General features: G+C 36.0%; 3 protein-coding genes across 13 annotated transcripts; 1 reads left to right on the top strand and 2 right to left on the bottom strand.

Moving 5' to 3' along the window:
• The first annotated feature begins 19460 nt into the window (after positions 1–19460).
• LOC137245273 (uncharacterized) lies at positions 19461–79145 on the top strand. Of its 2 annotated transcripts, XM_067775647.1 has the most exons (10): positions 19461–19596; positions 19656–19742; positions 21431–21540; positions 21735–21829; positions 21898–22029; positions 22379–22527; positions 23626–23770; positions 23838–24088; positions 24383–24491; positions 79087–79145. In XM_067775647.1, exons 1-10 carry the CDS (start codon positions 19555–19557, stop codon positions 79128–79130), a joined length of 1164 nt encoding a protein of 387 aa, XP_067631748.1. In that variant the 5' UTR covers positions 19461–19554; the 3' UTR covers positions 79131–79145. The 2 variants fall into 2 exon arrangements, with proteins under 2 accessions (XP_067631748.1, XP_067631747.1); XM_067775646.1 differs by lacking the exon at positions 79087–79145 and having other exon boundaries at positions 24383–24618.
• Positions 24197–25797, bottom strand: Ccs (Copper chaperone for superoxide dismutase). The gene is made up of 3 exons (XM_067775648.1): positions 25621–25797; positions 24928–25562; positions 24197–24860 (listed from the first exon to the last, which is right to left on the bottom strand). Exons 1-3 carry the CDS (start codon positions 25633–25635, stop codon positions 24725–24727), a joined length of 786 nt encoding a protein of 261 aa, XP_067631749.1. The 5' UTR covers positions 25636–25797; the 3' UTR covers positions 24197–24724.
• On the bottom strand, positions 33088–111871 carry LOC137245275 (uncharacterized). 10 transcript variants are annotated; one of them, XM_067775653.1, is made up of 4 exons: positions 55616–55632; positions 53220–53444; positions 53034–53139; positions 33088–34072 (listed from the first exon to the last, which is right to left on the bottom strand). In XM_067775653.1, exons 2-4 carry the CDS (start codon positions 53295–53297, stop codon positions 33582–33584), a joined length of 675 nt encoding a protein of 224 aa, XP_067631754.1. In that variant the 5' UTR covers positions 53298–53444; positions 55616–55632; the 3' UTR covers positions 33088–33581. The 10 variants fall into 10 exon arrangements, with proteins under 10 accessions (XP_067631754.1, XP_067631753.1, XP_067631758.1 ...); XM_067775652.1 differs by lacking the exon at positions 55616–55632 and adding an exon at positions 53635–53652; XM_067775657.1 differs by lacking the exons at positions 53034–53139; positions 53220–53444; positions 55616–55632 and adding exons at positions 108629–108707; positions 111777–111871.
• Between the last annotated feature and the right edge of the window lie 32308 nt (positions 111872–144179).

Below are 144179 nucleotides of genomic sequence, written 5' to 3' on the forward strand. Positions count from 1 at the left end.
GGAAATTTTGTGTACCCAATTTTATTACGATCCGTTAATTTTTCTTCGAGTTATGGCTCCCGAAACATAGAAAATTGCTTAGTCAAAAAAGGGGCGGTGCCACGCCCATTTTTTTAAATTTGAAGATTTCCCTATTTATTGTTATAAATCCACTTGGGAAATGAAATACCATTGATATAAGGGCAAATCCCAAAACCTTTTACTTTTTTGTATAATCGGGTTTTACACACGGGCAAATAACTTAAGGCCAGAAAAAAGTACAAGGACATTAAGTTTGACCTTTTGACTATCCGATTTGATGACTTTAAAAATCAAGAAAGAAAACGTCGATTTTTACACTTTTTCGAGCGATACACTTGATTTTTTTTTTTTTAATTTTTTCGATAAAATTTTGAGGCATCGCTGAACTGCTATGAAATTTAAACTGAATGTTGTTTTTGAGACGGAGATTCTAAAAGTATGAGCAAAATTAATGTGCCCCTCCAATACTCAAAACTATCATCAATCAAATTAGCGATACTTTTTTTTTTGTCATTTTCAATATTGACAGTTTTTTGCTTATTGCTTTTTGAGGCAACTGAGTATTCAAATTTGGATTATCCACGATAATAGCCTATCAAGGTCTAAAATACCTAGGGCTTCAAATTCGATGTGCCCCTTTCAGTTTCGAAGGTAGAGGCAGAAAAGTGGAAGCGCTTGGTTGCGTTATTTTTTTTCAGGAGCATGTTTTTTTGTGGGCACAGCTACAATTTTACTTTTATCACTTCATACCCGTTTGTTAATTTTTTCTCTACACCACAGTGGTATAACATCAATTGCCTCATCTTGGAATATTCACGCAAGGAAAGTTATTGATGTTTGTACATGGGGCAAATATACGAAATTTTCGGCAAAAATTGGCAATCGTCAAAAAGTGTAGACATTTTTTTTTAACAAGGTTTTATTTAAAAGTAAATGAAAAGAAACACAAGTTTGGTTAAAACAAGTAAGGAAGGCTAAGTTCGGACCAGGCCTGACTCTAAAATTTGTTTGTACGATATGGGTATCAAATGAAATGTGTTAATGATAATTTTAAAAGGGAGTAGGCCTAAGTTCTATAGGTGGACGCCTTTTCGAGATATCGCCATAAAGGTGGACCAGGGGTGATTCTAGAATTTATTTTGTCCGATATGGGTATCAAATGAAAGGTATTAATGAGTATTTTAAAAGGGCGTGGGCCTGAGTTCTATAGATGGACGCCTTTTCGAGATATCGCCATAAAGATGGACCACGGGTGACTCTAGAATTTGTTTGTACGATCTGAGTATCAAATGACAGGTGTTAATGAGTATTTTAAGAGGGCGCGGGCCATAGTTCTATATGTGGACGCCTTTTCGAGATATCGCCATAAAGGTGGACCAGGGGTGACTCTAGAATTTGTTTGTACTATATGGGTATCAAATGAAAGGTGTTAATGAGTATTTTAAAAGGGAGTGGGCCTTAGTTCTATAGGTGGACGCCTTTTCGGAATATCGTTATAAAAGTGGACCAGGGTTGACTCTAGAATGCGTTTGTACAATATGGGTATCAAACGAAAGGTGTTAATAAGTGTTTTAAAAGGGAGTGGGCCTTAGTTCTATGAGTGGATGCCTTTTCGGAATATCGCCATAAACGTGGACCAGGGGTGACTCTAGAATGCGTTTGGACAATATGGGTATCAAATGAAAGGTGTTAATGAGTATTTTAAAAGGGCGTGGGCCTTAGTTCTATAGGTGGACGCCTTTTCGAGATATCGCCATAAAGGTGGACCAGGGGTGACTCTAGAATTTGTTTGTACGATATGGGTATCAAATGAAAGGTGTTAATGAGTATTTTAAAAGGGCGTGGGCCTTAGTTCTATAGGTGGACGCCTTTTCAAGATATCGCCATAAAGGTGGACCAGGGGTGACTCTAGAATTTGTTTGTACTATATGGGTATCAAATGAAAGGTGTTAATGAGTATTTTAAGAGGGCGCGGGCCTTAGTTCTATATGTGGACGCCTTTTCGAGATATCGCCATAAAGGTGGACCAGGGGTGACTCTAGAATTTGTTTGTACTATATGGGTATCAAATGTAAGGTGTTAATGAGTATTTTAAAAGGGAGTGGGCCTTAGTTCTATAGGTGGATGCCTTTTCGATATATCGCCATAAAGGTGGGCCAGGGGTGGCTCTGGAATTTTTTTGTACGATATGGGTATCAAATGAAAGGTGTTAATGAGTATTTTAAAAAGGAGTGGGCTTAGTTCTATATGTGGACGCCTTTTCGAGATATCGCCATAAACGTGGACCAGGGGTGACTCTAGAATGTGTTTGTACGATATGGGTATCAAATTAAAGGTATTAATGAGGGTTTTAAAAGGGAGTGGCCCTTAGTTGTATATGTGAAGGCGTTTTCGAGATATCGACCAAAATGTGGACCAGGGTGATCCAGAACATCATCTGTCGGGTACCGCTAATTTATTTATATATGTAATATCACGAACAGTATTCCTTCCAAGATTGCAAGGGCTTTTGATTTCGCCCTGCAAAACTTTTCCATTTTCTTCTACTTAATATGGTAGGTGTTACACCCATTTTACCAAGTTTTTTTCTAAAGTTATATTTTGCGTCAATAGACCAATACAATTACCATGTTTCATCCCTTTTTTCGTATTTGGTATATAATTATGGCATTTTTTTCATTTTTCGTAATTTTCGATATCGAAAAAGTGGGCGTGGGAATAGTCGGATTTCGGACATATTTACACCAATACAAAGTGAGTTCAGATAAGTACGTGAACTGAGTTTAGTAAAGATATATCGATTTTTGCTCAAGTTATCGTGTTAACGGCCGAGCGGAAGGACAGACGGTCGACTGTTTATAAAAACTGGGCGTGGCTTCAACCGATTTGCCCTTTTTCACAGAACTAAATTATCGTCCCAGAGTCTAAGCCCCTATCAAATTTCACAAGGATTGGTAAACTTTTGCTCGATTTATGGCATTAAAAGTATGCTAGACAAATTAAATGAAAAAGGGCGGAGCCACGCCCATTTTGAAATTATAAAAATATAAAAATATTTTTGCATTTTGTTTCACCATATCATTACTGGAGTTGAATGTTGACATAATTTACTTATATACTGTAAAGATATTAACATTTCTTTAAAAATTTGAATTAAACAAATTTTTTTTTAAAAAGTGGGCGTGGTCGTTCTCCGATTTTGCTAATTTTTATTAAGCAGACATATAGTAATAAGAGTAACATTCCTGCCAAATTGCATCATGATATCTTGAACGACTGCCAAATTACAGCTTGCAAAACTTCTAAATTACCTTCTTTTAAAAGTGGGCGGTGCCACGCCCATTGTCCAAAATTTTACTAGTTTTCTATTCTGCGTCATAAGTTTAACTCACCTACCAAATTTCATCCGCTTATCCGTATTTGGTAATGAATTATCGCACTTTTTCGATTTTTCGAAATTTTCGATATCGAAAAAGTGGGCGTGGTTATAGTCCGATATCGTTCATTTTAAATAGCGATCTGAGATGAGTGCCCAGGAACCTACATACCAAATTTCATCAAGATACCTCAAAATTTACTCAAGTTATCGTGTTAACCGGCAGACGGACGGACGGACGGACATGGCTCAATCGAATTTTTTTTCGATACTGATGATTTTGATATATGGAAGACTATATCTATCTCGATTCCTTTATACCTGTACAACCAACCGTTATCCAATCAAAGTTAATATACTCTGTGAGCTCTGCTCAACTGAGTATAAAACTATTTGGCGGTTACTCGGTTTTATATTTTTTACCGATATCTACAAATCCGGGTCTCGTGTATCAAAAAAATGGACATAACTAACAGTTGCACATATCTCCATTTTTTGTTAAAATTTCGATATAATCGGTACAGAAGTGTTGGAATAAATGTATATTTAACATTGCGACCGCAATTTATATATATTTTGCTCGATATTTTGACTATTCTTTTTGAGGCATTATTTAAGACGAGTAACGTCGATGCACTATAGCTCCAATTTATCCCTCAATGTTCCTAACAAAAAGATATTTGCGTGCTACCATGTTTCAAAAAAATTTTTTTCTCAACAAAAAAACAAAGTTTGGCGGATTTCCCCATAAGCTCTTTTTTGCAAAAATATAGCTTATTTGATTCGTCCAAGACCCTTTTAAAAATCTTTTATATAAAAGTGGGCGTGGTCTTTAACCGTTCTCGTCCATTTTCCCTAGATATATTTCCTGCTATAAGGAAAAGTTGTGCACCCAATTTTATTATGACCCGTTAATTTTTCTTCGAGTAATGGCTCCCGAAACATGGAAAATTGCTTAGTCATAAAAGGGGCGGTGCCACGCCCATTTTTTCAATTTGAAGTTTTTCCTATTTATTGTTATAAATCCACTTGGGAAATGAAATATAAAGCTCTTTTTTGCAAAGATATAGCTTATTTTTTTCGTCCACGACCCTTTTTAAAATCTTTTATATAAAAGTGGGCGTGGTCCTCAACCCATTTCGTTAATTTTTCTTCAAATCATTCATTACAGTAAAGGCAACCTCTCTGCCGAATTTTGTTACGATAGGTTTAACGATTTTTGATTTATGATTAATAATATTTGTAAAACTGATTTTATCATTAGTGGGCGGTGCCACGCCCATTTTGAAAAATGTTCCTAAATTTTTATCAAGAGTCTCAATATCAGTCCACATGTCAAATTTCAACATTGTAGGTGTATTACTTACTAAATTATCAGGTTTTTTGTGTTTTCCAAAATCATAATATATAAAAAACACGAGTCACAGGTTTGAGGCCAATGGACTCCTAAACTACTGAACCGATTTTGAATTTGTTTTGCACCCCGTGTGTAGTTTGATCTAACTTGAAATATAGATAGGTTATATCTCAGTTTGTGGCGGTAATATTATTTTATTGCAATTTTTGTTATTTGTTTATACGTAATATTAAAATGTTACGTATACGCAGTGGCACTCATATTTTCAGGTGGTGCGGATATACTTCCGTGTAATTAAAAATAAAAAAAATGTAAGGCGCGATAACCTCCGAAGAGATCTAAGGCCGAGCTTCTCTTCCAATTTGCGTCGTGCTCCTATTGATTTCCCAACAAATCGGCCCGACGGGACCTACATGTTTTATGCCGACTCCGAACGGCATCTGCAAGGCAGATGAGTTTTCACTGAGAGCTTTTCATGGCAGAAATACACCCGGAGCGCTTGCCAAACACTGCCGAGGGGCGACCTCGCTTAGAAAAATTTTCTTCTAATTGAAAAACCTTATTTCTAAAATTTTGATGTTGCTTTGCCCGGGGTCTGAACCCAGGGCATACGGTGTGGTAGGCGGAGCACGCTACCATCACACCACGGTAGCCGCCATGTCCGTGTAATTGCTTGGTGTTTAATTAAACAACCTCCTTATCAATAAAAAATATTATAGCGAATGATATCAAGTATAGCACATCACCAGGCCCGCCGAGAGGGGGGGGGGGGGGGGGGGGAGGGGGTTTCTGAGGGGGCCCGCGATTTAGAGGTACTATGACATTTTTTTTAATACAGGAGAGTCTTTAGTTGTCCCATGTGAAATTTTTAAGCCGAATTTCAAAAGCAACGAAAATCTGCATTTCGTTTTAATATTATAGTGAAGTGTGAAAAATAAAAATCTATATATATAAAAAGAAAGGCTAAAATGTGTTTTAGTTGGTCGCCGGTGTTTGAAGAGATGCGTCGGTCGATTTTGTTCAAACTTTCAGACAAGTTGCGTAAACCTCACGAGGTGGTTACTACAAGTACAGGGTCTCGAGATATAGGCCAAAACGTGGGCCAGTGAATGCCTAGACAGTGTTTATACAATATGGATATCAAATTAAAGCTGTTGATGAGTGCTTTGGTACAGGGTAATATATTATCCAGAGACGAACTGGGACTGGGATTAGGACTAGGACTGGGATTGAGACTCGGAGTGGGACTGGGACTGGAATAAAATACATACCACCCTCTGGGACAGGCAATGAGGGATGCAGAAGAATGAGAAGGAATTGAGAGAAGAGAAAAGAGAGAAGGAGATTGAGAAAGAGATAGAATGAGACCAAGATGAAGATAGATGAAGCGAAAAAGACGGAGGGAGGAGTGAATAAAAGGATTAGGAAAAAGTGAAGAGGGGGAGGGCAGAGTCAGACGGAAAAAGCTTATTAAAATATATGCAGATAGACCAAATTTAGGACAGAACAACGTCTACCGGGTCTTCTAGTTTTATATATATATAATGTGGGCATCCGATTTCGCTCATTTTCAATACCAATCTATTCTGGGTCCAGATAAGCTAGTGTACCAAATTTGGTGAAGATATCTCAATGTTTACTCAAGTTATCGTGCTAACGGACCTACGGACGGACGGACATAACTCAATCAAATTTTTTTTCGATACTGATGCTTTTGATATATGGAAGTCTATATCTATCTCGATTCCTTTATACCTGTATAACCAACCGTTATCCAACCAAAGTTAATATACTCTGTGTGCAATAACTATGTTCTTGTCATATCTGATACAATTAGCCCATTTATTTCTCAAATTCTCATTCGTCGTTGTATTCTAATTCTTCTTATATCGGCTATATGAATGCAGTTTATTTATTTAAAGGCCGTAGCAAAGTGGACATAGTTTTTTTATATATGAGCCCAGCTGCTCGCTTTGCAATTGGTCTCTAAGTTTTGCCTTTTTTGTCGCTATTCCTTTATTCACCATTTAGGTGCATACTAATTCTATCTGCTTTTTAATCCTAATTGTGTGGAATAGGCGCACTCTAAGAGTTTAGTAACATTGGGTTGCTTTTATAAGCAGTACTGCCGCTGTTCACTATTATATCAATATAGATTTCGAGTTCAATACTCAGCTCCCGAGAAGCTAGCAGATGAAAAAGTGTTATTCAGAAACATGTCCTAGTAAACATGGCCGTTTGTAAACTTTGTAATTTTTCTCTAATATCAATAACAAAAACGATTATATAAAGCAATGTGAGCATATCTCGCTAATCAAATACAGATACAATAAATATAGTGATTTGATTATTCATATACGTACATATAACCATGGTATCTTCTATTCATTTAATATTGTTTAACTAACTACTCAAAATCGTAAATAAATACATCATTGATATAGGAACATACGGCTATATATTTACTCCTGCGTGTGCTGTTCAAATTGAACCTGATACTATCAACGCAATTTGAACGGAAACTGTTTGAGATATTTGCCCTTTTTCCCATTTCCAAATCAATTGTTTCTTTTTTTTTTTTTGAAATTTGGATTCATTGATATCTTTGATGACTAAGGGAGCGTTTGTGTTTTTTACGAATTGCATTTATTTCCTTAATCCACAATGGCGCGAGGCGACTACGCCGCATTAATATGTAGGAGGCCGTTGACCAATCTCCCCCACGGAAAAGCATTCGGCATCGATTTTTTGTTTCCCAGCAAGTTACTTGAACGAACTGGTGGTTTTTATTTAAATATAATGGCGCATATTCATAGTCAAAATAAATTGCTTTTAAATTTAGTTGCAGCTTTTTGGCATAATTTCGATGAGCTTCTGTCAAAAAAGCTAAAACTAAATTAAAAATCTATTTAATTTTGACTATGACTATGCGCCAATTTTTTTATTTGAACCCGAACTATGTAAATTAAACATATTAGCGCATAGTCATAGTCAAAATAAAATAGGTTTTAAATTTAGTTGCAGATTTTTTGACAGATATATCATAGAAAATTATGTCAAAAAGCTGCAATTAAATTTAAAACATATTTTATTTTGACTATGACTACCCAGCAAAAATGTGCCCGTAAATTGACTAGGAAAATGACTAACAGCTGTGTCGATGGAACACGTAAATCGTTAAGTAGCATTTGTACAGGGCAGCGGTAACTTTCGTGACCAGTCCATTTCGTCGTACCTATTTATGTGATTGTCCATACTGCTCACACATATACGGTTTTAGGTTATCGAAATGTAAACAAACTATAGTGCTGTACTGTTCTTACATTCACGTTCTGGCAATCATTTTTTGAGTTATATACCTGTAACTTTACGAGTATTTTTACGTTAATATGACCGTCATTTTACTAGTGTTATGACCGTTTTTTTACTTGGATTATACTGCTATATAAATAAAATATTTCTTTAATTCAAATCTATTAACATTTCTTTTATTAAACATTTTTACAATATATTACATTATTTATAATAGTTGTAAATTATTAACTATAAGTCTTAAGGAATAGTTTTTCAGTCTTGTTGGTGACCCATAAATACAAATTTTATTGTATGCGATTGTATGCATACAAAGTTAAGGGAAACTTAAATAAATTAATTAATGATATAGAAAACAAAAGAAAAGAACTAACAGAACTATTTGTTGCAGTAAACCATCAAATCGTGAGTAGGCAATTCACAATTTGGGTAAGTTGACTTGTAATTCGCCAATTTTAATGCTATAACTTTTTTATTTTAGTTCAGAAAGCTGCAATTGAGGTTCGAAAGTTACAATTGAAGTTCAAAAATTTCAATTCAAGTTCAGAAAATTAAATTCAAGCTCAGAATTTCAATTTGTAGTTCAGAAAATTAAAATTGAAGTTCAGAATTTCTGTTTGTAGTTCAGAAAATTATAATTGAACTTAAATTGTTATTTTCTGAACTTCAGTTGTAATTTGCTGAACTGCAGTTGAAATTCCTGGGCTTCAATTATAATTTACTGAACTTCTATTGAAAATTGTGAACTTCAATTGTAATTATTTGAACTTCAATTGAAATTTCCGAGCTTTCAGAACTTCAATTGCAACTTTCAAATTTTTTTTACATAAAATGAACAATTTAACATTTTATTGACAGTTAAATTGGTGAATTGCCTACCAGTGGTTTGAAACCACTTACATTCGTATTGGCGCTTCTCTATATCATTAATATAACAATATCTTTTTAATAATTCAATTAATACACAAATATAAATTTTTTCCCTTTACATTTTAGAACTGTGTACAAAAATATGTAATTTTACATATCACAACCTAAACCAAAAAGTATTTCAACTCATAATCAGAGAAGATTTGTGTTGAATGTTGATTTATACCACGAAAATAACAAAATTGGTAACAAAACCAGGCTAAACGATAACGTTAACTACCAAAAAAAAAGTTATTTCACGATGCTTTCATGGATCGATTTACACTTACATACCGATCTGAAATTTTTTTAAGTTTTCATATTTTTTAGTTTAAAATGCGATATATGCATTCTGTGGCATAATTTTAGATTGAATGTACTTCATGCAATTTTCTTTCTTCGTGATTTTGCAATAATAAACGTAGGTACTCATAGTAATTTTTTGTTTTGAATTATGTGATTACAATATTTATAAGGACTATTTAGTTGATGGTATTGGTACTGTCAGTTAAATTCATCAGCAATTATTTATATTCAAAATATTTTTTTGTTATACATCTATTTTATAAATTTTGGTTAAAAATTATTGACAAATTCGTTGCAATTAGATTGCTTTAAAAATCTTTGCAAACTTTGTGCGATTGTTGAATATTCAGGCAGGTTCTGAAATTCGAGTATTATTTTAATTAGAGCATAAAAAGAGTAACGTAGGAAAAAACTTAGAATTATTTCAGTTAAGTTCATCACAAATATTTATAGTCAAAATACTTTTTTCTTATACATCTAGTTTATAAATTTTTGGTTAAAAATTATTGACAAATTCGTTGCAATTAAATTGCTTTAAAATTCTTTGCAAACTTTGTGCGATTGTTGAATATTATTTTAATTAGAGCATAAAAAGCTTAGTAACGTAGGAAAAAACTTTGAATTATTTCAGGTAAGTTCATCACAAATATTTATAGTCAAAATACTTTTTTGTTATACATTGCATTTAAATTGCTTTAAAATTTTTTGCAAACTTTGTGCGATTGTTGAATATTATTTTAATTAGAGCATAAAAAGCTTAGTAACGTAGGAAAAAACTTTGAATTATTTCAGGTAAGTTCATCACAAATATTTATAGTCAAAATACTTTTTTGTTATACATTGCATTTAAATTGCTTTAAAAATCTTTGCAAACTTTACGAGATTGTTGAATATTATTTTAATAAGAGCATAAAAAGCTTGGAATAGGAACGTAGGAAAAAAAGAATTATTAGGTTCTTCTATAATTTTTAATCAAGATTATTTCAGTGTGTCTTGTTCGTTTGTTGTAGGTAGGTTTATGCTGTTGCAGAGCTGGATTTATTGGTCAGATACCGCCTTTGTTTATGCCGGTTGTGGCTCAGCGTTAAACACCGTCTCATGCTGTCTTCGAAGTTGATCCTGCCTTGCAGTTTGAAAACGTCTAAATTAATAGGAATGGACAATGTTAGTAATAACATTTTAAATTAATTTAAATTACACTACCAAAAAATACGCTGTTCACGAGTTTCAGTTTAGATAAAGATCGTTTGCCCTGTACTCCGTCCCAGTTAAAATTGAAAAGAACGTTGTCAGAGAAAAGTTTTCTCATTACTCCAATAATGTCTGATAATGCACCTTTCAGCATAAAGATATATGATTTCTAAATGAAAACCACCAATTTAAGTTATGAAACACAATTAAAAATATTCAAAAATACCATTGATTCTTGATAATCATCTGAGTCCAACTTTTTCTCAATGTCATAAACTGAATCCAGCGATGTTAGTGGCATAACGATAGAGAGCTCGGTGTGAGTATCATTTTCCGTTTCTCCGCTGATACGGCATACTATTTTGTGCGTTTTCTTAATCAGAACTTTTGAGTCACGCATGACCTTATAGATAGCCATGACTTCTGCCAATTCTGGAAGCTGAAATGATAGCATAAATAATAATTAAAGAGAATCAAGGTATTGCGGCTACAATTGCTAGGGTTTCACAAATAACAGTTCAATATTTCACTACGCACCTTTTCTTCAATCTTAGTCAATCTAAATTCCAGGTCGATATTCTTCTGTAATATTGTTTGTAGTATTGCCATTATATTTTCGTTTGTTGTAGGGAATGTTCCTTCGTTGGTTAAGGAAGTAGCCGCATTATTCAAAACGGTACTCGTTGTATTTAAGGAAGAGTGAAAGAACGCGCTGTGTTGTGCTACATCGATGAAATCGGCGTTTGCTGAATCGGAATTGGAGGGAAATAAATCAATCAATTTGTTGTGTGTTTGGTTGGTACTAGAGCTGGACGAATTATTGAAATTGTTGTTTATAGCTTTTGAGCTAGATGGAAACGGTTCGCTGTGTTGTGCTACATCCACGACATGGGGGTTTGTTGCAATATAATTCGAAGCAAATTCATCGACGGCAGAAAGAGCTTTCGGAGGTGGTGTCCCACACATCTGTCGCAACTGCATTAAAATCAGCATCTGCCCGAGCAAATTTTGAAATATTGGCGTATTCGACTACACTGCGCTTAAATTCTTAATTTTCCTGACTGCAAAGGTTATAAAACGTTCTTCTCTTCATATTTCTTACCTGATATAGGACACGTTCAGAAACACAAAAATAGCGCGGACCCAAACACGCGAGCGTAAAAATTCTGCTTCCACTGCTGATATACTTAACCTTTTCCAAAGTATATGCTTGCCTAAATATTTTTTTTTTTTTTTTTTTGAGATTTGGTTGTATGGATGAAGACCTTCTTATAATTGAAAGTCCCAGTTCCAGGTTATTGTCCAATGTATGTAATGATTAATTACTGGATTAACTTTCCAATGTGTATGTGTAACTTTGGCTCCACTAGTACACAAGGGTAATACCAACAAGGCCAGAACCCTGTGTAGCAGCTTGCTATTTGTACTATTTCACAGTGTGCGTGTTGATGATTAAAACCAAAGTAAAATGTATTGATTTTGAGATCCACAGGGCGTTGTAGATGAAATGAATGCAAAGTGTATTGCTTGGTGATTTATATATGTGTTTTTCATTTATGTACTTGTTTGAATTCAACTGTTGATTTTATGATGAATGCACTGAGTATTTCAGTTGTATAAAAGGTTCTTTGATGATTGCAATGACAATTGCAGTTATTTGATGATTGCAAAAAGTTGCATTTTGATGAATGCAATGAGAATTGCAGTTATTGATGAATGCAATGAAAATTGCAGTTTGAAATTTATGTAAAATTGTTGCGAAACGTTTTATTCATAAAAAAAAAAAAAATTTTTGAGTAAGGTGGAATCGAGATTTATGTACAAAAAACATAAAAACATATAATACGAACATTAAAATATAAACAGAGTAAAAGTTTTTATGTGTATTTATGATAGCTGCATTTATTATTATTGTCTTAGATTTTTTTTTTTTTTTTTTTTTCAAAATTTAAGATCGGCTTTTTGGAAAAACTTTACTAATTGAGTGATTTTGGCGTTGTTTTTGTCTTTAAAGACTTCCTTAAAATTATGTGCTTCATTAAAGACATTGAAGGTGACTCTAATGTTGTTTAAAAGTGGGCATTGGAAGGTTTGATGCACATAGCAATCTGTATCACCGCAGCGACATAGAGACGAATTTGTAGCTTTGATCTTGACTAAATATTTTTTATCATATGTATGTCCGGTTAGTATACGGTTTAAGGTTTTGATGTCTTTTGGATTAAATTTAAAATTTTTGAACCACGCAAAGTTCCTCCTAGAAGGAAAGATGGTGGCATACAGATTTTGGTTTGTATTGGAGTAATTTAAAAAATTTTGAAAAGACTGGTCGTATATATAATTCTTTATACGTTTGCAAGCTTCATCTATCGTAAGTTTTACTGTTTTACAAGAGCTGTTTATAATAGCTGATTTGGCTAAAGCATCCGCTTTTTCGTTGCCAAATATGTTTTTGTGACTGGGTATCCATCTGACGTGTACATTGTTGAAATTGTGATTTGAAATTTTATTAAAAATTTTAGCTGCAATGCTATTCGTAGATGTATGTTTTTTAAGTGTTTGGCATGCTATTTGGCTATCTGTAAAAATAACGACGGATGAGTAATTGTTTCGTATTGCAATGTCAATAGCTTCTTCTATTGCTAGTAATTCTCCAAAAGCTGAGGATGATTTAAATGAAATATGGAAAGAGTGTTCGGTGTCTGTGTTTAGTAAATAAATTCCACAGCCTGTTTTTTCTTCACCTACTGAGGAATCTGTATATATTACCTTAAAACTTGTACTTCTGTATTCTGCCAGCATTGATGAGTGCTGGACAATAATCTCTTCTTTTGTCATGTTAGATTTTTTGGTATTTGTAGTTTTTTCAAAAATGACAAGGTTTGAGATCGGGAGATTGGGGTGAACCGCATCAATGTCATCCATGACGTTAGAGAAAGTGTTGTATGCAATTGCATAACTGGTATTGAGGTGTGAGTTAGATTTTATAGTATCTGCTATTGGATTGTTAAAAGCAATTAGTTTCACTACTTCTTTGGCAACTAGCCATAGGGTTCGTTCATTGGGAAGTAGTTCATTAGCTAAAGCATATATTAATGGTATCGGCGTTGATGGTGTTAGACCTAAACATCTTCTCAAGATTTTATTTTGTAAGACCTGTATACTGTGAAATGATGCATTGGCACTATTTGCAAGTGTGGTACTGCAATATTCAATCTTTGATCTGACCATTGCTTTGTAGATGTTTAATGCCTTTTGTGGATGTAACCCTGATTTGATATTGGTAATGTATTTAAAAAGTTTTAAGTTGTTTGAAGATGATTCTATTACTTTTTGATAGTGTGCTTTTGCAGTTAAGGAACTGTTTATGACTCTGCCTAAAATTGTTGCTGATTTTGTTTGTTCAAGTGTTGAACCATTTATGGTTACATTGACTTCCTTCGTTGGACCTTTGGTTATGTGCATGACTTTAGTTTTGCTAGCATTAAAATTCAGATTAAGAGTGTTGCAATTTGATGCAAAGGAGTTAAGAAAGTTTTGAAGATTGGATTTTGCATTTTCTAATGTAAAATCTGAGGATATAAAAAAGAAATCGTCAGCAAATTGGTATACTTGAATATTTTCATCTTGAAGATCATGGAGTTTGGCAGTGTATATATTAAATAAAAGTGGTGAAAGGCAACTGCCTTGAGGAAGACCATTGAAAATCTCTGTTGTTTTGTCGCCAATTTTGAGAATCCTATAGCTAAGAAAGTTTATTATCCATTCAGTATACAGCTTTTCTAAGCCAATATCAAAAAGTTGATCTTTTAAAATATTTATATTCACACAGTTATATGCATTTGAAATGTCAGTTGTGCAAAAAATTACATGTTTATTTTCGCTTTTGAGTAGAGTGATTTGATGTATTATGTGATTTAAACAGGTTGATGTGGACATGTTTTTCCTGTAGGCAAAGGATGTGATTGGGAGTATTTTGTTGTTCTCCATGTATAAGTTAATTCTATCTTTAAGACAAGAATTTATTATTTTAAGAAAAACTGTTATTAAGGCTATTGGCCTGAAATTTTCAAAATTGTTTAGATCTTTACCTTTTTTGGGTATAGGTACTACTTTAATTTGTCTCCAGTGTTCTGGAATGGTATTAGAAATAAAAATGTCATTCAAACATGTTTTGATGTTGTTTAAAGTTATATCAGGAAGTGCTCTTAACATCCTGTACGATATTTTATCAGTACCGGCAGCTGAGTTTATGTTCTTTTTAAAAAGCGTTTCTTTTATTTCCTCAAATGAAAACGTGAGATTGGTATTTGGTTCTACTTCATTGTTAAGAGGTAGTCTTTGAACCATAACTGGTACTTGTTGATTAAGCATATTTAAAAAATTTTGGTTGTTGGATTCATTCCACATGCCTACTTCTATTTGATTAAAATCTCCCCTCAATGACTTGACAAAGCGCCAAGATTTCCTTCCCATATTGGTATTTATTTCTTCTATTTTTTCCTTGAAATTTTCTTTTTTGGCCTTTTTAACTGCCTTTTTCCATTTCTTTCTCTCAGCTATCATATTATCCATATTTTCCGGACTCGGTAAAGCTTTAACCTTCTGATTTGCTATTTTTAGGAAGCGGTAACTCTTGTCAAGACTTTTGTTCCACCAATATTTTGGTTTTCTGGTGTTATCAATCGTGTAAGTTGCTTTTCTAATTTCATCTTGGATTTTGTTTTCTAAGTCTGTGATTGTAGTGTAATTTTCAAGAACTTCTAGAGATTGTAAAAGTTTATTTCTTGCTAGAAATACCGATTTTTTGATTGCACAATGATCAGTTTCAATTAAGATAGGTAGATGGTGACTGCCTCCTATTCGTGTTGTGTCAACTTTCCAGGAGCAGTGAAAGGTGCAGTTTGTAAAAGAAAGATCTAGCACAGATGTGTTCATGGTGCGTGGATCTATTAAGAAGGTATGATTTCCATTATTTAAATGATGAAAATTGGATTCTTGAATCATACTAACCAAATGTTTACCCTTATAGTTGTCAATTCTATCACCAAACAAAGCAGCTCTTGCATTGAAATCTCCAAGAATGAAGGTATTTGAAAAAGGTTCTAGAAATTCCAACAGTCTGTGAATTTCCGATTTAAAATTTCCTATAGGGATATTAGGAGGAAGGTAAATAGAAACTATTGTGATATTAGGTTGAAGATTTAATGTTGTAATTATTAAAATATCGTAGTTAGTATTGTAAGTTATTTTTTTGAATTTGATATATTCCCTAAGGGCAATGGCAACGCCACCGTACCCATCGTTTCTATGTTTTTTAATAATATTAAAATTTAAAAGTTTTCTATGTGTTGATTTTGTTGAAAAGAAAATTTCGCTAAAAGCTGCAATTTCTATATTATACTTGTTTATATAATATTCTATTGTATCTATGTTTGCCTTAAGGCTTTGACAATTATATTGCATCATCTTCATGGTTAGAGTAAAAAGAGTTTAAAGATTGTATGTTAGAATTTTCGCGACTCATTACTAGAGCTTCGAAAGTGTTTTTGATTTTTTGAATTTCTTGTAAGGTACCAGAGCTACCTTGTTGTTGTGAGAGTTTTTGAGTGATATTGATCATTTCACTCATTAGTTTTTCATATTGTGTAACCAAGTTTTTTTGGTAATGAAAAGAGTTAAAAACAGGAATGATTTGTGGTTTTGGATTTACCGTTTTATAATTTTCCCTTTTTTGTTTAGCCGGACTAGTCTTCTTTACTACAGAGCTATATGATTTTTTAGTTAAATGCCTATTTATATATTTATTTGTGTCTAAAATGTCATTATCCTGCACTAAAACAGGAAACTCTTCATCATCTTCACTTAATACATCAAAACGATTTGTATTTCTTGGGAAGTATTTATCTAAAACTTCCTTTCTGGACAATTTTTTAACCGTTTTGATGCGGTTCACCTCCAACTCCTTTTGCCAATGTGGACAATTATTTTTATTTTTGGCTATATGTCCCTCCCTGCCACAGAGAATGCATGTATTATTGTTACATTCGCCATTCTTACACTCACTTTTTCCGCATTGAAGACATCTTTCTTTGGATTTGCATCCAAATTTGGTGTGTCCTAATCTGCCACATTTGTTACATTGTCTCAGTGTAGGTACATAAAACTCGACTGTTAGACGAGTATATTCAAAAATGATTTCTTTGGAAATTTCATTTCCCATAAAACCTATCTTTAATGTGGTTGTTGGAATGTAGGAATCGCTATCGCGATCTTTGCGCGTGAAGCGCTGTACTGATACTATAGGTACCGAAGAAATTGAATTTTTTAGTACATCATATTCTGTGTAGCTTTGCGGAACCCCACGTACTACTCCATATATTTCCAGTGCTGTCCTGGGAATGAATGGTTTTAGTCCACGTTTTCTTACTCTATCATCGATTATGAAGCTGTTTGCTGCATATGTGGTTTTGAAGAATACTTTATAAAGGGATTTTCCTATTGAGTAAATTAAGTCAAGATCTTTAATACGTAAATTCTTTATTTGGCTGTATAAAGTTAAGCCACTCGTTACTTTTTCATTTTTCATGTCGTGACACTCTGTGGTGTCCACAAGTACAAAAATTTCTCCGCGAAAATTTGGCGGGTATGTTATTGTTGGTTTTACCGCTTCTTTTTTTTCTCTTCTTTTGACTGAACTTTTTCAGCCGAATTGTAATTCACCGTTATGTTTGCTGTCTCCATGTCGCTGCTTTGCACAGTTACATCGGTTGCCAATTGGTCATTTTCCATTTTTTTCATTTCCACTAAACCATTTTGTGATAATTCATAAAAACCTGTCACATTGGAGTTCTCCAATATTTTCGGTTTTTTTGCCATAGTGGCTTTGTCTTTATCTTCATTTGAAAGTGACGCCACCGACTTTTGTGCCGGCGACGCCATTTTCCGTCTTGTACTTTTCAGCAGTGCTAAACGCACTTTATACCTCTTTTTTGAAGGCACTATGCAGCCTTTTTTTTTTTTTTTTTTCACACTTTAGAAAAGATTTGTCAGCAGTGCTTAAGGCACTCAATGCCGTTTTATTTAGCACAAAATTCTTTAAGGGACGCCAAAAACACTCACCTGATTGCAGCTTTTGTTATTTTAGGAAAATGCATTAATTTATGATGCGTCTATATTTAATATCAAATTTGCCGTTAGATTAGCACAATAAACTTGCTCAGAACACCCAAATTTAATCACAAAAATAAAGCGCGCTCGAGACCACACAGACTCGTGTCCAAAATCCGAACGAATGAGACTTGCCTAAATATTGAATAAAAAAATGTAAATGTTAGCCAAATTACTGTGTAGGGGCGACTCTGCTTAGAAAAACTTTTGAAATTGAAAAAACTTGTTTCTAAATTTTTGATTTTTTCAGACTCAACTTTATGGACTTGAATAAATTATAAACCATGTCCCTCAAACAATCGTGCCTCCCTTCAACCTTGAATTATCTAACTCTACACTGGATACAACAATATCCGAGCCAAGCAACTAATTGATGAGATTGTGAATTGAAAGTATATGTTATTTATAAGCTGCCCGAAGCCTTCAGGCTTGTTGCAGTTGCTAACGCCATATCTTTGGCCATTGTGGTTAGCATTATTAATCTGCAAACCACCTCTAACCTTTTGGTATGCATACTTTTTTGTGTGTCTGTCCACCATAGTCAAGGACTTTTCACCTCCTTCTCCACGTTGAGATCCCATGAAATCTGAATATCTAGAGGGATTACTATATACTTTTAAACTATAAGTTTGCGCACTTTAAAATATATATATATATTTGTGATCGGGAGAACTCCCTCTTTAATTTGATATCAAGTTCAACCCAGAAATCGGGGGGTGCTAAACTAAATCGCTGCCTTGATTTCATATTAGGCAGCGATTTAGTTTAGCACCCCCCGAGTTCGCGGTTAAACTTGGTATCAAATGAAAGAGGGAGTTTTCCCGATCACAAATATATATAACTTAAAGTGCGCAGACTTATAGTTTACGAGTTATTTGATGTTAAAGTTTGCAAATTTAGCAAATTTCTATAGCACTCTCACTTACAATTTACACATCTTTCAAAACTTTTATGCTCATAAATACCTATATAAATTGGCAACGATACACTTAAATTTCATTTTAGTATATTTCACATATAATTCTTGCATTGTTTTTACTTAATTTAAATGTTTTCATTAAATAAATCGCGCTTTTGTAGCAACATTCACATTTATGTATGTATATATTTTATCGATGACATTACAAAGCTGTGCTGCCACATCAACAATAGCCGACAATTTCTTAAATTCTTCATCTGAACGACGAGCTACTTGTTTGAAATTATATGTACAAATTATCTGTACAATTTACTTGTTTGAAATTATGTTGCTTGCAAATTATCTGTACAATTTATGCATATAATTTTTGGAAGATTATCAATTGATGTTGCGTGCAACTATGGTAAACGGAATGGCTGATTCGCAGAAAATTTTTGTGACGTATTTGAGGGTACATAACATGTAAGAAAAGGCAAGCATATATGTATCGGGCATTTCAATTAGGCCATCTCATTCTGCCATACTAACAATTGTGGAACAATGTGGGATATTTTGTTGTTGGTCGCCATCTTTGGTCACTAGATTTTTTCTGGGTATGCGCCATTGTAAGCAAATAGGAAAGAATTTACATGAATAACAATACTTAAAGGGACAGTTAATGCTAGACCATAGACCAAAACAACCTGAACTCCTTGATATTTTTGTTCTTTTAGTATTTTCAAAGACACATTTTTTGTCAAATGTTTTTAGTTTCCCCAAAAGCATTTTCGGCTGTATTTAGAAGGGTAATCAAAACGTGTCTTTTGCCAAATCTCCCAACATTCATGGACCCAGTCTAATGTCGACCCGCATTTATGGAAATTTGTATATTGAGTTTGATCTTCTGTCTTTAGGGTTAATGTAAAACAGCTGACAATGTGCTGTGCGCTTTACCGCGAATTTTAAACAAGTGAAAAAAATTTATTTAAATGCAAAAATTATTTTAAATATGAAATGGGCTTTGAAGTAAGTGAAAATTTAAGAGTTGTATTTCAGGTAAGTTTTTGGTATATCGTTCGGTATATTTATTTTTGACTATTTTACTAAACCTACAGGCCATAGAGGAAAGAATCAGTAAAGCCATTCTCTATGATCGATATGAGTTGAAAATGGTTCTGAAAAACTTAAGCTCAATGGAACAAGTAATCCATATTACATATGAATACTTACCAATCCAGCCAAACCATACTGATCCATAGCGAAAGGGAAGGTAATTCTTTACGGTAGTAGTCTAGTTGAGGGGTCGACTGCTAATACGCTACCAAAAATATCGACAGAGGTGTCAAACAACGCGTATTGACCTCGGTATTAATAATCCGAATGCGGAAAATAAAAATTCTAACTTGTTTAAAAGATATTAGCGAAAACCGAAAAATTACCCGCGGGTCCTTCCGAAACCGGGGGTGGTATCCATTGTATTTTTGTGCAGAACACTTCTGCGTTGGCGGCCTTCGGCCGCGCTTATAAAAAATTACCCTGGGTGGGTCCAACACCGATTTGGACACCAAAACTATATCCGCGCAAAACATTTATGTTCACAATTTTTTTTGGGGGTACTCCAACATTACAACAACCACATGAAAATTGCGAACTTCAACTGCAAATATCTCCGGACAGAGATATAATTTTCCTTTTCCGCCTTCGGATTATTGTTTTATTGCTGTCGAGGTCAATAAGCGTCTTTTGACACTTCTCTCGATATTTTTGGGAGTTTATTAAGAATCGACCCCTCAACTAGAGTTTACCTTCTTTACTTTAGGGTACAACTGCTAAAACTCGTCCAAAAATATCGGGAGAGGTGTCAAAAGACGCGCTTTGGGCCCATGATCACGAATCCGAAAGCGGAAATTGGAAATTTGGTAATTCTTTACGACAGCATGGCACTGCTAATACGCGTCAAAAAATATCGAGAGAGGTGTCAAAAGACGAGTATTAATCTCGAGAACAATAATCCGAGGGCGGGAAAGAAAAATTGTATCTCTGTCTTGAGATATTTGCAGTTGAAGTTTGCGATTTGCATGTGGTTGTTGTAATATTGTAATACCGAAGGCCGCCAACGCAGAAAGATGTTCTGCACAAAAATACTGTGTATACCACCCCCGGTTTTGGAGGGACCCGCGGGTCTTTTTTTGGTTTTTCGTTAATATCTTTTGAACGAGTTAAAATTTTTATTTTCCCCCGTCGGATTATTAATACTGATGTCAAGACGCGTCGTTTGATACCCATCTCGATATTTTTGGACACGTATTAGCAGTGCCATGCTGTCGTAAAGAGTTACCGGAAATTTTATTTCTTTTCGGAGATATTTGCAAACAAAATTGAAAATTTTCATGTGGTTGTTGTAATATTGATGATTTTATTGTACCCACAAGAAAAACTGTGGATAAAAGTGTTTTGCGCGGATATAATTTTGGTCTCCAAACTGGTGTAACCCAGGGAAATTTTTCTTAAGCGCGGCCGCCAATGCAGAAAGTTGTTCCGCGCAAAAATACCATGAATCCCACCCCCCGTTTTGGAGCGAAATAAAATTTGGAATTTCTGCGTTCGGATTCGTGATCCTGGGATCAAAACGCGTCTTTTCACACCTCTCCCGATATTTTTGGACGAGTTTTAGCAGTTGTACCCTAAAGTAAAGAATTACCAAAGGAAAAATGTGTATCCTCGACAGAGCGCTGCGAAAGTGAAAGGCTCAACATCGAGGCCTTATACGAGCCTTACTAGGAGCTCGTTTTCATCGTGCAAGTAGTTCGGATCACTTTGGTTGGCTGAGCTATGGTAATTTAAGTATATACCTATGCGTATTACTTAAATATAAAGTGTTACCTTACAGCTCCTGGTAGCGCGAAATTTCTGCAAATCCGTATGGAATATAGGAAGCCTGCGTGTGCTGGCAGTGCTGCATGATGCTAATGTACTTACAGCAAGCAATTACATATTGAGGTTGTATGAATTTGAAGAAATTTTTTTATTTGAAACTGGTATTAGTACTTATTTCGAAAAGAGGAACAACAATCCATTTATAAATACATATAGTCCTCTAAATAAATTTATAACAACGGACTTATACTAACTTCAAAACAAAAAACGTAGCAATGTTAAATTTATAATAAGCGATTAACTTTAAAATATTACAGCCTTGAGAATGCTGGGGAGCTGCAACTAATCTTAAACGATTTCCTAGAAGCTGAATTCGAACTGCTCAAAGAATTGTTCATTGTGGCACATCATGGTTGGTTTCTATAATGTAATGTGTAGGCATATTTATCTTAGTTTTTGTATTACAATGATCCAATACAGATAGTAATCGTGCCATTATACTGAATGATAATTTGGATGAGTGTCTCGCTGGCCTTTTTGCTGATTTACTGAAGAATCCGCAGTTGAATGATTTAAAATATATCGATAGTATTGCTTCAAGAGATATGCCAAGTAAGATTAGCTAAAACATTGTAACTCATCAAACATTCGGAGTCAAAAATGTTTTAAAACTACTCCTAAATCAGACCTCTTACACCCATTATGAGCTCGTATGAGAGCATACAATGATCGTCCGATATGAACCTTATATCAAAGTCCCGAATACTTACAATCATTGCTGATATACAGATAATTAAGAAATAATTTTTTTTTTTGAGTCACAAAAAGCTCGAGGTTCATATTTCTCACATACTTCGGACTCATATAGGATTCCTAAACTATGAGCGCTCCGCTATGTTTGAAGGGAATTTTAACTATGTAAAATGTATACATATAAATTGTCTACCTTTTGTTTTTTCAGATGATTTCGGGGTAAATTTGATTCAAAAACATGTACGCATTATACTCGATCTACATAAAAGCAATACTAAAACAACTTTCGCCAACTTCACAAATTGGATAAATGAGGGAGTAGATGAAATACAATTTACCAAGGAAATATATAACAAAGTTAGTAGTTACACAGCATGTCTTACCTTTCGGAATCAAGGGGTTGTTTGATTGCAATGTATATGTAGCTTTTTAGCTACTTCAACCCAATTGACAAGCCCGCCTACACCTGTAATAAATACGAATATCTAGGTACGCATATTTAGCAGGCTAGGCTCTGGGTACCAATAGTTACTTACGGGGGGCTATAACTTCCATGTTACTAGTTGCCGACACCTACTGTATTTATATCCGGTAAAGGATTTTCAACTTCGATAGCACTCCCCCAAACATACAAGGTTTTGAAAAGTCTTATCGATGTTGGTGGTCCTTTGGCAGATATAGATGCAGTACCTTCCGGTTGTTGTTTTAGCATTGCTTCCCTTGAAGTTTCAACAGGGCTGGAGGTGAGGGTTTTGGAGGCGTTGGTTCCACAATTGAAAAGATGGATTGTGTCAGGTTGGGAGTACATTCCGGGAAAAACACCATTAAGGTACTAGCCCGACGATCTGGTGAATGATTTATATGACCACATTGAACCTTCTAGGCCAATACCACCCCCACCCCTAGTTCCATGAGGAACTATCTGTAAGATACATTCATATTTGTAACAGGATTGCCTTCGCGAAGACGAGGTTCACAATTGGGTTGCGGAAGCTGTGAATTGCGCATATCAATTCCTTGAATCCCTGTGCATTAGGGTGGGTCAAATTTAATGTTGAAAGGGCACATCCAGTTTCTGAATCTATGGGTCATACTGAGTAATATTGTCCATGGGACCATATGTCTAAAATGAATTTCGAGCCTCCCTAATTTTGTTAGAAAATGTTATATCCCAATCCGAATAGCGGCTCTCACAAATAAAATACATGAAAATATATATCAAATTCGGATTGGGATATAAAATTTTCTAACAAAATTAGGGAGGCTCGAAATTCATTTCAGACCTATAGTCCCATGGACAAGATTACTCAGTATGACCCATAGATTCAGAAACTGGATGTGCACCTGAAGTTTTTTCCCCCATTTTTCCCCGTACAATTTGATCCGCCCTACTGTACATACTCTCACTGCAATAAGTTAAACAAATCTTACTAAATAATCCCCTCACAATTTTAGCTTCTTCGGCAATCAGAGCAAGATGCTATCTCGTACCTTTTCAAACTATCCACTGCTGAGAATTTCATGGACTGGAAATTTTATTTAATTTTACTACAAACAATTGCTAGTAAATGCTCATCGGAAAGTGCTACATACATACGAAGTAAGGTGTACAGATAGTTTTGCAATTGTTTTTGTTTTTTCTAAATTAAGTCCTCATTCGAAAATAGAATATTTCAAATCACGACTATCGCAAATAGCTGCATTACCTTCGCTGGATGCTATGCTACATTTATTACTCTCTGTTCGCGCTGCAACAGCCACAACACTGGATATTGATAAGAACGTTACAGCTTATGCTGAATGGTATAAACAAAATATAAGCGATATGAAATTTGTTTTAAAAGTGGAAGAATTTCAAAATATAATCGATTTACTGACACAATGCATCCCATATGAAGCTGCAGAGGATTATGTAGAGGTAAAAAGTATATGTAACTTAATACCATTGGTTAAATTGAATGATTTAGGCAATCGCTTCGTTATATCTTTATCAAGAATTATTTAGAATCCTTACTAAAACGAAAAATTTGATTTAGAGTACTCTTATAAAATCGCCATTTATTTTTGTTCTTTCGCGCGAGTGCAATTTTTTGTACATCGTTTTTTCTATATTCAACTCTCTTTGGCGCGTGCACTACAATTCGGTTTTGCAAAATTATTTAGCAACCTTTTCTGGTTACGAATTAAATTCTAAATATTTAATAACTTTCAGATTCATGCAACTTTTACAATATCACCACCGGTACACTGCGGCAAACTTGTACAAAATTACAAAAGCAAATGCAAAATGCAATTGGCCAAAATAAAACAGCAGAAAAAAGGTAATAACGATAATAATCAAAGTATAGATATCGATGATAGCAGTTAAGTAAATGCAAATGATTTTAAATGCAAATAAAATATATACCCACTTTTTAATTGTATAACCTTACAAAATCCCTTAGTTAATATTATGTATGTACATTGCTTAAGCCAACTAATTTAAATTCCTTGTAAGTTTTCCTTACACTAAAGTTTAACAGCTAAATTCTTATATCCATTGGTCTTTACGCATTTACAATTTTTGTGCACGATCACCACCTGCTAAAGGCTTGCTCCTTTCGTCCCATAGCGTTACACCATCGCATGCACATATTTTCTTGAAATTCTCCATGATACCCGCAGAACGCGCAATAATGCCGCATGCAATACTAACAATAAAAAATAAATATTTTACTTTACATAGTACAAAGTTCTTTAATGCCATCACGAACTTACCGTTCACCTGAATTGCCATCAATTTGACTCTGCGCATTATTGCCGCGTCCCATATCATCCGCATTTGCGGTTATAGCCACAGCGCGTCCAATAACATCCCATACTGCCAAAACGGGATCAACAAAACGAAAGGTGGCACGTCCATTCTCATCAGCACGTATATTACCCAGATCACCAGCGTGTCTCGCTTCGGGCTCATCATCCCGACTACCATGTGGTGAGCCACGTGGATTATAATGATCCCCCAATGTTGCACAACCACCTGATATATCACCAGCCTCATGTACATGCAATCCATGTAAACCTGGTGTCAACCCATCTACAACGCCATCAACTACGACACCAGCTTGATCTTTTGTTAAAGAACTAAAACGTAGAACGCCTTGTATAGGCGTACGATCGGCATCACTACCAGTTGTATTTATTATCGCAACAGCCGATTGTCCACCAAAACCCACCAGTACAGCCTTCCGTCCAGTACTTTCTATTTGTTCTTTCAAAATGCACCAAGGTTCTGCTGTTTCGATTGTGACTCGGCCCTTTTTTTCATCAATATGTACCTTGCCGGCGTTTTTGAGTACATTGCGTACATTTTCGACGCAGTGTTCGCCACGCATTTGCACAGCGAATTCAACCTGTTTGCCAAATTGAAATAATTTTTATGGTGCATAATATTTTTGGAAATTATTTTACCTTTATATCACTCATCTGCCTTTATCGAATGCAATAAAAAATTAAGTGGGTTCGTCGTTCGTTTATCAGTGGGTCCCCGGAAAGTTGATAACATCTGTTGAATTCAACAGCTGTTTTTGACAGTTAATAGTACTGCCAGTGCCTACGAAAATGGTCTACGCACAACTAATAAAGGTGGCTTTGCATAAAATGCTTTGCAGGAAGCTTCAACTATTTTACTGATGAGCGCGCCTGATCTCCTGTCTGTTTTCTACGTCTTCCACTCTTTGCGGCAAATTCGTTCCCAACCATTCTTCGTCAAGCTTTTTGTTTTTTTTTTTTTGAGATTTGATATAATGGCTGGTAAGTTTGATTCCACTGCCAGGCATGGCGGAACGATACAAGGTGGCAGCATGGTGACATACCTACAAACATAAATAAAAATTCCATGTACTTTGTTTTTGTAAATTCGATGGATAAATGTCAAAATCGTACTGCGCCGGAAGTTGATGTATCAAATCAAATAAAAAAAGTTTATAATCAGCTGTCCCATGCTGCCACCTTGTATCGTTAAATGAAAAGAAACAGGTGGACACAACAAAGGAAAAAATAAAATTTTATAATTTCCTCTGTTTGCGGGGAAATGTGGACCCGGGGGAGTGGGGCGTGTGCGTCGCAAATAAAAGAAATAAAAAAAGGAATTAATATCGCGCAATAACAATTTTTATTCACTGTATTAAACACAAAAAAATTAGTCTCTCGACTTAGGAAGAATAAGGAATTCACAATACAATTGGCAAATGCCAACTTATAGAAATGAGGAAATGCAAATATTAATTAAGTAACAATCGCAAATGATTAAATTAATTCAATGCACAATGCACTTGGCAAGTTCACATTTACGAAAATTATTAATTGCAAATATTAATTACAATGAAAATCTCAAATTATTAAAGGGTAAAAATGGTTGGCTTAGATTACTCACCTGGCTGCTGGCTCGTGAACGTTCCAAAATAGAAGAAGTGAAAGAGTTTAAAACGAAAAAGGTCTGCACCACCTGCCGATAGCTAACTTTCGTCGCGTTTTTCCCCTTTGAAGTTAGCGTTCGGCAGGGGTGGGCCGTTACCGGTAAATAATGATATTCTTAAAAATCTGCATTAGGGTGGTCGTGAATATTTAGGCTGGTGGCCTAAACATCCTCAACAAGTTAAAAAGGAATAATACTATCATTTATTAAAAATCTATTTTTGCTTTATAAAAGAACTTAATCAATTGAGTTACTTTGGTAAGATTCATATTAATAAAAATATCATTAAAAGAAAAATTATTCGTAAAAAGATCATATGAACTTCTAATCTCATTCAAAAACGTCAAACAAAAGTCTTATGATATACATCATCAATCAAACCACACCTACAATAAGGAAAACTGAAAACTCTAATCTTGTGTAATTTATCATATGTGTGACCAGTTAAAATTCTTTTAATTCTTTTAATATCACAAGGAGACAAACTAATTTTACGAAACCAACAAAAGTTTTTCCTTGTATTAAAATGGAAGCAAACAAATTTGGACGATCCTTTGAATAATTTATAAAATTTAAATAAAAAGCATCAACAATCATATTTCTTAAAATTTTTTGAGCCTCATCAACAGTGAATTTAACATTTAAAAAAAAAATCATAAATACTTTTTAGCTAATTCATCAGCTTTCTCATTACCATAAATGCCAACATGACTAGGTGTCCAAATAATATTGTAACGAATTTACCGAAAACTCCGCTTATTTTACACCTTCTACTAACGTTCGTATCGCTAAATTGTTGAATAAATAACTCCAATTTTCAATAATGCAAAATGGTTTTTATTAGAGTACTTCACAATAACACTTATACTTCGCAACTAATAGCTTGCTTAAATCAAACTGATTGGCCGTGCCTCAGCTGGTTCTTTTCTTAGGTTTCCTCGTTGGCATATTTCTAGGCGTTTCTATTTCTAGAATTAACTACTTGTTTACCAACTATAAATTTATCAGCTATAACTACAGATGCACGATTATAGCTTCTCGCATAGCCATATACGCGTGTATATCTGAGTGATACTTCCACCGATGATTTCCTACTTTTGGGAGTATCGCAGATATATGCATGTGTTTGTGCGTTTCTCTCCGCTGCTTGTATGGACATATGTGTAGACATAATGATTGATTTGTTTATGTGCATACAAGTCACTGCTTAGTATCGGCTTAGAGATGATAGTATGCCTTAATGTTGCTAATATTCGTCACAATATGTATGTTATCAAATTTACTATCAATCATTTTCTTATGAATTCCAATAGCAATAGAATTAACAGTATTATTATTCTTTAAAATTTGACATGAAACTAAACTATCAGTAAAAATAACTACATTAGAGCAATTATTAATAAAGGCAACATCAATAGCTTCTTCAATGGCTAACAATTCACCAAAAGAAGAAGAAGCTATAAATGATAAATTAAAACAAACTTCTAATCCATTATTTAAATAAAAAATTCCACAATCAGTATTATCATCAGAAAGAGAAGCATCAGCATAAAAAATTGAAAAATTACTAGATTTATAATCATTTAAAATTTCATTATAATGATATTTAATATTATTTGGCAATAACGATTTTTTCATATGTAAAGTTTTATCAATAATTAACAAATTCGATCTAGAGAAATCATGAATAATCATATCAATATCACTAGTCAACAAGAGAAATTACTTTGAAATCTAACTATTTAATTTCGATATATTAAAATTTAGAATTCTTTGGTAAGATTTTTTTTTTTTTTTTTTCTTTTTCTAAAGTCACGAATTTTCACAGAGGTCTTTCCATTTATTTTATTATATCTTGGAAATTACTTATCTAAATTCGTTGAGAGAAACACCAGTGGATTCACCGCAAAATTTTCTTCAAGTCTTGACAGTTTTTTTTGCAAAATCGAAAATTTTTTATTTTTCAAAAATTCATAAAAAATCTAAGGTTTTAAAAACTTACCATTTTTATTTCACGGTCTTAAAACTGTACACATTATAAATAATTCAAACCTGAATTCGTGAAAATGCATGAATAAATGTTGGTTTTATTGACAATAAAGTGAAAATACCCAATTTAGCGAAAATTTTGCATATCAAAGCTTACTACGGGCATCGCCAGATATGAGAAAACACCATAATGACACTCAAGAAAATTTTCCCCGTCAATTTTTCTTAAGGCAAAACGCAGATCATAAGAAAAAATGCCTCATACTGTATGGAAAATTTAAGTTGCCAACGCGGGTTTTCGTAAGAAAGAAGTATGGTCATATATATTTGTTATCAATTATATACAACTTTTTCCTTGAGGCATTTCTTGCGATGTTCTTAGAATGCTTAAATCATAAAAACGAAAAAATCAAATTATCACTCCGTCATAGAAACTTTTATACCTACCTACTGAACATCCCAGCCAGCACAGACCATTTCCCATAGCATATGAAGTTTCTTTGAAAACCCCTTTTTTCAAACCCTTTCGCAGGTAGTGCTTAAAAAATTTACAGACTCATTAGATGCCTGCCCTGTATGGTGTATTGTCGCCGATTGTGACACACTTAACGAAAAAAAAGATACATACTTTTTAAAATCGAATTGGCCTGCGACTATTTAAAGTAATTCATTTAATTCATTCAATGTTATTTAACTAGCATTCCTGATCGCGAAAAGTCAAGTTGCCAACACCAGCAAAAAACTATTAATTGGTTAGTGAATTTTAAAAAAATGAATAATAACAGTAGACAGTTTGTCTGCAAAAATGACCCGAATATATTTTGTTATGTATGTGGTCTTTACACTACAGCAAAAGGGCGGAGAAATTTCACTATTTCACTACAAAATTCATATAAGGATTATTTTAAAATAGTTGTTGAGAATTTGAGCCAATATTGGACGCCAAATTCAATTTGTGATAGCTGTATATGTATTTTAAAGAAATGCAAATCCTACCCTCAGTAAGTAACAATTACATTTATTAATTAAAAATATTTATGATACTCATTTTTCACAGAGAAAACATGCAAATTGAAAAACCTATGATGTGGAGAGAAAAATGTGATCATGATGCTCTTACTTTTGTTTAAGTAAAAAAAAGGATTTGGAAAACATATGATTTGGTCTTATTCCACGATTTCGGCTGGTGGTTTTACTCTTCCCGTGCTAGATTCAGATGGAGTTCCATGTCCTGAAAATCAACATAATACGTATACTGAAGTTCCTCCATCGCCTATTTCTTCGTCTTCAAAAATCTCCAGCGTATCAGATGGATTTTGCCCAAAGCCTCTGACGCAGTCCTTGTTAAACGATCTTATAAGAGACCCAGAGCTTCCAAAAGATAAGTCAGAGCTACTTGCATCCCGTCTAAAAGAAAGAAATTTATTAGAAAAACAGGTTACGATAACTATGAAGGAGACTTATGAAACCATGTCCAAACTTTTAAAATATATTCATTATGAAAAACCCGATTGGAAAATATGTTGCGACTTGAAAGTGGTAGCTTTACTAACTGGACTACAAGGTGGTTACACAAAACATTGTTGTTTTCTTTGCCTTTGGGATAGCCGAGATCGAAGCGTACATTATGTAAGGAAGGACTGACCAGCAAGAACCAATCACGAAGTAGGCACACACAATATAAAATATGCTGCTCTAATAAAAAAGGAGAATGTGATTTTTCCACCTTACACATCAAGCTTGGATTAGTCAAGAATTTTGTTAAGTCGCTAAACAAAAATGAAAAAGCATTCAATTATATTAAATTAATATTTCCAAAATTATCCGCTTCAAAAATTTCTGAAGGTGTTTTTGATGGTCCACAAATCCGAAAACTACTACAGAGCTCAACATTCGAGACGTTACTATCACCCGATGAAAAGGCTGCTTGGAACTCATTTAGGCTGATTGTTTCAAACTTTTTAGGAAATAATCGGAGTCCAAATTATAAGGAAATCATTTCAGATTTACTAACCAACTATTCGAAAATCGGTAAGTAGGAATATGATATAATTTTTGTATATTCATCATAATTATAACCTCTAAATTATATATATATATAATTTCAGGTGCAAACATGTCTCTAAAAATGCATTTCTTACACTCCCATTTGGATTTTTTCCCTTCAAATCTTGGTGATGTCAGTGACGAGCATGGAGAACGATTTTACCAACAACTTAAGTCAATGGAGGAGCGTTATCAAGGATTCCTTAACGAAAATATGATGGTGGATTATAATTGGTTTCTTATACGAGAATCAAATTCAGAAAATTACAGTAAATCAAAAAGTAGAAACTGTTTTTAAATATTTCAAGTACTAAATTTTGTAGAATTTCTTTAATAAAGGTATCTTAAATAGCTAAATAAACAAAAGTATTAAAAATACGTATTTTCCCTTCATTCACTTAATTGTTAATAATATTACCGTTTATCCCTGGATTTTCATGAAATAAAACTTGCCTTATTTGGAATGTTCACAGTTTAACGATCATCTAATAAAAGTTGTAAGTTTTTGTCTCTTTCAATTTTTTAAGAATTAAAGAAGAAAAAAAAATGGAAATTTTTAATACAAAAAATCGATTTGTTTATAATGCGATGCAAATAACTCTGAAACCAATAAGTATTTAAAAAAATGGTATTTAAACAATTTTAAGGTAATTTCAGTTGGTATTATATGCTGTTTTCTGCAACAAAATCCGAAAACCCGTTCCAGAGATATGATAAAATCAATGGATCTCCCTTTTCAAAAAAGACAAATTTTAGAAAACAAAAAAAAAAAAAAAACGTATCCATAGAATTTTAAATTTCGACCATTTTTATAATTAGGGGACTAGCAAATAAAAAAAAAATAGTGGTGATCCAGGGTAATGCAAAAAGTTTAATTTTGTAGAGCAGAGATAAATAATAAAGCTTTAGTCTTGATCGAAGACATAGCTACCTCATGTGCGGTAGTTGATAACTAAGTTGGTAGAGCACACTACGGTAATCCGAAGATCGTCGTTTCGAAACCTTGCCACCGCCCACTAGATTTTTTTAATCCAAGTGTAGATTTTTCTGGTTTAAAACTGAAACCCAGCTCTGTGCACACATTTCTACAAAGACCGGTATAATCTAAATTTGAAACCAAATTTTTGTTGGTCATATATGTAGTAAGAAAAAAGTTTCAGATTTTGGCTCAAACTTTTAACCGTGTGATAAGAAAATTGGTGAACAATGTTTTTTTTTTATATATCTAATCCTAATAAAACTACGCCAACTATCGTGGAATTAGTCTTCTTAATACCGCATATACGGTCTTGCCAAGCGTATTGTGCGAAATATTGAGGCCCACCGTGAATCGGCTGATTGAGACCTTATCAATACGGCTTCAGACCTGGAAAATCAGATTTTTATTATATGCCAAATCTTGGAAAAAACCCGGGAAAAAGAGTTGACACCCATCACCTCTTCGGCGATTTTAAAGCCGCCTACGACAGAACAAAAAGGAGCTGCTTATATGCCGCTATGCCTGTATTTTGCTGTCCATAATGACGCTGAAAAATACCATCAGCTCAGTCACAATTGGGAAGAAACTCTCTGATCCATTCGAACTAAACGATGTTTCAGAAAGGTTGATGCTGGAGAAAATAACAGAAGCTGCAGACTTTAGCCGCTATCGAACGGACGTGTGCTGTCGAATTGATATCATTGGCCTGAACAACCCCGCCGTAAGTTCTGCTTGCTTCAAACTGGAAAAAAAGCGGAAAAGATGGTAAATGAGAACAAAACCAAGTATCTACTGTTATCAAGCAAAGAGTCGGCGCATTTGCCCATTGGAAACCACGGCACTCTTAGCAGCCATAATTTTGAAATAGTAAAATACTTTAATACTTTGGGAAAAATTTAAACAACGTGACATCGGGACGGACAAGGCGACAGCTGTTTCGATTATACCTTGTAAATCTCTTCTAAGCCTTCTCTCCATGCTCTACAAGTCAGTTATCGTACCATCATGCTATATATGGTGCAAAAGCATGGACCATAACAGCAGACGAGGCGGCTCTGGAAGTGTTCAAGAGAAAAGTTCTTCGTAAGGTTTATTGACCTCTACGCGCAGGCGACGGCGAGTACCGAAGAAAATGGAATGATGAGTTGTACGAGCTTTATGCAGGCATGAACATAGTCAAGCGAATTAAAACACGGCGGCTACTATGGCTAGGCCATGTTATGAGGATGAAAGATGATGCTCCGGCTAGGAAAGTTTTTTTTATCGGAACCCGCATATGAAAGCAGATCCACTCCACTAGAAGGACCACGTGGAAAACGCTTTAAATCCCCTTGGTGTTACAAATTGACGCCAGTTGGCAAAACGAAGAAGCGCCTGGCGCGCCTTGTTGGACGGCCAGAACCATTCAAATTAAGAAAGGAAGGAATCCTGATAAAAAAAAATGAACTTGATAAAATCCAAAATCTGCTTATTTATTGCCTCTAAGGCTGAACAAAGTTCGCCGGGTCAGCTGGTATACAAATATTATTATAACATTTAATTTAAAATAACTTATGCTAAAATTTATAAATTACTCTCATTTATTTTAAATATAAGATCACTTGTGTCTGCAGTTTAAGTACACTGATGTGCAAAATTATTGATAGTATCACTCATTTGAAATACGTATGCGTTTACACAAAATTATACTGAATACCTATGTACATACAAAAATACTCGTATGTACTGTAAAATGGCTGTGTTAGCTATTTAAACTATTCACTTTTTTGTTCAAATAAATTCCTAATAAAATAAAGAGTAATTTATACAAAAAATTAAACATAAATAAATAAGCTCGCTCATTCGTATTATAAATGTTTTCGGCATAAAAAGTATCGACATTAATTTAAAACATAAAACTACGTGATGCAAACGCAGCTTTAATTAGGAACATAACGGATATCATACGCTTGTATTTGATACTGAATTAGTAATGGTCACTGTAGTAAGCGTAGTAGTAGCAGCTGCTGCAGCAGCACGCGATGTAGATGCATCACCAGATGACGTTACTGGACACGTTAACTTTGGCCATACTGTAGCGCCATTATGCACAATTGGTATAGCACTGGTTGTACTGCTGACATTTGTGACGACTGGCGATGTTGGTGCTGGGTTGGACACTTGTGAATACGGCGGCACCGGTACATGTGTGGCTGCTGTAACTGATGTGTTCGATGCGTTGTGTGTTGCCAGAGATCCTGCTTGCGCTTGTGCTAAACTCATAGCCATGACTTCTTCATAAGTTGGCAAATCCTTCTCGTCCTTTTCAAGTTGAGCTCGAATGCGTGCCGCATCTTCAGCGTTTTGTTCCACATAGAAAAAGTCTGAACATCTATGTTGTAGGGCATTATTTCCAGACTCATCAGCAATTGTGAAAATATTCCCTTGACGGTCTGAAAATAGATGAGTGGATAGAAAAGAAAATGTGGATTAGATATTTTAAGTTTAGATGAAATATAATAAATAAACTGTAAATTGTGAATTTCGCACTCTCGAGTGTATTTAAATTTTTTAATAAAATTTTATGTTGGAGACCATGGAAATAAAATATTAACCCCCTTAACGAGGCTATCTTCATTTTCCTACTTAATTCCTAATCGTCAATTAAATAACTAGCTATCTCATAGAAAATTTCCCGTTCGATAATAGGTAATTATGAACAAGTTTTAGAGATGCCGGTTATTTTTTTTATAGACAAAGTACCATCTCTAGAGTAATCTCTAAGCCCCGGTTTTTCAGTAGTTGGTTAAGCTAAGTTTGCTTAAACTCTAGTCAAATTTAAACTCCAATTAAACTACTGAGCAGTTTTTCAGTCACAGTTTAAGGCCGCCTTTGGGGTATGCTGGTTTGTGCGGCAACATTGGTTTTTTATTATTGTAGATAATTTGTAGATACGGCACAGCTGGATTTTCTTTACCCAACAAACATGGAAAAATACTCGCCAGGGAAATATATATCTAGTTCCGAAAGTGATATCCAACATCATTATTGATTTTTATTCTCAAACCATATAGTTCTTGAGTTGATATCCTTCATTCTCCAATCACTATCCAAACTTTGAAAAATTTTGTAAAATTAAAAGTTTTCGAGTTGATCTGAAACGTCATTAATATTTCCAATTATTATCCTAATTTCGAGAGATTTTGAGAAATGTACAGTTCTCAAATGAATATGAATACATTTAGTTGATATCCTACCTTGCATATCGAGTTGAGGTGGAGTTGAAAAAAATCTCCAAGGGGGTACCACCAAAACCAACAACTGTTTATTGTAAAAAATAAACACCTGGTTGATAGCAGCAATGAAGCGTAATTAATCAAAAATAAATTATATAGGCGGCCGCCGTGGTGTGCTGGTTGCGTACTCCGCCTTCCACACCTAAGATCCTGGGTTCACGCCCGGGCAAGGTTTTAGTAGAACACTTTTTTAAGCGGGGTTGCCCCTCGGCAGTCTTTGTTAAGCACTCCGAGCGTATTTCTGCCAAGAAAAGCTTTCAGTGAAAACTCATCTGCCTTGCAGATGCCGGCATAAAAGAAGTACATAGGTCCCATCCTGCCAATTTGTAGGAAAAATTAAAAGGAGCACGACGCAAATTGGAAGAGAAGCTCGGCCTAAAGTCTCTTCGAAGGTTATCGCGTCACAGTTATTTATTTTTTAAATTACATATATTTCATTTTTGTGAAAATACTGTAGTATGGAATCTTACATTTGAGTCCAGTTAGAGAACCACCAGTTGTTAATTAAATTTGTTCAACTTAAGTAATAGCATTTTTTGGTTTATAAAAAATTTCCTCTTTTGCTGAGTACGCTATGATTCTCGAGTTAAGCCACTGTTTCGAAACAACTCTTGAGTTTTTAGAAGTATGCCTAGTTATCAACATGAGCTCTAATGGTACTCAAGCCCAAATGCTTGTTGGGTATATTCGACGCCATTTCGAACGAACGCAAATAACTGATAAGTTAACTAGTGTTTAACCCTGCCAGATCGGCCGCTTAAGCTCAGCCTAAACTTCAGTTAAAGTAGACTGAAAATTGCAGAATAACTTTAAGCGTAGTTTAACTGACAAACTGAGTTGAACTTGTACTGAAAACCCGGCCTAAATGGAAGCACGAAATAAAAGAGAAACGTGAATATTTGACAGCTAATAATCTAGTTGGCGGTCGCCGTAATGTTGTTGTAGCGATAAGGACACTCCCCGAAGGCCTTGGGGAGTGTTATCGATAATGGTAGCCCTTTGCCGGATGCAGATCCGGTACGTTCCGGTACCGAGCCCGACCATCTCGGAAACGATTTGTTATGACCACATGCGGCCTTCTAGGCCAATCCGCCCTCCCACACCCTAGATCCATGAGAAGCTCGGGGTAGCCAGAGCCTCGGCTGTTGATGAAACAGGATTCGCCTTGTGGTAGCGTGCTCCACCTACCACATTGAGGATCCTGGTTTCGAACCCCGGGAAAAGCAACATCAAAAATTTAGAAAAAGTGAGGGCAAATACTGATAGGGAGAAAGAGAAAAGCAGAGGAAGGAGCAAATAAGGGATAAGGAAAAGGGGGAGAGAATTTGAGGGAGAGTAAGAGGTAAACATTTCAAGGCAGAACAACGTCTGCCGGGTCTGCTAGTTCATTTATAAAGTCTAGTTAATAGAGAAAATATGAGCAGCCAATCAAGCAAACATTTTCAAATATATAAATAATGCAATATACCATATAATAAAAGTGCTAGTGTGCAAACGATTTAATTCATCGAACAGCAATTTAACAGTTGATCGAGGCTTTTTACTATTGTGAACGTTTTTTTCAGGTTCCCGTTTCAGTGTTCCCAAAATTTGTAAAATAAAAAACTTAAGTGATTCTTTCATAAATTCCCTATGGCAATACACCATTTGACAAATTGCTTTGCCTTCACTTTGGCATAACGTAAGAAACGTAAAAGCCGAACGAGAATAATAGAGAATATAATTGCTAGACGAAATTGTCAAGAGACGAATCGTTCGTCTGACCTTACGTTAGCACAAGGTGAATCCACACCAGGCGGTGGCAAAGCGAATTCAACCAATTCGCCGTGCAGAAGAATGATGCCCTAGGTACACTTGGTTGAACTGGCCGGTCAATAAAGACTTCACATAGACTGAATGTGTCCATAGCGTTACCAGAATTTGTTTGACGACCAAACGGAAGAACCACAATCAGGTGCCAGGACATATGTTATAGAATAACTCCGTCCACTTGGCAAATACTAGCAGTTTACCAGGACCCAGCTTTGCTGCCTCAAGATCTGGCAACTCTCAGCCCCTAATAGCTGTAGCATTGATCTGGCAGGACATGAACACAGAACGTGCTCAACCGTTTCTTCCTGCAGCTCACACTTTCTACACTTGCCGTTACTGACTAGGCCTAACTTGTAGGCATGTCACGCCAGAAGGCTGTGTCCAGTCAATATGCCCATCGTGAGTCTTAAGTCTTCTCTTTTCAGAGATATGAGCCACTTTGTGAGTCTAATATCGTAGGCTTTGCACATGATCTTAGACATTTTGCCCCCCCCGTGCCCCCCCCCCCCCCCCCCCCCCCCACCTCATCTGCCTTTTCGTTACCTCCTATCCCTTTATGACCGGGAACCCAATAAAGTTGTATGGTCCGGTCTGAGTGCAGTTTTTCCAATGATTCTTTGCATTCCAGAAAACTTCTTGATGAAGTACTGCAGCTTAAGCACGCTTCCTCCAGAATTTCTGCTGCATTCTTCACTGCTATAATTTCCGCTTGAAAAATGCTGCAGTAATCTGGCAGCCTGTAGGATCTAATTATTTTTGGGTCGACACAGTAAACAGCAGACCCAACCCCTTCCATTAATTTGGAGCCATCCGTGTACACGTGTATTGCATGCTCTGCCATTTCTGCACCCTGGCACCACCAGAATGCTGCCCTAAATCTGACAACAACATATTTGTAAAAATTATAAATTTATTATTCCAATATACATACATGGGGTTGAGTATAGAAAATGTAAAAACCATTGTGGATAAAACAAGTGCGATATCTTATCCGTCAACTGCCGGAGAGGATGTTCAAGATGGCTACGTTTTAGCGTTCTGGCACCGTTTTCACAGGATGCTCAATATGGCGGCGCATAGGGTCGGCTATCTTCAACGGGTGCTAGAAAGAGAGGGACAATGAGACCAGGAAAGTCAATCGAAAATCAGGTGATGGGTTCTATTTTTAATTTTGACGTCTATGTTGAAGTTATCACACTTGTCTTATCCACAATAGTAGAAACTCTAGAAAAGTTTTCACAAATGTATTTTGTTGTTGTGTAAAAAAACTTTTGACAGTAAAATTAAAATTTTTCTACGTTTTCTATGGTTTCTAGGCAGATTGAATACCCCTATTATGTATATTCATTTGAACCCATGCTACAAAAATGATACATTTTCCACATCAATAACATATATGGAGTTACGAATTTTTTTAGAAAATTTCTATTCATAGCAGTGAGCTGCAAAATATTATCACATAGAAAAGAAAGGAACTCCGAGTCGTTCCAAAATCGGCGCCTTATTTCTAGTTTTCTACACAGAATACCTTTTATCGTAAATGTGGGTGGGTATGTACAACAAAAAATACAAAAATCACAACAAAATAGAAAATATAACGCATTTGTGGCATAGCTTAAAGAATTAATGATACCAGTTATAATTTTTTTTTAAATTTTAAACTAAAATTTTAGAGAGCGATTCGGGGAAAAAAATGTGTAATTAGCATGAGTTGAGTGAACTGATCCGTATCGTTCCAGTGAGAATGGATCGTGATCCAGAGCCAGATAGCTTATTAAAACTCAATTGTTATCAATCCTTGGATCTTTACATAACAAATATTTAGGAATATTTATGTTTTTTTCATGTGGAGTGTATTTTTTAAACAAAAATTTATTTCACAATTCGTACCACGTTCCAATTGATCGCTTAAACGTTTTGCCGCAAAAGCACGTAATGTAGCCTTAGTTTTGATTAAAAAGATAAAAAATTGTTAAGATTATCCGTCGTTAATAACTTGAAATCTATTACGCACCATTATAAATCGATATAAAAATATTATTAATAATATCAAAATGGTATATACAATATAATCCATTTTGGATATTACTTTTTCCAGAACTTATAAACTGCTAAATGGAATTTTATCGTGAAAACTTCTCAAGAACCATAAAAATTTTGTATTTTTCCGACGCTGCTGCGAAATACTACTAAACTAAGGTTAACTAACATACAACTACCGTATGTGTTTTATTGAAAGCGATATTTGCAAGATACGATTTATATTTGCGAAATAGGGTGGCCCTCAATTGTAATGAACATTTTTTTTGGCCGACTTTTTTATTATTTCATTATATACTTGCAGCTTATGACGAAAGTAAAGTGGAACAAATAAAATAAACAACAATATTAAAATGATGTACTTTTCTATTTCAGAAAAAAATCAATTTTTATTATGCAGTAAAACTACTGGAAATTCATTATGGAATATAAAATCGGCTTTGATGTTTGTAGCTGCTTTATAGATGCCAACCTTAAAGTCGATTTCGATATTCCAATTTTGACGCATTTCTCTCAACAAATTGCACTTTTGAAACTAATAATTTAGCCGACAAAAACATGAAATTTTTTTTCGAACACATCTCGCGAATGACCGTTCATTACATTTTGCTACTAAAACATTCCATCACGAATATTATGGTGGTGTGATGACATCCTTAGTACTATGTTTAGGAACTACCGAAAACGACACATTTAAAATTACGCATTTTGGGTCAATTTAAATGTGATACATATAAGAGAGTTATTAAACTACCGTTTTTTAAGGAGCACCCTAGTACTTCCTTTCTGCTTGATTGATAAGTCTATAGGTAATGATTTAATGCTTTGTTTTAAAAGCATTTCCAATACTACAGAGCGACGATAAGATTAAGGCTCGGCAAATGTATCGTACCTTGCCACTTTAATCGTTTGTATAAAACTTTGGTTCTCATCTTAGTTTAGGCGGTGTAAGTGGTAGGGTTAAACACAAGTTAGATTTAATCCTAATTTAAACTCGCATTGATAAACCAAGCCTTAATATTTTAATTGACCATTGATTGTTTTTTTAATGTTGTTGTTGTTGTTGTAGCGATAAAGACACTCCCCGAGGGTTTTGAGGAGTGTTATCGATGTTGATGGTTCTTTGCCGGATATAGATCCGGTACGTTCTGGTATTAAGCACCAGTAAGGTACAAGCCCGGCCATCACGGGAGCGATTTAATATGACCAATTTTAACCTTCAAGGCCATCCCCCTCCCCACTCCTAGTTACATCAGAGACTTGGGGTCGCCACGGGTAGGAAAAAGGGTTGCGCGACATAACCCTTTGAATCATTTGTGTATATTAGTCGCCTCTTACGTCAGGCATACCTGCCGCGGGTATATTCTATGCCCTTTAACTATCATAGCTGCTGTTAATATATTGCGCGATTTTTTTTATGGTTTACGAATTACGAATCGGCTATTTGCAAATTAACCTTTTTCGAACAATCGGGAACCAGTTTCGAATAAATATTCAATAACCTAACACCTTTATAAATACACTGCTTACCTGATGGCTGATGCCATACATTAGCGGAAACGAAGTCGAAATCGATGATATCCTTGTGGGAATAATCTCTTTAAAGATTTGCTCTCAATACGTGCATAAAAGCAAATAATTGGCGAATGTGATGAGAGTTAAAGCCAAGTAAAACATTTTTGATGAACAAACTGATTTTATTGGATTATGTGAAGGTTTAATGTGGTCATATTAATCTTTCCCGAGATGGTCGACCTAGTACTTTAATGGTGCTTTCTTACCGGAAAGTACCGGATCTATATCCGGCAAAGAACCATCAACATCGATAACACTCTCCAAAGCCTTGGGGAGTGTCTTTATCATTAATACAATAACAACAGCATCCAGCTTTACAGCTTTTTTCACAGATATCTCATATCTACATATTTTTTCGTTTTGTACACTTTCAATTTTTAAAGTCTTACTACATAAATCCTCCCATAAACACTAAAGTTTCTATCCCAGGAATATTTAATGCATATGGATTTAAGTTTATCCACAGCCTGATAAGTCTATTACCTACACTAAAAATTTTGAGACAAGGTTATGTAAATATTTTTTAAGTTTTATTTGTTTGATTTCGTGTTGATTTTAGATTTGATTGTTATATATCAAAGTTTTTTGCCTTTTCATAATAAAAAGCAAAAAGTGTAATGCGAATATCTTTCCCTATAATCGCATAAGAGGGTGTTAGAGGCGTTGGTTCCACATTGCAATTAAAAAGATGGTGCTCCTTATCTTCATACGGCTGTCTTTTTAAGTGTCGGATTTCTTCATAGTGTTTACGGAGATGACTTTTTAAGTTCCTGGGAGGCGGGGCCTCTGTGGGGATGCCCAGGTTTCTGGGTATTCAGCAGAAACTGTTTGTTCAACTTTTAATTTCTCTCCTTTTTGGCAAGCATTCTCGGCTCACTGTGAAGATGATGCTCTGAAGACATAAAAAGCAGCCTATGGCAGTTTTGAGCGCGGCGTTTTGACAGGCCTACAGTTGCATCCAGTGTGTTTCTTAAAGGCTCGGGGACCATATTGAGGACGCGGCTGGCCAATTGCTTTATGATCGCGTTTTTTTGTCTTTGTCCCAGGTGCTGCCGATAAAGGGCTTGATTGAGGATTTTGTTACGGATCTGAACTTTAGATTCGATTGCGGCTGTATGCTCTCAAAATGAAGGTCACGAACGAACGTCACACCCAGTATTTTTGGGTGTAGGATAGTTGTACGGTCGATAATTGCTTTGTCCACGTTGTAAATAAGGTCGCCGAGGATTTGATCGGCGACAGTACCAAATTTCCCGAGTTGAGAAACCTGGAAGGACTGGGGCGTTACGTTAATTTTATAGCTAGGATGGGCTGCGACCTGTTGCAATTATCGTGCAGTTATCAGTGTAGGACACAATGATAAATCCTTCTTGCGGGGAAGGGAGCTTCCATTTGTGAAAGTTAAGCAGAAGTGTGGATAGGACACCGCCCTGTGGCACCCCTTGTTCAATTCTTCTGCGTTTTGATGTTACGTTCCTCAACTTCAACGATGTTTGCCGACCATACAGATAATTTGCAATCTACCTTTTAAGACTGAGAGGAAGGGTAGACCCTTCCAAAGCTTATAGTAACGTGCTTTGATTAACTGTATTAAAAGCTTTTGATAAGTCTAGCACTACGAGTACTGTTTTGTGGTGGGATTCTTTATTCAGTTCAGTTATTTGTGTGTTGATGGCGATTAGCGCGGTGGTGTTGATATGTAATTTTTGGAGCCCATATTGATGATTGGCAAGTCGCAGGTTTGCTGTGAAGGGGGCAGAACGGCTTCAAGAATTTTGAGTACTGACGTTAGGATAGATATCAGACGACAACATGAGTCTGCTACGTTTGCCAGTTTCCAAACCTTAGTAGTGGTACCACGCTCATCATTTTCCACTTTCGAGGATGACGAAAATGAACTGGTCGCCAGGTATTTTAATCCCTCATCATCATCATAATTAATTGGTGCCTAACCGCATTAGCAATTTTGCCCGTTTCGTAACAAGTCACGCCAGCTATCCCTGTTTCGACATAACTGACGCCGATTGGGTGCTCCAAGCGAGGTCAATCCTTTCTCCACCTGCCTCTCCCAATTCAGTGGAGCTCTCCCCTATTCTCTGCTTCCAAACTGCGGTGTCTACTACATATCCAAGGTTTTTAAGCATCGGCCTGTCAATCCAGGCATATTGCTTTAGATGGCTAAGCATATTCGATGCATTCTTTAAACTATGTTTATGTTTATGTGCGCGTCTGTTAGCCTGCTTTCTGGATTTGTCGACCATGGAATGCATTACGTATTTCCCGCAGAAAGCGCATGCGCATTTGTTCGCATTCGGTAGCACTTTTTCATGTCATTGTAGTTAGTCGGATTTGAGAGGGACTTTACGGTTGACCAAAGCCTACCTACACCGGAAGCGAAGTTACAGCTCTTTAGACGTTCCTTCCATTTCGCCCGCTTGTGTTTGTATGCAAGCTGTCTAATGCGAAAGTTTATGTCTTTGATTCGTGGCCGCCAGGGTCTTCTTATCCTACACAAGGTCACGCTCTCTTTTGCTAAAGCTGCGGCTGGTTACTTTTTGGTTAAAGGAATAGAAATGAATTTGTCAGCTGTAGCGGAATTCACTAACTTGTTAAACAATATTTGACATCGAAATATTCTAGAATCAATAACTTTACCGATTTTGGTGCTCAGTAACCATTTTTATCGATATTCGTTAATCTATCATTAACTGTTGTCGCTTAATAATATAAGATAATTATAAGTATGTTAACGGCAGGCATGAGTTGGAGTTTACACTATTCTTCCATTTAAATAAATAAATGTAAAGCGCGATAACCACCAAAGAGATTTTAGGTCGAGCTTCTATTCCAATTTGCGTCGTGCACCTTTTAATTTTTCCTACAAATTGGCGGCACGGGACCTAGAGGATCTTTGGTGTGGTAGGCGGAGCACGCTACCATCACACCATGGCGGCCGCCTATTCTTCCATATATAATAAATATAATGCTCACGTTGTTAGCCATGTCAAAACTGAGTTAGTGATAAGCATTATAGTTATCGCAAGCGAAAAATCGTTACTTAAAATCTCATCGCTAACCTAACCTACCCCGATCTCTGACTTCACTCATGAAAAACCGCGTTTCAACTACTCGCGCAGCTGTTTTTCAAATTAGGAACACAAGGTTGCTTTTATCATATTTACCTATCTATCTATACTTAAATATTTCATCTGCGATTAGGCCATACTGAATCCATTACAGTTCTGTAGTGGAATTCACTAACTTATAACGATGCGATTTGTCGAGATTTTAATTATAGATTTTGTCGCTTGCCTTATCGATTGTACTAACTAATTTTTAACGACTCGAAATAAATGACATTTAAATTTCGTTTTAATAGTAGAAAGGCGACAGCTTAAGGAAACTTAAAAAATGCGAAAAGCACAAAAGGAATGCCAAAAATAAATAAATTCCGTATACTAACTGCTGTTAAAAGTCATTATTGTGCAAGTTTTTACCTATTTTAACAAAAGGTAAGTAAATGCGGTATTAATTTACTTTTTTACTCTGTCGATTTCTCAGTTATTCTTGTACCCCTTAATTCACCATCAAGTTGAGAAATAATATCATGAGCCAAGTCTGGGGTTAGTCGGTACAGCTTTCGAAACTCCGTTGCATTCAAGTGGAATGGGTTATCTACTTCTCTAAGAAGGTGTCTGTTCACTGGCGATGTACTTATATAGTAATTCTTCATCTTATGATTAAACGTACGCCATGTACTCAAATGCCATTTGATTTATAATTAAAGCAGCTTTTCGTGTTTGAAAGTATTTAACTAAGGTCCAATTTTCGTTTTTAACTAAAATTGCCAGAAATGCTAATTTCGTGATTTTAAACGCAGCCAATTTACTTGCCGTTTATTTAACAACACAGCTGATCGTCGATAAACAAATATCGATACAAAATAGTTACTGAACGACGAATAACGAAATCATTATAGTTATCAATTCGCAAATAAAGCGATGGCGAATGTGGTTAAAAAAGTTATTGAATTCCACTACTGGAGTTATGTAACTTTTTTAACGACATTCGCCATCGCTATATAGGAATCGAGTGATACATCGATTTCGATTGTCAATAACCTTTTATTATCTTTTATATCGATATCGTTAATCTATGATCAGCTATTATTGCTAAATTGTAGAAGAATGTCTAAACTTTTCTTAACAGCTTTATCTGTGAAGCCATTTTTCTTCCATTTAAACTCTATAAAATTGTCACCACATTAGCGATGTATAAATTGAGTGAGTAAATAGCACAGTCGTTAATCGCTAGCGTAAAATCGTTACATAAAATTCCGACAAGTCGTATCGTAGACGCACTCACTACCTTTTAACGATTTTCGTTATCGATACATTGGCGCATCGATTACTACAACGATTTTGGTATTCAGTAACCACTTTTTATCGATATTCGTTAAAATTTGATCAGTTATTGTATCTAAATTATGGAAGATAAATTTAAGATTGTCAACTGCACTTAGCGTTCCATAATTCTTCCATATAAACTAAAAATAATGGTCACCTCGCTTGCCATGTTATCGTTTGGATAAAATCTCGACAAATCGTATCGTTAAATGTTAGTGAATTCCACCAACGGTACTTGCATTTTGAGTAGTAGACTTACTTTCGAACGTATAACAGAATATACGTTCACATGCTCACTAATTTTCGCATTTAAATAGTATGATATTTTTGTACACCATATAAAACGCAATAAAAAATATTATCTAATCGTTTTCCATAAAATAATATATCTAAAATCGTTGAATGCTTCAAACGTCAAAGTGATGCACAATGCCAAAAATTCTATCATACAAACCACAAAATTCAAAAACCACCGACTTAAACGAATTCGTCTTGCTAAAAAATTATTAAATATACCAGCATTGTAAGTGCATCGTTGTAATTGACGTTGACGAAATCGCAAATCCGCCATAAGCGTTTCTCGTTTATATTCCTTATAAACCCAGGAGGTCATTTGCATACAAAATATTAACACAGCACATCCGAAGAGGAACAATAAAGATAAAAACATCAACAAAAAAACTGCATCCATCTTCTTGACACTTTAACAATTTACGCCCCGATTCTGGTGTGGTAACAACATTCTTCGCCACGGTAACGAAATCATGTGGAAACTTTTACACCCTTTTGGTATTCTATCCGCGAAAGTAGCCGGATAATTTTTTACCCACAAAAGTAGGTGGTTACATTGAAATAACCACACAACAGCTGTTGTTTAGAAAAAGGCAAAACTGAAAAATAACGAATTGTAAGCGGAAATAAGTAAAGTTAATAGTAAAAAAGTGTTGCCTCTTGCTATATATTATATATTTGCTTACCTTATGTTCTTTTACAGAATAAATTACAATATAACTATGTAAAATCTTATGCATGTGTGTACATATATACACATCGTCTCGTTTATTCGTTAACCTCGTATCTACGAGTGACATATTTTCGGTAAAGCCATGGCGGAACCATACAAGGTGGCAGCATGGTGACATACCTACAAACATAAATAAAAATTGCATGTACTTTGTTTTTGTAAATTCGATGGACGAATGTCAAAATCGTACTGCGCCGGAAGTTGATGTATCAAAACAAATAAAAAAGTTTATGTTCAGCTGTCGCATGCTGCCACTTTGTATCGTTCCGCCATAGATTAAGCGAAGAAACCCAACTTTTAAATTTCACCACAGACATTGGTGAGTTCTTCGGTGATGACAGCGTTTCCACTTTGGCCAGAATCGCGAATAAAAGAACTGGTAACGATTTTCGGTTACATAATGTTCTGGGTACTATTTTACCGGTAACGCTCAGAATCGGCCCGTTACAAGACAAATAACGGTGTAATTACATAAGAAAAAGTCTGCGATTACGTCAATCGATAATTGATGGTTTTATTGTAATACCGTTCACTGAAGGTCATACGTTTGTACTAAGCGTTATTTCCGTTTTAACGGTCTGTGTATTATGAATTTTTGTATTGAATGAAAGAATAAAAAATAAAAGTTAGTGCATTTTGCTTGAACAGGTGGAATTTAATAACAAAAAGTACTTAGAAAGTAAAATATGTACTCTGGTGCTTGTCTTATCTTTAACTTTATAACATTATGGTTAATACATGCATGTGAAAATATTTGTATGGGCACGAATTTTGATACGATACTTCACCATATCGATACTTTTTTAGGTCTATACCGATATATTATGTTCGATTCTTGTGTGACGATACTTTTTGGTGTCGAGTATTCCGAACCCAGTATCGTGTCGAATTTTTTTGCTTCCTTTCCTTTCGGAAAGCGGACCAGGGTCTGATCTATTGTAATAAATCGTATTTATTGTGCGAACACGTAAGGTGTTCTTGTAAAGTTTCTTCCCGGGAAGTGCAGCAGGGACCGAACTATTCGATCAAAATCTACTTACTGTACGATTTGCCTGAAATTTGGTATGCAGCCCAAGGTTCTGCTTAGATTAGTATTTACGATACTTCCTTTTTCTGGTGAGTGTACCAGGGACTGGTCTATTTAATGATGTCAAAGAAGTATAACTTCTCACAATTCTCAAATGACAAACATTTTAATAAAAAAACTAAAATTTGTTTGGCCAAATGTGGACTTGTTCCTTTTTAATAATAAATGATTCAGTTGCTGCTTATCTGGTTATGATCAGGGACGGAAAATAATAATTATTTTTTGTTTTCGGAGTCGAAAAAGTCCTGGTCAAAAAATTGTCCTAGGTGAAAAGGTTTGAGTTCCCAGGTATCCCTATAGCAATATCATGTCGAATCATGCATCCTTTTTATTTTTCGAACTTTTTCCATAAAAGTCCACATATAAAAGTAAAATCTGTATTTTTATTTTTTGAGTCCGATAGAACTAGTTAAACTCGAACTTTTAAAAATAAAAGTCCGGAAATAAAAGTTAAATCCGGACTTTTTTTTTTACGCCAAAATAAAAGTCCCGCTTGATAACAAAGAAACGGCTTATCCCAAATAAACATTTTTTTTTAATTCGGATAGGCCGTTTCTTTGTTATCAAGCCGGACTTTTATGTTGGCCTTAAAAAATAAAAGTCCGGATTTAACTTTTATTTCCGGACTTATATTTTTAAAAGTTCGAGTTTAACTAGTTCTATCGGACTCAAAAAATAAAAATCCGAAAATAGTTTTTATCTTGATCCAAATATATTTAAAGTCCAAAATAAATAGTTTTGCAAGGAATTATATTTTAAAAGGAATAACAGTTTAAGCCCTTGGTTATGATAATTTGGAATTTTGTTAAAACCATAACGAAGTCCCTAGATGAAATATTGTGGTAAGATAGGAAGGCGCTGAATTGCAATTTTTTAATAATAAGGTGGCTCTTCAATACTGGCTACAGGTAGATCCTCATGAAAATCTCAGAACATACATTCACTTAAGAATTAGGGAGTAAACCCCAACTTTCAATTGGAACTTCACATTCCCCTATTTTAAGGTGCAACTATTGTACTGCATTACTGAACCAGTCTTTTGTATTATAATTTTAGTACCGATACTTTTAGTATCGAGTCTTTTGATATCGGGTATCCGATACTTGAAGAACAATACCTGTAATGAGTACCGTATGAGTTTGTTTACATTTGTGAACCCCTCACATTGACCGACACATATGTCGATCAGTCACACTGGCCGACATATGTGCCCACTAGTCATATTGACTGTAGAATCCCATACATATATACATAAATGGGTTACTAGAATACACTGACTAAAATTTGCTTATTATGAATTCATGTACATCTAGTTTGTAAGTATTAGTGTAATATGGATAACAAAATCACAAGATGAAATATTTCTACCAGTACTAGAATTCTGTAACTTTTATAGCGACATTCACCATCGCTATATTACTATAGTTTAGATAAAACTATTTATTTTCAATAATTTATTTAAACTTTATTTACTTTAAAAGATATTTTTGATGACTAAAATATTTTCATTTTTTTGATAATAAAAAAATAACTAATATAATAAGAATAAATTTAAAATATAACAAGTATATTTGTTATAAGTAGATAACTCTACATATACTCCCCCTCCAGTGAAACGAAATTTTTTAAATGTTAATAATTTTGTGTTGATTGCGTAAAAAGTTTATGTTGGTATTGATGTAAGTACTCAATCTTTTGATGATTCGATGTACTTGATAGCTTATTTTATTTGTTATGTTTAGTTATTGTATTAATATTTTATGTATATTAATATTTGGTTGTGTTATTGTTATGTTGTTGAGGTTAAAAATAACTTAATAGCTGTTTGTTAAATATTGTCAATTATAATTATGTTTTTCATGAACCTAGAATGAGGTTGAATTATAGTAGATGGCTACTTTGTTTGCACAATTACTCAAAAATTAAAAACTTGTATTATGCAGAATGTATGTTCAATATATAATTGTACTCTGCATAATGTATGTCCAAGTTGTTGATAAGGAATGAAAAGTTGATTCCTTAATTCGTTTGAGGGTGATATGAAATTGTCATATGATTTTAATTTCAATATGAAAGAATTGATATATGTCAATAAGAATTATTTTAAGAAATCTTTTGTGATTTTTTAAAATAGATTATAGTAATTAGTTTGAGTTTAAAAATTTAAATTTATTTCTTTGCTCTTTTTTTTTGTTTTTTTGAATTGAAAATGAGGTTTGTTAAATATGAATTTACTTGTATTGTGAAGTTTGTATGTCTGTTGCAAAATTTCTTAAATGTGTTAATGATATATATTTTTGATTATAAACTGGAGAAAGAGTGTACATAATTAATATAAATAATAAATTGACTATTGTTTTAAACCAATTAAAATACATTTTTAAGTAATGTAACATTAGTATTATAAATGGAATTATTTTGTTTAGATAAAATTTTTGTTTCATAATATAACAAAAGATTGAAGAAACAAACCTTTAAAAATAAAATATAAATATTAGTTGTCGAAAAATATAAAACTTTGAACAATATAGTTCACCAAATAGTCAGGTCATTCATTACACTGATACTATTAATTTTATGTGTTACATTTATTTTGATATTTTTTAAATTTTAATAAAGTTGAATTTTCAAAAACAAATTGCTGTATGTTATATGACTAGTTTAGTAGAATATTAGTGACAATTAAAAAATAAATGTGGTCGTAGACTAAAAGAAATGGTAAATTCGTAATGCCAAACATATATATATATATTTAATTTTTGATTTAAGTATCTATATGATTGATACGATTATCACTGGCTAATAGGATTTCAAGATTTTTTTGTTTCATCGAGGCAGCTTTGTATGTGATCAAAACGATTATTGTATATTTTCAACTCCCGTAACGTATTCAGACACCCAATTCTTTCGGCAGATCAGAAAGTTGATTGGATGACAAATTCAGCAAAGTAAGGCGTGTAAATAGAGACACAAATGCTGGTATTTTAGTTAGTTGATTCTTAGCAAACACCAAATCACTAGCACAGTCCTTTTGAAGTTGAAGCGATTCAGGCAATGTATCTTATCATGAATTATTGATAGATATTGTATTGTAATAGTAGAGATTTTAATTTTATAATTGTTTAATATTTGTTCACTAATTTATTGATGTTGGATCGAAAATTTTGCAAATAAACTATTTTGTAAATAATAGTCTTTATTTTAGTCAAAATTCTTTTATATGTTTTTACAGTTAATTTAAGTCCAAATTCGTTCTACAAGTATGCACGTTCAAATAATTTTAGGTCCGTTGGTAGGATCGCCAATATAGTTTAGATAAAACTATTTATTTTCAATAATTTATTTAAACTTTATTTACTTTAAAAGATATTTTTGATGACTAAAATATTTTCATTTTTTTGATAATAAAAAAATAACTAATATAATAAGAATAAATTTAAAATATAACAAGTATATTTGTTATAAGTAGATAACTCTACAATTACCAATCGATAAAATAACAATCAATTTTTGCTAACATATAATCTAGCTATTGCTGCTATATGTATAAAAATAACCCACTTGCAAACGTCAAATTATCTTTTTAACTCGGTGTTAATTTGGCGGCCACCGTGGTGTGGTGGTATCGTGCTCCGCCCACCACAGCGAAGGTCCTGGGTTCAAGCCCCGGACAAAGCAACGTCAAAAATTTGTTTCAATTGCAAAAAAAAAAGGTTTTCTAAGCGGGGTTGCCGCTCGGCAGTGATCTTGCAAACACTCCGAGTGTATTTCTGCCCGGAAAAGCTTCTTAGTCAAAACTCATCTTCCTTGCAAACGCCGTTCGGAGTCGGCATAAAACATGTAGGTGCCATCCCGCTAATTCGTAGAAAAAATTAAAAAAGAGCACGACGCAATTTGAAAGAAAAACTTGCCCTAAAATCTCCTCAGAGGAAGATAAGATATGATAAGATTAAGATAAGATATGAAAATTTTTTCGAAAATGTGAGTTTAATCCCTCTTATCAGGTTAATTCTGAGTTAAAAATATAACTTTCCATTCTGCAAGTAGGCCTAATGGGGTTTATTTCTAAGGCTTCAAAATGTTTTCTACTCGCTTAAAAAAATTCTATTGAAACGCAAAAACAAATTAAACAGCTCGCTTAGACCTAGATTACATATAACGAGATTATCTTCATTTTCGTACTTAACTCCTAATCGCTAATTATATAACTAGATTTCCCATATAAATTGATCCCTTCGATAATTGCTAATTATCAACAAGCCTTAGAGATGCGGACTTTTTTCACAGAAAAACTTCTAGAGTGTAATCTCTAATTGGAAGCACAAAATAAAAGAGAAACATAATAATTTGACAGAAAATAATCTAGTTTCCGAGGGATGAAATATATGTAAACTCGTAGACTATCTATTGACGATTTATTGTAGATTAAGGCATATGTAAACGCGGTCTAAGTTTTTTGTTATTTTCCAATTGAAATTTTTTAAGCGGGCAGAAAAAATTTTGAGGCTTTAAAAAACGAACGCCGAATATTTAATTATTTTTAATGGCCGGAGCTGTAAAGCCCCTTCTTTCTACAATCTAACTAATTTTACTGTTAAAAGAACTGATTTCGATGGTAATTTCGCCAGCGAACAACTTTCAATATTATGCAAATACATCAGCTAATTTTAAAGAGAAACATACGCTAACGGTGCTTACTACTATGTTCCTATGACCAGGGTGCCACAGACATATTTGCCATATCAACAGCTTTCACTTTTATTCTAATGTTGACGGGCATCTGTTAATTTCACAGCTAGGCGGCTTGAAGGCCTAGAAAATGCAACATTATATCTTTAGAAAAAAATGTTTTTCTGTGGCTGTGGCTTTCATTTCATGAACTTTTTTTTGTTGATTTAACAGTGGAAACGGTCAATTCAGAATCAAATACTTGTATGTAGTTGATTCAAAAGTTATTTGTGATGGATAAAAATTTACAGAAATGTCGTAATTCGGTTGATTTTACCAACTTTTTTCTTACAATGAAAATTGCAGTACTCAATTTTATTTTCTCTGAGCATATCTTGAGCATCTACGGGTGATTACTTTTCAAAAACTCGCAAAATATTACTTCATGAAGTACTTACTAGCAAAATAAGAGCTTGAGTAGATAATCAATATTAAAGTACTAATATGACTAAAATAAAACACATGATCCCAATAACATTTGCAGGTTTTACACAGTTTTCACTCATTCGATAGTTTTTCAGAAATCTCATATACCCATTCTTCATGATTCTTGAGAAAATTTGATTTATTTATAAATAAGTTGATATTTAACTCATAAAATAAAACTTGCAAATAATTTGGTAAGTTTTATAAGAAAACCAGGGACCCATTTTAATAATAGTTTTTTTTTTTTAGTCGAAAAAGTACGGGTCAAAAAAGTGTCATAGGTGAAAATTTTTGGGATCCCGGTGATACTCATAGCATTTTCATGACGAATCGCATCCTTTTTATGTTTCGGAGTTTTTAAAAAATCCACAAATAAAATTAAAAGCTAGACTTTTGTTTTATAATTCTGAAAATAAAAGTTAAATTCGGATTCTCATTTTTTAAGATCAAATAATAGTCTGGCTCTATAACTATGGAATGGCTCATCCAAATGAAACTTTTTTACCAATAGATTCTTCTCGATGTCAAGATTTTAAACCTTTAAGGTTATTTGAAAGTGTTTGTTTCTTAAACCAAAAATTTGTCAGAAATACTAAAATCAATTCCCATAGTAGTATACTTATACTTTTCCATAGTAAGCTTGCACCTCTTCTTTCGCCATACAATTCGATTCGACAATTGATACACCGCTTTAATTGAAACAGGATGGATTTTGTATGAATTCATGTTGATTTGAATGGGATGTTCCATAGCTACAGGGCGTTAAAAAATAAACGTCCGATTTGAACTTTTATTTTCGGACTTATAAAATAAAAGTGCGGAATCAATTATTCTTTTCGAACAAAAAGATTAAAAGTCCGGGAATAATTTTTTCGGAAGGACTTTTATTATAAAAGGAATAACAGTTTGGGTCCCTGAAGAAAACAAGTCAACTCAAATGACCGCCACTGTGTGCTATTATAACAGTGCTGTGCAAAATCTTATACATTTCACATTTCAAAACATAAACAGAAAACGTACCATAAATTTGTGCAAATGTTGTACGACGACTTTCTTCATTTTGTTGATGATATTCATTATAAGAACTGCTGCAGCCACATAAATCCAATGCTATCCATAATGTAAACTATATTTTATGTACATATATAAGTAGTGGTCAAAGCAATTCAATTTAATATAAAATATAAATATAAACTGTTGAGTTACCCGTAGTAAATAGTACATAAACGGCATAAGTATGAAAATAATACAAAATGTAAAGATATATGCCACAAATATATCCATTGTCGTGTTGAACTTTTTTTTTGTTTTTGTTTAACAAAAAGTATTATTCGTATTATCAATAGCACAGCACTTGAATTATTTATTATTATTTTGTATTATCTACTATTTGAATGTTGTATTTGTCGTACGTGCGCGCTAAATCGTTCGCTTAATAATAATAAAAAAATTAGTATACAATTTAAATTTAAATAAAAAACTTTATTCCTATTTCATGAATCTTCTTCTCATTTAACTAATACATGAACTTATTTCCTAAAATTTATAAAAAAGAGTTTCTACTCCTGATTTTGTATGCAAATTTAGTAACTAATTATAAAATTGAATAGTTTCTCCGTACCGAGTGAGATTCCCGTACTAAAAAAACAAAGTCGCACGTTTGCACGAGCAACCATGAAATCTCTCTAGCTTTAGCCAGAAATATAAGGACAAAGATATGTGAAGAACAGTTTTATCCACAGATGGGGGTAGTGCATTAATGCATCAGCCTTCACTCACAGTAGAGTCAAAGAGTATATATTTGTCAAGAGGCGTCACTCGATACTTTGTTGTTGCCAAAGCAACCCTGTCATGTCGAATGTGATTCTCAAGGAAGTTTTGTTTAGTTTTTTTTTAATTGAATCCTATATAGTTATGCGGTAAAGTGACTTTGCATAATTACGATTTTTGGAAAGAGAATTAATTAATTAATTTAATACAATCAGTAAAATAAACACAAATACCCCACGAAAATGTATAGAAAGCGTTTTTATAAATACATCTGATAAAAAAAACCAACGACTACCTTGAGAAAACATCGAGTAATTTGCTTTGGCAACAACAAAAGTATCGAGTGACGCCTCTTGACAAATATATACTCTTTGGTAGAGTAGTAATGCAAAAAATATTAGCCTCTATGTTGTTGTAGCCTCACTCAGCTAAAGTGATAGTGAAGCTGAAAATTTGTTCACCAATGAAATAATTTGTTCACGTATGGAAAAACAATTCACTCAAACGATAAATATGAATCTGGCAAACTATTCGTTAAAAAAATGTAAAGCGCGATAACCGCCGAAGAGACCCAAGGCCGAGCTTCTCTTCCAATTTCCGCCGTGCTCCTCTCGATTTTCTCTACAAATTGGCCGGACGGGACCTACATGTTTTATGCCGACTCCGAACGGCATCTGCAAGGCAGATGAGTTTTCACTGAGAGCTTCTAATAGAAGAAATACACCCGGAGCGCTTGCCAAACACTGCCGAGGGGCGACCCCACTTAGAAATATTTTCTTCTAATTGAAAAACCTTATCTCTAAAATTTTGATGTTGCTTTGCCCGGGTTGTGAACCCAGGGCATACGATGTGGTAGGCGGAGCACGCTACCATCACACCACGGTGGCTAGAAAATAATTAGGTAGGTCCTAGGCACTAGTCATCACAATCCTCATCAATCTAGTGCGTTGATCAGACAAATAAAAGCGTTGGGCGCGTGAAATTTCTAAAAATGTGAGGCGTATCATCATGATCATATTAAGGTTCAGTTGGTCTTACTTATGACTATCAATAGATATTTACGCGTCCAACGCTTGTATTTAATTGTCTGATCAACACCCTAGATTGATGCGGAGTGTGATAACTAGTACCTAGGACCTACCTAATTTTTTCTAGCTTTTAGTATTTTTATTACTTCATGTAAGTATTGTTTTCAATAAAACCGTTTAACTTAAACATTTTTTTTATTATTTTTTTTTTCAAGTTTTTAGTCTATTTAAATGCCATTTATTTCTCATTCTTTTAGTTCATTTAGACTCATTACTACAAGCACTCTTTCCTGACAATTTGTTACAATCTAAGTCTTCAATACATAATCCTTCCAAAGACTATACTCGACTCTGCCCCACGTATGCTTGTCCCTCCTCTAACTCCAAAATATTTTGATGTCACTTCTACCGGACTGTATGTAATATTTGTTCCAAATATGAGCTAAATCGGACCACAAATACGAGTATTTTTAATATCTCAATCCGTGCGCCACCTGGCGGCGATTTTTTTCATATGTCGCTTTCTATTCATGTATGTAATATGTGTTCCAAATATGAGCCTAATCAGAGCACAAATACGATTTTTTTTGAATATATCGATCCTTGCGCCACCTAGCGGCGATTTTTTCATAGGTCTCTTTATATTCTTGTATGTATTATGTGTTCCAAATATGAGCGAAATCGGACCACAAATACAATTTTTTTGAATATCTCAATCCTTGCGGCACCTGGCGGCGATTTTTTTCATATCTCGCTTTCTATTCATGTATGTATTATGTGTTCCAAATATGAACCAAATCGTACCACAAATGCGATTTTTTGAAATATTTCGATCCATGCGCCACATATCGGAGTTTTTTTCTTATTATTGCATTGTCATCGGGTTCTGTACTATATTCCACGTTTCAAGCTTGTAGCTTATAGGCAAGTTACTTAAATTTCAATTACAAAATTCGTGCCAGCCAGCCTGTCAAGTCAAGCTAAATAAAACCGTTTAAAAATAAAATGACTATTAAATTTTTTTATCAGTAGTGGAGAAAGGCAACTATCACTATATTGTGATAAAAAAAATGCGCACTACAATTTTTATACTCAGTTGAGCAGAGCTCACAGAGTATATTAAGTTTGATTGGATAACGGTTGGTTGTACATATATAAAGGAATCGAGATAGATATAGACTTCCATATATCAAAATAATCAGGATCGAAAAAAAATTTGATTGAGCCATGTCCGTCCGTCCGTCCGTCCGTCCGTCCGTCCGTCCGTCCGTCCGTTAACACGATAACTTGAGTAAATTTTGAGGTATCTTGATGAAATTTGGTATGTAGGTTCCTGAGCACTCATCTCAGATCGCTATTTAAAATGAACGATATCGGACTATAACCACGCCCACTTTTTCGATATCGAAAATTTCGAAAAACCGAAAAAATGCGATAATTCATTGCCAAAGGCGGTTAAAGCGATGAAACTTGGTAGATAGGTTAACGTTATGACGCAGAATAGAAAACTAGTAAGATTTTGGACAATGGGTGTGGCACCGCCCACTTTTACAAGAAGGTAATTTAAAAGTTTTGCAAGCTGTAATTTGGCAGTCGTTGAAGATATCATGATGAAATTTGGCAGGAACGTTACTACTATTACTATATATGTGCTAAATAAAAATTAGCAAAATTGGATGAAGAACACGCCCACTTTTTAAAAAAAATTTTTTTTAAATTCAAATTTTAACAAAAAAGTTAATATCTTTACTGTATATAAGTAAATTAAGTCAAAATTCAACTCCAGTAATGATATGATGCAGCAAAATCCAAAAATAAAAGAAAATTTCAAAATGGGAGTGGCTCCGCCCATTTTCATTTAGTTTGTCTAGAATACTTTTAATGCCATAAGTCGAACAAAAATTTACCAATCCTTCTCAAATTTGGTAGGAGCATAGATTCTGTGACGGTAACTGTTCTCTGTGAAAATGGGCGAAATCGGTGGAAGCCACGCCCAGTTTTTATACACAGTCCACCGTCTGTCCTTCCGCTCGGCCGTTAACACAATAACTTGAGCAAAAACCGATATATCTTTACTAAACTTTGCCCACGTACTTATCTGAACTCACTTTATCTTGGTATAAAAAATGGCCGACATCCGACCATAACCACGCCCACTTTATCGATATCGAAAATTACGAAAAATGAAAAAAATGCCATAATTCTATACCAACTACGAAAAAAGGGATGAAACATGGTAACTGGATTGGTTTATTGACGCAAAATATAACTTTGGAAAAAACTTTGTAAAATGGGTGTGACACCTACCATATTAAGTAGAAGAAAATGAAAAAGTTCTACAAGGCGAAATCAACAGCCCTTGGAATCTTGGCAGGAATACTGTTAGTGGTATTGCATATATAAATAAATTAGCAGTACCCGACAGATGATTTTCTGGATCACCTGGTCCACATTTTGGTCGATATCGCGAGAACGCCTTCACATATACATCTAAGGGCCACTCGCTTTTAAAACCCTCATTAATACTTTTAATTTGATATCCATATCGTACAAACACATTCTAGAATCACCCTGACCCACCCTAATGGCGATATCTCGAAAAGGCGTCCACCTATAGACCTAATGCCCACTCCCTCTTAAAATGCTCAGTAACACCTTTCGTTTGATACCCATATCGTACAAACGTTCTAGAGTCACCCCTGGCCCACCCTAATGGCGATATCTCGAAAAGGCGACCACCTATATACCTAATGTCCACTCCCTCTTAAAATGCTCAGTAACACCTTTCGTTTGATACCCATATCGTACAAACATTCTAGAGTCACCCCTGGCCCACCCTAATGGCGATATCTCGAAAAGGCGTCCACCTATAGACCTAATGCCCACTCCCTCTTAAAATGCTCAGTAACACCTTTCGTTTGATACCCATATCGTACAAACATTCTAGAGTCACCCCTGGCCCACCCTAATGGCGATATCTCGAAAAGGCGTCCACATATAGACCTAATGCCCACTCCCTCTTAAAATGCTCAGTAACACCTTTCGTTTGATACCCATATCGTACAAACATTGTAGAGTCACCCTTGGTCCACCTTAATGGCGATATCTCGAAAAGGCGTCCACCTATAGAACTAAGGATTACTCCCTTTTAAAATACTCATTACCACCTTTCATTTGATACCCATATCGTACAAACACATTCTAGAGTCACCCTGGCCCACCCTAATGGCGATATCTCGAAAAGGCGTCCACCTATAGACCTAATGCCCACTCCCTCTTAAAATGCTCAGTAGCACCTTTCGTTTGATACCCATATCGTACAAACATTCTAGAGTCACCCCTGGCCCACCCTAATGGCGATATCTCGAAAAGGCGTCCACCTATAGACCTAATGCCCACTCCCTCTTAAAATGCTCAGTAACACCTTTCGTTTGATATCCATATCGTACAAACATTCTAGAGTCACCCCTTGGTCCACCTTTATGGCGATATCTCGAAAAGGCGTCCACCTATAGAACTAAGGATTACTCCCTTTTAAAATACTCATTACCACCTTTCATTTGATACCCATATCGTACAAAAACATTCTAGAGTCACCCCTTTCCCACCGTATTGGCGATATCTCGAAAAGGCGTCCACCTATAGACCTAATGCCCACTCCCTCTTAAAATGCTCAGTAACACCTTTCGTTTGATACCCATATCGTACAAACATTCTAGAGTCACCCCTGGCTCACCCTAATGGCGATATCTCGAAAAGGCGTCCACCTATAGACCTAATGCCCACTCCATCTTAAAATGATCAGTAACACCTTTCGTTTGATACCCATATCGTACAAACACATTCTAGAGTCACCCCTGGCCCACCCTAATTACGATACCTCGAAAAGGCGTCCACCTATAGACCTCATGCCCACTTCCTCTTAAAATGCTCAGTAGCACCTTTCGTTTGATACCCATATCGTACAAACATTCTAGAGTCACCATTGGTCCACCTTTATGGCGATATCTCGAAAAGGCGTCCACCTATAGAACTAAGGATTACTCCCTTTTAAAATACTCATTACCATCTTTCATTTGATACCCATATCATACAAACACATTCTAGAGTCACCCCTGGCCCACCCTAATGGCGACATTTCGAAAAGGCGTGCACCTATAGACCTAATGCCCACTCCCTCTTAAAATGCTCAGTAACACCTTTCATTTGATTCCCATATCGTAAAACTAGAGACACCCCTGGTGCACCTTTATGGCGATATCTCGAAACGGCGTCCACCTATGGAACTAAGGATCACTGCTTTTCAAAATATTCATTAACAGCTTTCATTTGATACCCATATCGTACAAACATATTCTAGAGTCACCCCTGGTCCACCTTTATGGCGATTTCTTGAAAAGGCGTTCACCTATAGAACTAAAGCCCATTCCCTTTTAAAATACTCATTATCACCTTTCGTTTGATACCCATATCGTACAAACACATTCTAGAGTCAGCCCTAGTCCACCTTTATGGCGATATCCCTAAATGGCGTCCATCCATAGAACTATGACCTACTCTCTCTTAAAATACTCTTTAATACCTTCCATTTGATACACATGTCATACAACCACATTCCAGGGTTACCCTAGGTTCATTTTCCTACATGGTGATTTTCCTTATTTTGTCTCCATAGCTCTCAACTGAGTATGTAATGTTCGGTTACACCCGAACTTAGCCTTCCTTACTTGTTACAATATAATGTTAATGAAAGTGTAATGCAATCAAAATTTAGTGCACTACCCCCAACTATGGCCCTATCACACTTTTCAAGCGATGTAATTAAACTGATAAGATTAAGCTAAGTTATTACGAATATGACCATTGAATCTGCGTTGTGCTAAATGACAAAAGCTTACTAGCAAGTAAATACTCGTGAGATATCTTAGTTGATACTTTGTTTTTTTTGGGAATAAACACAAATCCATACATTAAGTACTTAACTGTTTACTAAGTAAATATTTTTAGTATACACAAAAAAACCGATTCGTATGACAGTGCATAAAACTTTCCAACTGAAGTATGTCTGCATGTTAGTGAAGCACGCTAATGTATGTTAGTGATGCTCCTAAGCAACACATTAAGGCGAACAACTGCACTCGACATATCGACCAGTTATCCTGAGCTCATCGCTCTTAGAGGGTATGTAGAAAATTTTGAAACAGCATATTAGAGAGGTCGACCTCTGTATAGAACTCAGGTTGCCTATCAGTCAAGTAAATCCACGAAGACTGTTATTCATAGCCCAACAAAAAAATGTAAAAGCCTTTGGAGTAAAAATAGTTTTTTTACACGCATACACGTTTACGTTTGCGCGAAAAAAACGCCTATCCTCGCTTAGATATTGCTTAGGAGACCGATCTAGCGGCAGTGGTTAAACAACTAGCTACAGCACAGGGTGTAACGAAAAGCGGAGACACAACCCTCTGTTGTATGTCTATGTATAACATATAGCTGAATCAGTTGCGATGAATAGTGGACACGCCCTGTGATACATAGAATTAGTGTACAGGTGAAACATAGACATTTCAGTTACATCTGAGTATAATGCGTATTTAAATTTAGTAGTACAAATTTTATGTGCAGCAATTTCAGAGGTGTATTTAAAGTTTGACGCTTAGCAGTCCATATAAAGTTTAAGCGTAAACGTCTATAGATGTAAAAAAACACGGCTAATATATATGTATATTGACATCTCAGAGGTTTTCGATAAGACAGCACAACAAGCTATCGTACAAGCTATGATTGGCAGCACTACATGTTATCCCAATGATCATTCTCTGGAAGCTATCCATGCTAAAGAGAAGAAAAATCAGTTTTAAGCTGTTAGGGTTAACTGAGTCTATAATGCCCACTAGGACCCACTCTCTTCTCTATGGTGGACCTTAGCCATCTCATCTAGTATCTGAAATCCAATGGATTTCAAATACAAGAAGAAAACTTTCGATGGCAAAACCATCCTTAAGTGGCACCAAAGGCCGGTTTTCAACTTTCACTTCGAATGCTCATCTAGATGCTACCTTAAACAAAGCAACAAGAGCTGTCCTCGCCTGCACTCGACTCTATGGCAAAACATGGGGAATATCTCCCAAAATGGTTTACTGCACTTTTAATACCAATGCTTCCTTAGATTGGTAGGCAAACAAGAGCAATAAAAAACAAGAAAAGGTGTCTAAGTTCGGGTGTAACCGAGCATTATATACTCAGCGTGAGCTTCACTTGGACATTTCATTTCAGATAAATTACTTTTATACATAACACGTGGCACCGCCCGTTAAAAAAACTATCTCGCCATTTCCTCTTACAATAAAAGTTGGTAAGTGAAATATCATTGATTCAAAACTATTTTTTGCTAAGTTATAGCTTTTTATTTTAGTCTACGACCCTTTTAAACTTGTTCTATATCTAAGTTGCCGTGGTTTTTAGCCGATCACGTCCATTTTTACTAGAACTATTTTCTGTTATAAGGAAAATATGTGTACACAATTTCATTACGATTCGTTAATTTTTCTTCGAGTTATGGCTCCCGAAACATAGAAAATTGCTTAGTCATAAAAGGGGCGGTGCCACGCCCAATTTGTAAAATTTGAAGTTTTTCCTATGTATTGTCATAAATCCACTTGGGAAATGAAATACCATTGATATAAAGCTCTTTTTGCAAAATATATAGCTTATTTTATTCGTCCACGACCCCTTTAAAAATCTTTTATATAAAAGTGGGCGTGGACCTTAACCGATTTTGTTAATTTTTCTTCAAAGCATTCGTTATAGTAAAGGCAATCTCTCTGCCGAATTTGGTTACGATAGGTTTAACGATTTTTGATTAATAATATTTGTAAAATTGATTTTATCACATTTTTTCCAATTTTTTATCAAGAGTCTCAATATAAGTCCACATGTCAAATTTCAACATTCTAGGTGTATATTTACTAAATAATCAGGTTTAGTTTTTTGCAAAATGTTATATATATAAAAAGTGGGCGTGGTTATCATCCGATTTCGCTCATTTTCAATACCAATCTCTCTATAAGCTCGTGTACCAAATTTGGTGAAGATATCTCAATATTTACTCAAGTTATCGTGTTAACGGACAGACGGACGGAAGTCTATATCTATCTCGATTCCTTTATACCGGTACAACCAACCGTTATCCAATCAAAGTTAATATACTTTGTGTGCAAAGCGCGCTGAGTATAAAAACTAAGCAGCTTGCATCGACTAGTTTGTATTGACATAGCGTAGGCGAGTACGCAACCTCCAAACCACGGCGTTAATTTGTTCTGATATAGGTCCGAAAGCATTGCAAAATGTTCAGGAAATCATCCTTGAATGGTATAGTCCCACCACAGCCGCCGTGATGTGGTGGAAGCGGGCTCCTCCTACTACGATAAAGGTCCTGGGTTCAAATTCCGGGCAAGGCTACATCGAAAATTTGGATATAAAAAGTTGTTTAAATTAGTTAAAGGTTTTTCTAAGAAGGGTCGTCCCTAGGCAATGATTGAGCAAACACTCCGAGTGTATTGCTGTCATGAAAAGCTTCTCAGTGAAAATGCATCTGGCTCGGAGTCGCCATAAACATGTAGGTCGCGTCCTGCCAATTCGTAGGAAAAATTATAAGCAGCACGACGCAAATTGGAAGAGAAGCTCGTGCCGAAATCTCTTCGGTGGTTATCACGACTTGCATTTATTAATTTTTGTTTTTAGTCCCAAGGCGATTCAAAAATACTCCCAAAATGGAGATAATTCTGAACTTGTCCCTATTTGGGATCATTCAATCGCAGTCCCCTTATCACTAAATAATCGCGAAAAACTCAATCAAAAGAACTCCAAAACTATCCGGAGATAGTTCTGAATTGCTCGCCAAATTATTCCGCCTCGAATGAGAGGGTTATGCCGATGTTGAAAATCGGTTGGGGGGTTCATCACTGCTTCCAAACGACCTCGACCTGTATGAGCCCATCATCATCACAAACAAGCGGTTAACCGCCTTGGCAGTTTTGGTTGTTGGAAGAACCAAGTGCGATTAAGTCTTCATGTATATGTCTGTGCAGGTCAACCCAGATATATACTTCCAACGGCGAGTGCCGTTATTAACACGTTCCGAGGTGCAGTGTCTTCTTTCATTCTCGTAACTCGCTGCTTTATGTTCATATCTGAAAAATCCAACAGCTCATCAATAAACCTCCTTTGATGCACATCGTTGTCATCAGGAACGGAACCTAAAATCTTCCGTAGAAAATGTCCCTCGAAAACTTCAACGATCATGTTTATCATCACGTTGGCAACACAGACAGAACCATAAATATTCCGTAAAACTTTCTCTCGCATACTCCAAGGGCCACCTCATCTCTTCTCGACACCGTCAATATTCTCGAACCCTACATCAGAACTAATAAGTTGAGAGACTTATAGAGTGTGAACTTTATTGTTGGCAAGCGTGATTTTCGGTTCGATTTCATTCTAGAAACAAGTTCTGTGATAGGGAATATTTGAGGCTACATTTGAAATATTTAATGATCTATATAATGCTCTGTTTCTCAGGAATTTAAAATTATCTTCATACAATTTTCAAGTGTGACAAGGAGATCAGAAATCGCTTAGCACACGTGCCGATGTTCCCGCTCTTGCCGACTTTTTTCGTTTAGTTCTAAAATCGGCTAAGATAAATGTAAACTTAATGTAGTGGCTGTTGTTGACATTTTCTCTATTGTTGTTACACAGCAAACAATGCGCAACTTGTGTTAAAATATACCGTTATGAACTCATTTTTTGTTTAACATTCGCTAAACAGACAGTAGCCAAGCATCGAACGTCATTAGAGAAAATATATACAGATAAACATAATATCGCATACCCAGATCTAAAGGGAGGTAACTCAAAAGTCTTGATTTTTGAAATTATGCATACTGTCAGGTTACCTAACTCAGTACCGGACTAATATGTACATTAGGGTGGGTCAAATTTATTGTTGAAAAGGCACATCCAGTTTCTTTATCTATGGGTCATACTGAGTAATATTGCCCATGGGACCATAGGTCCGAAATGAATTTCGAGCCTCCCTAATTTCGTTAGAAAATATTTTTTTGTAGAAATTTTTATTATTATTTTTGTTAGAAAATATTTTGGGCTATTTAAAAATTGAATTTGCAATATGGAAAAGTCAAACATTTCGCTATAGGGCACTTTGCTACTATTTTTCGCATTTTATCGCTTCTTTTTGGGGAAAATCGACGAAAGGTGTATAACCTTATAACAAATTAAATCTCCTTTTAGAGGTACATATCACCAAGTTGTTGATATTATTGCGGTGTTCAAACCTTTATCTTTTTAAAATTAAATTATTTATTTTATTTTGAAATAAATTCTTAGATAGGGCGTTCCTTATTCAAATTCTGGGATCGGACGTTTTTGAAACAAGTTCTGCTATAGGGCGTTCCCCAAGCAAATTTTGAGATAGGGCGACCGAGATAGATGATAATCCAATTAAGATCCTAATTAGTTTATTATTTTAGTTATGAGTTCCAGAAGATAAATATAATAATAACAAGTAAGAAAATATAAGCTCGGGTGAAACCGAACGTTATATACCTAGCGTTTGCTCCCATCTATAGAGGACTTATTTTAAGTTTTTTTCTTCTAAATGTTGGCGCTGCCACGTCCCATTTTCAAAAATTTGAACAACCTCCCATTTCTTGTCGTAAATTAACCCACATAACAAGTTTCATGACTATCAATCCTTGGTAATGAACTGTTGCATTTTCGAAATTTTCGATATCGAAAAAGTGGCGGTGGTTATCGTTCGATTTCACTTATTTTCAATTCCAATCTATTCTGAGTCCAGATAAGGCAGTCTAAAAAATTTTGTAGAAGATATCCAAATGTTTACACAAGCTATCGTTTTTACAGACGGACAGGGGGACGGTAATTTTAATATAAGGAAGAACATAATATGTCACGACCGTTATCCAATTAAAGTTATAATTATTCAAGTTATAAAAACTTAACGCTTTATGCCTGTGAGATCAAGGCCGAGTCTCTAAGTGGACGGCCACACGACAAGCACACAGAAATTATTAGAGCGAGTTGAGTCGATTTGAAACAAGTAAAGGTGTCTAAGTTCGGGTGTAACCGAACATTATATACTCAGCGTGAACTTCAATTGCACATTTCATTTCAGATAAATTACTTTTCTACATAACACGTGGCACCGCCCGTTAAAAAAAATATCTCCCCATTTCCTCTTACAATAAAACTTGATAGGTGAAATATTATTGATTCAAAACTATTTTTTGCTAAGTTATAGCTTATTATTCTAGTCTACGACCCTTTTAAATTTGTTATATATTTAAGTTGCCGTGGTCTTTAACCGATCCCGTCCATTTTTACTAGAAATATTTTCTGCTATAAGGAAAATTTGTGTACCCAATTTTATTACAATCCGTTAATTTTTCTTCGAGTTATGGCTCCAGAAACATAGAAAATTGTTCAGTCATAAAAGGGGCGGTGCCACGCCCATTTTCAAAAATTTAATGTTTTCCAATTTAATGTTATAATTCAATTTAAAAAGTTAAATTCTATTGATACAAAGCTCTTTTTCGATAAGATATAGCTTATTATTGGCGGCCACCGTGGTGTGATGGTAGCGTGCTCCGCCTACCACACCGTATGCTCTGGGTTCACACCCCGGGCAAAGCAACATCAAAATTTTAGAAATAAGGTTTTTCAATTAGAAGAAAATTTTTCTAAGCGGGGTCGCCCCTCGGCAGTGTTTGGCAAGCGCTCAGGGTGTATTTCTGCCATGAAAAGCTCTCAGTGGAAACTCCATATGAGATGCCGTTCGGAGTCGGCATAAAACATGTAGGTCCCGTCCGGCCGATTTGTAGGGAAAATCAATAGGAGCACGACTCAAATTGGAAGAGAAGCTCGGCCTTAGATCTCTTCGGAGGTTATCGCGCCTTACATTTATTTTTTTTTTTTATAGCTTATTATTTTCATCTACTACCCTTTTAAAAATCTTTTATATAAAAGTGGGCGTGGTCTTTAACCGATCTCGTCCATTTTTTTAGAAACATTTCCTGCTATAGGGGAAATTGGTGTACCCAATTTTATTACGATCCATTAATTTTTCTTCGAGTTATGGTTCCCGAAACATACAAAATTGCTTAGTCATAAGAGGGGCGGTACCACGCCCATTTTAAATTTCTTTTTTTTTATTTTTATCAAGAGTCTCAATATCAGTCCACCCGTCAAATTTTAACATTCTAGGTATATTATTTACTAAATAATCAGGTTATTTATAAAAAAAAGTGGGCGTGGTTATCAACGATTTCGCTCATTTTCAGTACCAATCTATTCTGGGTCCTGATAAGTAGTCTACCAAATTTGGTGAAGATATCTCAATATTTACTCCAGTTATCGTGTTAACGGACAGACGGACGGACGGACGGATGGACGGACGGACATGGCTCAATCAAATTGTTTTCGAGACTGATGATTTTGATTTTTTTTCCTCTGTGTGCAAAGCACGCTGAGTATAAAATTATATACTTCGCGCGATTTAAAGGAAAGATTTAGGCCGAGATTCTACGAGGCCGGCGGGGCGTACATACTCCAAACGGCAGCTGCAAGGCCGACCTTCACTGAAAAGCTTTTTTATGGCAGAAATACACTGTGTTTGCCAAACTACTGCCGAGGGGAGACTTGAACTCAGGATCTTCGGTGTGGTAGGCGGAGCACTCTACCACCACATCACGAGGGTTGAGTCGATGTAGCCGTTTGAAAAGCAAGAATTTTTTTCAGATTTGGATACTCAAAACCTCGACACAGCACGTCTCTCCCTTACACTAACTATATACATTTACACTGGTTTTCTGCAGGGCATGTACTGCAAAATTACTTTTAATTAATTAAAGTTTTCTTCACTTACCACTTCCTAAATGCATCGTACAGCGATGGCCTGGTAAATGTGTCATATCGCTAACATCATTCGGACGATCGGAGGAACGACGGGCATGTTGTCGATTGTAATATTGCATATAAATCCAGAGTAAAACACGCAAACACAAACTGAATATCACAAATGATAGGAAAACCATAAAAAATGCCGTTAAGTACACCAAAACATTTTGCATTTCGGAGGACATCTTGCTCTACTTTGTCACTAATTATTTCTTTGCGATTTCCGGCAGCTTTTTATTGCTTCTTGCTTCTTTTTTGTTTTGTTTTTATTTCTAGTTTAGATCAAAATAATTTGAATAAACATTTCGTTTCAATTCAATTCAATAGTGTTTGAAAATGAAATAAAATTTTGTCTCACAGCTCACCTAGCTGAGCGCTCAATTCAAATTACTATCATTTGCGATAAATTCAGTTGTGTGCCGCATGAGATTCCAGACAACGAAAATTTTAGGTAGAATTTATCTATTTTAAATAGAGAGCGCTAGACGGTTCTATACAATATAAGTAACGTGCTGAATTTTTTAGTCAAGTGACGGTAAAAGGTTTGCATGTATATTTGTAATCTGTTTATTTTATATCGCCGCATACAGGGTGATGGAGAAATTTGCATTGTTTTGTTATTTTTCGAGAAATTTGGGTTTTAGATATTTAAAATTTTTTCAGTTAAATGCATGATACAAGAATGAAGGTAAATCCATTGTCAGTTGTCGGTCGCCGTACCTGACAATTAAACAGATTATGAGATCTCAACTAAAAAAAACATTTTTGCATATTTTTATTTATTTCAAAAACCATTGCACTTTTGTGAGCGCTAAAAATTTCGTGAATCTTGCCGAGGCAAATAGGTCGTATAATCATATATATTATTTCTAATTGCTTTTTTTGTATACGGGTCCCTTTTTCGCTCTTATTTGGAATCCAAATCTATAAATCAAGTTTTGATTGTGTAAAACTTGACCAATATATTTACTTATTTTAGCGGAGATGCAATTGAGTTAATAAAACACACTTTTCGTAGTCCACAATCAATCTATATTTTTTCACCCGGAAGTCGACCAACTTCTTCTTCTTTTGTATTCTCCTTTTACAGAGTTGCCTTAATCTTCAATATCGTACATTTCTTAATCTAGTACCTAATATAATACAATTCGCTATTTGTTCATAGTTACCATCTTACAATTGTAAAGATGGATATTCGGGCTATTAGCGAGCTTTGGGCAATTTTGGTCGTAGTGCTTTTGTTTAGCTATATTTTATTAAAATAATTTGTTAAAAATAAACGATTGTGAGCAAACAAAGAAATCTATTTGTACTATGGCACTGTTGTGAATATTTGCACTGCATTACCGGCAGTTGCTCCCATATGCCAGATGGCAACGCAAGCTGTAAGCTGTAAGTTTTAGTTGATTGAGAGAACAGCTGATTTCTGTTGATATTTGATAAGATACTTTTAAATTGGTTGCGCAAGATGCGCACGGGTCCGGCTCGTACAATTTATCAGTTGTTTACTTCGTTAGAGATAGAAAGTCTCGAAGAATTTTATTAAAGCGTCAAGCTCTGCACCAGTGAGGTCGAGGATTATGAGTGATTGCATCTAACTAAAAAACAAAAATTTAAGGCGCGAGCTTCTCTTCCAATTTGCATCGTGCTCATCTTGATTTTTCCTACAAATTGGCGGGACGGGATCTACTTGTTTTATGCCGATTCCGAACGGCATCTGCAATGCATGATGAGTTTTCACTGAGAGCTTTTCATGGCAGAAATACACTCGGAGTGCTTTGCAAACACTGCCAAGGGGCGACTTCCATTGGGGATTAAGCACTAATTTCATTCAAAACCACTTACAGGTTCAAAAAATCAACCGATTGCAACAATGTTTACACAGAAATTTTCGTAATGGAATTCTGAAGAGACTCACATCGCTTGATTCTTCAAATTAATTTGTTTATTAAACAATTTGTTGCAAAATAGCCTATTCTTTGCAGGACTTTATATTATAATACGTATTTATGTATCACTTCCGTGACATACAAATTTTGCTCAATACTTAAGAGAATGATATACACTTTAAGAGATAGTAGGTATTGCTAATTGACATTCGTTTTGCAAAATTAATTTGTTTAAACAATTTTCTAAAAAACATTTTGCAAAATTGTTTTTTTTTTATAAATTTTTTTTAAATTAATTTAAAAAATCGGGCGATGTGAGTCTCTTCTGAATTCAATTACAAAAATTTCTGTACAAAAATGATTAAAATCGGTTAATATTTGTGATATGTAGGTGGTTTTGAAAAGTTCGTCCCCAATGTGCGACTCCGCTTAGAAAAATTTTCTTCTAATTGAAAAAACTTGGTTCTAAAATTTAAAAGTTGCTTTGCCCGGGGTGTTAACCCAGAATCTTCGGTGTGGATGGCGGAACACGCTACCATCACACCACGACAGCCGCGATCTAACTATCTATTTATAAAATGTGTCTGAATGTCAGGCCATAAGGATATTCCTGGCAACTGTCGGGCTGATATCTTGACCCGGACAGGTACTGGTGAATTGACCGTTTCTATCAGTGAAGTCTTTGGGACTCCGCTGGCCACTTGCCCTCTGCCTTATCATGACAAAATTCAGCACAAGATATGAACGAAAGAAAATGGAAAATTTTTCCCAAATTATTAAATAAAAAATGTACGAAATTGTCTCAATTCCTGATTCTTGTCCTTGTTTAATAAAATATTTTCATAAAACTTGGTGTTCGCATTCTTGTTTTTTCACACATACATAAATACCCAAATTCGGAGATCTATAAAATTTACTCTTTTGGAAGATTACTTAATTACAGAGTCAATAATATTTAATTTTGTTAAAGTTTGGCATCACCTTTCCTAACTTTTTTAGTTTTTTCATACTAAGAAGAAGTGTCGAAAACGGCAATTGGATTTTGTATACCCCTTTATATGCGAATACATTTGTATATGTATATGTTCGATATATGTATTATCGAACACCTATCGCGACACACCACGATATTTAGGCCGAGGTTCTCTTTCAACTAGCGGAAAAGGTCTTATATATATTTTTTGCCGACTCTGAACGGCACCTGCGAGGGAAAATGAATTTTTACTAAAAGCTGTACATGGTAGAAATACGCTCGAAGTACTTAGATGCCAAACCAAAGTAGAAGAAACTTTTTTCTAAAGTATTTTCATGTTACTTTTGCCGATACTCGAACTTAGGATATAAGATGTGAGGAAGCAAACTACCTTCTTATTTACCATCGCTGCCGTTTATACAATAGAAAGGTTGTGAGAAATTAAAAATTTGGTTTTTATCTATCTAAGGGTTGTAGGAAGTAGGGGCGGGAAGCGAGCAGCTTCTTGTGCACATTTTTATTTAATTACTTTAATGTTTTTTTTTCTTAATTGAATGATATTTATCGCTATATCTCTGAGATTTTGGCCCTCGTCGCCAATATGTTGTTATTGTATTATTATTTTGATATTTTAATTTGATTGCTCTTCGATTTAGGGTAAAGCGGAGGGGGGGGGGGGCACTGAAGGCCGGTAGTCTTATGTATTGTATTTATTCAGTTGGGGGCGAACGTTTATAGCTTTGAGTTTTAGGTTTTAAGTGCCTCCCTCTTTTCTTCGTAGAGTGAAATTTTTAAAAAGGGCAGTGGAATAGAGTTATTCTTTTGACAACATTTTGAACTGAGGACTTCCTTACCAAAACACAATAAGTGATTTTAGAAAAACCGTGCGCCTAGTAATCTAAGTCGTCTTGTTTGAAGTCCTAGACTTCGGCAGAAATGTCATTTTGACAGCTCCTGCAGAAGGAGCTTGTTAGCATGCACCACCGTCGGAGCATTGGTGCAACAGGGAAATGATCTGTCATGACACCCGTAAGTATTCTTACTGCAGATTTGTTTAGCTTGATAAGGAAGATAGTTGCTTTTCTATCTGAACATGGCTATAAAGAATTCAACGTGGATATTTAGGTGCTTTATGGACGCCAGCGCGGCTCGATATTTTCGTAAAATATCCGACTTTATCACGTTCTATTTCCTTACCTTTAAAGCACCCTGGCTGTTGATAAAGATCGTTACATTGATGCCAGGGACCGTACTAACTTTATATGGCATAGACCTTCCGCCTGGAAGACACTGCATGAGTCACGAAGTCGGTACGATTGATTTACCTGCAGATGCTTTAAGTACGTTCCAGCTCAAGTTGCCTTTTTTACCTTCGTGCCCTCTGTGTAGATTGTAATGCCAATGTCGAAGGCCCATTCCTCCCTTGTAGGATGTCTTATGTTCTGTATCTGGAAGCCAAAAATCGCCGTCATATGGTCGGTGTCGGACGTTATGTGAGTTGTGAGTCCGTTAAAATTCGCGTGCCAGTATTCGGTTTATTTTCACAGGTTGGATTTACTTCGGGAGAAATTACATTAACCCTTTCTCATGTGTGCTGTAGCTAACTGCACCTAACATACCCACACATGCTAACTCTTGCACTTTCCCAATCGTATGTTGATTGATCGTTTTATCTAGCGCCTTCCACCTGACCAGAGTTTCATACGTTAGTATGACATATGACAGTGTTGTACATGCCATGGGTGATCCATAGTTCCTTCCCAAAGCCTTTTTGCAGATGTAGTATGCTGCCAGAGCTTTTTTTGATCTCGCCTCAAGACTCGTGTTTCAGTTTAATTTAGAGTCGAGTATCATGCAGAGATATTTAGCAAGTTAAAGGAGGATATTTTCGTTTTTCTTGTGAACAGGGTAAGGTCCCCCAGCCCAGTCTGCATAAGCTTCCTAATCGTTGGCAGGAATTTGACTGTGATCACAATCACTGAGTCGACGGCGTATGCGACTACCCTCGTTCCTTTCGCCCTTACGATTTCTAGAATTTCATTAAATATCAGTATCCAAAGAAACGGCAAAAGCACGCCGCTCTGAGGTGTGCTTCTGGTAGCCATTTTGTAAACTGAAATGATGCAAAGCTTGAGGCAAAATTATACAATCCTTTTGTAGTTTCATATGACGAACAAGTGAAAGTCTTTTCGTATTTTAATTAATAATATTATTTGTATGCTTTATTTTTATATGAAGAAAAAGAAAATCGATTTCAGCTACCAAAATCCCTCGAAGCTCGGCCTCACGCGTAACTAGATGTGTATGATAGCGCGAATTTGAAGGCGCTGATACTAAGAAGTCAGCGTTGTGATATATATAATATTGTGGCGAATTTTAGCATCACCAAGCTGTTAGTAGAGCTGGATTTCGATTCGATTTTTCATCGATTTAATCGATCTTTTTTTAAGAAATGAAGAATCGATTTTCTTTTTAGAATCGTTCGATTTTTTTAGCCTTTGAAATTTTGATCATCTTTCGCAACTGTGCCTATTTCATATTTATTAATAAAAACGTGCAGAAAATATATTTGTTGTAATTTTTTATAAATTTAGCTTTATTGGCGCATATTCACAGACCAAATAAAATAGTGTTTTAATTTTCAAAAAGCTCGACCATGAACTATGACTATACGCCATTATGATGGTGGCTATGAGTAAAAGGAGAAATATGAAAAAATTTAACATCACTAACAATTGGCGCTTAGCCGCCTAGGAGATTTTGGCATTGCAGTTGCGCAAGTCAGCCTAGCTATCCCGGCTTCAACATAACTGACACCAATTGCGGGTACCAAGGGAGAACAAGTCTTCTTGGCGGAGGTTTCCCCTTCGTCTGTTTCCATATGGATGCCGATATGAACACCTGCTGTGCCGAAACTTTTTCATGAATTCCCATAACAAGACCTATCGGCTGGTTCGACGGAGATGACCATAATTCATCGGCATGACTTTTCTCTTGAAAAAACACAGAAAGCATGATATTTACGTATCGAATACACTATCAATCTCACTCCGATGGGAGGAACAAGTGAATAATCCTGTGATACTCCTTGATGTTGCCAAAGAGCCTCAGTCAACGAAACGAGAAAGAAACTGGCGAGATTTTTTAACGGTACAACCTTGGTAAATAATTGAGCAGCAATCAACTATTTTCAGCGCGATTTAATCGATTAAATCGATTTATTTTGAGAATCGAATCGAAAAAATCGATTCTCCAAAAAATCGAATCGAATCCAGCTCTAGCTGTTAGTAAATAAAGGCACAACAACAATAAAGCAAGCTGCCACTCTTGTGTACGTAAACAAATCAATCATCATTTACACACATACATACAAGGCAACGAAGAGATACTCACAAACACATGTAATCATCAGCCGAAGTAGTACTCACTCATACACCTGCATATGGCTATAAGATAAACATAACCTACAAATATACAAAGAGTATAAAAGCAGCGCATAACTAATCAGTTTGATTTAAACACGCAATTAGTTGTGAAGTATAAGTGTTATTGTGAAGTACTCTCAAAGTAGTCTAATAAAGACCATTTTGCATTACTGAATATTGGAGTTATTTATTCGTTCGACAATTTAGCGATTCGAACGTTTGCAGAAGGTTTCAAATAAGCGGAATTTCCCTATATTCGTTACATTATATATTTTTTAAACAGATACACCATTTTGGGACAATCAATCTCGATAGTAATCTATAAAGTACACTTTCAGAAAAATTGTTTTCCAGACCCCATTCGCGAGGAATCTATAAAGTATGTACACTTTTAGAAAAATTGTTTTGCAGACCCCATTCGCGAGAAATATAAGGCTTATTTTTACTGCTGTTTTCTTTCGTTGTAATATCCCAAGTTCCAACAACTCAAAATTCCTTCTTCCTTTTCTCTTTCCAATCCCTCTCACTCTTCCTCTTGCTATCCAATTTCCTCGCTTTCTTCGAATCCAAGCTATTGATTTAACCATTTCTTTTGCATGGCGCCTGCCTACTACACCCAAGGTCCTGGATTTAAGTCCCGGGCAAAGCGAAAATTTGGAAACAAGTTTTTTCAAAAAAAGTTCAATGCCCCTCGGCATTGCTTTGGCAACTTGACTCCGAGTGTATTTCTGATATGAAAAGTTTCCGAGTGAAAATTGATCTGCCTTGCAGATGCCGTTCGAAGTCGGCATAAAATATGTTAGTACAGTCCCGCCAGTTTGTAAAAAAAATTAAAAGAATCACGACGCAAATTGAAAGATAATTATTTTTGTTATTGCACAAATTATTCTTCTCATTAGATTCCAAAACAATGTTAGTATACAAGTAGCTGTTTTTACTTGTATTAAAACAAAGGAATTCCGAACATTTTCCGGGTAACTTATTTCAAAGAAATGGTACAAACATACATATATAATTAGCTTGTGCAAAATGTTAACTTTTTTATGATAGTAAACATGTCAGACTGTGTTGTGCACGAAATTAACATTCAAGTATATACACATTTTTCACACTGGCCTTCATTCTCTCGTTTTTCCTTCCTTCCGACTTCACCCTCCGTTGCAGCCTCATTCTATTCCACTACCACTCACACTCTCAGTCCCTCTACGGTTCCCAATTCTTATGTAACTACCAATCAATGATGAATACTTTCCGAGATATGCAGTATGAAAAATCCCATTTGTGTGGCTGGTGATATGCCCCAATCTGTTCTTTCTTTTTTTATAGTGGAGTTAGAGGTCAACTTCTTTTAATATTTGAACAAACTTAATAGTATTGCTTACAAGGCATTTTCAGGGCAAATGAAACCTTTTTTAAGTCAAGTACAAATTTTTTCAAATCCAAATACTTTCTTCACTTAAAAAAAACTTTTTTCAAGCCAAATGAAACTTTTTTCAAATCAAATGAAACGTTTTTCAAGTCAAATTAAGCTTTTTTTTTAAATCAAATAAAACTTTTCCCATTTCAAATAAAACTTTTTTCAAATCAAATTAAACTTTTTTCAAGTCAAATCAAACTTATTTCAAATATCCACCCGAAATCCATTGGCTTATTAAAAAAATTACTGTGAGAGCTTCATACATATGTATATCGACTGCCGAGTACCATATTGTAACGAATTTTGTGGAGTTCTTGATAATTATACACCTGCTAACGTTCGAATCGCTGAACTGTTGAATAAATAACTCAAATATTCAGTATTGCAAAATTGTCTTTATTTAGACTACTTTGGGAGTAGTACTTCACAACTATACTTCACTACTAGCGTGTTTAAAATCAAACTGACTGATTATCACTTGCATCGCGCAGCTTTTATACTCCAAGCTAGCCCCGTTCACCTATTTCTCCTGAGGTCTAGACTTTTCACGAAGAGTTGGAACAGTTGTATCTCATACTTGGTTATTTAGCTATATACATGTATGTGTGAGTAACAACTTCTGCTCTTAGGTGATGACTACATATGTGTATGTGAGATATTCTTCGTCGACTTCTAAGTACGTGTGTAAATGGTTTACTTTGACGTGTTCATGTACACAAGTGTGGCGGTTCGCTTTATTGTTGTTGTGCATTTATTTAGTAGCATCATAGTTATGTATAGAACTGCTAATATTCGCCACAATATAATTTTAACTTGGCTGCCGAATAAAAAACGCCTTATCTCCGAAAAAATGTTTAAAAACACCGTATTTCAGATTTTGTTCGAAGAACGCCATACTTTTATTTAAAAGCTTCAAACTTCAAACAAAACCATTGCAAAATTCCTGAGATATGGCGTTTTCGGCCTGGTAACCGATATAGGGTGTAACTCAGCGGTCGATATGTAGGCTGTAAAAATGTCAGCTTTTTATTTTAATGGTTTAAGCTGCCTCTTCGCGATTTTCGTTTTCCCACACAAACTGCATTAGGGGATTTTTGATTTTTATAAAAGGATAGTGAAAATATTACAAGAAATAAAAATTTTTATAGGAACGTGACAGTTCTTTAAAAAAGATCGAAAAATTATATTGTGCTCATGTTTGTTTGTTTAATTGTGTGTTCAATTTATACTTATTATTTAAGAATTCATGACCTTAACACCAGCTTATAATAATTGAATAGTCAATTATTATGTTTTCTAAGAGAAACTGAAAAGAAAGAAACATTTACTGGCATATTGCGATGGTACCATTTCGAAAACCGCCACGTCAGGCAATTTCCTAATGTTATCAAAGGTTTCGCCGATATTCGAACAGTACTCATTTCACTCGTTTCAAAAGAAACAAGAACTTCATCCGATATGTGATGTTTGCAGTTGTAAATGAAAAAGCGTTGCTTGAAAATAAGAAAATTCAGTTGTAAATCGGAAACTGTCATATGGAAATGAGAATACCTAGTTATAAATTAGAAAGCGTCAGTTGAAAATCAGATTTGTTGATTGTTAATTGGATTAGTCAACTGTAAATTAAAAGTCGTCAATTGTAAAATAGAAGGCGTCAATTGTAAATGCGAAAGCGTCGTATTTAAATGAGAGTAGTCAATTGTAGATGCGAAAGCGTCATATCGATATAAGAATAGTTATCTGTAAATGAGAGAGCACGCACGTGGTGTGGTGGTAGCGTGCTTCATCTTCCACACCGAAGATCCTGGGTTCGATTCGCGGCAAAGCAGCATTAAAAATTTAGAACTCAGTTTTTTCAATTAGAAAAAAGTTTTTCTAAACTGTTTCTTATGCCGTCTCGCCAATTTGTACGAAAAACTAAAAGGAGCACTATGCAAATTGGAATAGCTCGGCCTTAGTCTCTTCGGAGCGCGTCAAATAAAAATGCGAAAGCGTCACTTCTATTTGAGAATAATCATTTAGAAATGAGAAGTGTCAAATGTAAATGCGAAAGCTTCTTAAGGAAATGGGAATAGTCAAGTTTAAATGAGAAAGCATAAACTGAATATGCGAGAGCATCATATGTAATTGCCACAGATCCATACATTCATTTATTCGGCGCGATATCAGTATATAAAGTATCGTGAATAGAGCGACAAAAGAGTCCGTTCATGATGAGCACATGCGCTGCTTGAGTAAAGTGAGTTATTCAACGATAGGAATGAATGACTTAGTTTTGATGTGCGAGAACGAGCCATGCCTTTCGAGAATCGAGATCACCGTAGCTGATACTTCAAATGGCAACACGTAAGTGCTGTATTTAGTACCGTGCTCGCTAATGCTAATTCCCATTGAAACTCTTTAGGGAAAAGTAAAGCCATTATAAAAGTAAAAACGAACGTATGTTGTAGAGCAACTCGTGCTTTACATAGATTAATTGGTGGATGATGCGAAACGATCAGAAACTGAAGGAGACTGCGCGAGAGCAATCCAGCATGCAGCACCGTTACATGGAAATGCTCTCTCACTCCATGATATGTTGGGCCGGATTAATCCTCAACGGGGCCCTAGGCAACCATCAATTTGGGGGCCCTTTTTTCACGGCCGTTCCCTTTTTTTTCTGTTAAAAAATACAAACTTATATCTTTCATAATAATTGTATTGTCACAATGTAATAATATCAATAAAATTACTATCAACATTTTAAACATGTCGTTTTCTGCATTTGTTTTCGGCAAATTCATCAATTATATCATCAGTATCGATTTTGTTCAATAAATCTGACTCAATGCAAAGTGTTAGGTATAACATCTCGAGTCGCTCATGTCGCGTTGTAGCTCTTTCAGCAGCTTTGATTCTTTTTAACTGCGAGAAGGATCGTTCGGCAGAACAATTTGTGATCATTAATGCTAAAAAAATCCGAAGAGCTATTTCTGTGTGAGAAAATACATCGGCTAATTGATCTTCCATTAGAATCTTATACAAATGACTATGAGTTTTTTGTGCAACAGTGTATCTGGAGTTCACGTAACTTTGCAATTGTTTCATTTCAATGAAAAATTCTTCCAAATCTCTAGAATAAAAACGAACTAAGTTATTTATAGCTTCGTGGAGGTATTCAACACTTAGGGAAAAGTTGATGAGAAATGCAAATCTCTCTGAAACTTCCATATACACTTTCGCACGTCGTTTGATTTCACTGTGAAGATTGTCGATGATTTCGACGAAACCTTTTGCTCTAAAATCATCGTGAGGTGAAAATTCTAATTCTGGACTTCTGGAGCATTTCCGTCATTAGGTTGGTTTTTTCTACGACGAGTACGTTTTACGATTTTTGTATAACCTACACCAGGTAATAACTGTTTTGTTTTTTCCTCGAAATCATTGAACTTTTCACGGAATGAAACTAAACTCTCTTCTAACAATCCGTACAAAAAACCACAGGTTTGCAAATCTGCTTTTTCACTTTGCAATGACTTACTCACTGAACGCATAGCAGTCAAAATAGAGTTCCATAAAATCAACATGAAACCAAATTCGAATTTTTGCATTTTATTCGCGATACACGTTGCCTCATAACGAGTATCAGTATTTTGTGATTCATCATCAGCAATAATTTCTAGAGCCTCTAATATGATATAAAATGAATCATGAACTGCATTCGTCGCATTCGAATGTGCTTCCCAGCGTGTAGTTGGCAATGTCTTCAAAGTTTTCTCATTGTGTATTTTATTTTTTAATATGACCCAACGATAGGTGGAAGCGGAAAAAATTATATAACGTCTGCATAATGGCGAAAAAAATCTTCTGCATAAAAAAAGCACTTCATAGCATGCTCTCCAACGGGAATGCGCGGAACAGGGAACATAGATCGCATTCTCATTCAAACTCAATACCCTTGCTTGCACACCTTTATACTTTCCGGACATGTTTAATGCTTTGTCATTTTATTGTCCTCTAAAATTTTGAATATCTAAACCACAGTCTTCAGTAAGAAACTTTAAAGTTTGATTCGCTATTATTCAATAGACTCTCCTTTCACTTCGATACACTTCTTTGCACGCTCATACAATTTGTCAAATAAGTCGGAAATTAACTTTTTAGGAACCTTGTCTAGTTTGTCGGTCGTCGCCTTTTGAATGCGGTCAATTGAGTTTTATTTATTTGAGTAAAATTTATTTTCAGTTCTGATTATATTTTTCTTTCACTCTCTAGAATTTTATGTTTGTAAGAAAATTTTAGAAGTCTTTTTCATTTTTCGGGGGCCCCCTAAAATCTGGCGCCTCAGGCAATTTCCTATTCTGCCTACTTGTTAATTCGGCCCTGAAGATATGTCAATCCGCACACATGAAATTTCTTATCCTTTCAGGATATGCCCGTTGTCACATACATAACTTATGTATATTTATTATCATTTATATATTGTCAATTACAAATTAAACTATCGCATTTTCAATTGATGTTTACTAATTTGCAACTGACTTTCCCATTTCCATGTCGCTATCGCATTAACAATTGACTATTCTCATTCACAGCTGACTGTTCTCAATTACAATGGGCGCTCTCGGATTCAACTTGAAGAAAGTTTCATTTGATTCGAAAATGTGTTTTACTTCCACAGGTAGGCAGTATGAAATATTTCATTTTGCTGTGCCACGTCTTCTTTATATATCGAAATATTTTTAGGCAAGTACTTAACTTTTCTTGAGTTATTAGAGATGAATCCTATATGACTTGTTACCTATTTTTAGATGTATACGCAAGTATTTTCAGACCGATTAACCAATATAGACAGATAAGTATATAATAGTCCATAAAAATCCACAGGCTCATTCCATTTCAAAACACCTGGTCCGCGCAGGACATGGTTTTTGATTTCGATGAAATTTTAATATGTTGTTCTTTGGTCAAAATAATGAAACACGTGTTTTTTTTGCCTCAAAAAATTTTTTTTGGGATTGATCGGCAATTGAATTCGATAAAATGCAACCGATATTTTATTCACCTATTTTTATACCTTTCATGAACATGAAATGGTATATTAACTTTGGTCCGATGTTTGTAACGTTGAGAAATATAGAAGATAGACTCACCATTAAGTATACCGAATTGATCAGGGCGACGAACTGAGTTGATATAGCCATGTCCGTCTGTCCGTCCGTCCGTCTGTCTGTTTGAACGCAAATTTTGAGATATCTCAATGAAATTTGGAACAAGGATGTATTTTTGTATTATATTAGACATTTGTTGTATCCGGTAGGATCGGACCACTATAACATATATATATTCTAATATATCATAGAAGATATCCTGAAAAAATCACTTTGATCGGAGCTATATATCAGATAGAAAGGTTTTTGGCCATTTCTCCCTTAATTTAGAAAGTATAAACGTGAAACTCGGTGATATATATTTTAATATATCATGGAAGATTTTCTGAAAAAATCAGTTTGATCGGAGCTATATATAGTATATATCCTATACAACTGATCGTTCAGATAGAAAGATTTTTGGCAATTTCTCCCTTAATTTCGAATATAAAAACGTTAAACTTGGTGATATTTATTCTAATATATCATAGAAGATTTCCTGAAAAAATCACTTTGATCGGAGCTATATGTATATAGTATATACCTATCCCATACAACCGATCGTTCAGATAGAAAGATTTTTGGCCATTTCTCCCTTAGTTTCCATTATAAAAACGTGAAACTTGGTGATATATATTCTAGTATATCATAGAAGATTTCCTGTAAAAATCATTTCTATCGGAGCTATATATAATATATATCCCATACAACCGATCGTTCAGATAAGGGGGTTTTTTGCCATTTTTTATTTTATTTTTATCTTAAAAATCGTTTAGGTATGTACATCTGTTCACTGTATATTTCTTATCATATACAGCCGATTATTTGGAGATTACGAACGGGATAAGATTATTGTTCAGCCCCATTCATGAAAGGTATGAAGTCTTCGGCACAGCCGAAGACAGTCCCGTCCTTACTTGTTTCAACTGTCAATAACTTTGTCAAAAATTAACCGATTCTCATGGTTTTGAAATGTTCGTTATTACTTATAATTTTATATAAATTTATAAACAATAGCATATAGTAAAAAAAAATATTTTTGTAGTATTTAGTAAAAACTTATGACCTTTTTCAAAAATTTATTTTTCAAAAAAAAGTATTTTTTTTTTTAACTTTTTCTATATCGAGAGAACAGTTTATATTTCAACTTGGGTAAATATCTATCAGCCAAAACTCCTTGTTTTAGAAATGTGAATTTTTGAATATTATATACATATATTGATGCAATACATATCAGCATAAAGGGCGATCAATGCCAAATGCTTAAAATAAATTAAAATATCACATTTATTATTGAAAACATTCATTTGTTGTTATTTTTCAGAAAATGGCAAAATATTTCACTAAACCTCCAATACCGTCACAAGAGCCTTTGCCATGTCCTGTTACAAAATCACTGTAATTCTGAAAAATAATAAGAAATGAATGTTTTCAATAATAAATGTGATATTTTAATTTATTTTAAGCATTAGGCATCGATCGCCCTTTATGCTGATATGTATTGCATCAATATATGGCGAAAAAAAGTTTAATATTCAAAAATTCACATTTCTAAAACAACGAGTTTTGGCTAATAGATATTTACCCAAGTTGAAATATAAACTGTTTGCCCGATATAAAAAAATTTTAAACAAAAAAAATTTACTTTTTTTTGAAATATTAATTAGATATTGAAAAAAGTCATACATTTTTACTAAATACTAAAAAAAAAATATTTTTTTTACGATATGCTATTTTTTATAAATTTATATGAAATAATAAGTAATAACCAACATTTCAATGAAAAAATCATGAGAATCGGTTAATTTTTGCCAAAGTTATTGACAATTGAAAAAGTAGGTGAATAAAATATCGATTGCATTTTATCGAATTCAATTGCCGATCAATCCGAAAAAAAATTATTTTGAAGCAAAAAAAAAAAAAAACACGTGTTTCATTATTTTGACCAAAGAACAACATATTAAAATTTCATCGAAATCAAAAATCATGTTCTACGCGGGCCGGGTGTGTTTGAAATGGAATGAGCCCACATAATAATTGCCCTTGGCAATGAAGTAATTATATATGTATGTCCAACAACAGGAATTCACTAGAAGTTATAATAGAAAGACATAAACTGGTTTGGTGTTCATGAAAATTTGCATACTCCGTTCTTACTTAAGTTGGGGTTCATTTATGCTGACTGAGGGTAAGTTAAAAATACCTTAAAACCATTACTTTTTTACAAACATAGGCTACTTAGTTTTGATCATGAGTAATCAGTGGCTCATAAAATCAGTTGAAATTAATATTTTCAATGACAACTGTCAAACCGCAAGCAATTTTTCTTCAAATATTCAATAGACTCAAACATTTTACTTGCAAGACAAGAAGTGAAAACTTAACCGCGTAGTGTACTTAGTGTTTATTATTTAGTCTAACTGAATCTTTATACCTCACTCACTCTACTAAATACTTAAATGCGATACAGTTCATAAGCACTTAATTTGAGCCCCACGGCACTAGGAAATCGCATAAATTTAAAACAGTGCAAGGTGTGGGAACAAGAATCATAATAACACATAAATTAAATAAAATTTTAATAAATATTATGAAAATTTGTTACACATTTTGTTAATGAGAATTAAAGCAAAAAATTGCCCGAAAATAATCCCACCAAATGAATTATATATAAATATGAATTTGGGATGTCAATCCCGCGATTCCGGGATTGCATGCTCTTATATGCTGATGACGCCAGCTCGAAACCTGCCATCGCAAATATTTGTAAAACACCGCGGTGCATATACGAACTTTGTTTTGTAGTAACCTACGGAATATCGACTGCTGCCCTATCACCCCCTATAGGGGTGTTATACCACCGAAGTATTTTTAAAGTAAACAAAATCTGTGATTAGGCGTTTTCGAACTGGCAGTCGAAATAGGTCAGTTGTGAACTCGTAAAACGAAGCATTCCCGGCCCAGGCCGCTTTCAGTAGGCAAAGCTGGCCTTACCATAACAAGGGTCGCTTCTTGGCGAGAGCCGCTCGCTCGGGATCATTTTCAATATAGAACTGATGAGCCGTTTCTGTTGGGTAGATTGATGTACGATGAAGATGGCCCTAAAAAATGTATACCGAAGAAAAAGGTGTCAGTCTGTCAGAGGAGAGTGTCATCAGCGAGCTCGGTAAAGAAGCGGCAACTCGGAAGCTCAAAAAAGAAAATGTAATACAGAAGCGTACGAAACAGAAAGAGAAATAAATCTATATAACAGTATCGGGCAGAATGCGGAATAGTCCATCACATCGACGCCGTAATCGATTCAGCCGACCAGGCGAGCCAATGCTTGGCATGAGCCCGTGAGACGGTGGCAGCAATTCCCTCGCTAAAAATAAGTGTGTCGCAAGCAACGAGCGAGCGGGTTAAGGAAAGAGGGCCTTAGGTGAAAAGAAGAGGAAGAGATCGACTGAAGGCGATAAGACTGTTTTTACCAGGTAGAAAAGAAGGGAGAAGGTAAAGGACGCCCTCGGGACAGGCTAACAGCAAAGGCGATGTATATTCCTCTAAAATTGCAGGAAAAAGGGAGATCATATACCTCGAAAGATGAAAAGCAAAAAGACGAGAGAGAGAGAGAGAGAGAGTGGTAGAATAGAGATGGAACGTTTGCTACACCAAATAGAATAAACGTTGAAAATATGACTTACAGGAATAATCCAGTGGGGTTACGCTCTAACTCCAGTATTTCCCGAGAGGATAAGCGGCGGAACCAACGGTACTGTGTGGCTAATGGATCGCAGCAACCGTTATGGGCAGAAGTCTTATAAAAGTTGGGTATTTGTACAAATGGCGATGTTTAGTGATCAAGATGGTGCGGAACCATCCGGATGAACCAACTCCTCCATCCTTGGAATCAATGGCGTGCAATATTATATTGAAAAGGCTAAAGAGAATTGTTTCAAACCTTCAACGGCAAAACACAAAATAACGGAAAGGTGCGGAATAGACCGCTGATCCCCATGATACCAACTATCAGGTATGGATACCACGTGTTGAGGTGACGGAAGACTTCCTGCTCTGGTTTCAGCGTTATAGTTCAAATCAGAATGCGGAGTGCACAGAGTTTGGGGAAATGTCCTAGGGCCTGGGCAGTAATTTTTAAGAAAACTACTCCGCTAGATTGAGCAAAAAAACTTAAGAGAAAATTCCGCTCCATTGAATACTAAGAATTTCCCCAGATTTGGGATTTTTTTTTGTTCCATTAACCTGACAGGTCTTTAATCATTTAGGAATAAACTAGGACTTATATTGATATAACGTTTGGACCTAGGTTAGGTTGAACTGGTCTGTCCATAATTGAATGAGTCCGTAGTGTTACCAAATTGAAAAACCCTATCAAAAACCAGAACCTATGTTGTAAAATATCTACGTCCTCTTGGCGAATACTATAAGCTTTCTAGGACCTATGCCACTTGTTGCTTCCTAATAGCTGGAATCTAAGCCGGGCAAGCGCATGGTACGATCACAAAACGTGCTCGATCGTTTCCTCCTCCAACCTGCACTTCCTACATCTACTATCATTGAGCAAGCCTAATTTAAAGGCATGTGACGCCAGAAGGCAGTGTCCAGTCAGAATCCCATCATGAGTCTGCAGTCCCCTCTTTTTAATGATAGAAGTAGCTTTGTTAGTCTAAGGTTGTAAGCCCTACACATAATATTCGACACTTTACAGCCCCGCGCTTGAACCCACGCCTTCCCCGCTTGGTCGATCATGTGCTCAATCTAATTGGGACGTCTACGGAGCTAGCTTCAAAGGATGCACCTTTTTTAGCTAGTTTATCCGCTTTTTCATTCCCATCTATTCCCATATGCCACAATTGCCAACTTTCAGGGGCTCTTGTTTGCTTTGTAATCGGTTATTCGAATAGCAACTTTTGCATTGCCTGAAAATCGACTAGTTGCTATTACATTTCAATATTGCATGCAATCGAGTGTCTGTCTTTATTCGAGTAATGGCGGTTTCAAGGCGAATATATACCAGTAGTGGAATTCACTAACTTATAACGATGCTATTTGTCGAGATTTTAGTTAACGATTTTGTCGCTTGCCTTATGGATTGTACTATTCACTAACTTAGTTTTAATGACACGAAATAAATGACATTTAAATTTCATTTTAATAGTAGAAAGGTGGCAGCACAGCTTAACGAAACCTAAAAAAACGGAATGCCAAAATTAAATAAATTCCGTATACTAACTGCTTTTAAAAGTCATTATTGTGCAAGTTTTTACATATTTTAACAAAAGGTAAGTAAATGCTGTATTAATTTCTTTTCTTCTCTGTTGATATCGCAGTTATTCTTGTACCCCTTAACTGACCATCAAGAAATAATATCATGAGCCAAGTCTGGGGTTAGTCGGAACAGCTTTCGAAGCTCCGTTGCATTCAAGTGGAATGGGTTATCTACTTCTCTAAGAAGATGTCTGTCCACTGCTGATGGACTTAGTAATTCTTCATCTTGTGATAAAACGTACGCCAAGTACTCAAATTCCATTTGATTTACAGGCAGCTTTTCGTGTTTGAAAGTATTTAATTAAAGCTCCGATTTTCTTTTTCAACTAAAATTGCCAGAAATATAAATTTCGTGATTTTTAACGCAGCCAATTACTTGCCCTTTATTTAACAACACAGCTGATCGTCGATAAACAAATATCGTTACAAAATAGTTACTGAATAACGAAATCGTTATAGTTATCGATTCACAAATAAAGCGATGGCAAACGTGGTTAAAAAAGTTAGTGAATTCCACTACAGTGGCAAAGCGAGTTCAACCAGTTCGCCGTGCAGAAGAATGTCAAGTGAAAAGAAAATTTTCATTGATTTCTATTAACTGACATATTGCTGCACAAGGCGTTGTATGGAAAATTATTAAGAAGAAGCAATAAGCTGTTGGGATAACAACACCTGGTACTTATTTCGTCTTAGGCTTAATCTGACGAAGCTTGGGATCTAGCATGCCAGAACGTCAATGTCAGACTGGTGTTTCGCAAACAGCCTCTGCACTGATATAAACAAACACGCATTCACCTATAATTCTTCGAGCAAGGTGAGAAACTACTTCCTTGTCTTAAACTTCTCATTGGCTAATATCACAAGAAGATCGATAAGAGCAAAAGGCCTTTAGGGTATAGAAAAAAAGGGATATCCATTAGAGAAGTCCTTAACTCAATTACTTGAACATCATTTGTTTTGAAAGCAATCGGGAAATTTTTTAACCTTTGGGATCCGATCAAAATATCTGTACCGAATATTCACTAAGCTAGATATCGCCCTAAATCAGCTTTTCACAGAAATCCTGAGTGTGCGCGAATGCAGAGATTTGTTACTTTACGCACTCTTCGAAAGCAGCCCGCAATAGTTACCTAAGCGCTTGAGAGAAGGAAAATCCTGTGAAGGAGGGCCGTTGTGGCTAACTCCGCTCCTTATGGTATTTGAACAGACAGGCAGGCGCACCCTCCTTAATACAACTAAGGGGGTGCCTTGTAGAGGCAACGTCATGTGAAACTCAGAAGCTACGTTCAGAAACTGACTATAGGAATTGCTAGCATCTGTCGCTTCTGAGACAAATGGGACGCCATTACAGTAAGGCTGTTTTCATAAGTGGAGTACTATGAAAAGAAAAGGGCAAAATCGACCTAGGCTCAGCGCAGCCATACAAAAGTAGCAGCTACACATAGAGGAGGCATTTGTAAAATAGCGCCCAGATAAATTAATTGCAACTATGAAAAAATGCATTGTAATTTATAATTTAGAGCAAATTTTGCAGCAAATTTATTTATTTTTTCAACGAATCTAAACAAAAGAAAATTAAAAACAAGTAAAGGTGTCTAAGCTCGGGTGTAACCGAACATTATATACTCAGCGTGAGCTTCAATTTTACATTTCATATCAGATACATTACTTTTCTACATAACACGTGGCACCGCCCGTTTAAAAAAATGTCTCCCCGTTTCCTCTTATAATAAAACTTGATAAGTGAAATATCATTGATTCAAAACAATTTTTTGCTAAGTTATAGCTTATTATTCTAGTCTACGATCCTTTTAAACTTGTTTTATGTCTAAGTTGCCGTGGTCTTTAACCGATCCTGTCCATTTTTACTATATATATTTCTGCTATAAGGAAAATATGTGTATATAATTTCATATATGCTATATGTTAATTTTTCTTCGAGTTATGGCTCCCGAAATATAGAAAATTGCTTAGTCATAAAAGGGGCGGTGCCACACCCATTTTCAAAAATTTTAGTGTTTTCCAATTTAATGTTATAATTCAGTTTAGAAAGTAAAATTTTATTGACACAGAGCTCTTTTTCGCTAAGATATAGTTTATTATTTCGTCACGACCCTTTTAAAAATCTTTTATATAAAAGTGGGAGTGGTCCTTAACCGATTTCGTTAATTTTTCTTCAAAGCATTCCTTATAGTAAAGGCAACTTCTCTGCAGAATTTTGTTACGATAAGTTTAACGATTTTCGATTTATGATTAATAATATTTGTAAAATTTATTGTATCAGAAGCGGGCGGGGCCACGCCCATTTTATAAAATTTTTCCAAATTTTTATCGAGAGTCTCAATATTAGTTCACATGTTAAATTTCAATATTCTAGATATATTATTTACTAAATTATCAGGTTTTTTGTGTTTTCCAAAATTTTATATATATAAAAAGTGGGCGTGGTTATCATCCGATTTCGCTCATTTTCAATACCAATCTATTCTGGTTCCAGAAAAGCTAGTGTACCAAATTTGGTGAAGATATCTCAATATTTACTCAAGTTATCGTGCTAACGGACGGACGGACGGACGGACGGAAATGGCTCAATCAAATTTTTTTTCGACATTGATGATTTTGATATATGGAAGTCTATATCTATCTCGATTCCTTTATACCTGTACAACCAACCGTTATCCAATCAAAGTTAATATGCTCTGTGTGCAAAGCACGCTGAGTATAACAATAAATAAGTGTACCCAATTCAAAATTTGTTTCTAAAAAATAAAACATTCAGTGCTATTTGAAAAATTTTGCTCAAAAATCTGATAGGAGATTGAAAAGAAATCACATTTTTAATTTTTAGGAGCAACTTGGGAGTTTGGAATGGGAAAAATACAGGGTGACATAGTGCTACATGGGTTGTTGCTCTTGTTGTTGTAGCAGTGCTTTGCCCCATCCAATAGGTGTGACCAATCACAAATTGTCATCAATGTTCTCTAACGGGAGTCCAAGGAAACTTGCTGTTTCAACAGGGTGGACCACAATGAAAGGGGTGTGAGAGGCGTTGGTTCCACAATACAACTGAAGAGATGATTGGTGTCATGTGGGGACACATTGCAAGCAGGACATACATTTTGTATGGGGTTGATTCTGGATAGGTAAGCGTTTAACCTGTTACAGTATCCAGATCGAAGTTGAGCTAGAGTGACGCGCGTTTCCCTAGGGAGAGTGCGTTGCTCTTCTGCTAGTTCTGGGTATTGTTCTTTAAGTACTGGATACACCGGGCAATTCCCGGCATAGAGGTCCCACGCCTGTTTGTGAATTTTACTGAAGACCTGCTTGTGCTTTTTAGCTTCATACCGTTGTGTTCTCAGGTGCCGTATTTCCTCATAATGCTTACGGAGATGACCCCTTAAGCCCCTGGGCGGTGTAGCCTGATCAATCAGATGTCTGTTGTAGATCCTGATCGAACGTCACACCCAAGATTTTAGGGTGTAAGACAGTCGGTAGCGTGGCGCCATCGACGTGCATATTCAATATGGTCGACATTTGGCGCGTCCATGTTGTAAATAAGGTCGCCGATGATTTGGTCGATGACAATCTCAGGTTTCGCGAAGCGAAGAAACTGGAGAGATCAAGGAGATAGCTGTTTATTTTGTTACAAAGCCCATCGATCTGTGTAGTAAATTAAAAATTTTGATTCAATTATTAGAGGTTCGTTATATTTTGACAGCAAAGCTTTGACGCTCCTGAATCAAAAAATCAGTACTGGTTCATATAATTTTGGTAAGCATACATAGATGGCGCTAAAGTTGCTATTTGTATAGTGGTAAATCAAGAGTGTCAAAGCTGGAATTCGCAAACTTGCAAACCTGCGGTTACATAACTTGTGCGCTGATAGCCTCATACGAGATTATGCGCGCCTGTCCCGGCTAACTTCCTTTTTAATATTCTTACCTTCTGTTGTGGTGTCAATGCCATTAGCACTTGTTGTCGTTGTTGCTGCTGTACTTCCAGCAATATTAGCCGGTTCAATGCGTATACGTTGAATTACGCGTCTATTTGCTGGTCTATTTATAATTTTTTGTTCTGGTTCACACCAAATTATAACGCAGAGCTATTAAAAAAAAAAACAAGAATAGATCACTTTGAACACGTTTTAATCTTTTAATACGATTTCAATTACACTTACTCTTAGCACAGTGAAAATAATCACGAGAATAATTGACGAAAGTAATGCAGCGCCAAAGTTATCCATTTCCGAAAGCATATTAATAACTCAATAGGATATATTTCTTCTAAACACAACTTCGGTAATTGCCTATTATAATTTTTTTTTTTTTTAATTTTTACTAGCAATATTTAAATAACTTTAACTTCATCACGAAAATAATATGATTTTGTTATGAATGTGCTATAAAGCACCACTTTTCATTTAGCAATGTTTTCTTACCACTAACCACATTTCTGTCGGTTCTTTAAATGAAAAAATCAAATCTATAATTTGATAAAAAAAAATTGTACAAATAACAGACAGAGCACACCTTAAAGTGCCTGCCTATTACGAAATAACTAAAATAAAATTTCGCCAACATTTGACTTTGCGTTCATTATTTGACAAAAGAATTGATAAAGCTAAGGACCAGTAAACCATAAAATGCTAGGAAATTTTTATGGATGAGATAATTCACCTTAATATGTGCCTTCCATTAATGGATAGTTTCAGCTAATTATAAAATTTTTTTTATATTTTTGTGGTTTCATAATAAAAATGGCAACGCCAATAATGTAGTGTGCGACAACAAATTTAGAACGAAAATGAGACTGAAGATGGCACAACGCCGAAAGCGGGTTGGCGGAAAATCGTTCCAATAGGAAAGCCCAAAAAAAGCAATTATATTATGGCGACCTCTGTGGTGTAAAAATAGCGGGCTTCCCACACCAGAGGTCCGTCTTCAAGCCCCGGAAAAAACAACATAAAAATGCTTTAAAAACAAATTGTTCAATTTAAAATAAGTTTCTGTAAGCGTGGCCGCTCCTCGGCAGTGGTTTCACAAACACTCCGAGTGTATTTCTGCTTTGTAAAGCTTCTCAGCGAAAATGTATCAACCTTGCAAATGCCGCACAAAGTCAGCATAGAAAGAAACAAGGCGCAAATTGGCAGAGACATTCGGCCTAGATCTCCTCGGAGGTATATTACGCCAAATTAAAATTTTTTTATACATAGATGCGTGTAGAATGTATCTCGAAATTTTGAGTAAATACTCCGGAGATCCAAGTTACCGCCTAGTTCTGTCAAGAGCTGGACAGTCGAGCACGAAGTGACTACAATTACGCTACTGATACTAGCAGACATGACAAGCGTTGTTCTACCATAACTTTGGTTTATCTGCATGACTTTTAAGAAGTTTTTATAACTACCCTGCCTATCTCACCCCTCTCCCGCTCCTTCTCTACCCCCACTTTCTTCCTTATCCTTTATCTTTTGTACTTCCTTCTCTCCAAGCGTCCCTTCCTCCCTCTTGGTCTATTTTTCTCCCTGTCTCTTATCTGTCCTATCTCTAGCTCCGTCGCCAGTTCCCTCATCTCTCCATATTTATTTCAATATATTTCTGTCTCTCTTTCTCCTTCCGTTGTCAAATAACAAGAAAACCTAACCACAAATTAGATTTTTCACATCACAGGTTATATGCACATCCTCAATATAATTATACCCAGCTGTATACAGGGTATTATAACTTTGATTGGATAACGGTTGGTTGAACAGTTATAAAGGAATCGAGATAGATATAGACTTCCATATATCAAAATCATGAGTATCGAAAAAAAATTTTATTGAGCCATGTCCGTCCGTTAACACGATAACTTGAGTAAATATTGAGATATCTTCACCAAATTTGGTACACGAGCTTATCTGGACCCAGAATAGATTGGTATTGAAAATGAGCGAAATCGACTGATAACCACGCCCACTTTTTATATGTATAACATTTTGGAAAACACAAAAACCTGATTATTTAGTAAATAATACACCTAGAATGTTGGAATTTGACTCTTGATACAAATTTGAAAATCTTTTTTAAAATGGGCGTGGCACCGCCCACTTGTGATAAAATCAATTTTACAAATATTATTAATCAAAAATTGTTAAACCTATCGTAACAAAATTCTGCAGAGGTTGCCTTTACTATAAGGAATGCTTTGAAGAAAAATTAACGAAATCGGTTAAGGACCACGCCCACTTTTATATAAACTATTTTTAAAAGGGTCGTGGACGAATAAAATAAGCTACATCTTTGCAAAAAGAGCATTAAATCAATGGTATTTCATTTCCCAAGTGGATTTATAACAATAAATAGGAAAAATTTCAAAAACGTGGCGCCGCCACTTTTATGACTAATCAATTTTCTATGTTTCGGGAGCCATAACTCGAAGAAAAATTAGTTCAGAATAGAACCATATACATACATATATATTTATTATTGCGCAGACTTGTAACACTGTTAAGCACACAAAACAAACAACAACAGCATTTCAAGTGTACAGCTGGGTATGTAATGTTCGGTTTCACCCGAACTTAGACTTCCTTACTTGTTTTTTGTCTTCTTTTTTTTTTAATGTATCGGACCCTGGCTTACTTCCCGAAACCCTCAAAACAAACGCTGTATTGTTGTCTGTGCAGCTTTCTTGGAAATTCAACCAAAACCGGCTGAGTGTGATGGGAAGATAAAGACTAAATTTTGCCTTTACCACTCAGGCACAATGCTATATACGTCAAAAAATGAGATTTTTATAGACCGATGGAAAATTTTGACACTAATCGTGGTAAATACGAACATCAGAATTTTTCCGGTAAGGCATTCGGCTTTAATTGGGTTTGCACAAGATTTTATGTGACGCCGAAATTAAAACGAAATAAAATAACAAGTAAGGAAGGCTAAGTTCGGGTGTAACCTAACATTACATACTCAGCTGCCAAAGTAAAGCTTGCAAAACTTTTAAATTACCTTTTTTTAAAAGTGGGCAGTGCCACGCCCATTGTCCAACATTTTACTAATTTTCTATTCTGCGTCATAAGGTCAACCCACCTACCAAGTTTCATCGCTTTATCCGTCTTTGGCAATGAATTATCGCACTTTTTCGGTTTTTCGAAATTTTCGATATCGAAAAAGTGGGCGTGGTTATAGTCCGATTTCGTTCATTTTAAATAGCGATCTGAGATGAGTGCCCAGGAACGTACATACCAAATTTCATTAAGGTACCTCAAAATTTACTCAAGTTATCGTGTTTACGGGAAGACGGACGGAAGGACATGGCTAAATGAACTTTTTTTTTCGCCCAGATCATTTTAATGAAGTATATTTCTATCTCTATTAGTTTATGCCGTTACGGCGTACCGTAATGCGAACAAAATTAATATACTCTGTGAGATCTGCTCAGCTGAGTATAAAAATGGATATATGTATGTGTGCATTTGCTAGCTGTCGATTTTCACCATTCGTTTTAATTCAACACAATGATGTGGGGGGGGGGGGGGGGGGGGAACTCTGACTGAACGCGAGTTTGACCGTGTGGTTGACAACGAACACACACGCAAACTACTTTGTGTTTTGAAAAACTTTGAAATATTAATTGCAAGAAAGGAATGCCTCCTTCTAGTGGCGGCTCTATTTTATAAGACACCCACCTCAATACGTTCTTATTAGAGAGGTACGCATGTGATGACGACGCTAAGTGGCACCCCCGATGTAAGCTAGAGCACTTTTTTATGTAGACTTACAAAAAAAATTTAAAAAATTAATAGAATTTTTTGATCTCAGCAGTAATTACTCATATATGCCTTGGTCAGCACAGAACATCTGCAAATGATGTAACGAGTCATTGCTATCACATCTTCACTTCTACAAGTGCAGCGGAAGACAGTCGTCCAAAAACTCTGCCCTATTTTAGTTGTACTATCAAGTACTTGCTGTCATCTTAGAGGGCATCAGCGCAATTTTACCTAGTAGTCACAATGCAGAAAGTCTTTTTAGTGACACTTAGAGTTTGAAGTCCAGAAATGCCTTCGGAATATTAAACGGAAAAGATCTGATGTCTGTTATAACAATGAAGAAATTATGAGGGCAGTTGTTTGAACTCGCTAGTTTATAGCAACACAAGTATCACTTTGGTAGGCTTTACTGAAGTTGTTACATTACAAGGATGTGATAAGATCTGCCGTACGATTGTGAAGAGGTTAAATACTTATCGTATAAAATTTTTTTAATCATTATAAAACGAGCCGTACCCAACCTATCTAAAAGTCTCTTATCAAATATCCACAGAAATCAGCTGTTCTATCAATCAATTAAAACTTGCAGTGCCATCTGGCGTATGGTAGCAACTGCCGGTAATGCAGTGCAAATATTCACAATAGTGCCATAGTACAAATAGATTTCTTTGTGTGCTCATAATCGTTTATTTTTAGCATATTAATTTAATAAAATATAGCTAAACAAAAGTACTACGACCAAAATTGCCCAAAGCTCGCTAATAGCCCGAATCTCCATCCTTACAACCAAAACTTTATTTATAGATTTGGATTCCAAATAAGAGCGAAAAAGGGGCCCGTACAAAAAAACAGCAATTATAAATAATAAATATAACGATATTTCAGAAAATAATATAAGTGAAATAAGGTGCCGCATTCACCGCTGCTATTCGAGAGATAACATACAGAAATCTAACTAAACGTGCTTTTCCAACACCCGTATTGGTTTAGTGACGTGCGTGCTAGCGCATTATACCAAAGATCGCAGGTTCAAGTCGCGCGGCGAAAAACTTGAAAATATTTCACGTTATCAGAACTGTTCTTATGCAATAGCGTGCAAGCCCACAAAGTGTTTGTGGCGACGCTAAATCCAAGTCTTCTTTATATCTCATTAATAATGGGTCAAACTATATAACTATAGCATATGTACTTAGTTTTTATAGAACCCCCCCTCTTTGCTGGTTTTAAACAATATGCTTGAAGAATATTACATTTTGTTAATGGGCATATGCCAATATATTGAACATTTTCAACTTGATTCCTTATCTACCTATCTACATTAAAACGATTAGTGATATTTTGCGAAGTTACAAATACAAACATGGCTATACATGACAATAGATTTACTTAGGAATTGATAAAATGACAAATGGTCACAAACCTATTTGCATATGAAAAATATTGGTAAGTCTTCTCAAAGTTTAGAGCTCGAAATGTTCGCTTCTTCAACCGCTATTCATTCGATATTTCTTATATCTTCCTATATAGGGTCCCTGTTTGGTGGACAGCCAAATAAAGGGGGTACGGAAGATACCCAATTCAATACAAGCACTTTCCCATTGCCCTGCGACCATGCACATTATTACGTCTTTTCGGTGGATATTTCGCAAGGCATCCAGACTGCAGACGCAATGGCCAGGTATATAGCGTAAACAACTGTAACAACGCTTAAGGCCTCGGGGCAACTTGAATGTAAGTGGTATGGCCATATCAGAATGCCTTGATCTTATATAGGGCGAACAGACTACATGGTCCCGTGGGTGACTTCCAAAGTGATATTGGGGCCACAATAGAGGGGGAGGGTGGGCGCAAGTACTTCCTACAGACTGCCAGATTACCATCTGGTATCTTTCAAGCGAAAGAAAGTCTGGCGGAAGCGCGCTTAAGCTGCAGCGCATCAATACATACATTGAAGGTCATCATAATTCCTCAAGAAGTCGACACAATAGAAGGAATGAAGGAAGCAAACAAGCATTGGATAGGCTTCGCGCTGGCCGGACCATGTATGTATCTACACTGGGTTCCCTATAATAAAAGAATGGAGGGTAACAAAAAAGCCGATGAGTTGGCTAAGTTCGATGTATAAGGTAGTCGTTCCAATCCGCTTGGTAGAAATCAGAAGGAGACAGGAAATCCATATGATCCATCAAGCACGAGAGACAGATCATGTGCACATCCTACAAAAAAAGACTAACAAAGTTGCTCACATATCTAAAGAGAGAAGACTTATGTCTAATGCTGGGAATATTCACTAGACACTGCTTCCGGCGACACATGCTTATTAGCTAGGCCTCGTAAGTAGCAGTAGATGGTAGAAGTTCGATATGCAGGAGGAAATGGTTGACTACGTTCTATGTTCATGGTCTGCGCTAGCGAGGTCAATGCTCCAGCTACTAGGGATGGCAGAGATTCCAGATGTGGAGGCAGCAATTAAGTCAGGTGCTATAAAACTTATATTATTTGCCAAGAGGGCAGAGTTATTGTATAGCATAAGTCCAGGTATCTGATGGTGGGTTTTGCATTTGGCCGTCAAACAAATTCTGGTAACACTATGGACACATTCAGTCTATGTGAAGTTTTTATTGACCGGCGAGTACAACCCAACTTTACCTCAAATGGGATTGGGCTTTCAAATTGAATGTATAAATATCAGCGATTAGTTGATGGGTCCTCCCAGGTATTAAAATGATTAAAAACACCCAAAGGATTGACTTTAAAGTGTTCTCTGCGCAATCCACAGAAAGGCGATCACACAAACGGCGCAAACTACTGCGGCATCAGCTAGTTAATATAGGGTGTATTGTTCTATCTAGTGTATTGTACGACATACTGATGCTCAATGAAACTTACTTACTCCAACAAAACACCAGTCCCTTCTTCGCCCTGCAAACTGGCGGCGATTGGTCACACCAAGAGAGCTTAGATCCTTTTTCACCTGGTCCCTCCAGCGGGGTGGGAATCGCCCTTTTCCTCTGCTGATACATATAGGCGGGTTTAGATAAAAATACTTTCTTAGCATAACATGGCCTAGCCAACGTAGCTGCTGCGTTTTAATTCGTTGGACTATGTAAATGTCTGCGTAAAGCTCGAAGGTGTCATTAAATCTTCTTCGATATTCGCCATCGCCAACGCGTAGATGATTTATGGACCATCTTTCGCAAAACTTTTCTCTCGAACTCTCCCAAAGCCCCTTCATCTGATGTTGTCATGGTCCATGCTTCTGCACCATATAGCAGGACGGGTACGATAAGTGACTTGTAGAGCATGATTTTCTTTTGCCGGAATTGATTGAACCTATATATAAATCCACTGTCGACCAGATCTGCACAATTAGCTAGATCTTAGAAAAGACTCATGATATGAGAACTGACACGTATAACCTTTTTGTGAACTTTGCTAAATGGCGTTGAACAACACCATCAGCTCTATGAGTATTATAAACCACCTACACGAGGCTTCAGACAAGGGGATTCCTTATCGTGTGACTTTTTTAAAGAATATTTTCGCACAATAGCCAGGTGAAAAGTAAAGTCCTTTGTTGGCGCTCTACAAACAAGTTGCTTAACATACCTGTTGTACTCGGAATCATGGACAGTGTCGAGAGAAGATGAGATGAACCCCTGAAAAGCTAGCCAAACGATGCCCGTGATGCTTACGGCTAGTATCGCAGGCGGTATAGTGATGAGCTGTGTGAGCTTTACACAGATATGATGATAGTGTAGCGAATAAAAACCCAAAAGCTAAGCTGGCTAGGTTATGTAATGCGAATGGACGAAGACGTTCCGGCCAAGAAAGTATTTCAGTGGACACCGCAGTTTGGAAGCAAAGGAAGGGAGAGACCTCCACTGAGTTTGGAGAGGCAGGTGGAGGAAGACTTGACCTCCCTTGATGCTCCCAATTGGCCTCACTTATCACAAAACAGGGATAGCTGGCGTGACTTGTTACGAATCTGCCAATATCGCTTAGGCGGTTAAGTGCCAATTAATTATGACAAATTTCAACAACGCTTAAGACCTCGGGGAAGCTTGAATGCAGGCCGTTTGGCTATAACAGTATAGCGTCGTCTAATATAGAGTACATGGTCCCCTGCCTGAGCTTCGAAAGAGATCTTGGGGTTACAAATTAACGGAAAGGATCGAGTCTGCTCTTTATTGTGTCAAAAAAGTAGATCGGTAGCGGCTGGCAATTGTCTTTGAGGCGGAAAGTTTGTACTTAAGGAAAGCAGCAGTAATGCTGGAGAAAGCCTGCTAAAGTTTCAGTCGTATTGATATATTTGTTGAGAGTCATACGGCTATTAAGGCGATAATCTCACACGGGAGGAAGACTTGATCTCTTTTGGTACTCCCGATTGGCGTCAGTTATCGCGAAACAAGTATAGCTGGCGTGACTAGTGATGCAATGACCAAAATCGCTTGAATGGTTAAGCACTAATTAATGCTGATAATCAGGCACACAGTTCCTATCCACACGCAGTTCCTATGGAATTAAAAAAAATGGTTACTACTGCCCAGCAGCGAATCGCACTAGTTCCGTACCATCGCAGAACTAACTCACTAAGAGACGGTACAAGTTTTAATATAATATAAAAAAAGATTACGTTCTGAAAATTGCAATCGGTTCAGACATCCAGCGGCCCTACGAGTGTATTTCTGGTATGAAATCTCAGTAAAATTTATCTGCCTTAACGTAGTCGCATTACACTGCAAACTGGAGCTTCGGCCTTAATCACTTTGGAAGTATTATGATCAGCAATCGTATTTAATTCTTTAAACTACTTTTCCTAAAACTTTTTGTTAATTACTTATAACGTCGGAAAATTTTCTTAAAAAATTGATTCGTATTCCATTAATCACTAACCTGTATGCCGCACTAAATGGGGTATATGGCGTGCCTGGGCGCGTCGGCGCATCTGATGATACAAATGTGTTTCCATTCTACAGAAAATTTTTATCAACCACTGCGAGCGAAATGAGTAAGTTTAGTTTTTATCATTTATTTTATTTTTATCGATAAGTGATTTAAGCAGTTAATGCAATAATATTTTCTATTACATTTTGCCGCCCATATCACTGGCGTTAGTTACACGACACACACAAACACATACATACATACGTACTTTGAATATAAGGGCGATGGCAAAAATTCCCAACATGCAATAAATATATGCGAGCTCATCCATTTTATAGAATTTATATTTTAATTTGATTTGCCTGCACTTGATTTAGAACTTGACTAAAGATAAAATTTGTATACAATTTAAATTTTGTTAATATTTTATTTCTAAATTTAATTTGCGCCATTTTTGAAATAAGAGATGACGTTTGATTGTCAATATCTGTCAAATTTTGAAATCAAAAAAGGCAAAGCGTAACAAATTTCGATTGTGAATTAGCAAGGGCGGGTGCATGAGAGGGGGAGAATTTACAAGTGCCATAAGGACTTTTCTACGAGAGTGGATTTCTGGTAAATTTTTTCACTTTCAAGCTAAATTTATTGAAAATCAACTCATAAGAAAATAATTAAAATTTTTTTTTTTAAGTTAAACGGTTTTATTGAAAAGAATATAATGTAATACTAATACTAAAAGCCAGAGAATAATTAGGTAGGTCCTAGGTACTAGGTTAGGTTAGGTTGAACTGACCGGTCCATGAGACCTCACATAGACTGAATAAGTTCATAGTGTTACCAGAAGTTTGTTTTAACGACCAAACTGAAAACCCCTATCAAATCCCAGGACCTATGTTATAAAATAACTCCGTCCTCTTGGCAAATACTACCCACATAGCATATGGAAGATTGATTAAAGTATAAATCACCACAATGAAACAGTTCCGACTCCTTTTGACGGCTAAAAACTGTTTAATCAATTCTGCGATCAAAAGAAGACTCGAAATCGACTCCCTCTTATGAGTGAAATATGATTTATTGAAAAAGCAACAACAAAATGTAAAGCGATCACAAAAAATGATTAAAATAAGATTCCAAATAGACTCTTAAATGTCTCGAGAAAGAATCGCAAAAGCTTTAAAACACACTAAAAAATTATTCCCACAACACTCATATATGATGGTAAATATGACTCGAAAAATACTAAATACTGATTAGAAATATAGGTTAAAAGAGGCTCACCAAGTGTAGTCGCGCGTATGGTACCATTTTCTCCCGACGAGGGAGTCTTTTCTGATCAGAAAATGAGCGCATATATGCTTATTTTGATCATGCTGGAAACTCGAAAAAGACTCTAATATGATTAATAATTTCAAAAAATGATGAGTGGGTAGAAGCTTCCTAGGATTTAAGCCACTTGCTGCTTCTAGATCTGACAGCTGTATCACTCCTAATAGCTGAAGTCTTAGCCTGGCAAGCGCAGGGCACGAACGTGCTCGATCATTTCCTCCTCCAGCCCGCACTTTCTACATCTGCTATCACTGACCAAGCCTAATTTAAAAGCATGTCACGCCAGAAGGCAGTGTTCAGTCAGAATACCTGTCATGAGTCAACAGTCCTCTCTTTTTAATGATAGAAGCAACTTTGTTAGTCTAAGGTTGTAAGACCTGCACATAATCTGCGACACTTTATAGCCCCGCCTTTCCTGCTTGGTCGATCATGTGCACCTCTCACCTTCGCTTAATTTCGCCCAATCTAATTGGGACGTCTAGGGAGCAAGCTTCAAGGGATGCATCCTTTTTAGCTAGTTCATCCGCTCTTTAATTCCATCTATTCCCATATGCCCTGGGACCCAATATAGACGTATGCTTCTCCCTGTCCCGATTCTCTGCAGGGACTACTTACACTCTAACATGCATTTAGATGATGCGCTATGCGAGATTATTACCTTAATTGCTGCTTGAATATCAGTATAAAAGTTAACACGGTTGCAGCTTAAGCTATTCTCTTCGAGGGTTTTTACTGCTTTGGTTACAGCTAATATTTTCGCTTGGAAAACGTTACAGTAATCCGGCAGCCTGCAGGATCTGTTTATTTCCGGATCAGCACAGTATACCGCAGACCCTACTCCTTCCACTACTTTGGAACCATCTGTGTACACATTGTATCCATTTGAGCACCCTTGCGCCAACCGTCCACCTCTATTGTGGCCTTGAGATCTCCCTCGAGGCTCAGATAGGGAATCAGGTAGTATGTGATTGATGACGCTATACTACTATCGCCGTATGGTCGGTGCTCAAGCTGTCCCGAGGCACCGAGCCTGGCTGCAGTTGTTAATGCTATGTTCTTTGCTACCAGGTCTACAGGTGGAATGTACAGAATGGCATATAGTGCAGCCGTCGGGGTTGTTTTCAGGGCTCCCATAATGCTAAGCACTGATAGTCTGCATACCCCCTCTAATTTTTTGAGGTAGGTTGTTTTTTGTGTGGCTTTCCACCAAACAAGAACTCCATAGCATAGAATAGGGCTTACAATCGCTGTAAAAACCCAATGAAAAAGGGGGCGATAAGCCCCACGTACACCCCAGCATTCTTTTACATACACAAAGTGCCGTTGAAGCCTTCTTCACCCTCTCCTTCACGTTGAGCTTCCATGACAGCTTACTGTCTAGGATGATTCCTTGATATTTTGTGAAGTGTTTCTCCTGTAGGGTCACTGCTCCTAACTTAGGCCTGGACCAAGTTGGGATCTTGTACCTCTTTGTAAACAAGACCATATCCGTCTTCTCCTCGTTGACTTTCAGCCCGACATTAGATGCCCTATGTACTAGTCATCACAATCCTCATCAATCTAGGCCGTCGTCAACCGCTCATATCTTTACAAATGATATTTTCATATATGTATAAGTAATACCAACTGACCCTTAATCACATTATGATTCGCCTCACGTTTTTAGAAATTTCACGCGCCCAACTCTTTAATTTATTTGTGTGATCAACGCCCTAGATTGATCAGGAGTGCGATTTCTATTCCTGTATGTAATATGTGTTCCAAATATGAGCCAAATCGTAACAAAAATACGATTTTTTTGAATATCTCGATCCATGCGCCACCTAGCGGAGTTTCTTCTTCTTTTTATTGCATTGTAATCGTGTTCTGAACTATATTCCAAGTTTCAAGCTTGTAGATTATCGGGAAGTTACTTAAATTTCAATTACAAAATTAAGCTCGCTACACAGAGTAAAGCTAAATAAAATGTTTAAAAGGCTTTATTTTCTCTGAGTTGTGCTAAACTCATTTTGGATTCCTTAATGAGTGGGAACGTGGCGGTTTTTTTTTGTTTTTTTTGCACAGAACCTCAGCTATAAAATCGGATGCTTCCAAAACCTCTCGCATTGTTGACAAAAAAAAAATCGTTTGCCCTTTCCTGCTTTCTGGGGCTACTTTTGACTTTTTTATCGCAGCGCTATGTTGACATCCGTTCATAGCTCATTACGTTGGCATCAGGGACAGCACCATAGTACTTCCGTAGAACTTTTCTCTGAAATACGTCAAGGGCCATCCCAGCTCATCTTGACACAGTCCTTGACGACGAGCCACACATCATTTCATACCTGTACTGAAGGGCTTATTGAGTGTGATTTTTATTCGTCGAGGGAATTAAAATTTTCAGTTGAGTCCTAAGTAACAATTGTTGGCAAGAGTAATGCTCCTTTGTATTTCAAGGCAGATATTGTTTTGCAGCTGAGCAGAGCTCACAGAGTATATTAATTTTGTTCGCATAACGGTATCCCGTAACGGCATAAACTAATCGAGATAGATATAAACTTCTATATATCAAAATGATATGGGCGAAAAAAGAAATTCTGTCCGTAAACACGATAACTTGAGTAAAATTTGAGGTATCTTAATGAAATTTGGTATGTAAGTTCCTGGGCACTCATGGACAACGAAAAAACCACGCCCACTTTCGATATAGAAAATTTCGAAAAACCGAAAAAGTGCGATAATTCATTACCAAAGACTGATAAAGCGATGAAACTTGATGGGCGGGTTGACCGACTATGACCACGTCCACTTTTTCGATATCGAAAATTTCGAAAAATTAATAAAAATGCCATAATTTCATACCAAATACGAAAAAAGGGATGAAACATGGTGATTGGATTGGTTTACAGATACAGATACAAATACAGATTTTACTTTTATATGCGGTACGCCTTCACATATACAACTAAGCTAAGGGACACTCCCTTTTAAAACCCTCATAAATACCTTTAATTTGCTACCCATATCATACTGTAACGAATTTACTGCAAATCCTCTTATTTGCCCTTTTATTAAGTTCGAATCACTAAACTGTTGAATAAATAACTCCAATATTGAATAATGGAAAAATGGCCTTTATTAAAGTACTTCACTATAACACTTATACTTTGCAACTAGTTGGCTTAATAACCAACTGACTGATAGCTTAAATGAAACTAAACTATTGCCCGACAGATAGCGTGCTTAACTAAAAACTGCACATAGCGCCTCTACCGCTGATGCTTTTATTCTCTGTGATTTCCTCGTGGCATCTTCTAGGCGCTTCCAGAATTATTTAGTTAGTTATAAATTTCCAACTACAACAAATTACAACTACAGATGTATAATTCTTATAGCTTCTCTCATACCACTTGCGCTTGTATGTGTGAGCGACACTTCCCCAATCACAATTGCATACCTTCAGATAAGATATCTGCATGTGCTTTCGTTGCTCTCAGCTGCGTGTACCTACATATGTGTAGACATAATGATTGATTCGTTTATGTAGATACATAATTGATCTATGGATGTGCATGCAAGGCGCTGCTTAGCATCGGCTTAGAGATGGCAGCACCCCTTAGTTTTGCTAATATTCGTAACACTGCCCTCCACCTAAGTCTGATCGTCCCGATCAGACAAATCTCTCGTTCTAAACGCTGCTAGCATCGCCAAATGTACCACTCTTCTATTTCGTGATTTCCCAATTGCTTGTATGCGGTAGATGACATCACTGATCGTCTTCACAACTCTGTACGGGCCTTCCCAACTGCATCGATATTTGGATGGAACGCCTTTCCGCCGGTGAGGGTTGTATAGCAGTACAAAATCTCCCTCCCGGAAACCTTCCGAATTATTTTCCTTGTCGTACCTGTGTTTCATCTTACTACTCATTATCCTGGATCGTTCCCTCGCACTCTGTTGCTTTGCCAATGAAGAACTACTTCGCAGAGCTTGATCTTGACGGATTGACTTTGCATCATCAGTATCGTCTTGACGTTTCACAACAGTAGTGCGCGCTGGCTTGAAACCATCCTTGCATTCCTTCTGGAAAATTCTTTCAGTCGTTTTAGTGCGTCCATTAGGGTTTGTCAATGCCAGTGTTTTTCTCGCAGGTACCTTTGATTTCGCTTTATTTGTCCCATTCGATCTATCACACTTTGCCTTTGACTTTCGTGGTCTTTGTCGAGTCTTCTCCACCAGTACTCTATTACTACTGAACCCTTTCTGCAAACTGAAGTTAAGTGGTATATCCTGGTTCTTATAACGCATCACCCTTCTCTGCATATCGATCTTGATGTCATGGTCACCCAAGAAATCCACTCCCAATATAACTTCATCAACAATCTCCGCCACAAAAAATTTATGTAAAACCATGACCTTCCCAATTAAGACTTCACAGATCACTTCTCCCGGACTTGGTTATACTCGCCAGTGACCGTACGCAAACTCGCTCCAGGTAATGACTTTACTCTCCTATAGACCAAATCAGATCGAATCAAGGAATGAGATGCGCCCGTATCTACAGTCAGTACATGTTCTTTACCATCCACATTCCCTCTGACGGTAAGACTGCTCGATTTTCTACCAATTTGCAACACAGATATCACAGGGCATTCATTAGCTGGTTCTAGCTCTCGATCTCTACCTCTTACTCGCTCTTGCTCATCTCCTCCAGCTTTGCGTTTACGGCCACCCACATTGTTGGAACTATTAGGACAAAGATCGCAATGACGTGCAATGTGACCGGGCTTCTCGCATTTGAAGCATTTGATAACTCTTTCACTCCTCTTTTGCGATCCTTTCAGTGCCTCCAATATTGCGTCTACCCACTCTGGCCTTCCTATTTCCACACGGCGTGCTTTGAAAACTGGCTTACACAGAAGCGACGCTGTTTCCTGAATCAGAGCATGTGATACCGTCTCTGCAAATGTTTGCTTTGGGTTTGCGTATGTAGCTCGCTTTGTTTCGACGTCCCGTATGCCATTTATAAAGCTCTGAATCTTTACCCTTTCAGTGTATTCCACGGGTGCGTCCGCATTCGCTCAATGTGCTAGCCTTTCAATATCCGACGCAAACTCTTGCAATGTTTCACCAGGCCTCTGATAGCGGTTAAGCAACTCCATTTGGTATAGTTGTCTCCTATGCTCAGTTCCGTTTCGTCTGTCTAGAGCGCCCATCAATGCTTCATAACAGTTCCGTTCGCCCTCTGGAATGGTTTGTAAATTATCAGCTGCAGGCCCTTTCAACGCCATGAACAGTGCAGCAACTTTATCTTCAGCATTCCAGTTGTTCACTGCTGCGGTCTTCTCAAACTGTAGCTTAAAGACCTGGAAAGGAACAGAACCGTCAAAGGATGGTGTTTTTACCTTTGGATTACTCGCTGAAACAGCTGGGCGATTCATTTGCAACTCCTGTATACGACCTCTCAAAGCTTCTATCTCGACATCAATTTTGTCCTCCAGCTGCACAATTTTTGTATCCTGTGCTTCCAGCTTTGATGTTACCCTTATCTCCTGTGCCTCCAGCTGCGTGGATATGCGGGCCTCCTGTGTTTCAACTGCTCAGCCAACTGAGATGTCATATATGTCTTTTGCTCTTCCAGTTGAGTTTCCATCTTGGATGTAATCTGTGTCGACATTTCTGACATACGCGTTTCTTGTGCTTCAATCTTCGATGTTATTCGTGTCTCTTGGGATTCCATCTGTGATGACATATACGTGTTCTTCCAGTTGAGATGATACTGTCGATGTTTGAGCAGATATTGCAGCCAAAATCATGTTCAAGTCTGTGCTCGTAACTGTCTGCGATGTTTCGTTTTTCTCTTCAATTTTTGTTGTTGTCTCGTCCCCATCAGGATAAAAGACATCCTCGTCCACATCAATTCCTTCTGCTTCCATTGCCTCTCGTAGTCGTGCCTGAAGTTCGAGTTTAATGCCGGTTGTATTCAATCCACGGTTCTCCAACTCCTTCTTCAGTTGCTGGATCTTCAATTCACTGAACTTTGCCATGTCCTTGTTGTCCTCTGGAATTTATTCAACAATTCCTCTTCTGACACCAATTGTAACGAATTGACTGCAAATCCTCTTATTTGCCCTTTTATTAAGTTCTAATCACTAAACTGTTGAATAAATAACTCCAATATTGAATAATGGAAAAATGGCCTTTATTAAACTACTTCACAATAACACTTATACTTTGCAACTAGTTGGTTTAATAAGCAAACTGACTGATAGCTTAAATGAAACTAAACTATTGCCCGACAGATAGCGTGCTTAACTCAAAACTGCCCATAGCGCCTCTACCGCTGATGCTTTTATACTCTGTGATTTCCCCGTGGTATCTTCTAGGCGCTTCCAGAATTATTTAGTTAGTTATAAATTTCTCAGCTACAACTGCAGATGTATAATTCTTATAGCTTCTCTCATACCCTATGCGCTTGTATGTGTGAGCGACACTTCCACAATCACAATTGCATACCTTTAGGAGCATTTCAGATAAGATATCTGCATGTGCTTTCGTTGCTCTCAGCTGTGTGCACCTACATATGTGTAGACATAATGATTGATTCGTTTATGTAGATACATAATGATTGATCTATGGATGTGCATGCAAGGCGCTGCTTAGCGTCGGCTTAGAGATGGCAGCACCCCTTAGTTTTGCTAATATCGTAACGATACAAACACATTATAGAGTCACCCCTGGTCCACCTTTATGGCGACATTTCGAAAAGGCGGCCACATATAGAACTAAGGCCCACTGCCTTTTAAAATACTCTTTAATACCTTTCATTTGATACCCGTGTCATACAAACACATTCCAGGGTTACCCTAGCTTCATTTTCCTACAGGGTGACTTTCCCTTATTTTGTCTCCGAGGCTCTCGGCTGAGTATGTAATGTTCGGTTAATTTAAATCTGTCTTTTTCTCCTCTTTATCTATACCAGAGAACACACATCACCAAGATCAATGGTGTCAATATTGAAATACGCCAGCATTTGCACGCTCTTGTATCAGATTATGTTAATACGGTTGATATCAGTAGTACTATAAGGCAGCAGACATGATTGTAGCCGTTTCCTTGCCATAATTGCAGCTCTCACCCCCGACATATGTACGTAATATATGTTCTAAATGCGATGTGTTTCCACATGACACCAACCACCTATTTAATTGTAATGTAGAGCCTACGCCTCTAAAAGCAATATTTCCATGTTCAAATCCTGTTGAAACAGCATGTTTCCTTGGACTCCAGTTAGAGGACAATAATGACAATTTGTGAGAGGCCCCACTTATTGAATGTTGACACAACAACAGCTCTAGAAATTAGTACACATTTTTCTCGCATTTCGATGAAAACGTGGGTTCAATATTTTTCACAGGTCACTTTTAAGAACAAAGTTCGAAGTTCAAGAGAACTTTTACACTTTCCCATATTACGTTGGCTTGGCAGGCATATGCTACTTGTTACACATACATTTAAGGTTATTTGCGAAGTTTTCCAAATAACATATATACCACAACAAATGTGTACAAGTTTAACACAAATTACCTGGAACCTCAAGGCAATGTCTTCTCGGTCTTATTGTCGACGCGCGCGTCAAACGCGTTCGAGGAATATTATTGATCAAATTATCTGCTTGATGTTTGAAGCACTTATAGATTATCTTAAAGTTAAATGAAAATTAAATGAACATATGGGAACTTCTCTTCGAACTCAATTTTACTCACGACAAATAGTAGAATTAACAAAAAACTCAAATAAATTACGTCTGAGAAATACATTTTCAATTTGTTTGCCTTATTTTCGAAAAAAAAAAACAAAATTAGTCACGTTGTTATTAAAGCAATTATCAAACACTTGACTAAATAAGACGCGTCTTTGAACAATTTTGCATCACAATTGTAGAGTATAAACCAATTAACAACTTGAATGACAATAATATGAGAATAATTTTTTTTTATCTTATCAGTGCTTAACGAAAAGCTCTAAAGCTTTTGGAGCGTATTAAATTTTGGCCTAGATAAGAATCATTTAGCACCACAAACACATTTTTTGGGTAAAAATTTGTATTTTGCTGTGAATGTGTGTGGATGTTTTACACATACACACATGCAAATTGGTTTGGGTTATGATTCAAAAACAGTAAGCGATGCGCTCTGAGTTGAACAGCTAATATCAATATAAAACTCGTATTAAAGAAAAACAAAATTACAGAGTTAAAATTGGGGGAATAATTCTATGACGAATTGAATCGCTGAGTTATTTATAAAATAATCGTAAATCATAAACACAAGATTAGACGCTGTTCAAAAATTATGCGGAATGTGTATGCACTAGCCTATACACGCGGCCTAGTCCGCACGAAATAATAAAACATAAAAATATTGCGATATACCCCGATATATGATCCTGAAAACAGTTCGGAGACATTCCATATATAAACCCACAATCATCTATAGAAAGAAGAATATACGGTCAAAAAGTTATCACAAAAGGCCCCGTTGCGATACAGAAATAGCCTCAAAACAACCGGGAGAACGCCGTGAAATGAAAATTTTTATTATTAAGGCGCAGAGTGTCTTATTCCAAAATAATTTGAAAATTATCTGGAAAGCAAATAATGAACCAGGGGTGATCTGGAATTGATCGAAATCATCTTGAAGTAGTCCTGAATCGCTACAGAAAACAATCCGAAATGAAGACACCAATCCCGAAATTCTGCCGAAATTGTACCCAAGAAGTCCCGAAAAAATCCCGAAATAGTTCCGAATTGGACCCGCAACGGAACCAAATTAATCCCGAAATTATCCTGAAAGCAATCCCGAATTGATCCGACAGTGATCCCGAAAAAGGACAAATGCAGAGAAAATTCCGAAGTCATTCTTATAAAAGGCATGCAATGATCCCGAAATAGTCCCCAAATAATACTTCAGATTTGACTCTGCTCCCTTTTCGAAAACTGTTCGGGCCTCAATTTAAGTGATTCAGGTCCCAAAAATTGGTAGACCACGATGAAAGTGACCCATATACAATATTATCGGACTGAGGTAAATACTTTCAGAATTAAAGCAATTTGTAAAAAGGTTCACGGAGCTTGGAGGGGGAAGGGGGTGTCGTTTAAAATAAAAATACTTAGAAGCTTTTTTCAGGGTAACATTATACTAAGTATCGACTGCTGGGTATAACCATAAAAAAAAAACAAAAATTAAAGTATAAAACATTCTCTCATAAACATTTTCGAAAGAGTCGAAAAAATTTTACTAAAATTTCAACATTTTTATTTGGAGCTCTCTGAATTTATATAAATATATATTTTTATAGCCCAACACATTTTAGTCTGACAAAGTACAAGTTATGGGTCTCTCAGAATTCGGTTTGATTTTAGACAAAAAAAAAAAATGTTTACCGTATGTATGGAGATAAATCTAAAACACGCTTCGGAAAAATAATTTCCGAAACTCCATCCGAAGTGTCAGAGACCTTTAACTTGTACTTTGAGAATTCGAAATATTCGTAAAATTTTCTCGAGATTTGAGGTTTGAAAAAAAAAATGTATAAAAATTCCTACTGCTATTTCTCAGTTTACTAATGTACATTTGCGCCACCTAGCGGAAATTTCACTTTCACAGCAAAAGTTTCATCAGGTTGATAAGTTTATGCAAGGTGGCAACCCTTTTTGAATTATTTGAACTCCATTTTAGAGATAGGAATGATGTATGGGTTACTCACCTACAGTAACTCGATTTTGCTGCCTTGTTGTTGTTGTTGTTGTGAGTTCAGGTGTCAGTGTAAATGCTTTTACAAGCAGCTAGAACATTTTGAAAACAATGAAACTTATCAGTTACTGTTAATAAAGTTTAATGAGCGGCAGGTGGAATATGTATTTCTATTAATTGGTTCAATAAACATACTTTAGGGTGGAACGACATTTTTGTTGCATTGAGCTGTTGTTACTTCATCTCTCATTTGCACAACATGGCCAAGTCAGCGTATCCGCTCTGTTTTAATTCACTGGACTGCTCATCGTTAAACCGTCTGCGGAACTGGTCGTCGCCAACGCGTAGAGGCTCATAAATCATTCGAAAAACTTTTCTTTCGAACACTCCCAGAGCTCCGTCACATGATGTTGTCATTGTTCATGTTTTGGCACTATATAATAGCGCGGGTATGATAGGTGACTTGTAGAGCATGATTTTCGTTTATCGAGATAGGACCTTAACTATCAATTGCCTACCTAGTAGCATTTATAAGAGTGATTCTTCGTTGGATTTCAGAGCTGATGTTGTTGCTAGTGTTGATGCTGGTTCCCAAATAAACGAAGGTTTTTACTATTTCGAACTTATGACTGCCAAGGCGCATATGTGCTAACACTTTGCACGATGACAGCAGGTACTTCGTTGTGTCATCATTCACCATCAAACCCATCTTTTTCCCGTTTGGTGTAAGTAAAACTCACGACGCGGGTGTTTAGGCTGACAATGTCAATGTCGTCAGTGTACGCCAGTAATTGCGCGCTTCTATAGAATATTGTTCCAGTGCGGTTAAGTTCTGCAGCTAGTATAATTTTCTCCAGCATCAAATTAAAGGAATCGTAAGATGGGGGGTCGGTCACCCTATCTGAATTCTCGTTTAGTAACGAACAGCTCGGAGAGGTCCTTCCCAATTCTGACTGAGCTGGTGGTGTTGCCCATTGTCATTTTGCCCAGCTGTGTAAATGGCAGCATATATTGTCGGTGGTAGATTTACCAGGTCTGAAGCCGCACTGATACGGTCCAATCAGCTGATTCACGGTGCGCTTCAATCTTTCGCAAAATACGCTTGATACGACCTTATATGCGATGGAAAGAAGGCTGGTTTTCGTGATAGCGAGCGCAGTTTGCAGTATCCCCTTTCTTGTGGATTGGGCAAAGAACACTTAGATTCTAATCGTCCGACATCCATTCGTCCGACCAAATTTTGCATAGGAAGTGATGCATGCTCTTTACCACCTCTTTATCGCTATATTTTAATAGCTCCACAGGCAATCTATTAGCTCTTGCGTCTTTTTTTATTTTTATCTGGCCAACGCTACTCTTAAGTCGTCATAGTAGGGTGGGAGAACATTTATTCCATCGCCATCGATTGCGTACTTGTTCATCATCCCTGAGCGGTACATCGCTGTCCCCATTAAGGAGGGCAGAGGTGTGTTCCCTACATAATCTTGATAAATCTTGAAACCAGCCGGTAAACCAAAGATATTTACATATGAAAAAGAAAAAAATCCAAATATTGTTAAAGGAAATAAAAAACCAAGGCGAATTCTCAGTACCAGTATCCCAACAGCTGATTGCTTCTTCTTGATTATTTTCCATACAGCGCCTTGTACTTTAATATATCAGTTAATCGAAATCAATTAAAATTTTCCTTTGACTTGACATTTTTCTGCACAGCGAATTAGTTGAATTCGCTTTGCCATCACCTGGTATGGATTCGCCTTGTAAAAACTCAAAAAACACTATTATTTTCGAAGCGACATAAAAACTAACCTTTTATTCTTAGAGAAACATGTAATTTTTGTTTTCCGAGCCAAAAAAAGAACTAAACAAGTAAAGGTGTCTAAGTTCGGGTGTAACCGAACATTATATACTCAACGTGAGCTTCAATTGCACATTTCATTTCAGATAAATTACTTTTCTACATAACACGTGGCACCGCCCATTTAAAAAAAATTTTCTCCCCATTTCCTCTTACAACAAATCTTGATAAGTGAAATATCATTGATTCAAAACTATTTTTTGCTACGTTGTGGCTTATTATTCTAGACTACGACCCTTTTAAACTTGTTTTATATCTAAGTTGCCGTGGTCTTCAACCGATTTCGTCCAGTTTTCCTAGAAATATTTTCTGCTATAAGGAAAACATATGTACACAACTTTATTACGATCCGTTAATTTTTCTTCGAGTTATGGCCCCCGAAACATAAAAAATTGTTTAGTCATAAAAGTGGCGGTGCCACGCCCATTTTTTTAATTTTAAGTTTTTCCTATTTATTGTTATAAATCCACTTGGGAAATGAAATACCATAGATATAAAGCTCGTTTTTGCAAAGATATAGCTTGTTTTGTTCGTCCACGACTCTTTTAGAAATCTCTTATATAAAAGTGGGCGTGGTCCTTAGCCGATTTCGTTATTTTTTCTTCAAAGCATTTCTTATAGTAAAGGCAACCTCTGTGCCGAATTTTGTTAAGATAGGTTTAACGATTTTTGATTAATAATATTTGTAAAATTGATTTTATCACAAGTGGGCGGTGCCACGCCCATTTTCAAAATTTGTTAACATTTTTATCAGGAGTCTCAATATCAGTACACACGTCAAATTTCAACATTCTAGGTGTATTATTTACTAAATAATCAAGTTTTTTGTGTTTTCCGAAATGTTACATATATAAAAAGTGGGCGTGGTTATCATCCGATATCGCTCTTTTTCAATACCAATCTATTCTGGGTCCAGATAAGCTCGTGTACCAAATTTGGTGTAGATATCTCAATATTTACTCAAGTTATCGTGTAAACACAGACGGACGGATGGACGGACATGGCTCAATCAAATTTTTTTTCGATACTGATGATTTTGATATATGGAAGTCTTAATCTATCTCGATTGCTTTATACCTCTTCAGCCAACCGTTATCCAATCAAAGTTATAATACCCTGTGTACAAGTACAACGGGTATACTATAGCAACGTTTCCAACACCAAATACACAAAATTCTGAACTCCCTTACAGCAATTATAATGCTTTTTAAAGAACTAAAAAATTTATTTGAAAAACAAACTATTTCGTCCCACCCTAATAGTCTGTTCTTACAAACTAAACTAGCTATAACACAATACTTACACGGAGAAGCACCAAAATTGAGATAAGAACAACAAAATAATAAATAAAACTAAGTAATGACATATTTTCGTCTGACACTGATGCGATTAACTCAACATTCCTTTACAAATGCTTTTCATATACTAAATTGTTTTATTTGCAAAAAAACTTTAAATAGTCTTTACTTTAACGAATACTTAAATAGATTTATGCGAATTTGTTGTGAACAATTTTGTAATCTTATCATTGGTTGGTTGAATTTCACATTTTATCAAATTATTGTTTATAATTTTCAAATAAACCTACACACTTCTATGATGGCTCGCAAAGAGAAATGCAGAAGCCCAAGCAACTTAGCCGCACGCGCCAATACTTCACATTTTGCTTATTAAATGTGAGTGACCTTTCAGAGATATTCATTTAAATGTTCATTATTTGATTGTCTAGTGATTGCCGAGCCACTTTCTTCTTTTGGTTTTAGTTCGTATTACATACCATTGGTGTTTTAATATCATGAATAATTTGGTTTTAATGAAATCCTCATCCAAAGCTTTGGTGGCTGACCCGTCTGCAAAATAAAGACGCATACTTGGGTCGCCTGGTGGGTCATTCTTGCTCTTATACTAAAAGCGGGTATCTGTAACAGGGGACCTTTGTTAGTGCAATAAGGGAAGAGTTTTTCGACCTGACTCCTGTGAGCTCCCAGATAACGGATTGGAATTTTGTCTGAGCATTCCTTCTCTGACCATCGATATCTATATATAATTCTGTCTTGACGAGTGACGTCCAAAGAATTTTCAAATATGCGAACTAGCTGAGGTCTGTATAGTTGCAAGCTGGATGAACTTCTAACTGGATCATATACGGTGGTAGACGTGTTATTCGAAACTGATGTGGACGCCATGGTGGATAAGTTTACTCTGGTTGGTAAAAGTACTTTTCATTACTGTTACCCACTGAAAACTCATTTGGATGGGGATAAAGATCCGCGGGTGACTGAGACGATAAGTGACCGCAGAGCTTTCTGAGGCTCTCCAACAGGCAAAGACGAGTAAACTACGCACGTGCTGGGAGCTCTACAATTTTTAAATATGAGATTACATACGTTTATATACATATGAGACTAGAGAAGCCAAAAGAGACTCCTGGGTAAGCTTCTGCGAAAACATGGAAGGGTGTAACGAGCCCGCGTGGCTCAGGAATATTCTCTTGTCGGAACCGGCTTCAATAGGATACCTGAAAGGTGTAAGTGAACACTCATTTCCCGAATGTCTCAGTTGGGCAGAAATATGATTCACTGCTAGCGATTGTCAGCCTAAAAGGACTGCATTTATCCCCCATGGGGAAAGCCAAAATACATGGGCTATTAACCCTTTTAAGCAGTACAAGTCTCCCTGGCACAATGATTTAGCAACTTCAAAGAGCTTTGAAGGTTTCTTGCAGGTGGCTGTCTGCGATATAATCAAAGTCACCTTCATTCCAATAGCTCCCACGTCTACCCCAAAGACTTTAAACCAATTAGCCTATCCTGAATACACTGAGGAACGTTTTACATTGTTACCTGGGAGTTGTGACCAAGTGGTCCGAATCATGCGGTTAGCTCTTGTTCCTAGCAAAACTGAGCACGTTTTGTTTACGCAGTACAAGATTCCAAAATTCAGACGACCCTCTATTGGGGAAGTACCTGGTGTTGTCAGACAGGGTTAAGTACATTGAGACTATTATTGACAGCAAGCTGGCATGAAAACTTAATGTGGAGGAAGGGCTAAGGAGGTTGCGGTTGCCTTAAAATTCTGTCGAGGAGCAATCGGCCCGATGCATTGCAGCTTCTTCCAGATAATCAGGCGGCTTTCAAAGTGCTAGGTTCTGCCATTGTTGGGTTGAGGGCTGTGAGGGATTACTTGACCTAACTTGTGGTGGCATCTAATTACTTTTTGACAAAATCTATCTGGGTGCCGGGGTATGAGGATATCAATCGCAACTATTATGATAATCTCTTGGCCTGGGAAGGCACGAATGGAATGTGTGGCGACTTTGGAATTCCGCTGGCCACTTGTTCTGGCCGCCCTCTCCACCTCGAATCAGCTTACCAAACGCTGGGCTGACACCACCGTCTAATGTAGCGCAGAACGAGGAGGTACTGGCTTTGAATTCGGTATGATGAGGAATTGGAATGTCAGAAGCATGTATTTAGAACCATAGGTTAATAGGTAAAGGATATATTGAATTTGTCGATCAACAAAGACCTCACATAGAATAAATTTGTCCACAGTGTTTACACATTTTTTTTTGACAATTTTCCTCAGTGTATAAAATATAACCATCTTCTTAGCAAATACTATACGTTTTTTGTGACCCAGTTTTATTGTTACTTCGAAATTTGACAACTCTGCCGGTCCTAGTAGCCAGAGCTTTGATCTCGCGAGCGTAGCATACCGTTGGAAGTATGAACCATCTCGCTTCGGCCACTGCAATGACACTATGCAGCTTCCTTTCTAAAGATTTGAACCTTTTGGTAGAGGTCTGCCCATACGGATAGCAGCAATCTGTTAGCTGCATTGTCAAGAACTGCTTCATCATTTGGGAGCCTCGTCGCTTCCTCCCTTTATCTTATCAATAACTTTATCTTTTAGCTTTTAACGTCATTCTCCCCCTGTCATGTTTTTGTTGTTGTAGCGATAAAGACACTCACCGGAGGTTTTGGGGACTGTTATCGGTGTTGATGGTCCTGTGCCGGCTATAGATCCGATTCGTTCCGGTAACAAGCAGCATTAAGGTAGATATCCTGTCATCTGAACCATCTAATATGAGAGATTGATTCGTTTATGTAGATACAAGTGACTGTCTGCTTTATTGTTGTTGTGACTTCATTTACTTGGCATCAGACTAGGGATGTGAGTATCACTTAGTGGCACTCATATTCGTCACACTGCCCTCCACCTAAGTCTGATCGTCCCGATCAGACAAATCTCTCGATCTAAAAGCTGCTAGCATCGCCAAATGTACCACTCTTCTATTTCGTGGTTTCCCAATTGCTTGTATGCGGTAGATGACATCACTGATCGTCTTCACAACTCTGTACGGGCCTTCCCAACTGCACCGATATTTGGATGGAACATCTTTCCGCCGGTGAGGGTTGTATAGCAGTACCAAATCTCCCTCCAAGAAACCTTCCGCATTAAAGTTCTTGTTCTGTGACCTTACGCAACCTTGCTCCAGGTAACGGTTTTACTCTCCTGTTGATTAAATCAGATCGAATCAAGGAATGAGTTGCGCCCGTATCTACAGTCAGTACATGTTCTTTACCATCCACATTCCCTTTGACGGTAAGACTGCTCGATTTTCTACCAATTTGCAACACATATCACAGGGCATTCAATAGCTGGATATAGCTGTCGATCTCTACCTCTTACTCGCTCTTGCTCATCTCCTCCAGCTTTGCGTTTGCGGCCATCCACATTGTTGGAACTATTAGGACCAAGATCGCAATGACGTGCAATGTGACCGGGATTCCCGCATTTGAAGCATTTGATAACTTTTTCACTCCGCTTTTGCGACCCTTTCAGTGCCTCCAATATTGCGTCTACCCACTCTGGCCTTTCTACTTCCACACGGCGTGCTTTGAAAACTGGCTTACACAGAAGCGACGCTGTTTCCTGAATCAGAGCATGTGATACCGTTTCTGCGAATGTTGGCTTTGGGTTTGCGTATGTGGCTCGCTTCGTTTCGACGTCCCGTATGCCATTTATAAAGCTCTGAATTTTTACTCTTTCGGTGTATTCCACGGGAGCGTCCGAATTTGCCAAATGTGCCAACCTTTCAGCATCCGAGGCAAACTCCTGCAAAGTCTGATTCGCTCTTTGGTGACGGTTTTGCAATTCAATTTGGAATATCTGTTTTCTATGCTCGCTTCCATAACGCCTCTCGGCAGCGGCCATCAATGCTTCATAGCTGTTCCGTTCGTACTCTGGAATCGTCTGTAAGATTTCCGCTGCAGGCCCTTTCAATGCCACGAACAGTGCAGCAACTTTATCTTCCGCATTCCAGTTGTTCACTGCTGCGGTCTTTTCAAACTGTAGATTGAAGACCTGGAAAGGAACAGAACTGTCAAAGGATGGTGCTTTTACCTTTGGATTGCTTGCTGAAACAGCTGGGCTGTTTAATTGTAACTGCTCCATACGACCTTTTAACGCTTCTATCTCGGCATCAATTTTGTCCTCGAGTTGTAAAATGTTTGCATCCTGCTCTTCCAGTTTCACAAAGAGCTGTGATGATACCTATTCCGAAATTTATGCCGACATTTCAGATATACGTGCCTCTTGCGCTTCCAGTTGAGATACCAAGTATGTCTTCTGTTCTTCCAATTGTGATTTTATACGGGTTTCCTGCGATTCCAGTTGGGATACCATATACGTCTTCTGTTCTTCCAGTTGTGATTAAATTTCTGTTTCTGTGCTTCAATCTTTGATGTTATTTCTGACGACATTTCTGCAATATGTGTGTTCTGTTCTTTCAGTTGCGATGACATTAATGTTACTGTCGATGTTTGTGCAGATATTGCAGCCAAAATCATGTTCAAGTCTGTGCTCGTAACTGTCTGCGATGTTTCGTTTTTCTCTTCAATTTTTTTTGTTATCTCGTCCCCATCAGGATAAAAGACATACTCGTCCACATCAATTCCTTGCGACTCCATTACCTCTCGTAGCCGTGCTTGAAGTTCGATCTTATTGCCGGTTGTATTCAACCCACGGTTCTCTATCTCCTTTTTCAGTTGCTGGATCTTTAATTCACTGAACTTTGCCATGTCCTTGTTCTCCTCTGGAATTTATTCAACATTTCCTCTTCTGACACCAATTATAACGAATTTACTTGCAAATCCTCTTATTTGCCTTTCTACTTAATTCGAATCATTAAACTGTTGAATAAATAACTCCAATATTGAATAATGGAAAAATGGCCTTTATTAAAGTACTTCACAATAACACTTATACTTTGCAACTAGATGGCTTAATAACCAAACTGATTGATAGCTCAAATGAAACTCTAATATTGCCCGACAGATTGCGTGCTTAATCAAAACTGCTTGATAGCTCAAATCAAACTGAATTCCAGCGCCTCTACATTTGCTGCCTTTTATACTCCCTGATTTCAACGTTCGCATCTTCTAGGCGCTTCCATTTCCAGAATCTACTAGTTGGCCATCAGGTCTCAAATTTCTCAGCTGTAACTAAAATTGCACGATTTTATAGCTTCTCTCATTGCATACTTTCAGGAGTATATCAGATATATGCATGTGGTTGTGCCTTGCTACTCAGCTGCGTGTACCTACATATGTGTAGACATAATGATTGATTCGTTTATGTAGATACAAGTGACTGTCTGCTTTATTGTTGTTGTAACTTCATTTACTTAGCATTAGACTAGGGATGTGAGTATCACTTAGTGTCACTCATAATCGTCACAGTATTCATTGTGACTCCACATACCATATCCCATACTTGACAACCTTCGCTTCTAAGAAAGTCATGCAAAAGACTAGCAAGATTGTCCCCCAAAAGCAGAAGTCCTTGAAACTACATGTTTAGAAATGACCTACTTGGAAGCTAAATAAATCCACAACAACCTTTCGCCAAATTTTTACATTTGTGATTCATAGCTTATGCTCAGCTGTCACTGGATTCAAGAAAAATTATGCTATATGACCATTGTCTAACCTAACCGCACTTATTATTCGGAGGGTACATGTTATTAGTTACTCAAATTTGTTGTTTTATTTCAGGAAATATTGCATGACAGTCTCTTATAATTTCATTCTTAAACAAATTTTTCAAAAGTGCAGTTATCGAGATTGATCTATAATTTGTGGTATCATAATACAAGACTTACAAAAAAAATAGTTTAATTCAATCTTTCATTCACTACTGCGTTTACTGAGCTTATTTAAAGTTGTGGTCAAACAAATTGTATACACCTTCATCGGCATTCATCACAAACAATAGCTCACATATGATTTAAGTCTCAATACAAATTGATAAATGCATTCATTCATTATAATATCTACCGTGATTGTAATCTTACGCTTACCGTGGTGGCATGATAATTACCACAATTCTACCAGAAAATGCTTTGTATTTTTGATATATTTGCAATTATGTCAGTGCATATTCTTGCGATGGATGGGCGTCCTGGCAGTGAAAACTTGCTGGGAAGGTGAAGTGCAAAGCAAATGAGGCCAATGTAAACGCTTTCAAATGACTCAATTGGAAGTACGCCTTTACGGCCAGTGGAAACGTAGTGTACGTGTAGTCACTCCATTGTAGCTTAATGTGGGGAGTCGGTATGGGCGTAATCAGACAACAAATCAAGAAAACAAAAGTAAATTAAAGGAGCCGACAAGAGAAAGAAAAGACTAGGAGTTAAAACCGAGGCTGGAACCGAAACCAGCTCGTTTTTACCGATCAGTTGTGCTCGTTAAGTTATTGGCGAGGTAGAGACGAGTTATCGATTTGTTGACGTAGTGTTATGAATTTACTACTGATAATAAAGATTATCAATGAGTAATAGATTTTTTAATTGATTGAGCTATCGATTATTTATCGAAAAGTTATCACGTGTTAACAAAATTATCGAATTATAATCGTAACCATTCGGATTGTTTTGAGTGTATTATAGATTCGGTACCAAAAGTTATAGACTATATATCGAAAAGTTATCGATTTTTCGTCAAAGTCTTACCAATTTGTTATAGGCGTATTATCGACTTGTTACTGAAAAATTATAGATTTATTACATAAAAGTCATCGATACACTACAGCGGTGTTATAAATTCACGTTATCGAAAATATATCGATTTTTGATTTCTTATCGAAAAGTTAACTATATGCTATCAAAAAGTTATGGATTTGATATAGAAAAGTTGGCGGTGTTTTATCGATATGTTAGAAATTTGTTATAGGTGTGTTACCGATACAGACAGCGATAGCAAACCATTAAATCGTCGATAGTAATTCGATATCAATGTATAATGCGCCGATAAGTGGCTCAATGTCGCATTTCTTATCTCTACTGTATGCAAACATACAGGGCATTATGTGCTTTCCTGCAACTTTTGTTGATGTGCCTATTCCAGGTTTGTGTTTTCTCGTGAACAGCCCTTGCCTAGGAGAGAATTGAAAGGAGTACACATTCCTTCGACAAAGAAAGAAATTCGACCGTATCCGTTGCTGGAGCATTTTTTAAGGTTTCACCTGACCTTTCTTTAAAATATGCATGTCGACGGTGGAAGGAGTATTCCATATCTTATGCAAGCATTTTTTACTTTCACCACAGTTTTTCGGGGAAAAGAAGCGATATATAAGGCCTGCAGTACTTTTGTTCATTATTTTTTAATTTGATATAGAGATTAAGGCATGCTATATAGATCTAGGTTGTTAGTTGGCTGGTTGCTGTGTGGTCCAGCCGAAGACACCGTACCCAAGTAGCGCTCTAGGCGCCATTTTAATGCCCATTCTCCTCAAACCAATTGCTTAATATACCCTCAAAGCATTTTGTAAGATCAATAAACCTTCTTATGTCCTTTATAAAGGATTGCGAAATCGCCCCCAGGTCAAGCAGCAAAACACTGCCTAGAGTTCCGAACCTCATTTTCGTCAGGTCTGGGCACTTGCAGAGGAAATGGGTGACCGTCTGCTTATAACCGTTCACACCACAGCTTCTGCACCAGTCCTTAAATGCGATTCCCATTCTTTCCGCGTGTGAGCCGAAAGGCTAATGTCCTTTAATGGTGGCTGTGTTCCTGAATATCTCTTTACTAGACATTTTCATTTTAAGAAGCTCTCTATTAAATATGTCTATAAATAAATAAATCCAAGTCGCGATTTACCTCCGAGCAGATTTAGGCCGATCTCCTTTTCCAATTCGAGTTGTGCTCCTTTTAATATTTCTTTGTTTCTAAATTTTCGATGTTATTTTGCCCGTAACTTCAACTCAGGACCTTCGGTGTAATAGACGGAGCACGCTACCACCATACCACACCGGTCGCCAGGGTGAGTTTGGAAGACGTATGGCTATTGCGTCCTTTAGCTGTTTGGAGAAAACCCTCGCACCAACACCGCAGGCCGTTTTAGACCCGTCAGTGTAAAGCGTGATAACGCGCTCTTTGTAAACTTTGTCGGCTCACCAATCCGTTCTTGAGGAAAACCCCACCTTCAAACTCTTGTCAAAGTTTAACTAGTGTGATATGTAATCTGTTGTCTGATGTGACCATACAGATTTTCGTTCCAATTTCTAGACTTTTCAAGCCGGATGGCGGAGCTAGTTACTGTCAGGCGTGTGTGAAGGTCCAATGGCAGCTGGGTAAAGATAATATTTAATGCCTCCAAGGTAAGAAAGTGTTTATTTTTCTAAGACGGGAGCCATCTTATGCACCACGACTGTAGCTGCATATGCCTCTGCTAATTATACTCAGCGTGCTTTGCACACAGAGTATATTAACTTTGATTGGAAAACGGTTGGTTGTACAGGTATAAAGGAATCGAGATAGATATAGACTTCCATATATAAAAATCATCAGTATCGAAAAAAAATTTGATTGAGCCGTGTCCGTCCGTCCATCCGTCCGTCTGTCCGTTAACACGATAACTTCAGTAAATATTGAAATATCTTCACCAAATTTGGTACACGAGCTTATAGAGAGATTGGTATTGAAAATGAGCAAAATCGGATGATAACCACGCCCACTTTTTATATATGTAACATTTTGGAAAACACAAAAACCTGATTATTTAGTAAGTAATACACCTAGAATGTTGAAATTTGACGTGTGGACTGATATTGAGGCTTTTGATAAAAATATGAAAAAAAAAATTTTTAATGGGCGTGGCACCGCCCACTTGTGAAAAAATCAATTTTACAAATATTATTAATCATAAATCAAAAACCGTTAAACCTATCGTAACAAAATTCGGCAGAGCGGCTGCCTTTACTATAAGGAAAGCTTTGAAGAAAAATTAACGAAATCGGTTAAGGACGACGCCCACTTTTATATAAAAGATTTTCAAAAGGGTCGTAGACTAGAATAATAAGCTATAACTTAGCAAAAAATAGTTTTGAATCAATGATATTTCACTTATCAAGTTTTATTGTAAGAGGAAATGGGGAGACATTTTTATTATGTCAAAAAGTAATTTATCTGAAATGAAATGTACGATTGAAGTTCACGCTGAGGATATAACGTTCGGTTGGACCCGAACTTTGACACCTTTACTTTTTTTGTTTATTTTCGATTTATTCAACATCAATGATATCTATTGCATCAATTTATGTTTTTTTTTTTTCTTCTATACCTTTTTCTTGCAACTTACAAAGCGTGCAACAGCAGCCAAACCCCCTGGCGGTCAGGCACCTATCTATTCACGAGCGTGTATGCATTGCAAGCAGCCTAACAGCTTAGCCACAAGCCAAGCCATTGTACTTAGGTTTACATTCCCCAACAAAAAAAAAAAAAAACAATTAACACAGCTGTCAGTTAACGAACATTCGTTTTTACCGCCGAACGCAGCATTTTTGGGGTGCGCTCACGCAAATGCGTCACTTGGTCCATTAATTTCGTTTCAAGGCCGTTTCATTGTTGTATATAAATACAATTGGTATGCATGCATGTATGTGTGTATTTGTATATTTTTTGCTTCAAAAATTCAACAAGTTATACAGTGCGAGTTTAAATCCGATTTTATTTAAATTGGATCTTGGCGCTTTTTGTTTGATGTCTTCTATAAAAATTGTTTTGTTGATTTTGGCATTTTACTTACTTAAACGAGAGTAATCGTACTGCCAATGGCCAACGGATCATGATAATTTTGTAGGGCTATATATTTAATGGAATCATAGTCGTGTTTATGGCTGTGTGTCTGTGTGTATAATGGGTTGAGTTCAATGCTATGTTTTGCTATAATAAATTTGTTTTTGTGTGTTAACAATTGCTTGGCATAACTGCTTAGTAATTAAATGTAATTTGTTACGTTTTTTTTTTTGGCTTTTGTTATTTTTTATTTATTTTGTTTTTGTTTTTATAGGCTATATCACAATTAAACAATTTGCACTTGTTTTTTGTTTTTGCTTAGTCTTATTTTTTTCTTATTCAAAATCTTTCATATAAATCATTCACAGCTGCCTATTATTTCGCGCTAACAACATTTTTATGTAAATTGTGGTTTAATTTTATCTTTTTATTTTTATAGTTTTTTTTTTTACATAAAGTTTTTACCACAAACTATACATTTAGTGTCATTATGCGCTAATGAGCATGCAAATAAATAAAAGTATGTATAACAGTTAATATGTACTCGTATATGATAATTAGGTCAATTACACACACGCAGTATGTGAATTTTTTTTTATGTGCAAGTAACGCATTGTCGTTTATGTCGTATGCGTAAGTTTCTACAGTGAAACTTCCATTGGGCGGACACTCACTGTCAGTCAACTTTGTCCGCCCATTTTAAAATTTTTTAATTTATACTTCTTTAGGAGCGTTATAAAAAAATTATGAGAGTGAAAATGTGACATAAAAGTCACAGGTTGAAAATGCATTTCGTGTGCATGTTCGCTGTGAATTTTACCAGCAAACTTGCTTTGAGTGGCAGGTATATGCTTTATGGCAATGATGTCGTAGTGTCATATTTATTGATACTTTTTCCCCTCGTTTCTTCGAGTGATGTCGCAGCGTTGCGAAAATCAATTGTCAAGAAACAGAAAAGCGGTAGAAATTATGAAGACAAGGCAACAACCGCTGTGAGAGCCTAATGGTTCTAGCAGCGGCACACATAGGTAGATTTTAGACATTTAGGCGGCCATAATTGAATTTCTGAAAGTTGCCACAATTACAAAGAAAATCACTCCCACAGCTTAAGAATAGACAGGGGAACAATAATTCTACCCCTTTCCAGCTGTCGCATACCTGGCATTAGCTGTCAAGTAATCGGAATTTAGCTATTTCTGAAACGCGTGTTTAAGTTTTTTTTTTTTTAACCTATGTGAAATCGCATGTTTTAACGTGAATATTTTAAGTTTTAAGACAATTGAATTGAGTAATTGTGATGGATTCTGATATTTCAGGTAAATACTAACATTATTAATGGTGTTTGTGATTTTTAAAAGTTATAAATTGATAAAGGACCTATTTTATTTAATAAGTTAAAAAACAAAATTTTATTGTTTTTTTTTTGATTTTTGGTGTTCAAAACCAGTTTTGTTATTTTTCCAAGTCCGTCCAAGTGAAAACTAGTTTTGAACATGGTATTTGGCACAATTAGCTTGCCAACTGCATTAAAAATAGCTGCAGATACTTGCAGATAGGGAGTTAGATAGAGGGTTTGATACACCCTTGTTGCTGTACAAAAAGAAAAATAGCCTCACTGCGCAGGTTTTTTTAGTGTTACACAGTGTAATATTTATTTTTTTAATATAACCGATTAATTACACAAATTATTATAATTTTTCATTTATTAAACAGTTTTAAGAAGATATAGGCAATAATAGGCGGCGCCTAAATGTTGCCGATGAAGAAATTTACCAGTTCTCGAAATGGATCTATACAACGAGCTTTGGCAGTTGTCTAAAGTTTGTCTTTCTTTTTTTTCAATTAAGAAAAAATATATCATAACAATAATAATAACAAAAAATTATTGTTAGGCCTTGAGCTCGATTCGAACCCGCAAAAAATATTTATATTAACTATACTTATACTAAAAAGTATATAAGCTTATGCTTCGATGGGGATCTTGGAGCCTCCATAGAGTTGGAAGGGTGTGGCTATAGAACGCGGAAATGTCAGTAATACAATGAACATACGCTAATGGGGTTTATGGTATACTGCTCCGATCAGGTACTTAAAAACAAATTGTACTAGCAGAGATACTGGAAGGAAACTGCGCAAACGCCGTCGCGTAAACTTTTGTATTCTCAACATGGCGGTCACTAAGGCGAAAATCTCGCATATCACAACAACTAGAAGTGTGTTAGAGTGCAAATAAGCACTTAGAAGTGAATTGGAACAGGGAAAAGCTTACAATCATTATAGAGCGCCGGTCATATGGGCATAAATGTCGCGGATGAACTGAAAAAGAAGACAAAAGTGGCATATTTTCAGACAAGTAGGAATGGTGTAAAACCAAGCGAAGGGTTGCGAGGTATCGAGGATCACGTTAAATCAAATTTTCAGGTCTAGAAGCCCCTAGTGGAGCTGGTCACAGGTAACTTGTAGTATTTTGCAAGAGGATACAGTTCTTTCATAACGTTGGCGTTTTTTTTCAATTTGGTCGTCGAATAAGCTTCTGGTAACACTATTGACCCACTTAGTTTACATGAGGTCCTTAACTAACAGCCAGTTCAACCTAACCTATCAGCAGGCAATCAGGAAGCCTTAATTTGCATTCAAATAAAAGTGCTACTAAGAACTGATATATTTGGACTCCTTTCAAAATTGAGTACATACGTATGTAACGCAAAATTGGTTTTATTCGGACAGCCCTCTCTTATATTTGCAAATACATAGTCAGCAACCAGTATGACGTTTTTAAACGTTTGAATTGAAATGTATGCATACATTTCGCCTACTCGGAAGGAGCTCGCGTCCATTCGAGAGGGGATTTTGATTGATTTTTTATGAAAACAGGTCACAGTGTGCGCCTATAAGAGGTTCGTGTTTGCTCAGTAGAGGGTTTTCATCCCCTTTTATAGCAAATAACTGCCCACTTACGGCCAAGTAACCGCCCAATGGAGGCAATTTGTTCTTAAAACTATGCTCAAAACTTCGTGCATGAAAAACTCTCTGGCCAAGGGAGGTGACCGCCTAATAGAGATGTCCGTTAGGAGAGGTTTCTCTGTACTTTGTTAGACTCATACCTAAGTCTATTTGAATAACTTGGTTTATTGTCTCGACTTTTTTTACATATTTTTTGCACAATATTCGTACGTTCTTCCTACCTACACGCCTGTTTGCTTGACTTGTCGATATTCATTTCTGTTAAAAACGGACATTTTTGGGTCGGACAGGGTATACATATGAAAATTTTTTTAGTAGCTCATGAAAAAAACCTTAAAAATGAAAGTCGAAAAAAAGTCAAAAAAAAAAAGTCAAAAAAAATGAAATTTCGCGGGCTCGAAAATAATTTTTTTGGGTATGCGTAGTGGAACTTTTTTTTCCTGAGCCCAAATCCTATCGAAAAATCGATGGCGCGATATCGGTTAACTTTCGTCCATACAATTCGACCCACCCTTATGTATGTACCACCAGCAAGTTAACAAAGGTTAATTAAACCCATATTTGTACATATGTAAATAGAATAGAAGCTTTTCTTAGCCTTATAAGTTCTTGGTTTGTTATCGAAAAGTTATCGATTTTTTATCAAAAAGCTATTGATATTTTGCCCAAAAGTGTTCGATTTACAGAGAAACCTCCCTTGGGCGGACACTCACCGTCGGCCAACTTTTGTCTGTCCAAGAGAGGTGTCCGCTCAAGGGAGTGGATGGCTATTTTAGAAATTTTTAAAGGGATAAATATTCACCACTTTCCAAACTAAATAACAAATATTGATATTAAATTGCTCAAAAAATATATATATATATGCGTTGCTTGAAAAATTCATATCAAAACATGCATAACTCATTTATATACTTTCAGATAATGTAATAACATAAATAAGAATAAATATAAATTATACTTCAGATAAAAAGTAATATAAATCCATAAATATCAGACTCATTATTTAAAAAATTGGTGAATTGTCGATTGCTTAAGGTTTTTTTTGTTTTTTTTTTTTTGTTTTTTTTTTTTTTTTTGAAGAAAACTATTTTGCGAATGGCTTTCTAATTTTTGCAACAATTCGAAGGCAATAAGGCTTCGCTGCAAAATCTTTTTTAATTTGAAACAGCAGTCAAGACGGTTTCGCTTGTGGAAATTTCATTAAGTTCATCGGCATCACTCTTAGCATCAGTGCTATTATCATCAATTGTTTCTATGTTGACATCAATAACAACATCTAACTCGAAGTCTGAACTTTCAGTCCATGCATTGTTATCTATATCCGCAAAGTCATCCGGATTCGAAGTAGTATAATCTCCAAAAGCTTTCGATAAATCAAAAATTGAAGCCAGCGTTACCAGCGGTATGTCATCATCGGGATAAAATTCAGATGCCGAATGACGATTTTTGTCGAACCCTGCCTTTTGAAAGCAATTTTTGTTTGTTTCTGCTTGAACTTTTGCCAAGGCTTCTTTTGCCCCTGAGACGTTTTTTTCAAGTTCTTTCGTTTTTTCAAGTTTCTATGCTTACCTTTTTTTTCACTTGCAAGTTGCAGTAGTGAATTTTGAAATTTTGGATCATTCCTTGATCAAGAGGCTGACAAACTGAAGTAGTAGCAACAATAGTATTTTCTACATTGTATAGACTTATATCTCGAGCATCCCACGCGTTATCTAAAAACAATAGCACTTTTCGGTCTTGCAACGCCATTCTCTTGTCGAAATCTTTCAGCCGCTGTGTCATAACCTCACGCGTCATCCATACCTTTTTATTGGACTGCCAATTTACTGAAAGAATTTTCGTATCTAATGATGCAAATGCTCTCGTACGAGCAGCCTTCCCAATAACAAGAGGTTTTTCTTTTCCGCCGGCCATATTTGCGCAAAATAGGACAGTCAGCCTTTTACCTACACGGCATACTTCGTTTTTTAGAGCCACTGTTTTGTTTGGCAAAGCTCTGAAAAAAGACCTGTCTCGTCAGCATTGAAAATATTTCTGGGGCTATACCCAATCATCAATGACGGTAGTTTTCTAAAAATTGCTGTAAATCTTCCATATTAACAGCAGCACTTTCACCACAAATGTATCTAAAATTTATGGGCTCGCCATTTTTGTAGCCAACCGATAGAAGCCACAAATTCCTTAACCCGCAGTTTTTGGGCAATTTCTTTTGCCTTTTCTTGTATAATTGGCCCAGATATGGGAATGTTTTGGTTTCTTGCTCTACTAAATCAGTCAAAACACATTTCATAAATTTTTTCCCATCGATTTTCATAAAAGACCTTTTGGATTCAACATTGCTGCCAGAAAGCCATTTTACACGAATTTCTTCTTTATTTTTTATTACTAACGCAGCCTGCGTTTTTCCAATTTTGAACCTGATCAAAAAATCAATAACATTTGCAATAACAAGCCGACCATAAATCAAAATAGGGGTTGTTTATGCCTGAAAATTTATCTAACGAACATTTCGTTATGTAATTACACTTCCACTGTGACGCTTTTTAAATTTGAGTGTTTATTTAACGTCCATTTAATTTTATTCGGAGAATCCCCATTTTTCATTTGGTAAATACATATGTACCAAAATATATATGTACATATGTATATATTTGGTCCGCTGAAGAGAGGTTTATGATTGATTTGTTATGAAAACTGATCTCAGTGTCCGTTGATAAGAGGTTCGTGTCCGCTCAATAGAGGTTTTTTGTCCAATTTTAAAGCAAATAACTGTCCCCGTCCGGCCAAGAGAGCGTCCGCCTAAGGGAGGGCAATTTGTTCTAAAAAATGTACTTAAAACTTGGTGCATGACAAACTGTCCGGCCAAGGGAGGTGTCCGTCCAATAGAGGTGTCCATTAGGAGAGGTTTCTCTGTATTATGGAAATTTGTAAATTTTTTGTCAAAGAATTATCAATTTGCTATCGAAAAGCTATCGATTTGTTATCGAAAGGTGTCTATCATCTATATCATAATGATTGATATGTTATGGAATAGTAATCGATTTGTTATCGAAAATTTATGAATTTGTTATGGGAGTATTGCCGATTCGTAATCGAAAACCTATGGGTATTTATTGAAAACTTATCGATTTGTTATCGGAGTGTTACCTATTTGGCATGTTATCGATTTGTTATCGGCGACTAATCGGCTTGTTATGAATCATATACCGATAAAACTTCAATATAAAATCGATGCCGCATCTGTAATGCGTCGATAACAAGACAATAAGAGGCCTATGACTCGTGATAGTGAGTCGATAACAAACCGTTAAGTCGGCTATAATAATGCGCTATTGATAATAAGTCGAAAACGTAATAATATATTCTTGGTATTGGATATTACCGATATGATGCCGACAAAGCTCTTCTCAAAGCCAGAAATGATATTTTTCTGGTAAAGTCACCCTGTTGTGGTGTAACTTTAACCCCTGGGCGACCTCTAGTTATTTTAAAAATATTTATTTTCTGGACTTGCACCTGTATGCTTATACGTCGCACTTCACGAGTACATGGTACTCTCGCCTCATTTTGCTTGTCTAGAAAGCATCCATCTCTCAGCGGAATTTCATCATATCACATTTGGTCTCCATTTTGATTAACGGATCAATAGTCTGGAATCCGCAGAACTAATTTCGAATTAAATGAACCCTTTCGGTGTTTGTGTCATGATTTTAACTCTCATTCGAATTCATTTGTTATAACGGATTCACTTTTTACTATAAGGAAAACTGTCCTATTCTATCTTAACTCGTAACAAAATAAAAAAATATATATATAAAAAAAATATATTTATATGAAGGGATGTGTGGAATAATGGTATAAGTCGAGTTACACCGTTTTTCCATAAATCAACTAAATAAAAAGAGCACGATTACATACACATACCATATTAATATTAGAAAATAATAGTGATATTTAACAAAGATATTAGCTTCATTTATGGAAAAACGGTATAACTCTGTAATAAAATTTTGCAGTAGTGAAGCATCGAAATGGTATGAAAATATATTCAATGTCGTAGACCAGAAAGAACTGAAAAATAAAAGAATTGAAGTGGTTTCCAAAACGACTAAGCAAACAGAGAACTCCATTGTTAAAAATAGAAAAAGTTTAAAAATGATAAAAGTAGTAAAAAAAATTGCAAAAAATAACAAAAGGAAATAACAAATAGTCATAAGCACATCTAAATAATAGAATATAATATATTTAACAATGGTTATTAATGTATCTACTATTTTGTTTAATAAAGTATCTCAATCAAAATATTTGATATTCGATCTATGGAATAACAGTATAACTAAAAAAAAAAAAGAAATCATCCATTTTCTAATAAAATTATGTATATATAAAATTTGTTACTTTTTCTTATCAAAAAATTATACTATCTAAAATCCTACCAAGTAGGATTATTATAAATTTATTTGCATTGTTGATTTTTTTTTCACTTTTCTCAAAAGGTTGATTCTTGAGTTATACCGTTATTCCACACATCCCCTCATATGCTAAATTTGTTAACTTATTTAACAATTTACTATATGTATAATATTCAACTGTTATGTATATAATACTCAGCTGATAATTTTTATTCTGTAACTGAGCAGTTTTTGATCTCGACGCTTAACAAACCTCCGCCTATCAACAACTCGGCAAAAACAAAATCCGTGCGTCATGCGGATGCGCCCCTAGTGTCGGTTGGGCGGGCTTTAGAGGGTATTAATCCGTTGGGTTTATTATTATTATTATTATAACGTTTTATTTATTAATCTTGTGTCCCAGTTAGTAGGCATTGCTTGCAACAGGGAGGTGAACTAACGGATACCGACCTTATAAAATAAAAATAAATAAATAAATGCAGAGCGGTTATACCTCCAAAAAAATTCAGGATAAGCTTCTCTTCTGCGTCGTGCTGCTTTTTAATTTTCCCCATAAATTTACGAACAGGTCCTCTATGTTTTATGCCGACTCCGAATCGCTCTGCAAGTAGATGAATATTCCCTGAGAAGTTTCTCAGGCAGAATACGCAGTAATACACTCGAAGTGTTTGCTAAACCACTGTCAAGGGGCTATCCGGCTTAGAAAATTTGCTTAGAAAACCAGTTAAATGTTTCTGAAATCAAAAATTCAATTTCGCTCGGAAGCGGTTAGGTTGATGTTGCCTTAATAAAGTTACCACGCCTCGATTTTTGCCTACCATAATGCCAACATTATCCGTTCCTTAGGCTTGGCTTTTCAGTACAAGTTCAACTCAGTTTGTCGGTTAAACTACTATTAAACTTATTCTGTTTAACAGTATATTTTAACTGAAGTTTAAACCGAGCTTAAGCGGCCGATCTGGCAGGGTAAAACTCTAGTTAACCTATGAGTTATTAGCGTTCGTTCGAAATGGCGTCGAATATACCCAATAAGCATTTAGGCTTGAGTACCATTAGAGCTCATGTTGATAACTAGGCATACTTCTAAAATCACATAAGTTGTTTCGAAATAGTGAGTCAACTTGAGAATCATAACGCTATTACTTAAGTTGAAGAAAAGATAGTTCCCAACCTGTACTTATGTGTGGTTCTCTAAGTGGACTCAAATGTAAGATTCCAATGCTACAGTATATTCACGAAAATAAAATAAAATAAAATATGTATAACTTATTTTTAATTAATAGCGTTTCTTTACTGCTATCAATAAACAGCAGTTTGCATTGGTGTTGCCATCAGGGAGAGGATTTTTTCAGCCCACCTCAAGTTGATATCCAATGTAGGATATAAACTGGAAAAATATGTTGGATATTCATTTGAGAGCTATACATTTCTCAAAATCTCTCAAAGGTCGGAAAATAATTTGAGAATGACGTTGGAGAGCAACTCGAGAAGTATACATTTTACAAAATTTCTCAAAGATTGGATAGTGGTTGGAGAATGAAGTAGATCAACTTGAGAACTATTTGGTTTAAGAATAATTAGAGCATGATGTTGGATATCAGCTCCGGAACTAGATATATATTTTTACAAGGATGGCGAAATATTTTTTCCATGTTTGCTGGGTAAACAAAATCCAGCTGTTGCCGTATCTACAAATTACCTAGATAATAAATAAAATAATTTAAAAAAAATTTTAAATTAAACGGTTTGAAAACAATACTTACATGAAGTATTAATAAGTATTAATAATACTAAAAGCTATAAAATAATGAGGTAGGTCCTAGGTACTAGTCATCACACTCCTCATCAATCTAGGCCGTTGATCAGACAATTAAATAAAAGCGTTGGACGCGTAAAATTTATAAAAGTGTGAGGCGTAGCATAAGCTCATTAAGGTTCAGTTGGTCTTATATATGACTATCAATAGATATTTGACGGGTCCAACGCTTTTATTTAATTGTCTGATCAACGGCCTAGATTGATGAGGAGTGTGATGACTAGTACCTAGGACCTGCCTAATTATTTTATAGCTTTTAGTATTATTAATACTTCACGTAAGTATTGTTTTCAATAAAACCGTTTAACTTAAAAATTTTTTTTATTATTTTATTTTCAAGTTTTTAGTCTTTATTTAATTGCCTATTATTTCGCCTATTATAGACCACCGTGGTGTGATGGTAGCGTGCTCCGCCTATCACTCCGTATGCCCTGGGTTCAACTCCCGGGCAAAGCAACATCAAAATTTTAGAAATAAGATTTTTCAATTAGAAGAAAATTTTTCTAAGCGGGGTCGCCCCTCGGCAGTGTCTGGCAAGCGCTCCGATTGTATTTCTGCCATGAAAAGCTCTCAGTGAAAACTCATCTGCCTTGCAGATGCCGTTCGTAGTCGGCATAAAACATGTAGGTCCCGTCCGGCCAATTTGTAGGGAAAAATCAAGAGGAGCACGACGCAAATTGGAAGAGAAGCTCGGCCTTAGATCTCTTCGGAGGTTATCGCGCCTTACATTTATTTTTTTTATTATTTCTCATTCTATTTAGTTCATTTAGTGACTCATTATTACAAGAACTCTTTCCTGATAATTTGTTACAATCTAAGTCCTCAATACATAATCCTTCCAAAGACTTTACTCTACTCTGCGCCACGTATGCTTCTCCCTCCTCGAACTCCAAAATATATTGATGTCACTTCTACCGAACTGTATGTAATATTTGACCCAAATATGAGCCAAATCGGACATCATAGGTCGCTTTCTATTCATGTATGTATTATGTGTTCCAAATATGGACCAAATCGGGCCACAACTACGATTTTTTTTTAATATCTCGATCTTTACGCCACCTAGCGGCGATTTTTTTTTATAGATCGCTTTCTATTCTTGTATGTATTATGTGTTCCAAATATGAGCCAAATCGGACCACAGACACGATTTTTGTGAATATCTCGATCCTCGCGCCACCTAGCGGCGATTTTTTCTTATTATTGCATTATCATCGGGTTTTGAACAATATTCCAAGTTTCAAGCTTGTAGCTTATCAGAAAGCTACTTAAATCTCAATTACAAAAGTCAACCTAAATAAAACCGTTTAAAAAACAATGTTGCCCTACAAAAAAGCCTATCCCAAAGGCGGCCTTAAACTGTGACTGAAGATTTGCTTAGTAGTAGCACTGAAGTTTAAATTTTACTAGAGTTCAGCTTAACCAACACCTGAAAACCGGGCCTTAGCCCCTAAATTTTTTTTAAATCTAGCCCAAATTCATTCAATGTTCTTAAAATTGAATTTACACAAAACTGTTTATCTAGATTTTCTAAAATTTTGAAAAAAGCTAAAAAGATCTAAAGAATTTCTAAAAAAAAAGCTGAAAAAAGCTAAAATGGCAACACTGATTGCAAGAAGAATCAAAATGTCTTTAATTTTTAATGCAAATATATTAATTATAATGACCAGCATTAAGTTTTTACTAACAAATAATTAAAAAGCATACTCCATACACGCTATATTAGTGCAAACATACATATACAAACAATATTTGATAAGCAATTTCCAAAACTGCTGAAGAACATTAATTGTAAAAATTAAAAACAATACCATGAGCTGACCCAAATCATTTTGTTTGTTCAAGGTAAATCATTCATTTATATTTGTCTAAGAAATAATGAGTAATGCAACCAAATATTTAATTAAAAATAACGTTATGTCATGTTTGTTTGTTAAGTAAATATGTAGTATTATTTTGTACATCGTAACTGTACATAGCAACATTTGTAAGCCTTAATGTAAGAGCAAACAGTGCCAAAAATGTACGCCCTAATTAAAACAACTAATTGTGACAAAATAACCAAAATGCCACTGTGAAATACAGAAACGGCGAAACAGTAACTACCAAGACTGCCATAAAAAGGTTGCTTACCTAAATACACATACAGTTTTGTACACAATAATTAGGAAAATGCGAGCTACTTTATGTTTTTCCTACAAATCTGGTTCGCGACCTGTATTTTTTATGCCGACTCCGAACGGCATTAGCGAGCAAATGAATTTTCGCTGAGAAGAGGCAAAAATACACTCGCAGTGTTTGCCTAACTGCTGCCCGGGGGCGACCCCTTTAGAAAAAACTTGTCTAAAATATTTTGATGTTGTTTTCCCCTGGATTTGATCCTGTGACCTTTGGTCGCCAGTTGTCTCTTCCACCCTCCTTCATTGTTGTGCACAGTTATCGCTTTCGAAATAAGCGTGGTCTATGTATGTGCACAGTTAGCATTCTCATTATGTGGAGAAGTCGACCTCCCAATGTGGCCGCTCAAACAACGCGCCTGAACGTGCATAAGCTGAGACAATTCATAGCATCTCTCTGTGTGAAAACCAATCGTATTTCGTGAACATTTCGGTATGACTTAAAAAAACAATTCAACATTATTTTAAATATACTTCGAAACTTTTCCTGTGGGGCAATATGAAGTTCACTTCGGGACTACGCAATCCTGTAACAGCCCTAAAATGCCTCCAAAACAGTCTCGAAATGATTCCAAAAATAGTAACGAAACGATACCAAAACCCGAAATAATTCCGAAGTGATCCTGTGACAGTGGTTTAGAAATATTCTCGAAATCATTTAGTAGCTGTCCCGAAAAGATCCTAAACTATTCCAGAAGTGATGCTAAAATTGTTCTAAATTGGTAATGAAATTATCTCTAAATGATTTCGAAAATAATCCAGAAGTGATCTTGAAATTGCCCCAAAATTTCCTTAACCCTTTCGCTACTGATGTGCACTGCAGTGTAAGTGACAGTTATTTTGAATTTAAAACTTTTAAGCACTATTTTCGGTTAAAACGGTCATAGCGTTTTATTGCGAGTATAAAAATAATATTCCCGCTAATTGCATTAAAATTTTGTCATTATTGTGCAGGCTTTTGTCAAGGAAGGTTAAAATATTATATTTGGTGTGTTTGTTCTTTAATTTCTCATCATACAAAGTTTTTATGTTTACTTGTGTCAACGATATTTTTTAGCTCGAAATTTTCTCTTTGAACGGTTGTAAGTGGGCGATGATTGGAATTCCGGTGAGTTTTCTAGAAAGATAAAACTTTATGTCCTTTATAAAGGACATGAGTAGTCAAGAGTTGTGAGTTAAGAGAAGATAATATTACTTTGTTGGTAAAAGTTATGATGGCTAGGCACAAAGTTTTGACAGAAAACAAGATGTTTGACGTTCTAAATAATTTCTCAAATTTCGACGATGAGTCGGATAATGATGAAATTGAATCCACAGCGCTAACTAGGAAACGTTATGAAGGAGATGAGGAGGTGGGAATTGACGAGTTGTGAGAAAGTGAAATGGAACGAGAGCTGAGTCCAGCATTTGAAAATCATCTTTTTCAACACCATCCTCAATAAAGAGCGAAGAAAATGTTCCACAAAATGAATATTTTTCCGTGAGAGTATTGCGTTCAGTTTCAGTTTTCTACTAGAAAATAAGTACCCCAGAAGCGGAAGCGAGAAATTAATGTTTTGATTGGGCATATATACCTCAGAAAAAAGACATTCAAAGGAGGCACTCCCGCAGTAACGACCGAATTGCTGATTTTAATTTTACCCCACCTGTTCAGATGCCTAAATGATTCAAAAGTGAGTACGAGTATTTCCAAAACTACTTGCCGACTCAACTTTTTGAAAAGATGCATCCAACTTCACTAATTTTTATGGTGTGCAGAAAGAATGAAACTTTCGACCAACTAGTCCTAGGGAAAATCGGAGTTCAGCTCTGCCATTATTTGCTAACAATATGACCCGTAATCGTTCTTATGGGCCGTGAAATTATTGCATTTAGTGGATACTAGTCTACCACCACAAACCCAAGATAAATTAATAGCGTAAGACCTATAAGAGATTCTATTCGGAAACGGTTTTTGGAGCAAGATTTGGAGGAAAACGTTTGTGTTAATGAACAGATTATTCCATTTAAAGGGCGCCTGGGAATAAAGCAGTATATATGTGATAAGCCTTGTCCATGGGGAATAAAACTTTATGTTCTTTGTGGAAAAAGTGGAATGCCTATGATTTCGTTGCGTAGCAGGGGTCCTCCACTAAAATTTAAATGTAAATTAAACAAAATTGGTTTTGGTGCTTCAATCAAATGGATTTAATTGCTATTAGAAAAAATGGCTTATACTCTTTTCAAAATATCATGTACATATCCTCAATGTTCTCAAAATGCGAGTAAATGACGTCGAAGAGATTGAAGTGTTTCCACCAACCACCGATTGATACGCGTTATGATCAAAGCTGTCATTTACCATTTTTCACGTAGCAATACATTTTGTTGTAAAATGGAGAGATGCAAGCAAAAAACATACTTTTATTGCACGAAATGCAACGCCCACCTCTGCATTCGTCGAAATTCCGACTGTTTTTATGAAAACCATTCAAACTAGTTTCCTTAAAATAAATCGTTAAACTCATAAACTGTAAGATATAGTTATTTTTCTCTAATAAAAATGAATTTGGTTGTAAAATTATTTCAATTGTTTATCTCTTTTCGAAATTTGATAGACCTTACTGCATTTTAAATTGACTACCTTGGCTACCCATATCCACTCAGGTGACATGAAATTCTGACCACGCCCATATAAAGAGGCGATTTTTGCCTTCACTAAAGTGCTTCCGAAACTCCCTACAGTAATTACCATTATTTAGAAATATAATTGTAATACGTACTAACTGGCGGTAGTGAAAGGGTTAAAAATAATCGTCAAGTGTTCCTGAAGTCATCGCAAAATGTTCCCGAAACAGTCACGACATAGTCCCAAAATGGTGCAGAACATACGATTCGGTACCAACCCCTCCAAAATTTTAGCGAAGTGCGTCAATCCGTGGCGCATGGGCAAAGGTGGCAAATCCATATATGTTGATATCCGTATGCAAACCCCCTTTTCGGAATAGCATAATATGTCCATTTTTAATTAGCTGATTTGGTATGTCCTCTGCTTATAGAAAAATACGATCAGCCCCTGTTTTATTGTAGAAATGATGATGATGATGCTTTGCAGTTAGACTGAGAAAAAAAGGATAATTCCCGTTTATTAGTTTCGCTCTCATTTCCTCTTATTAAAAATTCCGTTTTTACGCCAACCGTTCGTATATCGCACACAAAGATCAACAGGGTGTTAACACACAAATTTGAAATTACGAAGTTATGAGATCCTCCGGGCTACCCAATTCAATACCTATCGAGCTATGCACTCTATTTACTTATACCTTCAATAATCCTTGGTGTGCGATATATATATGTTCGACTTTAACTGCATCACTGAATTTGTACGTCCTTTAATTTGCCGATTTTATTCCTTCTATTTCCTCTTATCTTTGTTCCTAACCACTATCTTTTACTCATCGGAGTTTTCTGGTTTGATAAGAATGGAAATATTTCGACAGCAGTACCTCCTAGGGAGAAAATTTGAAATGAAACACGTCTTACATAATGACGCAATAAAACCAGACAGGTAATGGCAGTATTACAACAACAACAATTTGCGGGCCTTATAAGCCGGCCATGAATTTTAAAACACTAGGGAGGGAAATTTTTGGTACTATGTATTTTGCTACTTTTTTACTACATTGGTAATGTAAGAAAAGATACGAAGAAATGGGATAAAGAAAAAGATGGAGGGAAGAAGTAAAGAGAACAAGAGGAATCCGGAGAGCGAGAGTAAAAGTAAATAAAAGGGTAATAGTTTGAGACAAAGTTGTAAAAAGAGGTTAACAGGAAGATAAAGAATACGGATAATATTAAGAGTAAAAGTGACAGACATGGATAAGAGCAAGAGCGGGAAGAGTAAGAAGAAAAGCGGAAATATTTACAGAAGAATGAAGGGATAGCGAAATTGAATGAGTCCATTAAGGCAAACCAGAAAATGCAGAGGGGAGGTTAAATTAGATAGGAAGACGGTTAGACAGAGAGGAGACAGGTGTATAGATAGAGAATGCCAGAACAATTTCTGTGGGTTTGATCATACGCCTCTTAGTATTACATGTTTGTCCAAACGTTTCCAAGATTAGCCAGAGCAGTTTCAAATAAAGTGCTGATATGCCAACGTTTTTTTTTTATAGTTTCAGGTAAATCTTTAAGCTCTTATTTGTTGAAGCGTCGTCCGCTATGTATTTTTACACCCGCCACCTCCTTTTGCTCAATGAGCCTTCTCAATGCTTGGTTTACATAGATAAATGTTAGGCCTTGAGACCGTATACCGTCAATCCAGAGTTACTTTATATTTCAGAAAGGCATTAATGTAGTAATTTATTTATGATACTGTAAAAATCGATGCTATAGTTAAGTCAAGAAGCAACACTTAAATTTATGGGGCCGACTATTGTCAAACGCGACTACATTTTGTAATATTCACTTCACCTGTCTGGTTTATTGCATCATGATCATACATTAAGTTTGTAAATACGCTATCTTTTGTCTGTTTGTGTTCTCATTATTACGCCCTAAACTGTATATGCAGTGATGTCAACTAATGTTGTTTTTTTAAAAACTAAAAATTTTGCAAACATTAGTTTTACTATAAATTTTTATATACTTATGTACAGTTACTATTTGTAAAACGATAAATGTCAAAAACAAAATTTAAAAGTAGAACGCAAAAATTCAATAATAAAAAATAAAATATATAGAAAATATATAGCAGCTTTTATTTTAAATAATTTTTGCGATTCTCGACAATAAATATGTAATAAAAATATTTGGTTTGAGCAAAAATTGGAGTTGGCAACTTTTACAGAGGCGTCACTTTGATAACACATTTTGGCACTGTGTACACCGTGCAAATGTTTTACAAATTTTAGTAATTATTATAAAGTTTAACACATTGATTTATAACTTCATTGTGTTTGGCCGTCACTGTACTCTGTACTCACGTAACAAATTTGGCAAAGTAGCACAACAGAATGCGAAACATTTTATAGTTCAGAGGGAAATTGCATGTTATACAAAACTTTGAACTTCGTTACAAATTCAACATGTCTACCGCAAAGTATTATTTTTGAGGCCTTTTAACAGCTTGAAATCCACTAAATAAGTTAGTAAGCATGTATAGATTGCGATCCAACTTTATGGCCGCGTCACAACCAACTTTTTCATATAGATGTGTGCAACGCCATCTCATGCTTGATGAGTAGATTGAACGTATTTTTTTTGGAGAATGGCAGATCGGGCGAACTAGCGCCATCTGACACACAAAAGTTGGAAATCTTAAACTTTTGCTACATGCAAAGCATAAGAAGAAGATTTCGACATTTGCTTTGGCTATGAGTGCTTTCCCACTTTGTAAGTGGAAATATTTTTCTCGCTCTTTGGTATTTTTCCAACATTTTTCACAATCAAAAACTGTATTTTAAATATGCGAAACTGTGCTTCGCTAAACTTTTTATGTGAATGGACAACTCGAAATAAGTTTCATCTGATAAGTCTGAAGTGTTGTTTATATTTACAAACGTATCATCTTGCGTGATTGTGGCGATGTTACTGTCATGCAGAAGATTGCGTTGAACGCACTTATATGAAAAATTCATTGTGACGCGGCCATTATAGTTTTTTTTCTAATCACCTGTTTACGATAACTTTTGTTAAAGTTTCAAAATCCAGATTCTTCAAGATGATGTCTGTATTTAAGGACACATTTTCTACTTTCTGATTTGTTCATTTATATAATGAAAATGTTCAAAAATTGTTTATCTGTTTTATATTTCCCCTTTTTTTTTGCATTTTCTCGATGATCTGAAGTATGTGTTAAGTTTCAAGTTTGTTTGTGTTGTGGTAAGTATCTTACGCACTAATTTTCTAAATATATGGTAATAGGTAATAGGTATTCTACTACATTTGGCCTCCCAAATAAGTTTGGAATTTCAAGTCTCTAGCTTACCTTGAAGCTATTTGTTATATAACATCTCACATAATTTATGTCGATCAACGATCGCGCCAGTATTTTTGCCTGCTTTTTTGCCATTCTGTAGCTCAACGGGAAGTATTTTAAAACTTGGTCAAACATTTCTAAATATTTCGCCCCGGGCACTTCCTTTTTCCCTTAATTGAATGGGTTGCCATCGGATTCTCAAGTGATTCTCAATTGATCGAAAGATTCCATCCGATCCGTACGGCTTTCAGGAGTATCTAAATCCACGCGACAGCTGGCCAAACTTTTTGTCACGTGTGTTAAACTGTCATTGAACTCTGAACTAGGTTTTAAATTCCATGTCTGTAGCCCCAAATCTCGTATGCCTTTTCCAATTATCTCGTCCCGTCCGCCACCCAGCGGAATTTTTTCCCTTTTGTTGCATTTTCACGGTGTCCTTAACCAAGCGTAAGGTTTCAAGTTTCTAAGTCAATGAGAAGTTACTTCAAAAATAGTCCGCAGATTTCCGCATGTTCTGAAGGAATTTTCTAAATATCTCGACCTAATTTGAAGGAAGTAAAAACATTTTATTTTCTCATTCACTACATCCAGGTATTCAAGTACATTTAAGTAGATCCATCCCGAAGATGACTTCGCAGTGGGGGCTGTATGAGGCCACAAAATCGGTGGAGGGGGGCACACCGCAGAAAGGGGTGTTATCACCTCTGCTGTGGACGCTAGTCATCAACCAGCTGCTCTGGCGGTTTGCTGCAGGACCTGACGGCGTACGCAGATGACTTGTAGTTGTCATAAGTGGAAAGTGCCTTCCACCAATTAGGTCCTTGAAAGATTGGATGCTTGGGATATACATGTCTGGGCATCTAATGTCAGCTTGAATGCGGAAAAGACGGATATGGTCTTGTGTACTAGGATGTGTAAGGTCCCGAATTGGTAGACCTAAGCTAGGAGATGTGCCCCTGCAGAGGAACCTTGTACCAAATATCTAGGAAACGTTCCAGGCAGTAAGCTGTCGTGGAAGATCAACGTGGTGGAGATAGTAAAGAAGAACTCTACGGCTTTTTATGCATGTAAAAGAAGGATGGGGTGATTTTAAAGCCCATCCTATACTATGGAGTCCTTGTTTGGTGGCCGGCCACTCAAAAAAATCAATGATTAGCATTACGGCAGCCCCAACCAAACGGCTGTAGTCCGTTCGGCGCATTCCATCAGGGGGCGAAGAACACAGCGCTAACAGCTGCAACGAGACTCAATGCTTCCGGGCAGCTTGAGCGCAGAACATACGGCCAAAGTAGTATTGCGTCATAAAATATTGAACAAACAGATGCTTCGATTGGACTCTTAGAACCACAATAGATGTGGAAGGTTAGCGCAAGGGCGCATGGTCGTCAAGGAGATACACGTGTAAACCGAAAGTTCTGAAGTAATGGAAGGAATTGGGTCTCGGTCGGTATACCGTGCACATCCGAAATAAACAAATCTTACAAGTTGCCATATCACTGTAATATTTTTCGGGCCGAAGTAGTAGCCGTGAGCAAAGAAGGACAAACATTGGAGAAAAATAGCTTAAACTGCAGCCGCGTAAATCTTTACATTGGTCGTTGAACAGACTTCTGGTAAAACTATGGACTCATTCAGTCTATGTGAGGTTCTTACGGGCCAGTCAATTCAATCTAACCTGAGACCTATGCCAATTAAGCTAACATATATACCAAACACGAATTTTTATTCCAGTAGCGCTCTTAATACTTGTTTGCTATTCCATTTCTTTATTACCTATTTATGTAGTAAACCGTGTGCTTCAGCTGTTGCTATTAACTCAGTATGTCTTATTATACATAAAGTCGACTTATTCATAAACTTGTGTGCATTTAGAGTTCACTACCTTTTACTCCACGTACAGCAAGCAATTTTGAATAAATATACAACAGTCAGAGCCATAAACTCCTACTTAAGAAACAAAACAACACAAAAAAACTTGCTGAGTACGGGTGAACTCAATCTGCATATACCTAATTGTGGACTTTCATAACACCGCTCATCGACTGATGAGTGGAATTTAATCCTATCTCGGCTGCCCTTTCGAAAACGCCCTATCTCAAAAAACGTTTGCATAGCCCCTTATTCTAGAATTTGTTGTTGAATTTGAGGTCAGCTGACGCTTTTTTGAAACAAATTCTGAAATAGGGCGTTATTCAAACGTTTTCTGAGATAGAGCATTTCTGAAACGGCAGCCGAGATATGGTTAAATTCCACTCAGCACTCAATATGTTATGGAAGAAGTTGTCGCTAATTTTGATTTATCAAACAAAAGAAAAATGTTCGGCATGTACGATGGCTTTTATATAAAAGTTATAATAATTAAAAAAAAAGGGCACGGGTATTAATGATAACTAGTATCGCCTGTGGTCGAAATTCGACCAATTTGTATTTTTTTCAATTTTCGATTCACTCAAGTTGCATTTAAATAATAATAAACTAAGTTGAAATTAAAGGGAATATAATAAAATAAGAAATATCAAAAATAAATTAGCATAAAAGACAATATACAAATTTTAATGTAATATCTTTGTAGCAAATTTATTTATTTTTTGTTCAGTATTAGACGTGCTATATCTAAAATGAGCATAAAATCTGGATATGCAAAAAACATTTTGGGTCAAATTTGCAATTAATGGTTATAAATAAATAAATTTAGTGAGTTTGAACAAAAGTTGACTCATTATTTGTGATTTCATGTTTTTTTGAAAGCAACTAAAATAAAAAACAAAGAATCTGTTAAATAAAGACCTATGCATTTACGTGTAAGTAAAATTTGCCACAAAAATGGGCCGGTTAAGTTATTACTTCTCTTTAAAGTTTTTTTTTTTTCGCTAACAATTATTTTAGAACAATTTTTTAAGGATTTTGGTACAGACCAATATAGGGAAGTGGCAACAATGGGAAACAATATTTTATTTGAACTGAAAATGAGTGAGGCAGTAGTTCTCTCACCGTTTGGCGCGTACGAATATGTACATATGTAGATGAAGCATTTGAGCAACGCGACAATGCAGCTTTTGGAATTTCGAATTCAGTGGGGTTTGTGAACATAATGGGTCCTACAGATGGCAATTTCGATATTTGCACGGATTTTCGAATTTAAAAAAACTTTTTCTATTAATTATAAACAAATAGAGTAATATTTGTTAACAAAAATATGCTGATCCATACGAATCGATTCATATAACTTTTATATGATTTTACGTACGCTAACTATGCGAAACAGCCTGTCAATTGATATAATGGAAATTTTGTTAGCTTATTAATATATAGATATAATAATAATAACATATAGGCTGTTCATGATCAGCACACGTCTAGCATTTTTACATTTTCCATAGAAATTTAGGACCGAAAATGTTACTTAATGAGGTCGCATTTGCGCATAAGCGTGGAAATTTGTGGAAAAATTTCAGGATTTCACCATTTTGGTAATGCTGGCGATTTTGTTTTTCATTTCCTCCATGCCCTGTCATTCTTTGATTGTTTACAAATTAATTGTATTTTCAAACTCCCTACAATAATTATAATCAGCTGAGCATATCTCACAGAGTATATTAATTTTGTTCGCATAACGGTAATCCGTAACGGCATAAACTAATCGAGATAGATTTAGACTTGTATATATCACAATGATCACGAAACACGAAAACTTGAGTAAATTTTAAGGTATATTAATGAAATTTGGTATGTAAGTTCCTGGGCACTCATCTCAGATCGCTATTTAAAATGAACGAAATCGGACTATAACCACGCCCACTTTTTCGATATCGAAAATTTCGAAAAACCGAAAAAGTGCGATAATTCATTACCAAAGACGGAGAAAGCAATGAAACTTTGTAGGTGGGTTGACCTTATGACGCAGAATAGAAAATGAGTAAAATTTTGGACAATGGGCGTGGCACCGCCCACTTTTAAAAGAAGGTAATTTAAAAGTTTTGCATGCTGTAATTTGGCAGTCGTTCAAGATATCATAATGAAATTTGGTAGGAACGTTACTCCTATACCTATATGTGTACTAAATAAAAATTAGCAAAAGCGGGTGACGAACACGCCCACTTTTTACAAAAAAAATTTTTAAGTCAAATTTTAACAAAAAATTTAATATCTATACAGTATATAAGTAAATTATGACAACATTCAACTCCAGTAATGATATGGTGCAACATAATACAAAAATAAAAGAAAATTCAACCCCAGCGGGTTAGGGGGTCGGAATATTCCCGCGGTAGGTATGCCTGTCGTAAGAGGCGACTAAAATACCAGATTCAAGGGGCTGTGTAGCGCAACCCTTCAGGTTGCCAGCGCAATATGCATATAGCTTCTCCAGACCCAATTGTCAACCTCACCTATCCGCGGCGAATCCTGTTCCACTAACAGGCGAGGCTCTGGCGACCCCAAGCTCCTCATGGAACTTGGGGGTGGGGCCCCTCCTTGGGGGTGGCCTGAAGGTTTAATGTGGCCACATAAATCGTTCCCGAGATGGTCGGGCTAGCACCTTAATGGTGCTGTGGTACCGGAGCGTACCTGATCTGTATCCGGCAAATGACCATTACATCGATAACACTCCCCAAAGCCTTCGGGGAGCAATCTTATCGCTACAACAACAACAACAACAACAAAAGAAAATTCAAAAATGGGCGTGGATCCGCCCTTTTACATTTAATTTGTCTAGATACTTTTAATGCCATAAGTCGAACCAATCCTTGTGAAATTTAGTAAGGGCATAGCTTCCATGCCGGTTACTGTGTCCTGTGAAAATAGGCGAAATCGGTCGAAGTCACTCCCAGTTTTTATACACAGTCGACCGTCTGTCCTTCCGCTAGGCCGTTAACACGATAACTTGAGCAAAAATCGATATATCTTTACCAAATTTAGTTCACGTACTAATCTGAACTCACTTCATCTTGGTTTTAAAGATGGGCGAAATCCGACTGACCACGCCCAATTTTTCGATATCGAAAATTTCGAAAAATTAAAAAAATGCCATTATTGTATACCAAATGCGAAAAAAGGGATGAAACATGGTGATTGGATTGGTTTTTTGACGCAATATATAACTGTAGAAAAAACTTTGTAAAATGGGTGTGACACCTACCATAGCAAGTAGAAGCAAATGAAAAAGTTCTGCAGGGCGAAATCAAAAGCCCTTGGAATCATGGCAGGAATATTGTTCGTGGTATTCCATATATAAATAAATTAGCGATACCCGACAGATGATGATCTGGGTCACACTGGTCCACATTTTGGTCGATATC

Source organism: Eurosta solidaginis, chromosome 3, assembly GCF_040869045.1.
Source record: "Eurosta solidaginis isolate ZX-2024a chromosome 3, ASM4086904v1, whole genome shotgun sequence".
NCBI classification, from domain to species: Eukaryota; Metazoa; Arthropoda; class Insecta; order Diptera; family Tephritidae; genus Eurosta; species Eurosta solidaginis.

What these genes read in the sequence shown, in the direction of transcription:
- LOC137245275 (XM_067775649.1), bottom strand. Translation starts at nt 89,164, where the DNA reads ATGCTTTCGGAAATGGATAACTTTGGCGCTGCATTACTTTCGTCAATT. An exon ending in TTATTTTCACTGTGCTAAGA is followed by an intron (nt 89,012 to 89,086) that starts GTAAGTGTAATT and finishes TTTTTTTAATAG; the next exon opens with CTCTGCGTTATAATTTGGTG. An exon ending in CATTGACACCACAACAGAAG is followed by an intron (nt 34,073 to 88,851) that starts GTAAGAATATTA and finishes ATCTATTTTCAG; the next exon opens with ACCGTCAAGGGAATATTTTC.
- LOC137245273 (XM_067775646.1), top strand. Translation starts at nt 19,555, where the DNA reads ATGGGCTTTGAAGTAAGTGAAAATTTAAGAGTTGTATTTCAG. An exon ending in GCAAGCAATTACATATTGAG is followed by an intron (nt 21,541 to 21,734) that starts GTTGTATGAATT and finishes AAAATATTACAG; the next exon opens with CCTTGAGAATGCTGGGGAGC. An exon ending in GTTCATTGTGGCACATCATG is followed by an intron (nt 21,830 to 21,897) that starts GTTGGTTTCTAT and finishes GATCCAATACAG; the next exon opens with ATAGTAATCGTGCCATTATA.
- Ccs (XM_067775648.1), bottom strand. An exon ending in GATGGCAATTCAGGTGAACG is followed by an intron (nt 24,861 to 24,927) that starts GTAAGTTCGTGA and finishes TTTTATTGTTAG; the next exon opens with TATTGCATGCGGCATTATTG.